The sequence below is a fragment of the Mustela putorius genome, unplaced genomic scaffold (assembly GCF_011764305.1).
Source record: "Mustela putorius furo isolate JIRA1106 unplaced genomic scaffold, ASM1176430v1.1 tig00000127_pilon_pilon_pilon, whole genome shotgun sequence".
NCBI lineage: Eukaryota > Metazoa > Chordata > Mammalia > Carnivora > Mustelidae > Mustela > Mustela putorius.
In genome coordinates, this window is record NW_025421288.1 from 3,328,691 (window position 1) to 3,457,432 (window position 128,742).

Genomic DNA, 128,742 nt, shown 5'->3' on the forward strand with positions numbered 1-128,742 from the left:
TTAGAGCCTGTTAAGATTCTCTCCCTTCCTCCTCTCTCTGCCTCTCCCCAACCTCTCCTTCTCAAAGGGGGAAAAAAAAAAAAGATTAAATTAGTTCTAATAATTAATCCTAAAAATAGATTTTATGATTTTGACAGAAAGGTAAAGTTAAAATTTCTTTTTTAATTTTTTTATTAAAATATAATGTATTTTTTTTTCCAGGGATCTAGGTCTATGATTCCTCAGTCATCTTACAACACATACCTTCTCCAATGTCCATCACCCAGTTACCCTCCCCTCCAGCAACCTTCAGTTTTTTTCCTAAGATTAAGAGTCTCCTATGGTTTGTCTCCATCTCTGGTTTTGTCTTGTTTCATTTTTTCCTCTCTCTCCCTATGACCTAAAACAATTGATGAACATTCTCAGAGGTCCATAGCTGCATACATGCAGATGGATGTTTTCAAGTCTCTGGGCAAAGCTACACTTCATATAATCATTACAAATTAGTTTTTAAAAATGCAGAAACATGAAAAATAAAAATCAAATGCAAAAAATTAAAATGCAAAAAATACGGTGGCTTCTATACAATTTATGTTTTAGATTTTTTTGTTATTTTAATTCTGTTAGAGTGCTGTTATAAAACCTCAGAAAAACAGTGTTCCTAGGATAAAATATCCACATTCAATAAGATTTAATTGTTTTTTTGTGTTTTTTTTTTGTAAAAATAAGCAAGGTGTCTATGTATCTTTCTATGTATCACTGTATATATACATGTATATACATGTGTATGTGGAGTGGAGAGGAACAGAGTCAGCTAAAGAGTTTAATTAAAGAGAAGTGTTCGCTTCTCTGTGGCTAGTGTGCCCTATGTGCGTTCCAAAAGACTTCAGGAAACAAAGTGAACTTCACTGTAGGTCATGTTGCTCTGACCAAAACTTTCAAACAATCTTCTGAGAGTAAGTTAAATGTACCTGCAGTTTGATAAATTCATGGTTTAATTATTATTTGCCCACAGCTCAACAGATACTGACTTTCAGATATAAGGTTGGATCTCTGGAAAAATCTAAAGCAATACTTGGCAGCCTTGCAAAGTTCAACAGCAAGCCAATGAACTTTGATCAAATGCATACTGCTACTTTTTACTAAAATTCAAAATTTAATAAAATCCATACTAAAAGAAAAAACTAAGTAAAATACAGTTAAATATTTTGTGAGCTGTTTTTTCCTGTGTTTAAATAATCTTTCTGCTAGTTAATAATTCTTTATTATACTTGGGCTCAGCACAGTAATCTGAAATTTCAAATGATTATTCCTTGACTGTTAAGCAAATAAGATCCCTAAAGACTAACCATAACATTATTACTCTTGTGAAACATCATTTGTTTTTCCATAAATTACTTAAAATGATGTAACACAAAGAAAATGTTCTAGAGGGATCAACAAATAGTACAAGATACACTCCCCATACTTTAGTAATGTATTCACAGAATTTGCATCAAGATACATTGGCCTCTTTTTGGTTATATCGTGGATTACTCAAAGACAGCATGTAGAGGGGAAAAATAAAGGTAAATGAAGTAGTAAAAAGGATTTGATGTAACACAAACTTTGTATTTATTTTTTTCCATTATTAATATTATATTGGACCATCTATGAATTATTGAGTCTTACGAGGTATTAGAGAGAAAAAAAAGGAAAATATAAAACAATCTTTGTTTGCCAGGAGTTTGAAATTTAGAGTTAGGTTACAAACAAATTAACAAGTGAATCTATTATTGGATTAAACACTTGAGAGGTAATGAAGCACATCTAGAAAGAAGGGAAGTTTCACATGAGGTCACACTCAGTTAATTTGTCTAGCACCCTAATTGAGACAGGTATCTAAAAACCAAAAATTCTAAGTAGTTATGTAATTGATTAACACAACACCTATCTTATCACGGGGGGTAGGAAGGATTTGAGTTCAATTTTTGTCCAACCATAAAGCTTCATTTTTTAATAGCTATCTTATATTTCCAATTACAATTATACAACCTTGGGATTTTTATTTTTTTATTTTTTAAGATTTTATTTATTTATTTGACAGTCAGAGATCACAAGTAGGCAGAGAAGCAGGCAGAGAGAGAGGAGGAGGAAGCAGGCTCCCTGCTGAGCAGAGAGCCTGATGCGGGGCTTGATCCCAGGACCCTGAGATCATGACCTGAGCTGAAGGCAGAGGCTTTAACCCACTGAGCCACCCAGGGGCCCCACCTTGGGATTTTTAAAACACTGAATGGGGATTCACAAAAATGCCACCTAAAAACTAGGTTTAAGTTAAATTTTTCACAAGTTAAAGAAATAATTTAAAAAAATATGTGAGCCTTAGTCTGGCACAGAAACCCTGTTGCTCATACACCTGGAAAAGAAAGTAAAGAGAAAGGTTAACACTTATGGATCTGAGTACCTTCTGTCTTTATCATTCCTTTGCTCACCAGTGATGTTAGCTTCAAACATTTCTGAGAATCTTCCATCTCCCTGAAAAATCAAATTCTTTTTTTTAAAGATTTTATTTATTTATTTGACAGAGAGAGGTATCACAAGTAGGCAGGGGGTGGGGGATGCAGGCTCCCTGCTGAGCAGAGAGCCCAATGCAGGACTCGATCCCAGGACCCTGAGATCATGACCTGAGCCAAAGGCAGAGGCTTAACCCACTGAGCCACCCAGGCACCCCAGGCACCCCTGAAAAACCAAATTCTTAACTGTTTCAATAAAGCCTAACTATATTTCACTTCCATACTTTGATGTCACTTGGTCCTATTTGTTCTCATAAAACTGCCTTGGTTTACAACCTAAGAAAAAGACTTAGCAAATGGAGACACAATCTTCTCATGGAAAAATGGGAGTCCTTCAAGGTGTGCCTGAGCAGTCAGTGGATTAACCATCAGTGGATTAATCCAGTCAGTGGATTAACCTGCCTTTAGCTCAGGTCATGATTCCAAGGTCCTGGGATCAGAATCCCTGCTCAGTGGGGAGTCTGCTTCTCCCTCTTCCTCTGTCCCTCTCTCTACCCCCACATGTTCTCTCTTTGTCCATTCAATAAATAAATAAAATATTTAGAACAGTGAAAAAATAAATTGAGACTTTTAAAAATTTTATTTATTTATTTAACAGAGAGAGCCTAGGTAGGGAGAGGGAGAAGGAGAAGCAGGTTCCCTGCTGAGTGGAGAGCTGAATGTGGGGCTGGATTCTAGACCCTGGGATCATGACCTGAGCCAAAAGCAGATGCTTAACCGACTAAGCCACCTAGGCACCCCTAAGTTGAGACTTTTAAGAAAAGTTCTCTCTAATGGTCTTCAATTTGTGTGATTACTTACATAGTAAAATGCCAATACCCTATGAATACTTTAATTGTTAAATGACCAAATTAAGGGGGAAAAACTCTATAAAGATATAATCACTAGAGGCTCTTTATAAATTACATTCTGATATTACTTTGGTGAGGTCAAAAAATGTAGAAAAAATGGGTTCCTCTGATCTAATCCATAAATAAGAAATATAATTGAGAGAATATGAGGGAATTAGAAGTGAACATTACAAAAAAAGTATGCATTAAATTTATCAGAACAGTTACATTCTAGATATATTCCTGAAAATCCTATGCCTCTCAAATAACTGAATTATTTTAAATAAAGCATATTTGTAAGGAATTCTAACTTTGAACATTTTTAAATTATCCTGTTGTAAGGTAAAATAGGCTAAAAACCCCTTAATTTCTCTACTTCATAAATTCTGATTTTCACACATTAAACTTCAATGTATGTGATTCATTTCTTAGTATTGATAAGAATATTAAATGAGTTGATAAATGCTAACCACATACAGTTAGGCTAAACAGTGGTCAACACTAAATAAATGTCAGATATTTTTATTTGTATTATTCTTAATATTATTGTGAGTGTTAGTGCAAAAAGTTTAGAACTGAGTAATGGCCTTTTATTCAAATAAAACACTTAAAAACAACATACAGAAAGGGCACAGTTCTTTTTAGACCAAGTCAGTCTTCATTCAACAAACTAAAAAAATGTAAAGACTAGCCAAATTAAAGAAAATCTAAAATAAAGTCTAAAGCTTTAAATATCAATATTACAAGACAATAGCTTGAATTTTTATTCAAAGTAAACCACTAATCAGTTGTACTTACCAAAAGAATCCTTGAATAAGAACACATCTTCAGGATGGTATGTGTCACTAATAATGATAAAAAATACTCTGGTTTTTACCAACCCCATATTAGGTGTCAAAGATTGTGCCATGTCCTCACATTATATTTCTGAGTTATAGACTAAAATTTGTTTTTAGAATTATCATATTACCAGCTATGTGAACTTAGGCACTTTATACGTAATCATGGTCCAGAGGTAAAATCTCAGACATTTCTTAGGTTTACTTGATTGTATTAAGTAAGACTACTTGATATCATTTGATTCCCTGGAAGGTAGTAGAAATCTAACCAGGCTTTGTTCCTCTTTCTTCCAGATTGATAAACCTTTGAGAATGCAAGGAAATAAGCTTTTTAAAAAAATCTTATTTTATTTAAGTTCAACTAGTTAACAAACATTTATACAACAAACAGATTCATAGCACTTATTATCACAGGATATTGTTGTAAGCATATCATAAATGTTAACTTGTTTCATACTTAAAACAAACCAATGAATTGGGTCCTCTTAATTTCCAGAATTAGAAACAGAGTCACATAGTTTAAGTTGATTGTCCAAGGGGCACAGCTAATAAAGGAAGAGCATAGCATTCAGACTCAGGCAGCCCTAGCTCCAGAATAGGAGCTAATTCTAACAAAAATTCTAACAAAACATGCAGCACCCTTTGCTTGACATGCACAAATATGTGTCTGAGGGTATATTTTACCATAATTTTGGTGGTCTGTAAAGGCTGTAATGGCTGCAATGGCCTGAATGGGATTCTCTGAATCACACTGACTTTCCAGACTTGCCCTGGTTCTTGTAGAAAAAGTTAAGGTCTGCGGAAGCATAGTCACATTTTCAAATGATTAGGAAAGAATTACAAGAAATGTCAGCAGGGGGGGAGGAGTCAAGATGGCAGAGAAGTAGCAGGCCGAGACTACTTCAGCTAGCCGGAGATCAGCTAGATAGCTTATCTAAAGATTGCAAACACCTACAAATCCATGGGCAGATCGAAGAGAAGAAGAACAGCAATTCTGGAAACAGAAAAACAACCACTTTCTGAAAGGTAGGACCGGCGGAGAAGTGAATCCAAAGCGACGGGAAGATAGACCCCGGGGGGAGGGGCCGGCTCCGGGCAAGCGGCGGAGCAACGGAGCACAAAATTGGGACTTTTAAAAGTCTGTTCCACTGAGGGACATCGCTTCAGAGGCTAAACCGGGGCGAAGCCCACGCGGGGTCAGCGTGGCCTCAGGTCCCGCAGGGTCACAGAAGGACCGGGGGTGTCTGAGTGTCGCAGAGCTTGCGGGTATTGGAATGGGAAAGCCGGCTACAGAGACAGAGCGGACAGTAAGCTCACAGCTCGGGGTGACCTTGAACCGGTCACAGGCTCGGTGAGCTCGGAGCGCGGCCGGAGGTCAGGCAGACGGCAGTAACTGGGCGCTGTTCTCTGAGGGCGCACTGAGGAGTGGGGCCCCGGGCTCATGGCTCCTCCGGGCCAGAGACCAGGAGGCCGCCATTTGTATTCCCGTCCTCCGGAACTCTACGGAAAGCGCTCAGGGAACAAAAGCTCCTGAAAGCAAACCCCAGCGGATTACTCAGCCCGGCCCCTGGTAAGTGCAGTGCAATTCCGCCTGGGGCAAACACACTTGAGGATCACTACACCAGGCCCCTCCCCCAGAAGATCAACAAGAAATCCAGCCGAGACCAAGTTCACCTACCAAGGAGTGCGGTTTCAATACCAAGGAGAGCAGCAGAATTCCAGAGGAGGAGAAAGCAAAGCACAGAACTCATGGCTTTCTCCCTGTGATTTATTTTTTGGTCTTGCAGTTAATTTAATTTTTTTCTTTTTCTTTTTTTTTTTTCTTTTTTCTCGCCTTTGGGTAAATTTTTTTTTCTTTTTAATTTTTACCCTTTTCTTTTTTTAATATTTTTTGACTAGTTTATCTAATATATATATATATTTTTCTTTTTTATATTTTTCTTTATTCATTTTCATTTTTTAAAATTCTTTCCTTTTCTTTTTTTTTCTCTTTTTTTTTTCTTTCTTCCTTTTTGAACCTCTTTTTATCCCCTTTCTCCTCCCTCACGATTTGGGATCTCTTCTGATTTGGTTAAAGCATATTTTCCTGGGGTTGTTGCAACCCTTTTAGTATTTTACTTGCTCCTTCATATACCCTTATCTGGGCAAAATGACAAGACGGAAAAATTCAACACAAAAAAAAGAACAAGAGGCAGTACCGAAGGCTAGGGACCTAATCAATACAGACATTGGTAATATGTCAGATCTAGAGTTCAGAATGACAATTCTCAAGGTTCTAGCCGGGCTCGAAAAAGGCATGGATGATATTAGAGAAACCCTCTTGGGAGATATAAAAGCCCTTTCTGGAGAAATAAAAGAACTAAAATCTAACCAAGTTGAAATAAAAAAAGCTATTAATGAGGTGCATTCAAAATGGAGGCTCTCACTGCTAGGATAAATGAGGCAGAAGAAAGAATTAGTGATATAGAAGACCAAATGACAGAGAATAAAGAAGCTGAGCCAAAGAGGGACAAACAGCTACTGGACCACGAGGGGAGAATTCGAGAGATAAGTGACACCATAAGACGAAACAACATTAGAATAATTGGGATTCCAGAAGAAGAAGAAAGAGAGAGGGGAGCAGAAGGTATACTGGAGAGAATTATTGGGGAGAATTTCCCCAATATGGCAAAGGGAACTAGCATCAAAATTCAGGAGGTTCAGAGAACGCCCCTCAAAATCAATAAGAATAGGCCCACACCCCATCACCTAATAGTAAAATTCACAAGTCTTAGTGACAAAGAGAAAATCCTGAAAGCAGCCTGGGAAAAGAAGTCTGTAACATACAATGGTAAAAATATTAGATTGGCAGCTGACTTATCCACAGAGACCTGGCAGGCCAGAAAGAGCTGGCATGATATTTTCAGAGCACTAAACGAAGAAAACATGCAGCCAAGAATACTATATCCAGCTAGGCTATCATTGAAAATAGAAGGAGAGACTAAAAGCTTCCAGGACAAACAAAAACTGAAAGAATTTGCAAGCACCAAACCGGCTCTACAGGAAAAATTGAAAGGGGTCCTCTAAGCAAAGAGAGAGCCTACAAGTGGTAGATCAGAAAGGAACAGAGACCATATACAGTAACAGTCACCTTACAGGCAATACAATGGCACTAAATTCATATCTCTCAATAGTTACCCTGAATGTTAATGGGCTAAATGCCCCTGTCAAAAGACACAGGGTATCAGAATGGATAAAAAAACAAAACTCATCTATATGTGGCCTCCAAGAAACTCATTTGAAGCCCGAAGACACCTCCAGATTTAAAGTGAGGGGGTGGAAAAGAATTTACCATGCTAATGGACATCAGAAAAAGGCAGAAGTGGCAATCCTTATATCAGATCAATTAGATTTTAAGCCAAAGACTATAATAAGAGATGAGGAAGGACACTATATCATACTCAAAGGGTCTGTCCAACAAGAAGATCTAACAATTTTAAATATCTATGCCCCCAACGTGGGAGCAGCCAACTATATAAACCAATTAATAACAAAAATCAAAGAAACACATCAACAATAATACAGCAATAGTAGGGGACTTTAACACTCCCATCACTGAAATGGACAGATCATCCAAGCAAAAGATCAGCAAGGAAACTGGACCAGATGGACATCACAGATATATTCAGAACATTTCATCCCAAAGCAACAGAATACACATTCTTCTTTAGTGCACATGGAACATTCTCCAGAATAGATCACATCCTCGGTCCTAAATCAGGACTCAACTGGTATCAAAAGATTGGGATCATTCCCTGCACATTTTCAGACAACAATGCTCTAAAGCTAGAACTCAACCACAAAAGGAAGTTTGGAAAGAACCCAAATACATGGAGACTAAACAGCATCCTTCTAAAGAATGAATGGGTCAACCGGGAAATTAAAGAAGAATTGAAGAAAATCATGGAAACAAATGATAATGAAAATACAATGGTTCAAAATCTGTGGGACACAACAAAGGCAGTCTTGAGAGGAAAATATATAGCAGTACAAGCCTTTCTCAAGAAACAAGAAAGGTCTCAGGTACACAACCTAACCCTACACCTAAAGGAGTTGGAGACAGAACAAGAAAGAAACCCTAAGCCCAGCAGGAGAAGAGAAATCATAAAGATCAGAGCAGAAATCAATGAAATAGAAACCAAAAAAACAATAGAACAAATGAACGAAACTAGGAGCTGGTTCTTTGAAAGAATTAATAATAACCCCTGGCCCAACTTATCAAAAAGAAAAGAGAAAGGACCCAAATAAATAAAATCATGAATGAAAGAGGAGAGATCACAACTAACACCAAAGAAATACAAACTATTATAAGAAATACTATGAGCAACTCTACACCAACAAATTTGATAATCTGGAAGAAATGGATGCATTCCTAAAAACATATAAACTACCACAACTGAACCAGGAAGAAATAGAAAGCCTGAAGAGACCCATAACCAGTAAGGAGATTGAAACAGTCATCAAAAATCTCCAAACAAACAAAAGCCCAGGGCCAGACGGCTTCCTGGGGGAATTCTACCAAACATTTAAAGAAGAACTAATTCCTATTCTCCTGAAACTGTTCCAAAAAATAGAAATGGAAGGAAAACTTCCAAACTCATTTTATGAGGCCAGCATCACCTTGATCCCAAAACCAGTCAAGGATCCCATCAAAAAAGTGAGCTATAGACCAATATCCTTGATGAACACAGATGCGAAAATACTCAACAAAATACTAGCCAATAGGATTCAACAGTACATTAAAAGGATTATTCACCACGACCAAGGGGGATTTATTCCAGGGCTGCAAGGTTGGTTCAACATCCGCAAATCAGTCAATGTGATATGACATATCAATAAAAGAAAGAACAAGAACCATATGATACTCTCAATAGATGCTGAAAAAGCATTTGACAAAGTACAGCATCCCGTCCTGATCAAAACTCTTCAAAGTGTAGGGATAGAGGGCACATACCTCAATATCACCAAAGCCATCTATGAAAAACCCACCACAAATATCATATTCAATGGAGAAAAACTGAAAGCTTTTCCCCTAAGGTCAGGAACACGGCAGGGATGTCCATTATCACCACTGCTATTCAACATAGTACTAGAGGTCCTAGCCTCAGCAATCAGACAACAAAAGGAAATTAAAGGCATCCAAATTGGCAAAGAAGAAGTCAAATTATCACTCTTCGCAGATGATATGATACTATATGTGGAAAACCCAAAAGACTCCACTCCAAAACTGCTAGAACTTGTACAGGAATTCAGTAAAGTGTCAGGATATAAAATCAATGCACAGAAATCAGTTGCATTTCTCTACACCAACAACAAGACAGAAGAAAGAGAAATTAAGGAGTCAATCCCATTTACAATTGCACCCCAAACCATAAGATACCAAGGAATATACCTAAACAAAGAGGCACAGAATCTATACTCAGAAAACTATAAAGTACTCATGAAAGAAATTGAGGAAGACACAAAGAAATGGGAAAATGTTCCATGCTCCTGGATTGGAAGAATAAATATTGTGAAAATGTCTATGCTACCTAAAGCAATCTACACATTTAATGCAATTCCTATCAAAGTACCATCCATCTTTTTCAAAGAAATGGAACAAATAATTCTAAAATTTATATGGAACCAGAAAAGACCTCGAATAGCCAAAGCGATATTGAAAAAGAAAGCCAAAGTTGGTACATCACAATTCCGGACTTCAAGCTCTATTACAAAGCTGTCATCATCAAGACAGCATGGTACTGGCACAAAAACAGACACATAGATCAATGGAACAGAATAGAGAGCCCAGAAATAGACCACCAACTCTATGGTCAACTCATCTTCCACAAAGCAGGAAAGAATGTCCAATGGAAAAAAGACAGCCTCTTTAATAAATGTTGCTGGGAAAATTGGGCAGCCACATGCAGAAAAATGAAATTGGACCATTTCCTTACACCACACACGAAAATAGACTCCAAATGGATGAAGGACCTCAATGTGCAAAAGGAATCCATCAAAATCCTTGAGGAGAACACAGGCAGCAACCTCTTTGACCTCAGCCGCAGCAACATCTTCCTAGGAACATCGCCGAAGGCAAGGGAAGCAAGGGCAAAAATGAACTATTGGGATTTCATCAAGATCAAAAGCTTTTGCACAGCAAAGGAAACAGTTAACAAAATCAAAAGACAACTGACAGAATGGGAGAAGATATTTGCAAACGACATATCAGATAAAGGACTAGTGTCCAAAATCTATGAAGAACTTAGCAAACTCAACACCCAAAGAACAAATAATCCAATCAAGAAATGGGCAGAGGACATGAACAGACATTTCTGCAAAGAAGACATCCAGATGGCCAACAGACACATGAAAAAGTGCTCCATATCCCTCGGCATCAGGGAAATACAAATCAAAACCACAATGAGGTATCACCTCACACCAGTCAGAATGGCTAAAAGCAACAAGTCAGGAAATGACAGATGCTGGCGAGGATGCGGAGAAAGGGGAACCCTCCTACACTGTTGGTGGGAATGCAAGCTGGTGCAGCCACTCTGGAAAACAGCATGGAGGTTCCTCAAAATGTTGAAAATAGAACTGCCCTATGACCCAGCAATACCACTACTGGGTATTTACCCTAAAGATACAAACGTAGTGATCCAAAGGGGCACGTGCACCCAAATGTTTATAGCAGCAATGTCCACAATAGCCAAACTATGGAAAGAACCTAGATGTCCATCAACAGATGAATGGATAAGAGGATGTGGTATATATACACAATGGAATACTATGCAGCCATCAAAAGAAATGAAATCTTGCCATTTGCAACAACATGGATGGAACTAGAGCGTATCATGCTTAGCGAAATAAGTCAAGTGGAGAAAGACAACTATCATATGATCTCCCTCATATGAGGAAGTGGTGACGCAACATGGGGGCTTAAGTGGGTAGAAGAAGAATCAATGAAACAAGATGGAATTGGGAGGGAGACAAACCGTAAGTGACTCTTAATCTCACAAAACAAACTGAGGGTTGCTGGGGGGAGGGAAGTTGGGAGAAGGGGGTGGAATTATGGACATTGGGGAGGGTATGGGCTTTGGTGAGTGCTGTGAAGTGTGTAAACCTGGTGATTCACAGACCTGTACCCCTGGGGATAAAAATATATGTTTATAAAAAATAAAAAATTTAAAAAAAAAAGAAATGTCAGCAGGAGAAAGCTTGATTTATTTATCTTCTTGCATTCAATAAAGAATTTATTATTGTTATTTCCTTAATTTTAACAGCTTTAAGGTTTCACAACATTTATCTAAGGCTTTCTTTGAGGCATCCTTCACCTCTTTGTTCCTTAAACTATAGATCAGGGGATTCAACATTGGGATCACCACTGTGTAAAATACAGATGCCATTTTATCTGTGTCCAGGGAATGATTTGATTTAGGCTGTAGGTACATAAAGATCAAGGTGCCATAGAAAATAGTGACAGCCACCATATGGGAGCCACAGGTAGAAATGGCCTTGCGTCGCCCCTGGGTAGAGCGGATCCTTAATATGGCTGCAATGATAAAGATGTAGGAGGTGAGGACGATGGAAGAGGAACAGATCATATCAAAACCAGCAAAGGCAAAGATCAGAATTTCCTTGATGTGTGTGTCTGAACAGGACAGAGCCAAGAGAGGGAGGTCATCACAGTAGAAATGGTTAATTACATTGGGGCCACAGTAAGTTAGACGGAAGGTGATAATAGTATGGAATAGGGCAACCAGAAAGCTGTATATATATGGCACTGCCACTAATTGAATGCAGAGTCTTCTTGACATCAGTGTTGAATAGTGCAGAGGACTACAGATAGCTACATAGCGATCATAGGCCATGGAAGACAAAAGGAAACACTCAGTGATCATGAAGGTGAGAAAACAGCCCAGCTGTGTTGCACAAGCATGGAAAGAAATAGTATTGAGTTCCACAACAAAATTCACCATCATCTTTGGTGTGATAGCAGAGGAGTAGCAAACATCAACAAAGGCCAAGTGACTGAGGAAATAGTACATAGGTGTGTGGAGTCGAGCATCAATCCTGATTAAGGTTATCAACCCCAGGTTGCCCAGCACTGTGACCAGATAGATGATGAAAAACACCACAAAGCATGGGGCCTGAAGCTCTGGCCAGTCTGTAATTCCCTTTAGAATGAACTCAGTGACATAGGTGATATTGACATTGGCCATTTATCCCAGTGAATTTTGTTGATTTTGTTGCAAGTTGAAGAATACAAATCATGCTTCTCATGGCCCTTGTCACTGTTGACAAAAGATGATTGCTGGTGTCTTCTTGCCTTGAACCATGTTGTCTTGTGGGCAAAAAGTACACGTTAGCTCTCTGATGACATGCATCCTTGCCTCAGGGAGAGGAGTCCCATGCTCTCAGAATAGCTTTCTTGAAAGTTGTTTTGCTTTGTAATTTTTAAGAACATGGAAGGGTGCTGGTTAAAATTGCAATACCACCTGATAGAAAACACTTGAGACCACTAAGATTTCAGTGTTTTTGTTGCTACTATCTTTTCTTTGTATGCATATAAATATAGCAGCACAGAAACAGGTAACTCATAAATGAAGCTATGTTAATATTAATATTAAGGTGGAGTTTGGATTCCAAACTCAAGAAACTTTTAAATCACCCTAGAAACAAGACTACCTACAGACATTTGTTAAAGTGCTCATACAAAAGAGCATTTATGATTTTGTATCTACCTTACTATTCTCTGGATTATTTTATCAATTCCTCTAATTTTTTAAAAGTATTTTTTTTCATAGTCTCCAATTATTTTCTATAGGTTTTTCTAAAGCAAACACTGTCTCAAAGTCTTCCTATTTATTCTGTCATTTCCACATCTCTGTCAATTTTGAGGGAAAGTCCTCAAAATCACTGACATAGTTCAGCTGAAGATTTACTTAATAAGCACTGTTGTTTCTTGTTTCATTGTATCCTTCCTAAAGTGAGTTTTGTCTTAAAGTTGACTGCACATTGAATCACATATGGAGTGTTTTAACATCTCAATGCCCAGGAACCCCCTACCAGTTTAATCAAAATGTCTGGTTAGTACCCAGGCATCAGTATTTTAAAGCCCCCCAGGGGATTCCTATATACAGACATGTTTGGGAAAAAGTAGCCTAAAAAACAAATTCATGAGAATGGCAAGCAAAAATCAGCCATATTTTCAAACTTACTTTTATTTCTCTTTTGGTTTTGTTTGCCTGACCTATGGCTGAATATGTTTGAGTAACAGTGACTCCACCATGCCAGAGGAAATCACATTGGAGTATGGCTATTTCTACTCACATGAAAAGACTCACCAAAGTATATGTGGACAAGAATATTTTCAAGAAAATTAATTTTCAATCCCTCCATTATTTTTATCTGTTCCTTTCTGAAACTCATTTGTCTGAGAAGGCATCTGTGATCTTGGTTTTTTGTTTGTTTTGTTTTCATCTTCCCTTTTCAAAACTCACACTTTTCACATTTCACAAATGCAAGGTGTATCTCTCACTTACCTGGAATGTGTGTATGATTCCTTGTCCAACAGTTAGACATTTAGATAATTCCTTTCATATGACTGCATAAATATACCCCCATCTCATTAATAAGATAAATTTCAAATAAAAGTTAAATCCGTATCGAACAATTATGCATCAACATCAGGAGTATATCAGTTATTTCAATCACTTACTTGTGATTACAACTCAAATAGAAATATTTTACTAATGTAATATATAAAAGCTATAGAATCTATTGTTACAATAATAAAATTCTAGTGTGTGTGTGCATGTATTTGAGTTTTAGGGGAGTAAGGAAAAATGGCCAGGGAAATACTTTCTATAACATAATATATTACATTAGGTTTACTTTTTCTTTTGATGGAAATTGAATGAATAAATGAATTTAAGGACAAAAAAATGTTTTATGCTACCTAATTTTACAAAGGAGTCTCTTATTTTCAATGGATGATGGCAATTATTTATTACCATAATATTACACTATTTTTAGGCATATATGTGTATGTATGTGTACATATATCTGTATATACATAAATTCATATATATATGAATGCCAATACTTATAACATGAAAAACTACATCTTTTATACCTATTTGAGCTATTGGTGAAACATTTTAGATGTTTACTTAAATATGTATAGCAAGACAAATACTTGTTATTTTCAGTTATTTGAGTACCAAATTAATTGGTGATGATCATTTTTAGTCCGTAGTTGGATCCTGTTTTTAACAAAAAAGAACTTCATTTATTTGGTTCTCCATCAGTCTTTATAAGATTCCATTTTGCCCATCGAGGTTCTCAAAACATAGTTTTTGAGCACATTAAATCTTTTCTTTGTACAAATTCTTTAAGGGTTTGCCTCTTCTTAATAAGGATTAGGGAACTACCCCTGATGTGTCTACACACTTTGGCAATTAACATAATGGGAAAATTTTACACAGAAAATGAGTTCAATAGACAGGGAAGAAGGAAATAGTCATTGATAATCCTCTTCTCTCCTATCCACTGCTCTATACACCAAGTTATTCTCTATTTACTCACTGTCTAGTCTTATCCAGGTCTTGTTCCCTGCTTTTTATAAGGGTCTGTATGGTTTCTCCAAGCCAAGCATCCATCATTCCAGGGCTTCACCAAGCTTGCTTTCTTCTCCAGAACTTACCAGGCTCCAGAGGCACACTGAACACCACCAGTATACTAGGTGTACAGGTGTACAGATGTGCAAACAATGTGACTTCTTCAGCCATCAGTGCTCCCTTTGTGTGTCCCAAAACACATACCAATGACATGGCATAACATAAAAAAGGGTTAGGAAGCATGGGTGTAAGACTGATTATCTTAAAACCCTTCTTGAGGCATCAAGAACATCTCTTCTGAGAAGCAAAATTAGAAAAATGAAATCCAGTGGATTTCTATTTTATGTCAGGATTCAAAAATTACAGTGAGTACTCATTCTTTATTTATTACAAAACATTTGGTGTTTCCAAAGGCCAAGAGAGATAAACACTGTTACCAGCACTTAAGTGTAGAGCCATTCTTGGTCGTCCATTCTTATAATAGAATTTTAGACAGAAAAACCCACCCGCTCATGTATTTCTACTCCATTGGCTATATAATAACAACTAGCTTTTGTGGGTACTACTGTAGGACAGAGGGTGATTCAAGATTATCTCGCTAACTCAATATGAGGTCATTTAAAGGAATGACAGACAGACAAACAGAAGGGAGGAAGGTAGGGATGGAAAGAAGGACAGAGAATTGGAGATGAATAAGGAAGCAGACATCCTTTAGAAAGTACCGAAAAGCAAAGAGTGTAACAATAAGGAGTATGAAACTAAGAAATGCAGTTAGGATGTTATAGGCATTTTCTCTAAAAGCAGGCTCATTTATTCCATCGACTACCACAACTCACCAAGAGGAGAGGTTTCTAATGGAAAACCTAGTCATTGGTAGAGCATTGGTGATTCACTCCATATACAAATTCCATGACTCACCTGGGCTTAGCAATAATCCTAAGCTATGAGTGAGCTCATTCTGAAGTTGTTTGGGTGATTTATTAGTTCCTAGATCCCTTTGGGTTTAAATTTGAACCTCTGGAGATATCTGAGAGCTTTTTTATCTGGAGATATCTGGAGACATCTGAGAGTTTTCTTTCTTATTTTTCTCAAATTAAGATGAGCTGGACAAATTATATTGGGGAGTTTAAAAAATCTTTTTAATTATCTGTATTCCTAAAGGAACCATACTTCAAGTACACCAATCAGACAATTTCCATGAAGGAAAAAGTAGACTATACTATTAGAAACAATATGAAAAGACTGTGAACCTTGGTTCATTTGAATAAAAATACAAGTTTTGTGAAAGGAAAAGACTAACACTTAAATCTTGAGTAACTAACGTGTTAGACCTTAGACAATGTCCATATATTTTTGGTCCTCAATTGTAAAATCAAATAAAAATTGTACATTCTTTATGATTTTGTGAGGATTGAATAAATTCATATATGGGAAGGATTCAGTAAACTCTATGGTAAGTAAGTTTTCAGAAGATGTTTTTTTAAAAAGTAAGAGGAGAAGTGCCTGGGTGGTTCAGTGGGTTAAGCCTCTGCCTTCAGCTCAGGTCATAATGCCAGGATCCTAGGATGGAGGCCCGCATCGGGCTCTCTGCTCAGAAGGGAACCTGCTTCCCCCTCTTTCTTTCCCTGCCTCTCTGCCTACTTATGATCTCTCTCTCTCTCTCTGTCAAATAAATAAAATCTTAAAAAAAAAAAACTAAGAGAAAACAAAAAGTAAATAAAGCCAAAATAATCCAAAATCATACCTGAAAACCAGTTTCAGATTCTACCTTGGTGAGTCTATATAAAAAAGAAAATGTGTTTTTATTAATAGTAAAATCCAGTTTCTTACCAAATTTCAAACTAGAAAGCCATTTTTAAGCCTAGTATATATCATACATTACTAGATAAGTGTGTGTGTAAAACAAAACTCATAGAAGAAGCAAACATTCCTGGAAAATGTTTCTACTGCTTCCAAGTTCTCCCAATCTTTTGTACTTTCCAATCCAACTTTTCCCTCCACCACTGAAGCCAATTCTTTATAGCTTGTCTGATAATTATCCTACTGATACAGACAATGAACACTCTTCAGTTCTTTGTCAGATTTCCTCTGGAACCTGGAAAAATGTATATTGTATCCTTATCATTTAATAAACCACACTTTTTTCAGCTTTTATTTCTTAATCATGGTAAAAAACATTTCACATGAGATGGAACCTCTTTGGCAATTTCTTAAGTGCACAATACAGCACTGTTAACTATAGACAAAATGTTGCACAGCAGAGCCCTAGAACATATGGACCTTTTCTACCCATTGACAAACAACTCTCATTTCCTTCAACCCCCGGTCCCTGGAAGCCACCATTCTACTCTTTCTATGAGTCAATGTTAGATGCCTCATTCTTCTACTTAGAATAATGCAGTGTTCATCCTTCTGTAGCTGGCTTATTGCACTTAGTGTAATATCTTCATGTTCTTACATACGGCAGAATTTCCTCCTTCTTCACAGCTGAAGGATATTCTATTGTAGGTATATGCCATATTTTCTTTATGGGCATTTAAGTTGCTTCTGCACTGTGGTTATTGGGAAAAATGATGCAAGAAATGTGAGGATTTCGATATCTCTTCTAGATCTTGATTTCAAGTTTTTGAGATATATATCCAAAAGTGAGATTGATGAAGGATAAGGTAGTTCTATTTTCATTTTTTTGAGGAAGCCTCTATAACGTTTTCCATAGCAGCTATACCATAGTGTATTCCTATCAATTAGGTATAAGACAATTTCTCCACATCCTTACCAACACTAACCCTTGCATTCAATTTTTGAAGGTCTTACAACTAATTATTTGCATCTTTTTCAATGTAAACATCCAGGGTCATCTAACTTAACATGGTCATTTAAACAGATGAGGAAACTAAGCCTTCTCAACTTAAACAATTCTCTCTTAAACAGCTTTCTCCTATAAATAGATAGAAGAACATCTCTCTTCACTAATGATAATATATACAAACATTTATTTAGGGTCACTCATATTGTTCCAGGCACTTGTGTGTTGTGTGTGTGTCTGTGTGTAATTTTTATTTATTTATATATGATATTATATAAATTTTTATACATTATATGTACATTTAATTTTCACAACAATCCTGTGATATAACTATCATTATTACTGTCAAAGGAGGAAACCAAAGTATAGAGAGATTGGGCATCTTGCTTAAGGTCACCCACTGAGTAAGTGAAAAATCATATTTTGACCCCAGAGACATAACCATGAATTGGTTGTGAATTCTCGTCCTTTCTCTGCTTTAAGCATACACAGAGTAACCGCATCTCCTAAACATGCATGAGAGCTGGATCCAACTAAATGCAGCCATAAGGAGGTTGTGACAAGAGGTTTGATGGCACCAAGAGAGGGAGGTCAGTGCCCTTCGTCCCTGCCCCTGCTCTCGCCTCACTTTGGTACCATGTCTTAAGCAGAAGATGCAACCCTCCCTCTGGGTTCCTCCAGTCAGCCCCTCATCCACAGCCTTCCTCCCATTGGGCTTCTCCAACTCCCTATGTCCCTTCAAACCTTGAAGTAATGATATGACTGCACTTTTCTTAGGTTCTAAGTGCATTACAATTCTTTGCTTGTTAACATCTCTTCATTTGAATTATATAGTTTTATTCTCAGGAATCTGATCAATAATTCTCAAATTCCTTTGCAAGTAATCTTACTTTTTTGTTGTTTTTGAAAATTAAACGTTTTGGGAAGTTTCTAGTCAGTAAGATCACTTCTATTTAAGTGGAGGTGGGTGTATTCTAAGACCTTTGGGTAAATGAAGAACCCAAGATGGGATTTAAAGAATGGATAAGATTACTATTCCTAGAAATGATCTGTAAGGTACATGGATTTTTACTACATGCTTAATATATTAACTCAACATTTTATCCATGTGATCAAAATTATGTATCTTCAGTGAGATATGTGTGGATATGAGGAAGCAAAAACATTTTTTGAGAATTGTCAGGTGGGATCTAGTCTGACACTAAAAGCTAAGCTGTAGTATCATATCAATAATATTAATGATATGTCAATAATTTCACAGAGCACCAACATGAGAAAAGTTTACTGGGTAATGGTAATGAAGCAAGACAAAAAGAGAGTCACTCAGTAATAATGTCATAGATCTAGACAAAATCGAGAACACTGTGTCTAAACCACAAAAATGGTCAAACATCTTTTCCATCTGGCTAATATAAGGGACTGTGTCTTCTTTACCAACTAAAGCTTTAACCTGACTCCAATTTGTCCATGATCTAAATAAGAACCATTAACATATCAAATTATAAAAACACAGTCACTCAATGACTGCAACTAATCCAGAATGCAAACATGCTTTCTTGAACCCTACCATAAATAAATTCACAGGATAAAATCCCATATCAAGCTTGATATCTAAGCCCCCTTATTGAGATGGACCTGTTTCCCATGGTGTTAAACCTCCCTTGTTGAAACAAGTAACAGTAACACAACTTTGACTAGAGGTTCTCGCTGGAGGTCTTTGTCTGGAGAACACTGATAGATGAAATGGTGTGAATTCTGGGATTTATTTCAAAATAAATTTGGGGGGCTAGTGAATGGGGTAAGAAGTATGGATAAATTAAATCCAAACAATTAATGTAGACTCTGAAGCTGGACAATTGTTATTGGGGTAGGGATTATTATATCAAATCTTCTCATTTTGTGTGTCTTTGAAAATGTCCCTACTAAAAATAATTACTAATAATAATTCATTAATTAAAAGGATAAACACATTTTAAAATTTGTAAGTAGTCATACTAGCTGGTGAGGTTAAAATATCAATACATCTCTATTAAAAGTATTATCAAGGAGACCAGGAAATCTGTACAAAACAAAAATAAGAGAAATAAAATTTTTAAAGAAAGGAATAAAAACATGTTTCATAAATAATGTGATCAGCAAAACCCAAGGAAATCAATGAATCAGAATAATTAAATTTCACCAGAAATGGCACTCTTACTTACCAGAAATGTTAAAAACACGATGGTGATCACAGCTTTGTAATAAAGCTTGAAATCAGGTAGCGTGATGCCCCCAGTTTTATTTTTTTTTCAACATTTCCTCAGCAATTCGGGGTCTCTTCTGATTCCATACAAATTTTAGGATTATTTGCTCCAGCTCTCTGAAAAATACTGGTGGAACTTTGATTGGAATGGTATTAAAAGTATAGATTGCTCTAGGCAGTATAGACATTTTAACAATGTTTATTCTTCTGATCCAAGAGCATGGAATGGTCTTCCATCTTTTTGTGTCTTCTTCAATTTCTTTCATGGGTGTTCTGTAGTTCCTTAAGTACAGTTCCTTTACCTCTTTGGTTAGGTTTATTCCCAGGTATCTTATGGTTCTTGGTGCTATAGTAAATGGAATCGATTCTCTAATTTCCCTTTCTGTATTTTCATTGTTAGTGTATAAGAAAGCCACTGATTTCTGTACATTGACTTTGCTCCAGTGGAGACATACAAATGGCTATCAGACACATGAAAAAATGTTCATCATCACTAGCCATCACGGAGATTCAAAGTAAAACCACATTGAGATACCACCTTACACCAGTTAGATTGGCCAAAATTAGCAAGACAGGAAACAACATGTGTTGGAGAGGATGTGGAGAAAGGGGAACCCTCTTACACTGTTGGTGGGAATGCAAGTTGGTGCAGCCACTTTGGAGAACAGTGTGGAGATTCCTCAAGAAATTAAAAATAGAGCTTCCCTATGACCCTGCAATTGCACTAGTGGGTATTTTTACACCAAAAATACAGATGTAGTGAAAAGAAGGGCCATCTGTACCCCAATGTTTATAGCAACAATGGCCACGGTCGCCAAACTGTGGAAAGAACCAAGATGCCCTTCAACGGACGAATGGATGAGGAAGATGTGGTCCATATACACTATGGAGTATTATGCCTCCATCAGAAAGGATGAATACCCAAACTTTGTAGGAACATGGACAGGACTGGAAGAGATTATGCTGAGTAAAATAAGTCTATCAGAGAGAGTGAATTATCATATGGTTTCACTTATTTGTGGAGCATAACAAATAGCATGGAGTACATGGGGAGATGGAGAGGAGAAGGGAGTTGAGGGAAACTGGAAGGGGAGGTGAGCCATGAGAGACTATGGACTCTGAAAAACAATCTGAGGGTTTTGAAGGGGCAGGGGGTGGGAGGTCGGCGTACCAGGTGGTGGGTATTATAGAGGGCATGGATTGCATGGAGCACTGGGTGTGGTGCAAAAATGATGAATACTGTTATGCTGAAAATAAATAAAAAATAAATTTAAAGAAAACACAAAAAAATAGAAAAATTAAAAAAAAATAAAAAACACAGTCATGATTTTAGGCTTGTGAGATCAACCCCATTTCAGGTTCCATGCTCAGTGCAGAGACTGCTTGACTCTCTCCCCCTCCCTCCACCCCACCGCCCAAATAAATAAATAAATCTTAAAAAAAAAAAACAAAGTGGGAAAAATCTATTAACAATCTTGTGAGGTCTATTATATATGTGTGTATTAAACTAAGACATACTCAAAAATATTCAAATAAAAAGGCACTAAAGAAATATAGAAATAATAATCTACTATGTTGTTTCTTTTCTTTTAGGTCATTTTATTCAAATTATTCCCCTAATTACTGAATATTATTTTTAAAGTGTTTATTTTATTTATATTATTTTATTTATCATGTAGCTCAGAGTCTAATGAGAGAGACAGACAAAGAAAATGCATATAATATAGCATGAGAAATATAACAGTGACTTAAGGAAGACACAGTATCCTGAGAAATAATCAATCAGCATTCTTCCTTCTTTGGAAGATTAGTTAAGAGAAAATTATGTGAATTTAGTGAAAATTTTACCAAGATGTTAACTTTTGACCTTGTACTAAGAAGATGAGAGATTTAGTCATTACAGAGAGGAAAAACTATGGGATAATATTTCAGTGATACAGAATATGCAAAGACAAAATGGATAGCTACAATCAATGAAGGAAAGGAATTTCATGGTGGACAGGAAAGGAAAAAGCAGGAGAAATTAGAAAAGACAGTCAGGACCATGGATACACAACATTGTAGATCATAATAATGAGTTTTGCCTAAACCCCATATGTAGAAACATTACAATTTGTGGAATTCAAAATGGAAAAAAAATTACATGTTGCAACTGATGTGTATCCCATGAAAAATGAGAGAATTTAGAGGTGTGATTAACAGTTTACTATTCCCTGGGTGTGATGTGGAATTCATTGTTAGAGTGGGATTCTTGTTTGGGAAAGAATAAGAATTACTTTTTGATTCACATGTATGTAGACATTTTTATACCTTGTCTGGCACATAATAAGCACCCAATGAATTTTAGTGCTTCTTAATTATGACCATTAATATTCTACTCATGATCATTATATGATCAATTTGTAGTTTGCAAAGTAATTAAAATCTGTTATGCGTTTACTCTTCAAAATAACCCCTTGCTATTAGTAGCATTTTCATTTCTTAATTGAGGCTCAGAATTTATGGCCTTCGCAAGAGCACATGTGTAGACAGCAGAAGGGTCTGCTTGCAAACCTAGATCTGACTCCACATCCCCTTCTCTTCCCACTACAATATCTTATCTCCCAAAGGAAGGCAGTTCAAGGTAGAGGAAATAGCCATCCCCGAGGAATCAGATGATAATCTCCACACACTCAAACTAAACTGCAGATTCATTAATTCTACTCTGAAACTTTATGTTTGCTGAAATGGGTTTCATTTAATATGTCCCCATGAAAAAGCTGAAAACCTTGTCATTTTAATAAGGCCCCTTGAAACTGATTATCAAGTAGCCTCTGTGAAGCAATTACAGTAGGGAATTCTGTTTGCAATGAAGAGTTTTTAATAAGACACAGAGAGACAATTTCATCATCAACACTGGAGTAACTCTGACTTCAGTTTTTTCTTAATGACCATCAATTATTTAATTAAAATCACCAGATGAAGAAGGGCAGTACAGAAGGTGGCATTTCCCTTAGTTTCTCAGATATTCTGAACCTTTAGAGCCATTTAGCATTCTACCCTAAAATACTGGAACATTCAAAACAAATTTTGAATAAAAGAATTATAATTTTTTTTTTAAATCACAAAATGTAGAAATAGGAACTGTTACAGTTATAGTAGAAAACATGCCTTGGAAAGAAATTTAAATAACATGTAAAATCCTGATATATTGATGGTAAAAATGGTAATCATAAGTAGTAAATTTTCATATACTCTATGAGCCCAATTTAATGAAATACATAAAAATATAAAGGAAAAAGAGAAAATCAAAAGTCCCCCTAAATTTAAAGAACAGTTACCTCTGGTAGATGATATGAATTTGTATGTGACATATATTTATTTTTATATTTGCATTTCTATCTTCCCATGTATAAAATTTTATAATCAGCATACATATACATATACTTCATTTATATTCTGTAAAATATTTATTTTACAAAAGAAAGGATATATAAAAATGCTTTTGATAAATTTCTAAAACTCCAAGATATTTATTATAATCAGAAGCTAGTCAAGTTTATTGAATTATTCTAGTAAATAAAATGATACTTTTAAATTGTAAATTAATAAGAAAGACGGGTTATTTAATTAAATAACATCAAGGCAGTTGGCTATTTGGACAAAGAGTTTAGGTTCTTGTCTTAAGTCATTCAACAAATTAATGAAACGTGACTTTAAATGTCAACTCTCTAAAATATAAATAAAGGGGATTTGTTATTATTTTCATGTCCACAACTTAGCAAAGAAAAAATAAACAGAATTGTCGCTTAAAAATTTAGAACTTCTAGAGGCGTCTGGGTGGCTCAGTGGGTTAAAGCCTCTGCCTTCAACTTAGGTCATGATCCCAGGGACCTGGGACCAAGCCCCACATGGGGCTCTCTGCTCAGCAGGGAACCTGACTTCCTCTCTCTCTCTCTCTCTCTCTCTCTCTCGGCATGCCTCTCTGTCTCGGCATGCTTGCGATCTCTGTCTGTCAAATATATAAATAAAATACCTTTTAAAAAATTTAGAACTTCTAGATATAAAACTCACTCAGCTAGATAAGACAAATGATTAAATCAGAATCCCTCTAAAATGGTCACATAGGCAGAAAGGGACAATTACAAATAATGACATTAAAAATGGTTGTAATTTAAATTGCTTGCCATTTGATTTTGTTTCTCTTTGTTTTGTTTACATAAATCAGATTGGACATACATAACCAAAGACTAGTGATTTTATGGTGAGACAGTTCTAATTTGAATATGACCTAATGTCAAATTTGTTTCCTGGACTAATCTTTTCCTAATTAGAACTTTTTAATCATAGTTGTGCCCTGGAGTGTCAGTGACCCTAAGGTAGTCATGTTGTGGAACACTGGGAATTAACTTGCTAGGGAATAAAGACTCCATTGTATAAAGCCTATATCACTCATTCACGTACACTCACTATCATTGGATAGTGTCATTGGAAGGAGGCCCCTTTGAAAACATTCAGGAGAGGATTTCTTCCACAACCAGGTAGGTTAAACAGGTATGGTTTGTCATTTCCACAGACCTTCCCCAAGTCATCCAGTTTTCCCCATTAAAAAGAAAATAGATGACCCTGTCTGACTCCGCTCCAACTGGATGAAGCTAACATCTAAACGCAAGAATGAAATAATCCTCTTAATGCTCCCAGAATAAGCTATACCCCTCAGTAGCTCACTGAGACTAAGGCTTCCTTTGGAGGAAATATATTTCACTGTTGACAAAACTTCAGAAATCAGTTTCTGTAGAAGACAAGCTTTTATGTATGTATTGCCTTTCTCTTAGGAGAAAATCTTGATGGGTTCAAGAAATGTGTATTAAAAAGCTATTCAGAAGTGAAAGTAATACACAAAAATGGGGGCTGGTCTTTTCAAAATCTGAAATTGATGAAAATGTAGATTTTGCATTTTTTTCCTCTCTTTTAATGGTTGTACAAGGGAAGAAAATGAGCCTGATTCCAGTATGAGTACCAAGAAAAGTAACTCATAATAAAACTTCCACCTTTCAAACATCCAAAGTGATCCCATCAACACTTTCTCATTTCCCCTTCTGCTCTACACCCAGAGAAGGGAGATGCCAGCTCAGGAAGACAAGCCAGTTCCAAAATTCTATCCAAACACACCTTTCACAAGGTGAGCTTTGGTTCTACCAAGAAGGAAGAAAATGAATGAGAGAGAAAATTGTTTTCATGTCAGATTTTATGTATGTGAGTATGCATGTGTGTTTATACACATACACATATGCATATATATATCCATACACAACACTTATATATGTTTGTATGAATACATGTATGTGTGCATGTATGTATTTTGTGTAATTTTGGAGAATGCATTAGGTGCCATTTACAGTGTTAAGCTGAGTCAATAAAGGAAGAAGAGAAAATTTAAAAGATGATTTTTCTGACCACTTAGACAAAACTGTTTCCCTTTGGGTAATACCTTTGGGGAGAAAAAGAGATTTCACACACTGTCTATATGTATATGTGTATTTGATATGGTGAGAATTTCTTATCTTTTATTTTCCTCACAAAATTAAAGTGAACTTTCACAGTCTCAGAGGTGGAAAGAGACATGTAACTCCCCAAAACCACACCATGTAAGTTGTGATAACTACAGGCGAGTTATATATGGAATAAGATAAATTAATTCTGACTTTGGAGATGAAGGTGAGAAGACACTGAGGGTCAGGGGTCTAAGAAGACTGTGAATATGGTGGTAATTGGAGAAAGACATGGCTTCACATGTCTTATAAATACAGAATCCAATAAGGGAAATTGACTCACCAATAATGACTGACAGCTTGGATCCCTAAGCTGGACCAAGAGGTAATATTGATATATTCATAACTGTGAACATGAAAGCCATTGCCTTTTAAGAAATATTTTGTTTATTTATTTGAGAGAGACAGAGAGAACATGAGAGCGAGAAGGAGCACACAAACCAGGGGTGGGGTGGGGTGGGGGAAGGGCAGAGGGAGAGGGAGAAAGATTCCCTGCTGAGCAGGGAGCCAGATGCAGGGCTCCATCCCAGGCCCCTGGATCAGGACCTGAACTGAAGGCAGACACTTAAATGACTGAGTCACCCAGGCATCCAAAAGTCATTTTTGTGATAATGAAAACTTTACAAACATCATATGAAAAGAGTATTTTTTCTTGAAAATCATTCCTTCTTTTGACAAAGAGTTTGCCACCTTTTAAAAGTAAGAATGCATGCTATTGTTTCGCTGAGAATTTACCAGAAATGCTGGAAAACATTTCCAACTATAAACATTGGAAGTAATTAAAATAGAATACCATAAACACTATAATCCAAAGAACTATATTTAAAAAAAATACATATTCTATTCCTACTCACAAGCATATTATTTTTTAATTTTTAGATTGCAGTATTTGAAAATGAACTAACATATACACCTTAAAATTTGCCTAATTCACAAATAAAAACATTTAATGGTCCACTTTCCACATCGGATATCCTGTTTACCTTTTCATTTAGCATAAGGCGTACTTATTAAAATTGAAAAAAAAAGTATCTATTCAAAAAGACAAATTGATGCATTATGGGTTTTCTCCATGAAGAAAATAAAGGGGCAGGAAATAAAAATTTGTTTTCTTCTTCTTACCCAATATAATTTTTGTTTCTTTGTTATTTTTACTATATAGCCATCAATTTATTTGTTTATAGTTCCTCAATTTTTGACCTCAGAAAATTATGAACAGCCAGAGAGAACAGTTTGAAATGGGATGTATTTGTTTGTTTTTAAATTCCACCTCAATGAAATATAATTTCTGAAGCTAAAACACGCAAGAGTTGGCATCTGGTGACAATTCCTTGACTAAATAATTTGTCTCTGGATTTATCTTGTCTTTTTTCAGCAGTTAAGAGACTGGAATAAATGGCTGAAAGGAATAGAACCAAAGTGACGGAATTCATTCTTTTGGGTTTTTCAGTCCATAGAGAGTTTGAAGTCATTCTGTTTGTGCTCATTTCAGGGGTGTATACTCTAACTTTCATAGGGAACCTTGGGATGATTTCATTAATCCGATTGGATTCTCGACTTCACACACCCATGTACTTTTTTCTCAGTAATCTGGCCATTGTAGACCTCTGTTACTCTTCATCAGTAACCCCCAAATTCCTGGAAACCCTCCTAAGCAAGCACAAGTCTATATCTTTCTATGCATGTGCAACACAGCTGGGCTTTTTCCTGAACTTCCTGATTTCAGAGATGTTCCTTCTTGCAGTAATGGCTTATGATCGTTATGTGGCCATCTGCAATCCTCTTCTCTACATGGTGATTATGTCCCGAAAGGTGTGTATGCAACTGGTAATAGGCCCTTACTTATACAGCTTTTCTGTTGCTTTGCTCCATACAGTTGTTACTTTCCAACTGATTTACTGTGGCCCCAATATCATCAATCACTTCTATTGTGATGATGTCCCTTTGATGGCCCTCGCCTGCTCGGACACCAGCCTCAAAGAAATCTTGATTTTCATCTTTGCTGGATTCAACATGATCAGCTCTTTGACAACAGTTCTTATTTCTTACTTATACATAGTGGCCGCCATATTGAAAATCCAATCTACAGAAGGGAGGTGCAAAGCTTTTTCTACTTGTGCCTCTCACCTGACTGCTGTGACTATATTCTATGGGACTCTGATCTTCATGTATCTGCAGCCAAAATCAAACCATTCCCTTGACACAGACAAAATGGCCTCTGTGTTCTACACAATAGTAATTCCTATGCTAAACCCCATGATCTATAGCTTGAGGAACCAAGAGGTAAAAAATGCCTTAAGGAAAGCAATTGACAAATGTTATGTCCTGTTTTTAACAAAATTTAAAAAATGACTTGGAGTAATGTCTAACTTGGAGTAATGCCATATGTAGATACATTGTTTTTATAATCTTTTATAAGCTTTTGATGGGGTAAATTCATTTTTACCACCCTTTATATGAATAAAATTATTTTGTACATGAATTATATTTTTCATATAGTCTATAATAAGATGAAATGTTTAAAGGAGTAGAATTTAGACTTTTAACAAATTGTTACTGTTTAGGTATATCACCCAGATAATACTGGCCTCGATAGCTACTGTTCAAATGATAAGAGTCAACTGCTTCTTCACAGACCTGTACCCCTGGGGCAAATAATACATATATATTAATAAAAATAATTAATTAAAAAAAGTATGTTTGTATATTGGTGGAAGACAGAGAAGGGGGCAGGGAAGTTGGTGAAGTAAGTTTCTTGTCCATTCTGATGTCATTTCATAGCCTGCCCCCACCTCTACCTGGTCTGCTAACCACCAGTCCTCACTCTGCCTCTGACCACCACTAGATACATTGCTGGTCACTCCCTGGTATTATACAATTATCATGTCCTTTGAAAAGATGTCATTTTTCATTATGCAGATTTGAGAATCATGATTACCTTTTAGAAAGCTCTACTCTCCAAAGCAAAAATGTATACCTATCCTTAAATTCCCTAAGCAAAGCTGTGCTTTCCAAAGTTTCTTTGGAATATGGGGATATTTTGGGGGGATATGGGAACTTTACCGAGGATTAGGGGACAGGCCAGATGTAGTTAAAAATATATGGTATGCAATGTAGTGGGGTTGGGGGTAGGAAAAGAAAAAATGAAAGAAGATGGGATTGGGAGGGAGACAAACCATAAAGGACTCAATCTCAAACAACAGACTGAGGGTTGCTGGGGGGGAGGGAGGACAGAAGAGGGTGTTGGAGAACTGGACATTGGGGAGGGTATGTGCTATGGCGAGTGCTGTGAAATGTGTAAACCTGGCGATTTCACAGACCTGTACCCCTGGGGATAACAATACATTATATGTTTATTTAAAAAAATAAATTAATTAATTTTAAAAAAGAAAAACAATATGGTAATTATGATTGCTGTCACATTCCAAGAATATAACTCTATGTTGCAGTGATTATAAGGAAAAAAAATCCAAATCCACTTAAACCTTCAACCAGAATGTAATACGTTTTTTTCACTCATAAATTCAAATACTCAGTGTCCACTGTGTGCTTGATATTGTGAGCCAAAGCAAGCACATTCCTGCCTGATAAGGCTGAACTCTGGTAGAGAAGGCAAATGTCAACCAAATAATTACAAAAACAAACTTCTAGTTTTGATAGGAGTTAGTAACACTCTGAGAAAATTAAAGGGTCAGAAAAGGGTCACTAAGGCAATCAATGTGCCACCAAGGCAAAAATTCCAGTAGCATGAGCTACTAGCCACAAGTGCCTCCAGACATTTTTCAAGACGTTTTCTCCTGAAGCGTTGTATCAGGCCCCAAGGAGAAAGGAGAATATGTGGGATAAGGCAGTACTAGTGTGGAAAACAGGTATTGAAAGCCCATTCATAAATAAATAAATAGGGACGCCTGGGTGGCTCAGTGGGTTAAAGCCTCTTTCCTTGGCTCAAGTCATGATCCCAGAGTCCTGGGATCAAGCTCCACACTGGGCTCTTGCTCAGCAGGGAGACTGCTTCCCTCTCTCTCTGCCTGCTTCTCTGCCTACTTGTGATCTTTGTCAAATAAATAAATAAAATTTACAAATAAATAAATAAATAAATAGCAAATTCTCATTCCTGATTCTTTTGGGAGAAGCCCACCAGCGTTCAGTACAAATACAGTATAAATACCTACCCCTTCTGCTTTGTTATTCTGCCAGTATATTATGACATGCCTGGGTTTGGCTCAGGCACAGGGTTTAGGTTTTTCAGTCTGGTAAGCTCAATTCCCAGGTTAGGGTTTGATGAATTTATCCTCTACAATGTGTCCCTCTTAGGGTCTAATTCAACCCCTGTAACTACTCTGAATGGTAGTATAGGGGTGGAGTGAATGAATGGCTAAGGAGACAAAAGGAACACAGTGTAGATGGCATTCTTGTTTACAAAGTTACTGTCCCCTCTGAGACTCTCCTTCCTCACAGATGTGGAATGGGACATTGTCATTGCACTAGGAGTCCTACCCCTAAAAGCACAGCACATTGAGGTGATTACATGACTGAGAATGAGCCAATCAGATGTCTTTCAATGGAATCTGTCATTGTAATCCTGTAATTCCAGTGAGTCTCAGCTGATCACTTAACCTTAAATTAAGTGAATTCTGGAGCTGAGGTTTTCACTTAAGGCTTCCCTGAGCACTAAAAAACAGAATGCTGATCTGTAGAGAAAGAAAAATAAGAAATCCAAATCACCCAACTGCTAGTTTCTTGTAAAACCTAGTTATGTTCCCTGCCCCTGAGTTTTGTAAAATACCACTATAATTTTACTTAAAAACAGAAACTAAAACAAAAATACATTTGCTTCTTGCTTATTTTTATTAAGATACTTTGAATGGTTTCTGTGGCTTTAAAGTGCAACAACCTTTTTTTAGTAAGTGTTAATTTCTAACCTTGGGAATTTCCTCAGTGAAATCTGAAACTGGCTTCTTCCTATAAGGACAAAGACCAAAGGAAGAGGTAGAGCCCTACAGATTGATAGGTGCCATCTCATAAGGAAGGAAACTTACATGTGAGGCTGGTCTTAGGTGGCCACATAAGTAAATCTCCACAGGTTCCTGCCAGAATCTTAAAAGTGTATATGGAGGCCTTCACAGGGTTCAGTCACATATACGTGCAGATGGTCTTCAACAACACTTTGCTCTCCAAGGCTTTATCCTTGAAAATGGCTCCTACTGTGGGAGAACATTCCAAAGACAGGGGAAGGAATAAGGAGCTCTTGCCTTGGTCCAGCTTGACAGTCAACTGGCAGTTGTGTCCTGTCAATGACCTCCTCCAATAATAAGATGGGCAAATGTGGATTCTAAATAAATCAGTCTGCTGTTTGAATATTATATGACTAAAATTAACTGATGGTGTAACAAGAGAGACTTTCACAACAGACCTACTGGACTTTGTCTCATTCAAACCATGTAATGGTTTGTAATGTCTTGGACATTGCAGAAATTATTGGACTCTGAAGAAATTAAGACAATGGATATATATAACCCCCAAGCGAAGTAGTATGTGACAGCAGTCCCAAGAAGTTGCTGTATGCATTATACTATATAATATATGCACAGTGACTAAATATATCTATAGATATACATAGATATAGATGATATAGATATATGACAGGCAAATGTGTATATGAGTGTTTGTGGTCATCAGTTGTGTTTTCTGACTTTTAGATTATTACTATGCCTTATGGTTTTTCCTCATTAGCATGTCACACTTGACATAAGCATATCACACTTTCTCATTAACATATCACACTTATTTGCTTACATATTTTTCTTAAACTAATTCATAATTTTCTCTAAATAAATCTGAAAACTGAACTTTAGATGACAACCACTACAAATGAGAAAGAGGCTCATAAATAAATAGAAAGTAACAAGAATAAATAGATAAATTTCCGGCTCTTAAAAGGGTGAACGCTTATGACAAAGGAGTTTCCTGTCCTCAGCATAATTTAAAAACTGAATCTATAAATTTTCTGATATATGAAATAGGACCTCTGCCAGACTTTGTCCCATTAAACCTTTGGTTGATATGATCCGAAGTTATTGCTGGATCCTAGTTTCTTCTCATTAACATTATATTCTTCAGTTCTTTATTTAGCAGCTTATAACCAGAGTTATACCAGAATCAAGGAACGCCTGGGTGCTCATTCAGCGTCTGCCTTCAGCTCAGGTGATGATCTCAGGATCCTGGGATCAAGCCCTACATCAGGTTTTGTGTTCAGTGGGGAGCCTACTTCTCTCTCTCTCTGCTGCTACCCGGCTTCTCTCCCTTTCCCTTTGTCAAAGAAATAAAATCTTTAAAAAAAAAAAAAAAAAGAGTTTTACCAGAATCCAAACTAAAGAGTAGAGTTAGAATAAACAGCTTACTGAAGCAGAAACATTGTTAACTACCAAACAACACATACTGAAGATATAATTTATGATGGTCCTGAGACACAGGTTGAAGATTCTGAATACAATTCCATTTTCAGAAGTCCATGTGTGAACGAACGTTATAGAACACTTTTTGGTTAATCAGGAACCATTAACATACCTAAGGTCATGAAAAATACATGAATTATTACTCTTTTTCTAGGTAGAGGAGCATGGGTATAGGGAAATACCCTAGGAAAACATGTTCAACTCTAGCAAAGGTATCTGTAATTAATATTTATTTATATAGAGTCATTTATGAATTCCTCCAATGACTACACTTAACACAATTTTATGTACATTCTGAATGACACTAATATGTCAGTTTTGATGATAAGGTTGTATATATAGAATAAAGCAGTCTTAGCAGTGGGAGTCCCTTCTGGAGTAAGGCATCCTGTGTTAGATTGGACCTCTTATTGTATGTAAGAGTTGCCTTTAGAAAATCCTTGTTGCATTAAGACTTTTATGCCTGGACATTCATAATAGGTAGCAACATACCACAAAACTATTTAATGAAGTTTCATCGGCCCTTGTTTGCCTTGGCAATTGCTTTGTGGACCGCCTCTTTCACATCCTTGTTCCTCAGACTGTAGATCATGGGATTGAGCATGGGGATCACTGTGGTGTAAAACACAGCCACCATTTTCCCCTGCTCCACAGACTCCTCAGTGGGACGTCTGAGATACATGAATATGAGAGTCCCATAAAACATAGTAACAGCTGTCAAGTGGGACCCACATGTGGAAAATGCCTTCCTCCTGCCATCGGCGGAGCGCATGCGTAGCACAGTGACTACAATGAGGGTGTAGGAGATGAGAACCACAGAGAGAGAATACGTGAAGTTAATTCCAGCAATAACAATCATCGTGTATTCTTTGATGTGGACTCCCCCACAGGCAATCTTGATGAGAGGAGGGTCTGCACAATAGAAGTGGTTGATTTCAAAGTTTCCACAGAAGTATAAGCCATATGTCCAGAGTGTACATATTAAACTAACAGAGAACCCATAGACATAAGGCACAGAGATAAGTCGAACACAGACAGTCCTGGACATTTTACTTCCATAAAGCAAAGGGTTGCAGATGGCCATGTAGCGATCGAAAGCCATCACTGCCAAGATATAGACTTCCACGTGCACAAGGGCAATGAAAAAGTAGCACTGCACCAAACAGCCCACATAGGAAATGGTTTTTGTCTCTGATATTAAGTTTTCCAGCATTTTAGGGGTGACGTTGGAAGAGAACCACACATCCACAAAAGACAAATGACTCAAGAAAAAGTACATAGGGCTCTGAAGCTGAGGACTGATGCTGATCAAAATGATCATGCCAATGTTCCCTAACAGAGTGATCATGTACACGACAAGGAATACCACAAAAAAGAGAACTTGAAATTCCTGACGGCTGGTCAAGCCCAGAAGAATAAATTCTGTCACATCTGTGAAATTTGGCATTGCCTTACCATAGAGCCAGTCTGTAGTACCTACAGAGAAATAAAAAACAGGAATGAATCTGCTTTATTCTTGAAATTTTTGAGACGGATTTATCCTTATTCTAATGGAAATAATTTAAAATCAATGCAATTATGCACCATGTCCAAGTTTAGAATAGGTAGGCTTCATTGTTTCCCTTAATAGGTCTTATAGGTAGGTACATACCATGAATATTCATTAGTTCTTTATCAGTAAAATAGATAACTACATACATTGCTATCATATATTACTAAAATTGGACATTCACATTTGCTTAATTATTACACTGATGTTAAAATCTCAAGGCACAAACATGATCGAAGTCAGATTAAAAATTGTCAGGGAATGGCTAAATCCTTTCCAACTTATGGACTTACACATTGATGTTGCAGTCTAGTTATTGACATATTTTCCCTACCATATCTTATCATATACCTACAACATACGAAATTCCTACATCATATTTTATTTTATTTGACTAAACATTATGCTTGTTTGCTGCATGCACTACTAAAATTATGTCAATGGTAAATATCATGAAGTAAAGTTTAGGTGACATGTTATTTCAGATTCTACTGGTTTTCAGATGCAATCAATGCTACACCTGCTTATTTATATTCACACTTAATATCCTCTCAAGGAAAAGGTTCCGAAACAATATTTTCCCCATTTACTACACTTTTCTATCTTACTTCTCTCAAGGAGTAAAAACTTGTTATAAGTTCTTAAGGACATCTGTAGGATTAACACCATCTTGGAAATTTGAGCTCCCCTTAATATTAATATTTGAAGGGTCTATTACTCTTGAAAATTGACCTTGGTTTATAATTGCTTACCTTAGTTTATTTACAAACATCAAAGCCAATATTATGGCAGATATATTTGTTACAGCTAGCAGTTCTTTTGTTTTGTGTTTTTATAAGAGAGGGAGAGGGGGTAGAGAAGAGACAGAGAGAGAGAATCCCAAACAGGCTCTATGCCTAGCACAGAGTCTGACACAGCACTCAATTCCACAACTCTGGGATCAAGACCTGAGCTGAAATCAAGCCTCGGATGCTTAACCAACTTAGCCACCCAGGTACCCCTAGATCTAGCAGTATTCTAAATTCTGGAAATCTGAGAATGAACAAGATATATAAGATTCTGGTTTGCATCCTACTCTATCATCATTGAAAAGACCAAGCAATACACAAATGTACAAATGAGATACTTTAGGAGGTGGACATACTGTGACAAAATGGCAGCATGCTAGGAAGATAAGAAATAGGAGGAGGCAGGGTGCAGAAAGAGTGATCAAAGATTTCTCTGAGGAGGGGACTTCTGAACTGGTGAGAAACAGCAAGCTGTGTAAAAATATGAAGGGTGAATGGCATGCAATGGAAAAGCTCAGAAGGATAAATATTAGCTTGGCACTAGGTGAAAAAGAGTGTTGCTAGAGACATCCTTTTATATCATGTAAAAAAATATATATGGGCTCTGTGATTATATCATGGCCACCTGTAATTGGTAGCACGATGAATTCAGGAGTGAATTAATCTCAATGAACTATATTCTTACCCTGAAAATGTTTAATAATGGAGTTAAATATGCTATTAATTGGGTACATAACATAATAGGCACCAAAGTTTTAATTCTGATCTAAGTTTCCCATTACTATAGATTTCCATGATTGTAACCCATCTTTTGGCTCATTTCAATCCTGAGTCAGATAATGTCTGCAGTTTGTTTGGGGGAAGAGCTCTAAAGTGAGGGATTTCTCTATGCAAAAACTCCTGACCCCACTTGATGAACCCATGATTCTCCAGTTCACAGAGTTGACTTTGGTTAATGGTTCTACTTATTTTAAGCATAAAATGATATAAATATATTTTTCAAGGTATGTAAGAAACATAAACTAATACTATTTCTCCAATTTTGTTTTAGTTCCTGCATGAGTGTGTATTTATTTTCCTCTATACGTAATCTTTAGCTCTGTGATAGTAGAGTTTGTCTCATCCATCTTGGGAACTCTTTAAGTTGCCTAGTTAAGATGTTACCTGTAAACGGATATTCAAGAATATTCACAGTTATGATTTTTTTTAAAGTGTTGTGAAAAGTGTTTTAAAAAGTCTAGTTCAGCTTTATGGAATACATTATAGCATTCCAACACACAAAAACTAAGACAGATTTTTCTAGTGACAACAGTCTCAGCTTCATAATATCAGTAAGAATAGCTAACTTTTACTGAGTGTTCCCTGGAACTTTAGCATGCAAAGGTCCTATGAAACAGATTCTATTAGTATCATCATTTTGCAATGAAGAAACCAAAGCACTGAGACTAACTAGGTCTCCCTGGCCAGACAACAAGTAATTGACAAGATTAGGATGCAAACCAATTAATTTAACTGCAGTACCCTTAATGACCTTATGTTGTTGCCTCTTTGATTACTTATTCTATTATCCTATTTCTTTACATTTAAAATTTAGTTTGATTATCCTCCAAGACATAACAAAGGTATCCTTTTAACAGTCCATCCTAGATGAACTAGTCCTTTGCAGGACCCTTGAGCAGGCTGAACTACAGAGGTAGTAGACCATTGCCTCTCCCTCCTCCTTGAAGTTTAGATCTGGGATCAGATGTCCCAGTGAGTTCTGGGATAGAGTCAGTTTATTGCAGAAGTGCATCATCTGTCAAAACAATGGAGAAGATAGAATGTATAATTTACAAAGATATGTATTTTTTTAATTAACCTTTCAGGAACTTCCCATAAAGAAAAACAGTAAAGGTATAATTACTGGCCCAATCATTAGCACTGATAGGATATCCTCAACTCCAGTCACATCTATTTTAAAACAACAATGTGAAAATCAATGGTATTTGCAGAGAACGGTGTGAAGGCTAACAAACAAGGATTAAATTGTATAAATCTGCATTGTAATGAGCTCATTCTTGGGATGTTTTGAACAGATAGAGAAAGAATATTTCCCAGTAATATCATATAAAGCACTGTGATAACAAATAAATCTACAAATAAAGTCTCAATCTCATCTTCAAAATATGGATAAAAATGAAAATATTTGACTGCATTCATCTGTTTTGCAAAGAGTATACAATTTGTAGACCTACCTTCAGCGGAGGAGAACATCCAATGATAATTGTTCCCTATTTATAATAGAATTTTGAACACTGAGAGCATTGAGAATATCTCCCCAGGAAACTACCCCGGTAATTATGATAGGAATAATGATTAAACGCCAGAAATGTCTCAGGGGTAGGAGAAGTTAAGGGCTGTTAATGAGAAGGGTAACCCTGATAGTAAAATTAAGAAATCAAAATTCTTGATAACATGGTGTAATCTCTCCCACCTTTACATGAGTTCTGCATTCTTTTGTTCTCATTTAGCAGTTATGCATCTTGGGAAAATATTCTTGGTTTGCATCATGACAAGGAGAGATAAATGTGCTGTATGTTAGAGATGCTTAAATATAATGAAGGTGACAGATGTAGACATGAATGTAACAAAAAGATTTATTTTTCAAAGTACTTTGCAAAAATATCCCAAATACTCAACAAATGAAAAAATTGCTTTAAGTTCTACTAAAAACTTAGATTCATAGAAATTACAAGTCTGGAGAGACCTTGGAGAGCAGTGACTAGAAACTAAAAATTAACTGGATGAATAATAAAAATGATTTATCCAAGGAGAACCACAAATTAATTTGAAATTTGGAAACTCAAACCCAGAAAGTGCTGTTCTCATTCTTCATGGAGCACGAAACTAAATCTCTAAAAAGTAAATAGGGATAGCTTTTCATTTTTTTGGGTGTTGGGGAGGCAGTGAGAGAATGAGAGATATAGCACAGATCCAAATCCAACTGTTAACAGCCTACATATTAAAACGTTTTAAAATCATACTTTGAAATTTATTAGTAATCAGCAACTAACTGGCATATCGAGAGTTCTCTAACAAAATCCAACTGGTGAATAAACAGTTGTCCTGACAAAGTTATTTTTAACTAACCCCAAAAGTAACACTGAGTTAGACCTTAAAGTTGTTTTTTTGGGGGGAGGGGTTAAGTTTTGCAACTATAGGCACAGTGGTAAAGTATGATTTAATCTAAATGACCAGTTTGTTTAAATGCAAATACCTTTAAAGCATTGCTGATGGGGCACCTGGGTGGCTCAGTGGGTTAAGCCTCTGCCTTAGATTCAGGTCATGATCTCAGGGTCCTGGGATCGAGCCCCACATCGGGCTCTCTGCTCAGCAGGGAATCTGCTTCCCTCCCTCACCCCACCCTCTGCCTACTTGTGATCTCTCTCTCTCTCTCTCTGTCAAAAAAATAAATAAAATATTTTTTTTAAAAGTTGCTGATGACATGTGTGTATGTGTGTGGAAGTGAGTTCGTATACATTGTTGGTTCCCCTTGAAGAAAATAAAAACTCAAAAGTGGACAAAGAAGAATGTTTATTCTCATATTACATCAATGCCATTTTATATTTATATCTTTCCAGATAAATTTGTAATTACTTAAAGGTGTAATTTAAGTGTGTGTTGGTTCCATTGCAGTACTTTTTGTATTTTCTACATCAAAAAAGCAGATTATTAATGTATGTATTATAGATGTATGTATTGATAAAGAGAATTTAAGAAGTCCAAGTTTTAAAGTTGTTCCTCATGCTTGTATTTCATGAAATGAGGTATGAGAGTGGTGGGTCATGTTATCATTAGCAACAAATACACCACCCTGATACTTTGTGTCTTTCAAACATAAAAATCATTTTAAAATATTTACTACATCTTAGTCACAGATGTGAAAATTATTCCCCATGAATACCAATTTTATTTATTTATTAAGTGGGATCAAGAGAGCTGTGCTTTCAAAATTATGCATCCATTTGCTGATTCTACCCACTCTTCTGTCCAACCGAAGACCCTTTGGCAGGAACAAGGGAGAAGGTCAGTGATCAATGGCCACCGTGGCATTTAAATATGGCACTTACTGGGATCTGTAAGAGAATTACATACCATGCCGAATCTCTCATGAATACTAAAAATGTTGAAAAGGGATGACATACAAGAGGATAGCTTTATTCAAGATAATAGTCTCTGAATAGACCTGCCATTCATATTGAAGAAAATATATTTGTTTCCATAAAATCTCACAATCATTACCAAGACCACCATTTTTATGTTGACATACTAGAAAACTAAATGCAATAAGTTCTTATTTTTACTGCTCCAATCTACTCTCTAAATAGGCAAATTGATAAGTATTTTCCATAATCATTCATTGCATTTTTAATAAGAAAAACAAAATACTTCATTTCAGCTAAATATTTGAATAATTTTAATTAGTGTACCTGCAAATTTTGGCTCAAACAAACTTTCCAATTAATTAATTTTTTAAAAAATTTTAACAAATCCTTACTACTCACATCAATAGCGTTGATTTGTCTCCTTTTTTTCCCACTGGGTTTGAGTCTTTCTCTTTTTTTATAATTAATGCATGAAATAATCTAGTTTTTGTGAAAGTTATTGATATGCTGAACCACAATCTATTGACAAATTCTTATGGATCACATAAGACAATATTAACAAAATTGTATTTTATTTTGTTAAACATGTTCTGCTGATAACTTTTTTCATGGCTTCTTTCACATCTTTATTCCTCAGACTGTAGATCATGGGATTCAGCATGGGGATCACTGTGGTGTAAAACACAGCCACCATTTTCCCCTGCTCCACAGATTCCTCTGTAGGACGTCTGAGATACATGAATATGAGAGTCCCATAAAATATGATGACCGCTGTCAAGTGGGAGCCACAGGTGGAAAAGGCCTTCTGCCTCCCTTCCGCTGAGTGCATCCGTAGAATGGCAATGAGAATGAACAGATACGAAATGGTCACCACAGTCAGAGAATATGTGAAATTAATGCCTGCAAGTATGATCATCGTGTATTCTTTTACAAAAGTCCCTGAGCATGCCATTTTGATGAGAGGTGGGTCTGCACAGTAGAAGTGGTTGATCTCAATATTCCCACAAAAGGACAAGCCATATGTCCACAGGGTTGCAGCCAGACTAGTCAGAAAGCCATATATATAGGGGAAAGAAATCAGTCGCATACAGACCGCCCTAGACATTTTGCTGCCATAAAGCAGAGGTTTCCCAATTGCCATGTACCTATCAAAGGCCATCACAGCAAGAATAAAAACTTCTACATGGACGAGGGCAATGAAGAAGAAACACTGTACCAAACAACCGGCATAAGAAATAGTTTTTGTTTCTGATAACAGATTTTCCAACATTTTGGGGGTCACATTGGAAGAAAACCAGACATCCACAAATGACAAATGACTGAGGAAAAAGTACATGGGGCTATTAAGCTGTGGACTGACCTTAATTAACATGATCATGCCAATATTGCCCACTATGGTGACAACATAGACCATAAGAAAAATGATGAAGAAGAGAACTTGCCATTCCTGACGACTGGTTAGTCCCAAAAGAATAAACTCTGTCACATCGGTGAAATTGAGCATTTTCTCAACTCCAAGTCAATATTTGTTATAAATCTCAGGGATAACTAGGAGGAAATAAATTTAAAAATCAAGTGTTGTTTATTTCTTAATTTATATTTTTATCCATGCCTCTTTTATATTTCTTTATTCACTATGACTGAAAGTTACTAAGATGCCCTAGTACATAACAGTTATATGAATATTGTGACTGAAACATACTGCTACTAAATATTGTGCTTAGTCAAACTGCCAAGACTACTTATATTTCTAAGATTTTTTTTTTTTTTTTTTTTTTTTACTTATTTCAGAGAGAGCATGAGCAGAGGGAGGGGCAGACAGAAAGAGTGAATCCCAAGCAGATTCACCACTAAACACAGCCCTATGTGGTGCTTGATCCAAGGACCCTGAGTTCAGGACCTGAGCCACACACAGACCCCTCTGAGACTATTAGACATCTCTTGTTTCCAATATTGGTATGTTTGGAGGTTTCATATTTTAAGATATTTATGAAGGCTCATAATTCTCTCTTCAACCCAATGTAAAATAATTTCTTACCTCATCACTTCTTCATTATAAGCATATTCTCCATGATTAGGGATGGAAGCCACTTAATCAAATAATTTACCAGCCCTAAATGTTTGAGAAAATATTATTTTTAATCTAATCTCATGCTTCCACCCACTTAAATTAAAGAGCGCAAACTGATCACATTGGTCATCAAAGCCAGGTAGAAAGGGGTAAAGTACTTAACTACATTCATTAATTTATACATATTCCCTGGATGTGGACTCCTTAGCATATAATTATAATCTACTAAATATTATTGACTATTATTTATGGAGATTCCCCTATTGCATCACTCTATATTTCAAATTATATCAGTAAATACAGATTTTTTTTCCCCACAAGACCAGGCATGAGAAAATATTCAGTATTCTCAGTAAAGAATTCTGTTTTTGTTGTTAGACTTGTGTTGAATTCTGGCTCCATGATGTAAGAACTTGAACTGGTTTTATATTTGTTTTCTTTGCCTTTCATTTATCTATGCCTTAATATGATGTGACAGTAACAATAATACTCATTTCATTGTTTAATTATAAGTATGAAAAGACATTACATATTCACACATAATAAATACAGAGCACAATTATTACTAAATGCACTCCTGGAAATTATAGTTTCCATTAGTAGTTTGTAATAATCAAATGATCAAATCTCTGTAGAAAATATCTTTCTCTCTCTGTATCTGTCTCTTTCCTCCCTCCTTTCCATTTCTCAGTCACTTCCATGTGCATAAATAGACACCTTCACACACAGATATCATGTATAGTATAACTAATGGTAATTATAAAGAATAAGAGAAGATAGGGGCACCTAATGGCTCAGCCAGTTGGGTGACTGCCTTCTGCGGGAGTCATGATCCCAGGATCCTTGGATCCAGCCCTGCTTTGGGCTCCCTGCTCAGCAGGGAGTCTGCTTCTCCCTCCCCCTCAGCTGCTCCCCTTGTTCCTGCTATCTAGCTTTTTCTTGCTCCTGCTCTCTCTTGCAAACAAATAAATAAAATTAAAAAAAAAAATAAGAGAAGTTAAAATCTGAGATGCAAATTTAGTCTGACAGATTTGGATAAATATATTTTTATACCAACCTGAGAATGAGGAGAAATATTCCCAGTAAGAATGCAGAAGTGAAAAGAAAATGCTACATGAGAGATGATAAGCAATGTATACCAGGTAAAAGAGAACCTGAAAGTCCACAAGAGAAGTTTCCCTTAAATCTTTGCCTTAAGGGGGTGGGGGACGGGGGAGGGGGAAGAAGAACCAATTAAGAAGCTTTGCCTACCCAGAACCCTGGGGGCAAGTAACCCTCTAGAGGAAAGTCCACACTGTTGAGTTTTGGTTTTTAATAGTAGGTTTGCACAATTTGGTTTTTCCCCAAATTCAAGTTATTTTGATCTTCTGGGATCCAAGAACACAATTTGCTTTGGGTTTGCATCATTTTCAACTGGGTGATGGTGTCACTCAGTCTGCACAAGGCAGTCTTATGTTCTGCAGTCCTTGGTCTGTGCCACTGGGCTTTTCCAGTGAAAGGTGAAACAGGTAGCATCATTCCCTACAATGAAAATTGTATAATATCAGAGCAGGAAAATGTATCTGTTTCACATCTTTCACTTTATGAATAAGAACATGAGAAAGTTAACAACAACAATAAAGCATATGTTACATTTGCTAACTTAATTTTCACCACCACCATCATTATTATGATATCTATTTTACAGTCAAGAGACAGAGCTTAGAGAGTTTCAGTGACTTGCTCAAGGTCATATTTCTAATGAATTGGGGACTAGGTTCCTGATTCCAGACTTTGAGTCTAGAGTTTGTACAACTACTCATCTCAATCCCAAAGGTAACTATTAATTGTGCAGATCAAAAATCTCAACTACTGATCCAAAATGACTCCCATGTCTACTATATGACTGGTGTATATAATATATTCTATAGAATATATTTTATCAAAGTCTTTATGAACTTGAAGGAACAAAAATATGTTCGTTCTTTAGCTAAAAATACGTATTTGATCACTTTGCTTGAGTGCCTGGCAATGTATGCCCTCCAAGTTGTTTCTGCAACAAGAGCCTATTTCAGCTTATTGAGATCAGTGGAGGAATTGCTGGTTTTCCACCAAATCCATTCTTCTTCTCGAACTGCAAGAAGATTTTCAGTAGAGCAATTGCCTTGTTCATGGCCCTACCTAGGATGGAGGCACATGGTAGATATACAAGAAATATTTTTTTGACTAAAGAAAATGGTGATATGATAATCTTTTCAATAGGTGAACTCTATAACTAAGAGAAGCACATGTCTAACTATCACCTAGATATTTCTCAGAATAGTGTCGAGACGCTCCAGGCTTACCATGAAACCATACTTTGGAATTGAGGAGTGTTGATTAAACATATATGAGTTACAGCTCTGTGTGGGTCTTGAGAGTAACTGTTACTTGAGAGAATAAGTTTGCTACTTAGGACCAAAGGTTTACTGTCCACAGAAGTCTTGGGCCTATATCATAAACAGTAACCTACCTCTGACCCAGAATTTCTCTCAATGAGAAGTTAATTATATTTCATCCCCTCAAATATTGCGCTAAGTTTAATTTTTAAGGCCAGCCTCTACAAGACACTAAAAAGCCTGATGTGATTGCTCTAGGTTTTATGTTAAAAGGTGGTTCTCAGTATAAAAAGCCAGGACAACTTCGCACTTAGCATGGAGAAATCCAGATAGGACAACTTGCACAGAGAAAGAAAGTTGAGTTTTTATTATTCTAACCAGAGATCTCTCCAGACCACAAAGATTATTTAATGCAATTATCTACCTATATGGGTCATGAAAAACTTTTCTTTTAAACATTTCCTTGAGGGTCCCTATGTAAAATTAGCAATCTCCTCCCCTGTATTTCATACAACTTAGTTCATATCGCTTATACTAAGACCCTGTTATGCCTTTGATCTCATATTATATTACTTTTCTCATATTCCTGGGTTCTAACAACAATGGCTTCCAATTTTTCCTTGAATATTCAGTGAATATTTGCATTTAAACTCTTTTCTAGATGTTTCTTGTGCTTAGAGCACTACCTCCCCACACACATATAAGCACATGTGCAGAGCTACTATCTAGACCTCTTTCATGAGGTTTTTGCTACTGTCAACTTCTCCCATCCAAGTACTAACCAGGCCCAACCCTGTTTAGCTTTTGAGATCAGACAAGATCAGACCTGTTCAGGGTGGTCTGTCCTTAGACTTACTGTCACTTTCTCAATTAAAAGTTATCTTTATTCTCATGCTTTAGTCAGAGACCCTTTTATTATCCCACAATAATTTTTTTCAGATTTTGCCATACAATTACTAACTTATTACATGATTTACTTGTATTCTATGATAATTGTTTTTGTATGCCTTACACCACTGGAATATAAGCTTCATGAGACCAAGGATTTCTTTTTCTGTTTGGTTCATTGATAACAAATACCTAACACTGTGCCAGGTATATAATATACACTCAGCTAAAACTTGCTAGAGGAATGAGTTAACTGATTAAACAGCAGTTTAGAATGCTAAAAAATAGAACTAGATAAATAAAAGCAAATTTATATACAATATTTTCGGTATTTTATAATTAGAGGGATAGAGATGTTAGTACACAAATAGAGGTGTGACAACAAGTTGGATTCTAAAGGAAATTCTTCACTAAGAACTCCTAGAAAGTTCTATCAAGTTGACTACTCTGAAACACACACATATACATACACACTACACAAATATGCATACACATACATGTGTATACTTGTGAAACACATATGCATACATGTGCAAGCATATAAAAGATTATAGATTTTGTACATCACAATAGCATTTAGCTGTTTATGCCTTATAATCTTTAATTTTTTAAAAAAAAGCATTTTTGAAACTGAGGCAATAATATTCTAAAAAAAGATAGACCATGTGTTATATATGAACAATGGTATGTTCAGTTGAGAGTCTGATATGAGACTTATGACAAGATACAAAGGCAAGTGCTAGAAACACTAAGGGTTCGATAGTTTCTTACTGCCACCAAACCCAACTGAACTATTTAAAAAAACATAAAAGAAAAAAGGAAGAATAAAGCTATCTTTATACTCCCCCAAATTTTCTATAGGTAACTTGTTGAAATATATTTATTGAAATACAATCCAAGTTCCAAACTCACTGAGATTGTGTTATCACCTTCTGATAGTCATTGTAAGAAAAGACATAAAATGGATCTTAAATGGATACCATAGGATGTCAAGTTTGTTCACTTGAAATGAAGTTTATTGAATTAATTATTATATATTTGAAAGGCAGACACTCATCTAGTATAAAGTTACATTAATTACCATGGTTATATAAATCTTATGATATCATATTCTACATAAAATATCCAATTGTCAGGGATGTCATCTCCAATTTTAACAATGCCTCCTGGTGAAATTATATTCAACTGAAGCATTTTAAAATAATAACCTATCATCTCAATCCCTATTCTAGGTGCAAGAAGAGACCATTACAGTTCTTTTAAAATCATACTCGAAAGAGTGACTTGTGAGGTACTGAGAAGCCATGAACAAACATTCCCAATCACAAAATGAACTACTGAATTTGACACTGGGTGAAAGGGAAAGAGTGGATGCTGTCGTCAACACATCTTATTATCTCAGGTCTCAGAGACCCAGAGAGTCTGGTCTACAATAGGCTTCCCTTTTCTTGGTGCTATTACTCCCGTCTCAATTCTGTATTCTTCGTCTATTTATTGAAAACAGAAATAACAAATTTTCTCAGAATGATTTGAAAGTCAATTTACACTTCTAGTGAACTACGGGTCTCATCCTGCATTTGAAGTTTCTGCTTTATTTAGTTAAAATTGTTCTACTGACTGCTTTGCTCATGGCCTCCTTTACATCTTGGTTCCTGAGACTGTAGATCATGGGATTCAACATAGGAATTACTGTGGTGTAAAACACAGCCACCATCTTGCCCTATTCCACAGACTCTTCCGTTGGACTTCTGAGGTACATGAAGAATAGGGTTCCATAAAATATAGTGACAGCTGTCAAGTGGGAAGCACATGTGGAGAAGGCTTTCTTTCTTCCTTCTGCAGAGCGCATCCTTAAGATGGCAATGAGGATAAATATGTAGGAGATGATAATGATTAGCAAGGAATAAGAGAAGTTGAGACCTACCAAGGTGCACTTGGTGGATTCTTTGATGAAGTTTCCTGCACAGGCCATTTTGATGAGGGCTGGGTCTGCACAGTAGAAGTGGTTGATCTTAATGTTCCCACAGAAGTACAAACCATGGGTCCACAGTGTTGAGATCAACTAATGAAGAAGCCATATAGATAAGGAAAAGAGATTAGTCAAATACAGATGGTCCCTGACATCCGGCTGCTATAGAGCAGAGGGTTGCCAATCACCATGTATCTGTCAAAGGCCATCACGGCAAGGATGAACACCTCTAAGTGGATAAAGGCAATGAAGAGAAAGCACCGCATTATACAGCCAGGATAGGAAATGGTTTTGATCTCAGCTACTAGATTTTCTAACATCTTCAGCATGACATCAGAGGAGAACCACACATCTGCAAAAGATAAGTGACTGAGGAAAAAGTACATGGGGATGTTGACCTGGGGACTGATCCTGATTAGTATGATCATGCCAATGTTCCCAATCAGTGTGATAATGTAGACCAGTAAGAACACTGCAAAGAGGGGCGCCTGGGTGGCTCAGTGGGTTAAGCCGCTGCCTTCGGCTCAGGTCATGATCTCAGGGTCCTGGGATCGAGTCCCGCATCGGGCTCTCTGCTCAGCAGGGAGCCTGCTTCCCTGTCTCTCTCTCTGCCTGCCTCTCTGTCTACTTGTGATTTCTCTCTGTCAAATAAATAAATAAAATCTTTTAAAAAATAAAAAAATAAAAAAGAACACCGCAAATAAAAGGAGCTGTAGTTCAGGACGACTGGTTAATCCCAAAAGAACAAATTCTGTCACATCAGTAAAATTGAGCATTTTCTTAAATCTGATCCAGGTAAAGATGCACGTTATCTAATAAAATAAACAGAAATCACAAAATACACTGACCAAATATAGCTGTGCTTATTGTATAATATCATTTCTTAACCCATTCTCTTTTGATTCCTCTGCTAGTTTTCTTTTTTCCTTTTTCTTTTTTCTTTCTCAGGCATCTTTTCTTAGCAGTATCTCTTTCTCTTATGCATGTAATTCTGTATGAGACTTTTTACAGAGAAAATAGAAAAATAGTATAAAATTATAGAAATACACCAACAGAACATGGGATACTTATTCTTGTAGACACAAATATTTTAGGAGGGGTGTCTGTGTGGTTCAGTCAGTTAAGTGACTGACTCTTGATTTCAGATCAGGGTTGTGAGATCGAGGCCAGCATCAGTCTCCAACTTCATATGGGAGTCTGGTTTGGATTTACTCTCCTCCTACTACCCCTCCCCTCCCTCTCTCTAAAATGAATAAATAAATATTAAAGAAAATAATACTAGCAGTCATAACAATCTCTGAAATCTTGGTGGTTTTGCACAGTAAAAGTTGATTTCTTATTCATATAGCAGGCTAATGCAGATGTTACTGGGAGACCTTCCTTCCAGTAACTGAATAAGCCCTGGTCAGAATCTTCATCTGGAATGAACTGGCTTAAGATTCTCTCTCTTCCTCCCTTACCTGCTACCCCTCCCTTTCCTCTCTCCCCTCTCAAAAAAAAACCAAAACAAAACAAAATAAAAAACAACAACAACAACAAAAAACACCAGAAGGAGAATGTTCTTGTTATTTCCTGAAAGCTCCACATTTTAAAATGTGTGTACACTTTTTATTCACTATATTTATAGAGTTTTGAAGGTCTATAATATAGAGAAATTTACTCAAAGCCACAAAGAAATGTTATTTCATAATCAGAAAGTTCAGCATCCATTTCTGAATCTTCTACATTGAACTGTTTTTCAAAAAATGGCTTACTACAACTGTATAAAATGGTTTACTATAAACCAATTGTCCTTATCCCAAAAAGGAAAATCTTTTTGGTTGGTTTAATATTGGTTTAATATTTTTGGTTGGTTTAATATTGGTTTAATATTTTTAAAATTTTGAAAATCAACCTAATCAAGAATTGAATCATTGTCAGCATTCATCCACATTGCAAACAAACCTAATAAGAATAAATTCAAGCATCACCACCTTTTTCAAGCATCTCCTCCATACTTTTAGAAAGTCCTTCTCCCTTGGATTTTTTTTTTAATATTTTATTTATTTATTTGACAGAGAGAGATCACAAGTAGACAGAGAGGCAGGCAGAGAGAGAGAGAGAGAGAGAGAGGGAAGCAGGCTCCCTGCTGAGCAGAGAGCTTGATGTGGGACTTGATCCCGGGACCCTGAGATCACAACCCGAGCCGAAGGCAGCGGCTTAACCCACTGAGCCACCCAGGCGTCCCCTCCCTTGGATCTTGAAGCATTAAGAAATTCTATGGCAATTTCTTTCTTCCTTTCTTTCTGCCTTAGAACATTGAATAAAATAAGAACAATGAAATACTAAGTGAGGGCCTACCATACTCTTCTATGAGTATTTAAGCTTAAAGTAATGCCATGTCTAAAACGTACCAAAAGCTAAGGACATTTTTTAAAGAGTTGAAGAGGAAGTTATTTTTAGTTGTTGACTATATAAAATTAAGATGACTAGCAATCTGTATTCTGGATGCCATCTAGGACATTCTAATACTCTAGTTTAAATATTTTGAGCTCATTTACTGGCAGTAATATTCTAGTTATGCTTTATTTATTTATGAAACCTGTTTTTGTTTCAGTCTACTCATCCAAGCACTCTTAAACACTTTTTACAAATTCACTGATACATTGAATGATTAATAAACCATATGTGTAATATGTAAAGAGAGCATTTTTAACTGCTTATTTTTCACTTATGGCAAATGTGATCAAAACATAGAAGAAAAAGATAAATGCTATTAGGAAGTGAGGAGTGTTACCAGTGAGTAAGACAAGCCATATGAGCTCAGTCTCCAGTTCCAGGAAGGTCTTAAATTTTAGTAGATGTTTAATGACAAATTTGGACAGGGGAATAAAAAGGGGTTCAAACTGTTGACACCATGTCTGTGACCAGTTCAGTCTGTGGTGGAGAATGTGTAGCGGATCAAATGCCATCCAGTCTGCCCAAGAATATCCTGGTTTTGCATCCTGGGGAATACCTCAGTCTTAGGCAAACCAAGATAATTGCTTCCCGTTGGAAATGTCTGGGCCCATAGCGAACCTGCCAGCATCATACAGACATCTTCAGAGCACTGTTTTTAACAAAGAAGAGAACGATAGAAAAATCTCATGTAGAGTGAAATTGCTCTCCCAGCTTTTCTCTAGGTTTGCTCCGAACATCAAGGATGTAGAAGGAAGGGGGCAGAAAAGGAGTAGTGGGTTCTAAACAGTACAGAGTCATTTCTTAATGTCTTCAGAGCAAGTGGGCTTGTCAGTCATTGTGCTTGAACATATTGCTGGTTTGAGCACAGACAGTAGAACTTGTAAAAGTTCCCATCAGTGACTCTGCACATGTGTATGGGGTGACAAAGAGAAAGAAGGAGACAGACAATGGATAAAGTGAGAGAAATGGAAAATGATACTTTTTACTAAAGGACAGAATGTCTTTAATAGAGAAAACAGAAACATAATTATCTGACTATCACACAGTGACATGCGTTGCTGCAACAAAGCTTCTAATCCCACTTCCTGATAACCCTTTCCAAGAACGTTCTCTCCTTCTGCAGAACTGCAAGGACAACCTAGAGGGCCAACACTTCAGACTGACTCCATAAAAACACACAGGCTGTCCTTGTGCATGAACCTGCCTGGGCAGGAACCTACTTGTACATGAGGAAAAAATGTTCTCAGAAGCATCTCATCTGTCATCACCAAAGGATAAATCAGGAGGACTTGTAAGGATTGGATCTCCCATGATGGGGCTTTCTCACTGGAGAGTGTAGACAGAGACCTGTAGAGGTCATTAAAAAGTTACACATTGCATCATCTACAGTAGGAAATGAATCTCAAGAACAAAATGACTCTCAGAGGAATTACGATTTTTAACATAAATAAAATAGGGGTGCTTGGGTGGCTCAGTCAGTTAGGTGTCTGCCTTCAGCTCAGGTCATGATCCCAGGGTCCTGAAATCAAGTCCTGTGTTGGTCTCCCTGTTTGAGGAGAGCCTGTTTCTCCCTCTTCTCCCAGCTCGGTGCTCTCTCTTGCTATCTCTTTCTCTCTCTCTTTCTCTAGTAAATAAATAAAATCTTAAAAAAATAAAAGGGCTAGAAGAACTTGAGATCTTACTTTCTTCCTCTCTTAAAATGTTTTGTCTGTATCCTGTTTATTGTGTTACCTTTGTTGGGGGGGGGAGGTGCTGGGTCTTAGTTTCCCGTGATAATAACCATGGGTCACAACATATATTTCAAGCAATCTGTACTACCTAAGTAAAATTCTATATATTAATAGAGAAAGTTCCTTCTATTTTTCAGTAAGAAAATATTGTTTAAAAAATGGGATAATAAGGAAGATACATGTCATATGTCATACTGACATGTCATTGATGAGCCCCAAACGGGCTTCTCCTCCTCTAAAAAAATTAGTACTTCTCTAACACCCAGCTGAATTCCCAGATAATGGTTGATTTTTCTTTATTGTTTAACACTGTAAAAAAAGATTCAAATTCCTGGATAAACAGTTTTTATTAATAGAAGAGGAGAAAAATTAGCATGATTTAATCATGCAAGACATACGGTTTTCATTTTTATTGCTTTAGTTTGGAGAATTGTTTGTAGATGTGGTGGGTTAAATTTCAGTTTACAATCTCTATATGGTAAAGCATATAACTTTATTCCTCTAATTAAGATTAATTAATATTTTAAGCTCCGTTTTTCAAGCTGGAAGACATATAAGTTGATTCAGTCTTATCCCTAATTTTCATGGGTCTGCACCTGACTTATACAAGATCACTGTCTCAAAGGCATTGCAAAACACAACAATTCTTGACTTTTGTATCAACATCTATGGACATTGACATGCATCTACCTATTTATGTGTCCAGTACTACGTGCCTGAAATACAATAAAAATTTAAAAAAACCACCTGCGGTGATGAAGATGATATTCTATTGATATATTCTCAACCATATCTGGTGAGTTTTCCATATTTGAAGTTCTGCAACCTCTTCATTTTTGCCAATTTTATAAGCATTTGGCCCTTTAAGAAATTGGGAGATTGCTTCCAATGGTTCAACTGGAACAAAGGATACAGGCCAACCTACTACCTGAATTCTACAAACAAATGGAATGGGTGTTCTTTGCTGTGGTAATAGAGAAAAAGATGAAAAGATATGGTCTCTTCCTTTCTGAACTTCCTAGAATAGTGGAAGAAACAGAGGTATGCTACACATAAGATTATAGTTCTATGTTATAAATACACCAGAAGGTAAGGTCATGGGTAAAGCACCATATGGTACCTATACAACCTGAATGTATTAGGGAAGACTTGCTGTAAGAGGTGATATTTCAGCTTAGCCATCAATTATAAGAGTAGAGTAAATTGATTCCATCCTATAATGCTGGAAAAATCTTTAGAAAAACATGGGGGGGCCAAAAGAATAGTGATAGATTCTAAGAAAATCTTTGTTTTATTAACAACTCTTTGGTCAATGCTTCTTTCACATCCTTATTCCTAAGGCTATAAATCCTAGGGTTCAACATGGGGATGACCGTTGTATAAAATACAGCTACCATTTTACTTTGTTCCACAGATTCCTTTGAGGGACATCTGAGACATATGAAGAAAAGGGTCACATAGAGTATGGTGGACAGCTGTGAGATGGGAGCCACAGGTAGAGAAAGATTTGTGCCTGGCTTCTGTGGAACAAATCCTCAGCATAGTAGGAAAAATATAAACATAAGAAATCAAGATGATGAGCAGAGAAAAGGAAAGGTTATATCCAGCCACAACAAACATTGACAGCTCCTTGTTGGAAGTGTCAGAACAGGCCAGCTTAATTAGTGGTGGGTCAGCACAGTAGAAGTGGCTAATTTCACTGGGGCCACAGAAGGAGAGGTTGTAGGTCCAGATGGTCTCCATGAGGCCTGTGAGTGCCCCATACACATAAGGCCCTGTGATGAGGGTGGTGCACACACTCTTGGACATCTTGCTGCCATACAGCAGAGGGTTGCAGATGGCCATGTACCGATCAAAGGCCATCACAGCCAGGATGTACATCTCCACGGGGACCAAGGCGATAAAGAAGTAACACTGCACCAGACAAGCAGAATAGGAAATGAATTCCTTCTCCGACAAGATCTCCAGCATTTGGGGAGTCACATTGTGGAAGAGAAGCACAGATCCACAAAGGACAAGTGGCTCAGGAAAAAGTACATGGGTTTGTGGAGCTGGGCATTGACCTGGATGAGGACAATCATGCCAACATTCCCTGCGACTGTGACCATGTAAATGGCCAGAAACAGCAGGAAGAGGACATTCTGCAGTTCCAGGTGACTGGTGAGTCCAAGGAGAATGAACTCAGTCACTGAGGTGAAATTTCTCCTCCTCATTTCCTTTAGTGAGAGAAGGAAACTCTACATTTACATTGGACTATATATTCTTTTTAAACTCCAGGACTACTGATCTCCATCTGGGGTAAGCTCAGTCGCAGGAAGGCTTTAGAACCTAGGTGTATCAACCTTCCAGGATAGGTTCTATTTGTCTTGTTTTATCCCCTCTCCTTTCTCTGCACTTTCTTCTAATTGTGCTTCTCCCCTCCTATCTTTCTCTGTTTCCTTTCCTCTTTCTTCGCTCTTCTCCACTTTTTATTGAACAAATGTACTTTATGGAGATATCTGGCCCAAAATATAATCTTCCATACTAAAGAATTTCTTTATCCCTTATTTTAACAAGAGCAGAGAAGGAATTTAGGGAGATAAAAGAACTAAGTATCAAAGAACAGTATTTTCCCAAATGGCTTCATTCTTTTTGTGTAACCTAACATTCATTACTAGAGAATTCTCAGCAATTAAGTAAGGCTAGTCCAATGCTTACCTAACCTCCCAGACTAAACAGAATAGGCACTTTCCAGGTGGAGCATGGGATCTTTCTTTGCTATTTTTAAGAATGTGTTTTATTTGCATTTTGGCCATTGTCTGGCTTTTAAATATTCCCAGACAGTAGCACCCCATTAGAATTCTTTGGGAGGGAATTTCCCATTGCATAGAGTTGAGAAGGATGGGAATTCTATCCGCTTACTCTTCCACTTCTGGTTTCCATAATGAAATCTGAGGAGCTAGACCCTAGCTTCAGGGAGGAGTGGGTGGGATCAGATGCTTGCCCTTGATTATCGGATGTAATAATGATTCCAGTGAACAAAATATTTTTGCATCAAACTGATTGCAGTGGGCCTGAAAGAGCAGACTGATCCTGCAAAGGAACACCGATGCTGCAGTTTGAGCTATCCTATCTCCACAACATGAATAGTTATCTGTTCTCTAAGCCTGGTATTCTGGCTACACATGGATTTGGAAGACTATGTATCCTTCCAGAACAGTTTTGTTTTGCTAAAGGTAGCTGGAATTGACTTCTGTTGCTTGCTGGGAAAAAAACTCAGACTAGTAATATTAACTAAAATGCCCATGTTAATTTTTCTCTATTGAGTCATCTGTATTCCCTAAGAACACCCCACAGTAAACTATTCTTTGAGTATAAATAATGAGGAATTGAATGCCATAGGATTGCTTAGAGGGTGAAATGAATTAAAATTTATAAAGCACAGATATTAGTGTGTCTTATAGGCCAAGCTCTGACCCAAATATTTTGTAAATACTAATACATTTAAACATCACACAACCCCACTGCGTTTGATTCCTTATCATTATGGATAGTGATTATTTCTCAGGTTTAGGGTAGAGGGAAATATTATGGACAGTCCCATGTTCTGATAAAACAAGCAAAATAAAACAAAAACATGTTTCATAAATGGGCAGGACTATTTTTAAGATTATACAAAATAAAGTAGGTTGTATGCATAGCACTGTGAACAGTCCGTATCAAGCCCTCAATAAATGTGGGCTCTCAGGCATGTGAACGGAAGAATTCTAGAGAATACCATTCAATATATTTTGATTCCCTTATGTTCTAGACTCATTACTTGATTACTTTCATAAGTAACAATATCGGAAGTCCTAAATGCCTGTACCTTCCTGGTAATTGGCATTCTTTTTTCCATGTAGTCCTTTATAAATCATAAGTCTAATTCTGAAAATGAATATGATTGCCCAAATAAGTACAGAGTTCTCAGGGCTATACACAGTCCCAGAATAAAGAAACCTACTTAGCTACAGGGGAAGAACTGTCTTGACAAGGAGTATCAGTGGCTCTTCTGGTGATTAATGCAGACCAAATTTATAGTACATGTTTGTTTACTCCATTTTCCTAAGAGATTGTACAAATAGGTGAGAAGGAGGCAATTACTTTGTTAGATCTTTTTTTTTTTTTTTTTCACTGAATGAGTCCTCTGGAGAAACAACAACTAGCACAGTCAGCACTAAACATGGGAGCTCATCGCTCTGTAGCATTTCCCTCCTTTATGTTCAGGCTCAGTGTTTTCCTTTGTACATTGGGAAGTCTGTCCAGTAAGACCGATGTCTTCCATGGACACTCAGGTTGCATCCTGTTTCCCAGGTTGATTTTCAGCTTAACTCAATTCTCTGAAACAGTTTTTTCTACATCATTGTCCCAACTTTGGGTCACAATTCTATTACCATGTCACTTTGCATTATGGGCTGAATCATGTTTCCTTGAAATCTATATGTCAAAGTCCTGACTCCCCCAGTTCAGAATATGATTGTATTTGAAGGTAAAGTCTGTGAAGAGAAAATCAAACTACAATGATGTCGTAGGTGTAGGTCCCAATCCAAGATGATTTGTGTCCTTATAAGAAGTAGAGAGTAGGACACAACACACACAGAGGGAGGACCATGACAAGTACAAGGAGATGACAGCTTCTACAAACCAAAGGAGAGTCCTCAGGAAAAAAAAAAAACAGCATTGCTGGCGCTTTGACCTTGGACTTCCAGCCTCCAGAATTGTGAAGATAAATTTTTGTTCTTTACACATCACAGTCTGACGTATTTTCCTATGGCAGCCTTAGCAAACTCCTAGTCTGTGTACTGGAGATACAGAGAATGTTTTGATAATGGAATGAAGACCACCAATTTTATGTCACACTAGAAAATAAATGAAATATGTTGAATTTTTTTCTGCCCCCATTTACTCTCCAAATAGGCAAACTGTTAAGTATTTCCTAAACTCATCTATTCCACTTTTTCATTCGTTCTTTTTTTTTTTTTTTTAAGATTTTATTTATTTACTTGAGAAAGAGAGAGGAAAAAAAGCCAGAGCACAGAGGGAGAAGGAGAAGCAGACACCTTGCTGAGCAAAGAGCCTGGTATAGAGTTCAATCCAAGGACACAGATCACTACCTGAGACATAGGCAGACCCTTAATCGACTGAGCTACCCAGGTACCCCATTCCATTTTTTTCTAATAAGGAGCACGAAGTCCTTTCATTTTAGCTAAGTATTTGAACAATTTCAATTAGAGTGCCTGTGAACCCTGGTTCCAATAACCCTTTCAATTCATTACTTTTTAAGTTTGTTTTTTTTTTTTTAAAGATTTTATTTATTTGACAGACAGAGATCACAAATAGGCAGAGAGGCAGGCAGAGAGAGAGGGTAAGCAGGCTCCCTGCTGAGCAGAGAGCCCGACGCGGGGCCCGATCCCAGGACCCTGAGATCATGACCTGAGCCGAAGGCAGAGGCTTAACTCACTGAGCCACCCAGGCACCCCACTTTTTGAGTTTTAATTAACACTCACTACTTACATCAAGAGAGATGGATCTGCCTCCTTTTTCTCCTCTTAGTTTGAGACTTTCTCTGTTTTATTTTTAACGCATGAAATATTTAACTTTTGTAAAAAGTCTTTAAGCAATACACTGAATGGCAATTTGTTGACAAATGCTTATGAAACCCACAAGACAACACAAACAGAATTTTATTTTATTTTGTTAAACATGTTCTCCTGATCACTTTGTTCATGGCTTCTTTCACACCCTTGTTCCTCAGACTGTAGATCATGGGATTCAGCATGGGGATCACTGTGGTGTAAAACACAGCAACCATTTTTCCCTGCTCCACAGACTCTTCTGTGGGGCTCCTGAGATACATGAATATGAGAGTCCCATAAAATATGATGACCGCTGTCAAGTGGGAGCCACAGGTGGAAAAGGCCTTCCGCCTCCCTTCCGCTGAGTGCATCCGTAGAATGGCAATGAGAATGAACAGATATGAAATGATCACCACAGCCAGAGAATATGTCACATTGATGCCTCCAAGAATGGTCATCGTATATTCTTTTACTAGAGTCCCAGCACATGCCATTTTGATGAGAGGTGGGTCCGCACAGTAGAAGTGATTGATCTCAATATTCCCACAAAAGGACATGCCATATGTCCACAGGGTTGCAGCCAGACTAGTCAGAAAACCATATACATAAGGGAAAGAAATCAGTCGCATACAGACAGCTCTAGACATTTTGCTGCCATAAAGCAGAGGTTTCCCAATTGCCATGTACCTATCAAAGGCCATCACAGCAAGAATAAAAACTTCTACATGGACGAGGGCAATGAAGAAGAAACACTGTACCAAACAACCGGCATAAGAAATAGTTTTTGTGTCTGATAACAGATTTTCCAACATTTTGGGGGTCACATTGGAAGAAAACCAGACATCCACAAATGACAAATGACTGAGGAAAAAGTACATGGGGCTATTAAGCTGTGGACTGACCTTAATTAACATGATCATGCCAATATTGCCTACCACGGTGACCACATAGACCATAAGAAAAATGATGAAGAAGAGGACTTGCCATTCCTGACGACTGGTTAGTCCCAAAAGAATAAACTCTGTCACATCGGTGAAATTGAGCATTTTCTCAACTCCAAGTCAATATTTTCTCAATTCTAAGTCAATATTCGTCATAAATCCTAGTGATAACTGGAATGAAATGAATTTAAAAATCAAATATTGTTTATTTATTAATTTATATATTTTCCATGCCTCTTCTATCTTCCTTTATTCAATATCTATGCCTGAATTCTGCCATTCTTTTCAACAAATCTTTTTTGAGGACTTGCTATGTAGCAGGCTCTCTGAAAGCTACTGAGTGCCTTAGTACATAACAGCTACACCAAATATTGTTATTGAAACATACTAGTACTCAATATTCTGCTTAGCCAAATTGCAAGATTACTTCTTTCTTTTTTTTTTTTTTTTTTTAGGATTATTTATTTATTTGTCAGAGAGAGAGAGGGAGCATGCAGAAACAGGGGGAGTGGCAGGCAGAAGCAGAAGCAGTCTTCCCACTGAGAAGGAGCCAGATGTGGGATTGGATCCCAGAACCCAGGGATCGTGACCTGAGCCTAAAGCAGACTCTTAGAGGGCCAGTGATTGTTTCCAAGACCCTTATTTTAATCTCCAGCATCACACTTTGTTAATGACAGTTGAACATATCCATTGATATCACTGGATAGTGACCAGAAAAGATAAGAGTGGGCAGGAAGATACATTTCTGGCCATAATGAAAACAAACAGACTTTTATCCACAAAGGTAACTTCCACCCACCCTTGGAAAGAATAATTCTCTTGGAGAAAGGAGAAAGCTTCCAACCAAAGTAGATTAGACTGAGACTATATGACTCCAGAGTCTCAGGTGAATTAATGAAAACTTGAGGCATTATGAAATGACTTAAACATTTTAAAGAATAGGAACAGTTCAAGTTCCATATACGCTATGGAGTATTATGCCTCCATCAGAAAGGATGAATACCCAACTTTTGTAGCAACATGGATGTGACTAGAAGAGACTATGGACTCTGAAAAACAACCTGAGGGTTTTGAAGGGGCGGCAGGTGGGAGGTTGGGGGAACCATGTGGTGGCATTTAGGGAGGGCACATATTGCATGGAGCACTGGGTGTGGTGCAAAAAACAATGAATACTGTTACGCTGAAAAGAAACTTTTTAAAAATTATTTAAAAATTTTAAAAAAAGAAGAGTTCAAGTTATTTATAACTGGATAAACTACTTTGGAATATATTTCTATATAGGCTGAATGATCTGTGACAGAATTAATAAAGTTATCGCTAAAATCCTTTGTTTTATGATACACAGAATGTCACTTTTTTTGTATAATGTCTGTGTCTTCTGTCCATCCACCCTCAGCCCTACGGCCTCATGTTACCTTTATGGGACTCATTCTCCCCTAGAAGAGTTTTCCAGGGATCAACTGGACATGATCATTTAGATTGAATCATACACAGATACACAGGGATAAATTAAAGCTTCAAGAATGCATGTGACCTCATTGAATTAGAGTTAAACATCAATCCATTATGCACAGAGCAGAGTTTCCTTTAAATTAAAGACTAAACAAACTGCTTTGTGATGACTCACTCACTATTCACAGTATGTGTATTAAGACATTGGCCAAGGTTACCTACCTACCAATTTATTATTCTTATCACAAAAGTTAAATTACAATTTTAAAGAAATATATTTGTGGGCCTAAGAAATAAAAGATGACATCAAATCACAAGGTAGAAAGTAGTAATATGAACATATATTTTGCTTTAGGTTGGTTATTACAAATTTTCCCAAATATACACAGTAACCATGTATGGCACTTACACAACTTCCATAAAGATAATGCACACAAAATCATAAATCAGTTGCATTACAACTGGAAGTTAAGGGACTATCAAGGACATGGCTGCCTGGGCTTTTCACCCTTGTGCATTTTTCAAAGGTTAATAGAAGAATTCTTACTTGGAAATTCAGATCTATTCTCATGTATCAAGAATGATGCAGCATAATGAAAGGGCATAAAAGACAGTGGTGAATGAACTTTGCAAAAGCTACATATATGAACAGTTGAGAAGTGATTCGCCCGCTGATAGACTGCAATGGTGACATCAGAAAGAGGGGAGTAGTCAGACCTGATCTTAAAAAGAATGAGGTCTGGAAAAAAGTAGGGGGTTGGGGGACCTCATTAGCACTTAGAGGGCTGTCCTCACCATCTAAAGGCAAAAATGCATACACAGACTTCCCATGTTGTATCGGTCTGTATTTCAAATTAAATTACCAATAAAGATGGAGAAACAGGCATGAAAATATAAAGTATTACAGTTGAATAATTCCTTTTCTTGAGGTGCCCGGGTGGCTCAGTCAGTTAGGCATCAGACTCTTGATTTTAGCTCAGGTCATAACCTAATGGCCCTGAGATGAAGTCCAGCATCTGGCTCCATGCTCAGCAGGGCATCTGCCTGAGATTCTCTCCCTTTGCCCCTGCCCCTGCTCTCTCTTTCTTTCTAAAATAAATACATAACTCCTTAAAAATCTTTTTTTTTAAGAAAGAGAAAAAAGAGCATTTCATTTCTGTTGTCAGACTTCGGTTGCATTCTGTCTCCATGACTCATAAAGTTGGGCTGCTTTTATACTTTCTTTGTTTTCTCTTTAATTTCTCTATACCTAATATGATGTACCAGTAATTATAGTACTCATTTTATTATTTAATTATGAATCTTAAAGGAGATATTATATATTCACATGTAATAAATAACACAGGACACAATTATTCTTAAATGCACTCCAGGAAATTAGCACTTCCATTAGTAGCTTATAATAAACAAATAATCAAATCTCTATAGAAAATCTCTCTCAAGGCCTCTGGTTGGTTCAAATGGTTGAGAAACCAATTCTTATTTTGGCTCAGATCATGATATCAGGGTTATGTTACCAAGCTCCATGTTGGAATCTGTGCTCAGAAGGGAGTTGACTTGAGATATTAACCATCTGCCCCTTCTCTCTCTCTCCCCACCCCAAATAGATAAATAAATCCTTTTAAAAAATTGAAGAAAATCTGCCTCTTTCCCTCTCTCTGTTTATTTCCTCCATCCCTCCTATTTCTCTGTCTCTCCCATGCACACAAATATATATCTTCACACTCAGATAATATCTATGGGATAATTAAGGGCAATTATGAAGAATAAGATAAGATAAAATACAAGATGCAAATTTAATCTGAGAGATCCAGATACATTTTTATACCAACCTGAGAATGAAGAGAAATATTCCCAGTAAGAATGCAGAAGTAAAAGGCAAATGCTACATAAGAAATGATCAACAATGTATACCAGGTAAAAGAGAACCTGGAAGTCCACAAGAGAATTTTCCCTTAAATGTTTGCTTTGACAAAACAAAAACAAGGAAGAAACAATTAAGAAGTTTGCCTACAAACAACCCTGGGGGCAAGCAGCTCTCTAGAGGAAGAGTCCACTGTTGAGTTTTGTTTTTTAATACCAGATTTGCACAATTTGGTTTTCCCCAAACTCAAGGTATTTTGCATGTGTCCTGGGATCAAAGAACACAATTTGTTTTGGGTTTGCATCAAGCCCAATTGGTGATGGTGTCACTCAGTCTGCACAGAGCAGTCTTGTGTTCTGCAGTCCTCGCTCTGTGCCATTGGGCTTTTCCAGTGTAAGATGAAACAAGTAGCATCATTGCCTACAATAAAAACTGTAGCATATCAGAGCAGGAAAATGATTTTGCTTTACATCCTTCATTTTACAAGAACATAAGAAATTTAATAATAGCAACAATAAAGCATTTATTACATTTGCACACACTAACTTAATTTTTACCACTACTTCTTGAAGTCATTATTATAATATCTATTTTACAGACAAGAAACTTAGAGCTTAAAGAGTTTCAGTGACTTGCTCAAGGTTACACACCCTAAATCAGGGACAAGATTCCTGTTTCTGGTTCTAGACATTGATTCCAGAGTTTGTACTGCTACTCATCTCATCCGATTGGCCTAAAGTAACTACTAATTGAGCGGATAAAAATCTCAATTCTAATTCAAAATACACCCATTTCCACTATATGACTGGTATGTATAATATATTCTATAGAATATATTCCTTCACACTCTTTATGAACTTGAAGGAACAAAAATATGTTCTTTGTATAGCCAAATAATGTGGTATGTCAATGATAATATGCATTTGATCATGTTAATTGAATCTCCTGGCAATATATACCCTCCAAGTGGTTCCCTCTTCTGTCCTGACTGCTGCATTATACTCACTTTAGTTCCGGCAACAAGAGCCTATTTCTGCTTCTTGAGATCAGCGGAGGAAATGGCCGCTTTCCCCCAAAATTGCAAGAAAATTTTCAGTAGAGCAGTTGCCTTATTCTTTGCCCTACCCATGGCCTAATATAGGCCCTATCTATATTAACATTTTGCTAGATTTAATTTCTAAGGCCTGTCTCTACAAGACACTAAATAACATCATGTGATTCCTCTGGATTTTATGTTAAAAGATGGTTCTCAATGTAAGAAGCCATGAAAACCATTCATCTACCACAGAGAAATTTAGATAGGACAACTCGCAGAGGAAGAAATTAGAGTTCTCGCCAGACCACAAAGATTATTTATCACTATTATCTAATTCTATGGGTCATGAAAAACTTACTTTCCTTTTAAACATTTAGTTCTAAGTAAAACTAATACTCTCCTCCCCTGTATTTTCATATAACTTAGTTCATATTGCTGTAATTATGGTATTGTATCTCAGATAGTTTTAAGTGCATGTTTCATAATGTTAGACAGTGAACAGTTTGAAACAATGTTTCACAATGAAACAATGTGAAACCAAAACACGTTGTCTTACTCATCCCTGGTCATTATGTAATACCAGGTATTTTGTTAGTATTTGCCATATGCAGTGCAATATTCACAGGTTTTAGGGATGAGGATGTGGATATCTTCGGGAGCCTTGGTTCTGCCAATCACAGAGTACTGGCTTTTTCTCCTCTTCTACCTTCCAAATTCCTCTTTGTGTCAATATAATTTGGGTTCCAATGAGGAAAAGACTCTACAGTCTGTAGTTCTCTGCGTTAATCGAGTTGACACAGGCAAACTAGGACAACTTCCATTTTTCTTCTTGCCACGAAATTATTATACAACAATAAATCTTCATTTGACTTTGTCATTGGGGCACTTGGAATGTTTCCTTTTAAAGTATGAAAGAAAGAACAACCACATAAAGGAAAGAATATGATGAAGAATAAAAACACACTGCCATGTTCGATTTATTGGTGTTGCTTCACAAGCCCAAGCTAAAAAACGGCAAAAATGAGGGAGTTAACATATTTAAGATCCACTTAAATCTAAATCTCCATGTCATTTGCATAGGCCAAACAGGTTCCTCATTTCAATGCATCTTCAAGAGGGCATCATGAAACAGACTGAAAATAAAGGATCTTTAGCTATGAGAAAATCATATGGGTGTTTCCACAATATTTGACACCAGAATAAATGGAGAGTCTGTAAGGTAATAATCAAAACATAGCAAAACCTGGGATATGCTAGCTCTTCTCTCTGAGAGGTCACTGCCCCAAATGAAGACAACCCTCATGTAAATCATCTGATTGAAGTGTTTCCACTTTGAACAATGGGAGAAACAACAAGTTGTTGTTTTTGCCTACCGATGATATACATAGAACTCTGTAAGATTAAAAGGCACAAGACAAGTGAACTCAAAATCATGAGAAGAGGAGTTTGTAATATTAATATGAAGTAAAGTTGAATTTAAGTATATGTAATTAAAAATCATTTAATAAGAGGGAAAATGTTACTTAACTGATGAAGGGTATCATCCATAGTGAAGATGCAATTATATTATATAATAGATGAATTATAAAACAGAGTATTGGAAAAGAATAATGCAAATTAAGATTAAATTTGAATCTTTAATTTAAATTTGAATCTTTTTACAAAAGCAAACAGAAAGAAAAAGAATAACTATAAAGAGACTATGAGAACTTATGTGGATTTTAATATAGAAATCTAGATTTTTCAGAAGGCATAATTATATTTTTATATATTACAATATAATATGTATAAACATAATATATAATACACATTATAAATGAATATAATATATAACTATATTAATATATGATATTAATATATTATATTCAGAGCAACCTCTGATTATTTGTCAAAATTCATAGTGGAAAAGTGCAAAAATAACATGATAACATCTAGGAGATATAAAGGAGTACAAGGTTTTTGAAAATAGCAAGGAATACATCTTTAAATTAGCATTAAATTATAAAAGGAATTCATAAATGAAAATAGTTACATATATAATTCTTAGATCTAAGGTGAAGTAAAAGCTAAAATTAAATTTAAAACATAACATAAAAGGAATGATGCATTTCAAGATATATGATAGGTTCCAAATCTGAACTATAATTTCAAATAGTTATCATTACTAAATAGGAAAAAATGTAAATTGATCAATTAAGCACATAATTCCAAGTGTTAGAAAGAAGAAAAAGTAAATATAAAACATATTTTTTATATAAAGCAGTTTTGTTTTATATATTTGTTTTATATAAAACAAATAAAATGAGATTCACAAACATAAAAGCAAAAATTGATAAGGGAAAGAGTAGGATTGATATTTGATGAAGTAAAAAATCTTGTTTTTGAGAATCTGGCATTGGACATTTACACATAGGGACAAATTACCAGGTAGGATTATCAACATTAAGTGGAATTATGTAACATAATATTAGAAATTTTGCTTCTTTCATAAAATTTGAAAGAGGTATTCCAATTCACAGCAGGAGGCTCCTTTTCATGCAGTCAGGCAGAGTTTCCAACTGTCAGGTCCTCTGCCCTCAACTAAGTCACTTTAAGCATCTATATGCAACTGTCAGAAGTTGGAGAAATAATAGGGAAGCCATCCATACCTTTTTAAAACAATCTCTGGCTTGTACACTTCCAATCCATTGGTGAGAACTAGTCATGTTGTAGCACCTAAACCAGAATTGGTGGTGCTCTAACTTCCAAGCAATAACCCCACCTTAAGGACCCAGAGATCTATACCGAACATATTCCCCAAATCTGAGGACCTCTCCCTACCTTTCCTGCTCTACCCTGGTCCTAGCAACCATCTCTCTTGCCTGAATTATGTAACATCCCCCTGTCCAAGCGCCTCTACACTCCATTCTAAATCCAAAAACAGAAGTGGATGTTTTAAAATGCAAGTCATCATATTGCTACTGAACATGGAGCCCTTCCACAGCTTCTCATTTTTCCTCAAAGGAAGAAACCTCCCAATGGCACCCACATCTTAAATAATTGGCCAGTGCGACCCTATTCCGCCTTTGATCTCATATTCCATCAACTATCTCATTGACCTAGGTTTCGGCACCAATGGCTTCTAATCTGTCGTTGAAACACAGCCCTTTTCACCAGCTGTTCTCTGTGCCTACAGCACCCCCCCATACACACAACACACACGTGCTTGGCTAATATCTAGACAACCTCCATGAAGTTTTTGTTTACTATCACCTTCTCAATAAAATTTACCCTCATTCTATGCCTGAGCCAGAGACCCACCTGTGCTCCTTTATCCTACAGTATTTTTTTTTTCAGATTTTGCCATGCAGTCACTAACATATGATTCACTTGTGTATTGTGATAATTGTGTATGCATATCTCACACCACAAGAGTATAAGCCTAATGAGACCTGTGCCTGCCACACTGCTCATCTCCTCGTTGAAATTTATGTGATAGAAATCAGATGGAGATGGACAACACAAGAGATGGGTTTCATCCTTCCTAGACTATTGGGAGAGACTGAGGCAAAGGGAAAGGGGTTGCACAATATGTCCACTCTGCCAAAATGGCATTTTGAGAGAGGTGTTACTTCATCTAACTACAAATTTGTAAAAGAGGAATAGAAGGCATTATCAGCTCTGTAGGAGATTGTCTTTGCTCTGCAGGGAGATTTATATGATCCACTCACCTTCTTCCAAATAGTTAGTCATTTTTCACACATTAGGTAAGAAAACTGTTTATGCTCTCAGCCTAACTACACAAGCATTCTTAAAAAACGTGTTGGCGGGGATGTGGAGAAAGGGGAACCCTCTTACACTGTTGGTGGGAATGCAAGTTGGTGCAGCCACTTTGGAAAACAGTGTGGAGACTCCTCAAGAAATTAAAAATAGAGCTTCCCTATGACCCTGCAATTGCACTACTGGGTATTGACCCCAAAGATACAGATGTCGTGAAGAGAAGGGCCATCTGTACCCCAATGTTTATAGCAGCAATGGCCACAGTTGCCTAACTGTGGAAAGAACCAAGATGCCCTTCAACGGATGAATGGATAAGGAAGATGTGGTCCATATACACTATGGAGTATGATGCCTCCATCAGAAAGGATGAATACCCAACTTTTGTAGCAACATGGACAGGACTGGAAGAGATTATGCTGAGTGAAATAAGTCAAGCGGAGAGAGTCAATTATCATACGGTTTCACTTATTTGTGGAGCATAACAAATAGCATGGAGGACATGGAGAGATAGAGAGGAGAAGGGAGTTGGGGGAAATTGGAAGGGGAAGTGAACCGTGAGAGACTATGGACTCTGAAAAACAATCTGAGGGTTTTAAGGGGCGGGGGGTGGGAGGTCAGGGTACCAGGTGGTGGGTATTATAGAGGACACGGATTGCATAGAGCACTGGGTGTGGTGCAAAAACAATGAATACTGTTATGCTGAAAATAAATTAAAAATAAATTAAAAATAAATCATGCACAAGTTTGAAAATCAATACACAGACATCTAAACCTACAATGTAAAATGAGTTAATGCCCAAAGACAGGAACAAGGTGTTTATCTATGGGGAGATAGGGAGGGGAGAAGTGAGAGAGGAGTGTGAATAAGCCTATAGTACTATTTGACATTTTAAACAACATTTATGCTTTATATTAACAATTTTAAATAATTACAATAAGAAATTTTAACTCAAACACACATATTTGTAGAAACCGAAAAAGCCCAAAACACAAAATCTCAAATATGATTTTTTGAGGGCTGTATGGCTTAATTTCTGTTGTATGCATTCACATGTTTAAATTTTGTATAGTTACTGTAGTGTCAGTCAGAAGAGGGGACTCCTTGCCATGGAAATATAACTCAACATATCATTGTAGTTAAGCATATGTCATAAGACAGAGGGCACTTCTCATTCCACACTTCTAGTGTGAGATGGTGGAGGGAGCATTTCCACATGTTCTCACTCAAAAACCCATCTTAAATATTAAATATTGCTGGTCACCAGGACAAGGGAAAAAAACCCACTGAAGGGTTTTCTCATGAACAATTAAATGCTCAGCTTAGAAGTGATATGTATGAATTCTAATTTAACTCACTGTCTAGAAATACTTCCACCTAAACCCAAAACAGGAGAATTAAAATGCCACCATGTGCACAAAAGACAAAGAAATTACAATAATTAGTGAGCATAATGAATAAGTACCAACATGCCAATTTTGGTAATGAAATTTTACTTCTCATGTTTAAATCTCTAAAAATTATTAGAATTAAATAATAATTAGAATTAAAAATTCAATGTCCCCATTTGATGCACCATATTTCTCATTTTGTCATCAATTCTACCCTGTAACTTTGGAAAAAGTTTTAGAAAAAGTTTGGGAACCAAAAAAATAGTGGTAGATTCTATGAAAATCTTTGTTTTCTTAACAACTCTTTGGTCAATGCTTCTTTCACATCCTTATTCCTAAGGCTATAAATCATAGGGTTCAACATGGGGATGACTGTTGTATAAAATACAGCTACCATTTTACCTTGTTCCACAGATTCCTTTGAGGGACGTCTGAGATACATGACGAACAGGGTCACATAGAATATGGTGACAGCTGTGAGATGGGAGCCACAGGTAGAGAAAGCTTTGTGCCTGCCTTCTGTGGAACGAATTCTTAGGATAGTAGGAAAAATATAAAGATAGGAAATCAGGATGATGAGCAGAGAAAAAGAAAGATTACATCCAGCCACAACAAACATCGACAGCTCCTTGTTGGAAGTGTCAGAACAGGCCAGCTTAATTAGTGGTGGGTCAGCACAGTAGAAGTGGTTAATTTCATTGGGGCCACAGAAGGCAAGGTTGTAGGTCCACATGGTCTCCATGAGGCCCGTGAGTGCCCCATACATGTAAGACCCCATGATGAGGGTGGTGCATACACTCTTAGACATCTTGCTGCCATACAGCAGAGGGTTGCAGATGGCCATGTACCGATCAAAGGCCATCACAGCCAGGATGTACATCTCCACGTGGACCAAGGCGATAAAGAAGTAACACTGCACCAGACAAGCAGGATAGGAAATGGTTTCCTTCTCCAACAAGAAGATCGCCAGCATCTTGGGAGTCACGTTGGAAGAGAAACACAGATCCACAAAGGACAAGTGGCTCAGGAAAAAGTACATGGGTTTGTGGAGCCGGGCATTGACCTGGATGAGGACAATCATGCCAACATTCCCTGCGACCGTGACCATGTAAATGGCCAGAAACAGCAGGAAGAAGACAATCTGCAGTTCCAGGCGACTGGTCAGTCCAAGGAGAATGAACTCAGTCACTGAGGTGAAGTTTCTCATCGTTTCTTTCAATGGGAAATGAGAACATTCGATCAGTAAGAAAAAATTTTTTAAGGCAAAAGAAAAAGTCATATTTCTTAGAACATCATTTTGGACCGTTTTCTTCTGTTTTTTCTTTCCTTTTCTATGACTCTTTGTCCCTGGGAACACTAGAAATAGTATTTTACTTGAAACAGTATCCAATTAAACATTAGTGAGTGCAAACTTCTGGGTTCCAGTCATTAGTGGGCTTGAAGACTTTTCCTTTGCTAATTATCCTCTTATTTCTCTTTGTCTACTTACATTTTTGGATTCTTTCAGGATATTTCGTACCCACCTGCACTTCTACTTTGTCTATTTTTCAATACTTTACCTAACCTCACATTACTTTTTTTCACCCCAGATTTTGCCAATCGGTACCAAGAAACAAACAGACGGCATCCTTGGTTTGCATTGGGGGGGATTTTTCACATTTCCTATTTATGATACATAAATCTTTATAGCAAATCTATTTTTTTTGAAACATGGAAAAGTTGCCTTTATGGAAACGGCAGAGCCAGAATGTACACATTCCTAAACCATTAAACAGATTTCTGCAAAGAAAAAAAAAAAAAAAAGAAACAAACAGAAATCCACCACTGAAAAATGAATTTACCCGATAACTTAATTAGAAGTTGAGAATCTTGTACCAGAAGTTCTTTTCCTGATAACAAATGATTTCTTCCGGAAGATGCCACATTAATTCCTTAGGTTCTTTGTAAAAGGGAACGAAGTGATACATTAGAGATGCATCTTAATTCATTCTTTGTGAGATAGACTAGATGTTCTTTAGGGGGTTATGAAAGGAAAGAAATCTTTGAGAAGTTGAATGATGGTAAATATTTTACCATGTATGGCCACAGGTATAATGCACAGGAAAGCTTTCAGAAAGTCTCCTAACATTTTCCAGTCAATTCAATACATTTAGAGAAGCTGATTTTTCAGTCTATCAGACCTGAATTAGATAATAGAAATGACTTGGTCCAGTATGTTTGTCTACATTTGAGAAAGCAGATGGAAGAGCAAAGTGACAGCCCTGAGGCAGAGACGGCTTTGACAGAGCCTGGGCTAGAAGCGGTACCTCCCCTCTATCCATGTTAGTGCCTTTGGAGCCAGAGTGGGTCTTTATGGAACAGCACTTACAACAAACAAACAAAAACAAAGCAAGACCAAAGTAAACAAAAGAGCACAACCACAAAGCTTCCCTTCTCTTCGTTTATTCTCAGACTAGATTTTCTACAACCAAAGAGTATGTTCTAGGCAAGAGAATGTGGTGAAAGAGAAGTGTACAATTTCTAATCCATCCCTTTATGACATAGGATTGCCTTTCCCTTCTTCCTTTCTCCTTCCTACTGGCAGTTCATGTGGACGTAGTGCTGAACTACCTGGGAACCCACGGATGAGATGGCAGAAAAATGAGTGAGTCATGACTACTAAAATCGTGGCCGACCTCAACTGACATACCAGCTCAGAATTTGATAGGAGTGAGAGTTGGACTTCTAACTTAATTTGTTTTGCTGTTGCAGGAGTTGAAATCATTATCCAACTAATTGAGACCTCTAGGATCAGTGCCCAAGATTACTGTAAGTCTCTATAGAGCTTGTCCTGGTTTTCAGATTTGCATTCATCACTACTTCTTTCTTGTAGGTTTTTAAGGTACAGGCAGTCTAGAATCTATACTCTTGTTGGTCCAAACTTACTTAAAATCTGTGACAAACACAACCCTGAGTTGGAAACATCAGTTCTTATTATTCCAATCCAAATGCATTGAAAAAATTTTGCTTCCACAATTTAAAAAAAAATAACTATTCAGAAATATAGATCTCCAGGCAAATCTATATGTAATTTTGAGTTTTATTTTTCACTCAATCAACAAGATCCTTCTTGGAAAAAGAAAGTTTTATCTGTATAAGAAAAAACTATATCAGATGATAATTATTAGTTAGAATTTAATTAATTCCTCAGAGGTTATGCCCAAAGATGATTTTATGACTTAAAAACTGTGATGACAGTGTTTAAATAATCACAAGCCTCTTGAGACCTTTTAAATTTGTCATAGAGCTCTTCCGCATCCATTCCGCGATCACACACACACACACATCACAACTCTATCAAAAGCAGACGGAAACTATTTAATACAAAATAATTTAACAATATAATTAGTTATATGTATTTTTTAAGCTGTCCTCCTGCACCCTAACCACAGAGGATTTTTTCCAGAACTATTATACAGCATTTAATCCCCAGCTTCCCAACACAGGTCTGGTTTCTCTAATTTCTTTCCTATTCATATTTCTCAGCTCTACCACTTCTCTCCTGGAATGACCTCAGGAACTCCATTTTTCCTGAGTGGTCCACCTTTTGCTGGCTCCTATCCTTGAGCTCAGCTCCAACTAATGGTTACCTAGTGAATACATTAAGATGTTTTGCAAAGCTAAAAGGCTTGTCATAAAATAGGAAACATCATCTATAGAAAGGTAGTTACTTGGAAGCACCTGGGTGACACAGTTGGTTGTGCATTGGATTCTTGATTTCAGCTCCAGTGGCAGTCTCAGGATCGTGAGATCAAGCTCCCCATTGGGCACTGTGCTCAGCGTGGAGTCTGCTTGAGATTCTTTCTCTGTCTCCCTCTGCTTCTCTGCCCTGCACTTTCTCTCTCTAAAATAAATAAGTAAATGTTTGTAAAAAGAGAGAGGGGGTAGAAAAATGGTTATTTGTTGTATATAGGTATAGGGTGGCTCATAATCTTTTTCTCATCTTTTACTGGAGAACAGTGAAACATCATGTTACATCCTTCTATGTATTCATGCCCTTTCCACCCCTCCTGTCTTCTGTAAAAATAATCTGCTAAGGTATCTTTGGGCTTTCCAAACTTTAAAAAATGATTTTGATGCTAAAATATTCCCAGTATCCTTAATACTGATGTTCATCTCACAGGTTTTGCAACTGGGCAGATTCAATTTGAAAAAATATAACTGTGCTGCCTACTTATTCTGTGATGACAGATATCTTAATCTTTATGAGTCTGAGTTTTCTCACATTGAAAATATTGCACCATGATTGCTCTCTGACGATTTTATAACTTAGAATGCATGTTAATACCTGGCCATGTGGGAGGCATGTAAGTCTATCACAAGAAAATTTTAGTGTCTACCACCCCTTTGTTTATTATTGAGAAAAATAAAATATTCCCCAATTTTGCACATTGGTATCTTTCATATGACCAGCTCTAGTTTTTGCCTAGGTAGCCATTTACCTATTTCTAACCATGCACTTATCCCTACTAAATAAGAAAGTGGATTCCAAGTATAAATAAGAACATTTTGCTCACTCGTAAAACACAAATTAAACAGCCCTACCTACAAAGAAGTTGGAAAACCAGTACACCTTCAAAAAGTAAAGAAGGGGAATTGTTTCTTGTATTTATAAGGGTGATTATTTTTCCCTATGGTACTTTTAAAATATCAAGATGAAGCAATCAATTCTGCTAATTAAAAGTTTCCTGAAGACAACTCAAGGATTAGCAACAGGGGAGCTAGGAATAGTGTACGCTTCCCTTCTGTGTCTGCCTACTTACCACGTATTGCTCAGTCCTGTCTCCCTCACTGACTCCGAGACTCAGCAGAACAAGTTGCACTCTAAAGAAAGCCAGTTAGTTACTCATTAATTGCACCTTCCCACCGATGTGGCACAGGCACATTCTACCGTACGGTATTACTGTAGCAATCATACATTCCTTTGATTAAAAGGGGTATATTAGACCCCTTTTTTGGTTGTTTTATATTGTTTTTGTGTGTGTGTTTTTGTTTTGTTGGTTTTTTGTTATTTAGAAAAGCCTGAGAGGAAATGAAAGTAATTGGAGACACCAATTCACAGGATGGATAGTGCTTCCAATTCCTTACTTTTCTAGGCCATAATGTACTTTGTTTAGCTGTTGAATTTCTTAGCGCTTAAGTGTTTTTCATATGTTTGATTAATAAAGTAACTAAATTCATTAAACTTAACATACTGAACCTTTGTCATGTAAGATTTTTTCAAAAACTCATTTAAAAATATCAGGTTAATATTCTTAAAACTATTTCACAGCTGAAGGAACTGAGCCTTAGAAAAGATAATTACTTTTCTCAAAATAAAAGAGCTACTAAGTGACCAGGATAAGATGAGAAAGCAGATCTGACTGCAGCTCTCTGTCCTTAACCACTAACCTTGGTGGCTTTTCTCACATTTAGCTCATGTCGTTTCATGAGGTGGATTGAGCATCATCTCATTTCACAAAGGGATTAAACATCTACAACGATGTCTCAAAAATGCCCATGCTTTTTAGGTTAATGGAAGAAATTTCTAATACATTTATTACAACATTTGGCTAGAGAGAGAACCAAGTAAAGTGGGTTTAGTTCCACTGAGGAATTCTGATTACAAAGGTTAGTCCTGGGGTGCTTGAGTGGCTCAGTGGGTTAAAGCCTCTGCCTTCAGCTCCAGTCATGGTCCCAGGGTCCTGGGATTGAGCCCCACATGGGACTCTCTGTTCAGCAGGGAACCTGCTTCCCCCACCCCTCTCTGCCTGCCTCTCTGCCTACTTGTGCTCTCTGTCTGTCAAATAAATAATCAAAATTATTAAAAAAAAAAAAAAGGTTAGTCCTTTAGTGCTAGGCAAGTTATTGTTCTTTGAGTTCTTCATCTTTAAAACACATGAATGTCAGGGCCCTGGGATTGAGTCCCACATCAGGTTCCATGCTCAGTGGAGAGTCTGCTTATCGCTCTCTCTCCGCCCCTCCCCCACTCATTCTCTCTCTCTCTCTCTCTCTCTCTCTTTTTCTCTCAATAAATAAATATAATCTTCTTTAAAAAATAAAATGCATGAGTGTATACTACAGTATATCCTAGGTCACTTCCAATTCAAATGTTCTGCACTTTGAATATCACAATATTGATAAAATTGAGAAAATCATATGCAAATGACTTCCTTTATTAGAAAGCTTCTTCTTTTCTTTTTTCCCCCTGAGAGCTTAATGAAACTCAGCTTTTGCTCAGCAACTTGGGGATCAAGGAGCGATTTAGCACCATGCACTTTGGGATCTTGATAGTAGGGAAATGCACAGGAGAACACTAAGTGCATAAGGAAATAGGGTGCTAGGAAGGTAGCAAGGACATAGGAATAGATAAATTCATGGCCAGTTCAAATATTTCTCCTAAAGTCAATCTCAAGATGGAAGGAAAAAGCTAAAAATTTTGGTTTTGGAAGAAGACTCTGATTTGCTGGATTGACAATGATCATGTCCAGTCATGCAGTCTCCCTCTACTTTGGTTAAAACAAGATTATTGATCTTAACAGAATTCTTGACTCCAAGTCACATGCTGAGTCATGACTGGAAGTCATATTTCCTTCATATCACTAATATTATGAAGTGTTCATGCTTCCTCATCTAAGTACATTAGCAAAGCATTCCTTCTCTCCTCATCTAATCTAGTTTACTATTCAACCTCATCTTTTCTCACTTTTTTATCCATGACTGGTGTCCCAGGTACAACCAAGTTATCCTCCATGGACCAGCTGGTTCCTTCTTCAGGAAATAACTTTCCCCATTCTCTGCCCTTTGAAGTTCTACTCACCTTCCAAAGCTCAGATCAACGGTTACTTCCTGTGGGAGAACTACCTTAATCGCCTTAAGCAGAATGGATACTTCTCTTCCTCTGTGCCCAGAAAACAATTTAAACAAATACTTCAACTGTTTCCCTTATTGAAGCAAGTCTTATGGTAAAATAGTTGTGAAGTTTCTCCATAAATAAGTGTCACTCTTCAGAAGGAGTGGAAATATATTTTTAAAACCTCCCAGGCCTTGCCTTTGATAGGCCTCAATAACTTTTTGTTGAGCTGAGTTAAATTAACATGTGACCACAAATACACTAAGATATTTCTTTTTTTTTTTAAGATTTTTTTTTTTTAATCACTAAGATATTTCTATCAGTTGAAGTGTAAAGCAAGAGGTAACTTGTCCTCAACATTGTCTTGCTTGTGTGAGAAGATTACCAATAAGGTCACTAAATGGAGGAAGTCTTCTAGGAGGAAAAAAGTCCATTTTACTATAACAGATTTTCCAATCCAAGATCATCAGAATAAGTAATGATTTTAAAGGTGTCATAACCCCAGGACACCTGGGTGGCTCAGTCAGTTGAGCATCCAACACTTGATTTCAGCTCAGGTCATGATCTCAGGGTCCTGGGATCAAGCCCTATGCAAGGCTCCATGCTGTACTTGGGGTCTATTTGAGATTTTTTTCTCTCTCCCTGTGCCCCTACCCCTGCTCATGTTCTTTTTCTCTCTCACTCAAAAAAAAAAAAAAATTAAATCACTTTCCCTGAAGAAAGGCAAACAGAAAACACTTTTATACATTACATAATAAAAATTCAACTCATATAAGCTTTTCACATTATTCATTTGGTGACTCTTCATGCTATGAAAAAAAAAAAAGATTTGTGTAGTAATTAAACTTTAGATTTCCTCATATTTTCAAATATTACATTCTTTCTCTTTATTATTTGATAGCTCAAAAGAAGAGTCACAACATATAAGAGAGATACAGTTTTAATTTTGCTACTGATTTTTTCAAGGAGGTGCCATTGCCCAGGGTAATTCTAAAATAGAATTCAAAAGCAGAGAGGTTTCTCTGGCTTACAGTGACTGAAAAGATTGAAAATTTTCTCATAAAAGTGATAACTTGAGACTCCCATATACTCCTAAGCATGTTCTAGAGTTTCCATTTGGTCTATAGTAAAATCTAATTTTTTTCAGAAGCTACAAAGCAGCTGGATATGATGATAATCTTCCATGTTGCAATCACTTGAGAAAACAACTGTGATGTTACACAAATCTATATGAAACTGATATATAGACAATGGCAGCTATATAAATATAGAGCACTTTGAATCTCATACTGTAAATACATGAAGAGCAAATGATCATGTGGCTGTGATTGTCAGAGATAGCATCAGAGACAAAATATTGAGTTAACAGGAAAGTGAGCATGTTATACTGTTCAAATAAATTGATCAAGGAAATGACCTTCTTTTTTTTTTTTTTTTTTTAAAGATGTGCTGTTAGGATTCCTATTTTATGGGTTTTTTTTTTTTTTAAGATTTTTATTTATTTATTTGACAGACAGAGATCACAAGTAGGCAGAGGCAGGCAGAGAGAGAGAGGAAGAAGCAGGGTCCCTGCTGAGCAGAGAACCCGATGTGGGACTTGATCCCAAGACCCTGAGATCATGACCTGAGCCGAAGGCAGCGGCTTAACTCACTGAGCCACCCAGGTGCCCCAAGGAAATGACCTTCTTAAATAAAAAGTTAACCAGAGTATGTGGGATTGGCAGATCAGTGAAGAGATAGTATGAGGATGTGATCCACAGTGTTAGGCTCAAGATTTCCAGAAGAAAGAGAATACAGATAACTAGAAACAAGACAAAAAAGAAAAGCAGCCACACTGGATAACTGGTCCACCCCAGGAGAATAAATTCCTTCTCTCTGGTCTGATTTATCCTGAACATGCCAGATGAATTCTTCTGTTGGAGAAAATAAAAACAGATTGACTAATTGTACATGAGTAAATCATACACAGTTAAGATTCCATCAGTGTGTGTCATGTTTTCTAATTGCTGTCACCTTCCACAACTGATCTAATTTCCAATTTTAAAGAATCCTCTAATTTCTATCTATCTATCATCTATCTATCTATCTATCTATCTATCATCTATTATCTGTCAATCACCTTTCTAGTTTTTAAGGGGGCACAGACAATGTACCATGTTGAACAACAGAGAAATAATTGCTTTCAAATTTTAGATAGGACCTTGTGGTATTTACAAGATGTGGAACACAGGAATTAATTAATTAACCAAAACTATAAGGGCATTATATCTGAAGAATGATAAAAGTAATAACAGAAAAATATTGAAAGCTATGAGAGTAAACCAAGTCTCAAATAGGTGAAGGAACTTTCTAGTTAATAATAAAAAGCAGTTCACTTTTATTAAGTGAATACTATGTATCGAACATTGTGCTAAATACTTTATGGGTATTTCTTAAATGTTTTTACTTAAGCATAGTTGACACACACTGTTACCTTAGTTTAAGGTGCACAACATAGGTATTAATCCATTTTTCTACCCAGCTTTTCTATGAGAAAGTACTATATATATTTATCTTACAAAAGAAAATACTGAGGCAGAGAGAGATTAATTTGATCAATAAATCTGAACCTAGAGTTTATGTTCATGACTATTAATTTGGCTGATAAATGATGGAGTCAGGATCTGACTACAAAGCTCACTTTATTGAAAAATATGAATTTTTATAAACACTATAAAATAAGATCTTTTCTCATAGTAGATTATATTGGTCAGTGTGCATTCAGCTTTCAAATACCCGATCAACAGTATTTTTGGAATACAGAAAATGATAGTTTTACCCATTCCATGGCTTTTCCCTTCAAAAAAGTATAGTGAAAAACAGCATATCATAGTAGAAAAAAGAAACAATAAACGTCAAAGCCAGACACATTTGGACTTCTCTTCACAGCTATGTGATTTTAGGTAAGCAAGTAATTGTGAGTCTCTGCTCAACTTTAAAATGGTATGACAATTCTATAATCATAATATTGATGGGCAGATTAAGTGAAACAACATATGTTAAAACAGTGTCTGAACTTTGCTGAACATTGTCATTCCCTTCTCTCCCCTTCATGTGTGTGTATATGAGTGTGAGAGTCTTAACATTCTTCAGATATCCAGCACTCCAAGGAAATATATGATATATGAAGAAAAATATTAGATTTACAGCATTATCATTCCCTGGGATTTTTTTTAATTTTTTTAAGTACACATGGATCAGATTTCCTGAGAAAATGACCAATTGGATTCATGACCTTTTAGAAAGGTCGGAAGAGTTCTAGCTTTAGAGCATTGTGGTCTGAAAATATGCAGGGAATGATCCCAATCTTTTGATACCGGTTGAGTCCTGATTTAGGACCGAGGATGTGATCTATTCTGGAGAATGTTCCATGTGCACTAGAGAAGAATGTGTATTCTGTTGCTTTGGGATGAAATATTCTGAATATATCTGTGATGTCCATCTGGTCCAGTGTGTCATTTAAGGCCTTTATATCCTTGCTGATCTTTTGCTTGGATGACCTGTCCATTTCAGTGAGGGGAGTGTTAAAGTCCCCTACTATCATTGTATTATTGTTGATGTGTTTCTTTGATTTTGTTATTAATTGGTTTATATAGTTGGCTGCTCCCACATTGGGGGCATAGATATTTAAAATTGTTAAATCTTCTTGTTGGACAGACCCTTTGAGTATGATATAGTGTCCTTCCTCATCTCTTATTATAGTCTTTGGCTTAAAATCTAATTGATCTGATATAAGGATTGCCACTCCTGCTTTCTTCTGATGTCCATTAGCATGGTAAATTCTTTTCCACCCCCTCACTTTAAATCTGGAGGTGTCTTCGGGCTTAAAATGTGTTTCTTGGAGGCAACATATAGATGGGTTTTGTTTTTTTTATCCATTCTGATACCCTGTGTCTTTTGACAGGGGCATTTAGCCCATTCACATTCAGGGTAACTATTGAGAGATATGAATTTAGTGCCATTGTATTGCCTGTAAGGTGACTGTTACTGTATATGGTCTCTGTTCCTTTCTGATCTACCACTTGTAGGCTCTCTCTTTGCTTAGAGGACCCCTTTCAAGATTTCCTGTAGAGCTGGTTTGGTGTTTGCAAATTCTTTCAGTTGTTGTTTGTTCTGGAAGCTTTTAATCTCTCCTTCTATTTTCAATGATAGCCTAGCTGGATATAGTATTCTTGGCTGCATGTTTTTTCTCGTTTAGTGCTCTGAAAATATCATGCCAGCTCTTTCTGGCCTGCCAGGTCTCTGTGGATAAGTCAGCTGCCAATCTAATATTTTTACCATTGTATGTTACAGACTTCTTTTCCCGGGCTGCTTTCAGGATTTTCTCTTTGTCATTGAGACTTGTAAATTTTACTATTAGGTGACGGGGGGGTGTGGGCCTATTCTTATTGATTTTGAGGGGCATTCTCTGAACCTCCTGAATTTTGATGCTCGTTCCCTTTGCCATATTGGGGAAATTCTCCCCAATAATTCTCTCCAGTATACCTTCTGCTCCCCTCTCACTTTCTTCTTCTTCTGGAATCCCAATTATTCTAATGTTGTTTCGTCTTATGGTGTCACTTATCTCTCGAATTCTCCCCTCGTGGTCCAGTAGCTGTTTGTCCCTCTTTTGATCAGCTTCTTTATTCTCTGTCATTTGGTCTTCTATATCACTAATTCTTTCTTCTGCCTCATTTATCCTAGCAGTGAGAGCCTCCATTTTTGATTGCACCTCATTAATAGCTTTTTTGATTTCAACTTGGTTAGATTTTAGTTCTTTTATTTCTCCAGAGAGGGCTTTTATATCTCTCGAGAGGGTTTCTCTAATATCTTCCATGCCTTTTTCGAGCCCGGCTAGAACCTTGAGAATTGTCATTCTGAACTCTAGATCTGACATATTACCGATGTCTGTATTGATTAGGTCCCTAGCCTTCGGTACTGCCTCTTGTTCTTTTTTTTGTGTTGAATTTTTACGTCTTGTCATTTTGTCCAGATAAGAGTAAATGAAGGGGCAAGTAAAATACTAAAAGGGTGGCAACAACCCCAGGAAAATATGCTTTAACCAAATTAGAAGAGATCCAAAATCGTGAGTGGGGAGAAAGGGGATAAAAAGAGGTTCAAAAAGGAAGAGGGAAAAAAAAAAAAAAAAAAAAAAAAAAAAAAAAAAAGAAAAGAAAAGAATTTTAAAAAAAGAAAACACCTAAGAAAAATGTAAAAAAAATATATATATATATATTAGATAAACTAGTAAAAAATCGTTAAAAAAGAAAAAGGTAACAGTTAAAAAAAAAAAAAAATTTTACCCGAAGGCGAGAAAAAAAAAAAATGAAAAAGAAAAAATTAAATTAACTGCAAGACTAAAAAAAATCACAGGAAAAAAGCCATGAGTTCCGTGCTTGGCTTTCTCCTCCTCTGGAATTCTGCTGCTCTCCTTGGTATTGAAACCGCACTCCTTGGTAGGTGAACTTGGTCTCGGCTGGAAGAAAAGTATAAAACATCTTATAATTACTGTTCCTTAAGGAAGTGTGGAAAATATTCTCTGTTTTCTCATAGATTCTTCCAATATCACCTTGCTTAATTTGTTCAATAAATCTAGAATCCAGCAAGATCAATTTTAAAAGAAGAAGAGCAAGAGCTTAAGAGCTTGTTCTTAAAATTCCTCATGGGAGATGTTTTCATTAATAAGGGAACTCAAATCATTAATACACAAAGCACTGCAGAAGCACATACTTACTCAATCTCCAGCACAGCACAATATGAACTAAAAAATAGACTTTCTATGGTGTAATTCCTAACAACCAACCAATTCATGAAGGCACTTAGTGAAATCCCTTTTTATTTTAGACGTTCACACATGTGGCCAAAACTATGGCTTCATATTGCTAATACCAATCATAAATGTCAATGGCATCATGGTCACAGGTATTTCTGAACAATATTGTTCGCTTATAGCTCATATATTTCCACAAAGTCCTTTGTTGGTTCATTCAAAGACATTCTCTGACATATGCAAACTGGAGGTACTTTGTTCACGTTCAAAATGGAAGTTTGCTTAATTTTTTTCTATGCTGCAATCATTAAGAAAGCTTCATTTACTGCCAAGTTAGTCTGTAAAATTACAGACATGGACCCTGAAATTAGAATACTGGAAAAATAAGGGAGCTACTTCTGTATAATTGTATATGTGTGTGTGCTTAAACAGCAATAGATCCTGGGTATTTGCTTAAGTAAAATCCAATGCGCTATTAATTGAATGTTAAAATTTACAAAAATAACAATTTGTATAGATGTGCATTTTACCAGCATTCGCAGACAATTTGACTTTCCTTTTTTTTTTTTAAGATTTTTATTTATTTACTTATTTGAGAGAGAGAGAGAGAGACAGTGACGAGATAGCGAGAGAGCACAAGCAAGGAGGAGAGGTAGAAGCAGACTCCCACTAAGCAGGAAGCCTGATGCAGGGCACATCCCAGGACTCTGGGATCATGACTTGAGCAGAAGGCAGATGCTTAACCCACTGAGCCACCCAGATGCCCCGACAATTTGACTTTCAAAATAAAACATACTTAAAGAACAATATCTAGTAATAGAAAAGTTGCAATAATTATGTGGAATAACAGAGAATCAGTAAATATGAAAATGTTACCTTATAGAAAACATTGAAGAGAAATAAGCTCTTGGGTAGAAAAGAAGCTTTGAAATACAACTGAGAAATATGTGTCCAAGGGTGAGTGACTAATTACAGTTCTGTAGCTTTTCCTTTTTCATTGAAAGTAACATGTACATAGGTGATCACAAATCACGTTTAATACTTATTTTGTTCAAACCTGACATCACGTTGTACTAGTAGCTTTGAGTATGCTGGAGCAGGTGCACAAAGGATGAACAAGTTCTCTTCTTGTACAATCATATGAGACCAACTTCACCTTAGAATGCATTCCTTCTTTCCTCTGTTGCATTAGCAATTTCATTTTCTTATATTGCAGCACTTAACAAATTGTATTGATTCTTCTCTTTACAGTTTCATGAACTCTACAAAACTATACAATCCTAGAGCTCCTTGGGGAATCTTTGGTAATGGATCAGTACTTGGCTTATTACTCTGTAAACATTTCATCAACTCTGCTTATGCTTTGTAGCTGCAAAGTCACCTGAAATGTTAACATCTTAAAAATTAACTTGTCTTTTGAATTCTTTAGCATCAAAATATTTACAAATAAGTCACAATGTTGAAATCTAAAGTTAGATATATAGTACCTAATTGTGACAAAGGGCAACTTTTGTGGATAAAATTAGCATTACATTACCAAAAAAATTTAAAAAAAATTCTTTCCCATCCTGAAAATATGTTAACAGGCAAAGATGAAGGAAGGCATGAAAACTGCAGAGCCTAGGAGTCTGTGATGTCACAGATAAACTCCACAGAGTCACAATTTCTTTTGAGGCAAACCACGTGTTTTTGTAAGAGACATCCGTTGCCTGCTTCAGGAGTTAATATCTAAAAACTAATTGGAAATTTTTGTGTACTGTTATGGCAGAAGGAAGAAAGTGTCTTATTAAAAATGATTCTTATAAGCAGGGATGAATAAATGGACATCAGGTATGGACATGGAGCTGATATCTTGACTTTTTTCTACCAGAGGTGACAGCAAGTCTCAATTAGTAGTTGTGGTCACATTGCTCTAGACCATGCAGTGGAAACCACTGCATAGCAAATGCTACAGAATTACAAACTACTAAAAGTTAGCTCCTAACAGTCAACGTGTGTATTGGCAAATGTGTGTGTGTGTGTGTGTGTGTGTGTGTGTGTGTGTGCATATATAGCCATACACTGCTTTGTAGATGCAGAGAAATTTTCCACAAACATAAGAAACTGTTAATAGTAGTAACCTTAAAAGGAGACAGTGGAAGATCAGGGAGGGAGAAGAAAAAGGGAAAAATCTTTTACTTCGGACTCTTCTATAGAGATTAAATATTTTACTATAAGAATGTATAATTTTTATAGTGTGAAAGTAACAAATGATGTAAAAGTGTTTAAGAGAAATTATCCATTATACCTACATATCCAACCTCCAACCCTTTGCATACTCGATACACACTCACACATCACCTGTAAAACTATAAATCTCCTGTACCTATGTCTTGAATGTTTTGTCATTAGATTTTAGCTTTTCATTATAGATTTAAAATAACTTTACTGTAAATGCAGTTAAAGTTGGATCCAGTTCTTATGAATATAGCTTTTATTTAATTTATAAAGAAAGATACATTGTAATTTTACTTCAAAAGTACATTTTTTCTGATCAGTTTCCAAAAAGCTTGTTTCACATTCTTGTTCCTCAGACTATAAATGATGGGGTTCAACATAGGGCTTATAAAAGTGTGGAAAACAGCAATAACTTTAGACTGTTCCACTTACTTGTCCGTGGGAGGTCTAACATACATGCAGAACAGCGTCCCATAAAATACAGTCACTGCCACCAGATGGGACCCACAGGTGGAAAAAGCTTTGTGCCTGCCTTCAGCAGACTGCATCCTCAGGATGGCAATGAGTATGAAGATATAGGAGATGAGGATTATAAGGAGGGAGTTGGAGAGGTTAAATCCTGCTACCACAAACATGGATGTCTCCTTAATGAAAGTGTCAGAGCAGGAGAGCTGGATAAGAGGAGGGTCAGCACAGTAGAAGTGATTAATAATATTGGAGTCACAGAAGGTCAAGTGGTAGGTCCACATGGTTTCCATCAGACCACTAAGGAACCCATAGACATATGGACCAACAATCAGGCGAATACATACCCCTCTGGACATCTTGCTGCTGTAAAGCAAAGGATTACAGATGGCCATGTATCTATCATAAGCCATTACGGCTAGCATGTAATATTCAGTAATAACCATGGCAATGAAGAAATAACACTGGACTAAACAAGCAGCATAGGAAATGGTTTTCTTCTCTGATAAGAAGTTCACCAACATCTTGGGAGTCACATTTGTGGAATAGCACAAATCCAAGCATGACAAACTGACAAGAAAGTAGTACATGGGGGTATGGAGGCGTGAATCTATCCTGATCAACACCAACATCCCAAGGTTCCCCCCCACGGTGATCAAATAGATCACCAGAAACAGCACAAAGAGGACGGGCTGAAGCTCTGGACGATCTGTTAATCCCAAGAGAACAAATTCAGTCACCAGGGTGGAATTTCCTTTGACCATTTTCTTAGCGGCCAGCAGTGTTCACTTAGACAAATAAAATAAAGTAAGAGTGAGTGAGAAATCCATTATATATTTCTCTCTTTCTCTTATTCTCCATTCTCACACTCTCTATCATCCTCACACAAAACTAGTATCAGTGTTTGCAGTTGGAAGAGCTGAGAATTTTAAGAAGGTCAGAGAGAGCCCTTTTGAGCTGGGTGTGTAATGTGCAGATGATTCCCAAGACAACAGACCCTGTGACACAGCCTGTTCTGGAATGGGGGGCCTTATGACAAAAAAGTGTGTCTACAAAAGGATTAAATGGCCAGTTGTCACTTAGGCTTCATCATTGATCCTGGGAATGGTGCCAGACTAAATGGTGACATGTGTTTGAAAACACTCAACAGTCAACAGTGTTTGCATATTTAGAAGCTCAACTTTTGAGACTTGCAACCCCTACTGGCTGTATGAGAGAACCCCAAATTATAGCGGTTTGAAGGAAATTCTCTGGAACCTGTTTTGCTGCTCTATCAATAAAATACAGGGAAATGTGGTATTCCTATGCAAGCAGACCAAAGATAAAGATCCCAAATTTGAAAATAACAAAGCCCAATATAAATTACTAAAGTAGGGACATTCATTCTGAAGCACTTGTATGAATCAAGAAAGGGAGATATGGGTATTGGGGGGAAGAGAAGTGGCCAAAACTTAAGATTATAGAATTGTTTGCTTATCCACTTTTTAAAATTTATCTTAGAAAGCATTTAAGTTTACAGCATAGAAACAACACAAATTGGACTCTAAACTTTTTAGCAGCATTATGTAAATAGTTCAATTTCTTCACTACAGAATTACAATGCCCAGAAATTATAAAGCAAAAATCAATTGGGAGAGATAGAATTATTCTTAGCACAGAGTTCAGGTGATACTAGTTATAACAAAAGCATTACGCTTTTAGATAAAATTATCAGTTCATTATAATATGAATTATAATTTAAAATTAAATAACGAATAATTTTTCCAGGAGTCTGGAGAATGTATTTCGGTCATGGATTCTTTGTGTTTTCCTGGGCTATTTTTAAATTGATAGACTAAGTAAGATAAGGGATCAGAACTCAAATGACTCTGGGAGCCATTTGGATAATAAGAATGAGTGACGTGGGCTGGGTCTGAAGGTGAGCAGAAGTGAATCAAAGAGCCAGCAGCCACTCAGGTTACTATACAGTGATGTGGGCTCCATGTTCCAAGAGCTTAAGAGTTCCAAATTTAAACAGGTATCAGAATTCATTATGTAATGTGAAACTTACCACATGCAATGTTGGCAAATACTTCCATGTGTAAACTTATCCTTACCGGAGTACCACAAAAGAAGCCTGTAAGACTGATCCACTGAGATGCAAATAGTAATATCATTCAATGCCAGTGTCACCAACTGTATTTCTATTCTAGTATCTGAGCTGTTCCTGAAGATGGAAGCAAGTACCCTCCAAAGTTAGCTACTTTGGCTCAGTGATGTTTAGGCAGACAAGGTAGTGGGTAACAGTGCTTCTCAGGAGAGCACTGGTTGGGATCTTCATGGTAAAGGAGGCATATGAAGAGGAAATTAAGGTTATAATGGGCTCAATAATAAATATTTGAACATAGTAAATGTGTTCAGAAATCAGGATAGCATCAAAGATTGATAACGCTTAACCAGAACTTGCTGGATTACTAAGTTTCTAGAAAAGCAAGAGAAGGGAGGACTTTCAGAGGGTGTAAATGCTACATACAGAGATAGGAGGCCTGCCAGAGAAATCAAAGATATTGCACATAGATGCAGAGATGGGTCTTCTATTGTGCCAAATAAAACATTTACGCAGTGGTAAGCAGTCAAACTAAAGTCCTTATCCCAAGCCAAAAAGTATGATGACTCCTGAAATCTACACGGTAGCATATCTTTAGGATATATATCTGAGGGTGTGTGTGGGTCTATATCCACCACACCTAAATTATGGCGATGGGTTGGAGCCAACATTCCCTGTTAATTTGAAGTGGAGGTAATTTGCAGGGCTTAAGTCTACAACTTTGGCCGTTGAGAAGAAAATCACTCTAATTTGAGAATCTGGATTTGTATAAATAGCAAAAGGGCTTTTTCTCACTCACCAGAAATATGACTCCACTTGGAAAATATTCACTTTCACAGGTAAATCTTCCATTTTGATGGCATTATGAGATTCATCTAATCTTTAAATCTGTATAGTCTGTATAACTATGCCCTAAATGCTAGTATCTGCTTGGCCATCATATTATATTTAACAACAACTTAAAGACAATAAAAAGATAAAGGAGAGGGGTGCCTAGGTGGCTCAGTGAATTAACCTTCTGCCTTTAGCTCAAGTTATGATCTCAGGGTCCTGGGATTGAGCCCAGCATAAGGTTCTCTGCTCAGTGGAGAACCTGCTTCCCCCTCTTTTTCTCTGGCTGCCTCTCTGCCTCCTTGTGATCTCTCTCTCTGTGTGTCAAATAAATAAATAAAATCTTTAAATATATATATAAAGGGAAGATGGAATTTAACTTGTCTGCTTCAGTTCCCCTTAAATAGTTTAGCAACCACATTCTACAATTTAGGAAGAAAAGACTACATTCTGATTACAGTACTTTTTGTCCATACACATACGCACTTCTGGTTTTCAAAGCAATGAGGCTATTCTGTTTTATTTTACCTTTAGAAGAATGCTACAAGTCATATAGAGCAAGAACAATTGCAAATGAGGTCCCCACAAATCTTAAATTTGCTGACACCTGGATTTTTAGATTAGTATTTTCAAAACTATGTGCAGCAGAATAACTGGATATCAGGCAACAAAATAGGTCTATGGTGAAATTAAGTTTGAAAAATGCTGAGAGAAATAAGTCAAGCAGAGAGAGTCAATTATCATATGGTTTCACTTACTTGTGGAGCATAAGGAATAACATGGAAGACATACGGAGATGGAGAGGAGAAATAGTTGGGGTAAATCAGAGAGGGAGACAAACCACGAGAGAGTATGGACTCTGAGCAACAAACTGAGGGTTTTGGAGGGGAGAGGGGTGGAGGGATGGGCAAGCCAGGTGACAGGTATTAAGGAGGGCACGTATTGCATGGAGCACTGGGTGTGACACATAAACAATGAATCTTGGAACACTGAAAAAAATAAATTACAAAAAAAAAGATATACTTTATAAGAAATGACTGGGAACAGAAGGAAAGATGCAAAGAGAGGAAAAACTATACTTTATTTTTCATAAGAAGATTAAGTATTTGAAGAAAAATCATCCTATCTGAATGACTCGATGAATTAATATGCTCACAATGAAACCAACCAACAAAGAAATGTTTGTGGTGCTTTGATTTTTAATAAAATGATTCTTAATTTAAAATATAATGCTGAGTTTTGCAAAAGAAAAGGAAAATGGGTTTCTGGATTGCAGGGAATCTCAGATCTCAGAGCCTTTTATATGCCCACAGTGCATTGTGAAGCTTCGAGGATGGGCAAGAACGTGCAGCCTTTCCCAAGCTTACTAGTTCAAAGGGCCTGGAGCATCTCGAGTGTTCTCTTAGAATCCCTAATTTCCACACTGAGTACCAGAGATTGCTAGAATCCTTGCCCCTCAGGAGCAACACAAAATACAGGGATGTAAGACCTATTTTGCACTATTTGGAAAACACCTTCCTTCAGTAGTGCCCCTGGTACACTATTAAAGCACTTTTGAATTTATCATTCACTCATGGTCTCAAAAAAAAAAAAAAAGAAAGAAAAAGAAAAGAAAAGAAAAAAGAAAAAACTGTTTGAAGGACTACTGAGCATGGAAGAGGAACTCTATAAACGGGAAGGAATAGAAACAAGCAGAAAAACATCTAAGCACTCCCAGGGGTATAGAATGCATTGTGACAACAGAGCTCTGTCTATCAATCGCAGGTGAGCACAGGACTTTTCTACTGCCAAACGCATATTCTCTACAGCAGGACCCTAAGCAAGAGCATCTGTTTGCACATTATATCACATCAAACAAATAATAATGGTTGCTTATTAAGTGTTTGGGATAAAGTATATAGTAATTTACATATATGTGGATAAAACTATGTTCCAAATATTTTAAGTACTCGTATATAATTTATACATATTTTAACTTTTTTGTGTTGAAACTACCACATGTTCTTTTAAAATCATGCCTCCCTAGTAGCTCTTCCCGTCTTTTTATAACCCTATCTTGCCATCCATGACTCTCATTTCCAAAATCAATCTGAGTTTCTTGCCTGATTCAAATTTTATGAAGACCAAAAGTATCTGAGAACATGATTCTCAATATCTCAAAAAAATGAAGACATTTGAGATCGGAAATGTGTATTTGACAAATACTGTTGGCAAATTTAAATCTCTTTGGTAGACCTCAATGGTAAATTCAAATTTGCTGCTTTCGAACTAAAGCCTTTTTCCACTGGAAATAAGTCCCTGAATGATTTTGGGAGACTTGCTAGAAATTCAACTGAGTGTTATTTCTATTTCTATAAACAAAATTTGGTAGATAGTGGGAACTGACTTAGATAGCTTCCTCTTTAAGTTTACTGGACCCAGGATGCCCCGTAGTTGAAAGATGGTTCATTTATTTGATAATTATTCAAGGAGTAGCAAATTTATCCTCCACAACTCTGATTTTTTTAACTCCTATTTCAATGTAGAGTGCCAAGTAATTCATACCGAATTATTGGAGAGATCTCTCATGCATATTTTGCTGCCTGTATGAGAAATATCACCGAGAAAAATAATTAAATTTCAGTGAAGAAGGGAACCAGATATCCTCCTAAACAAGTGTCTGCTTACGACATCGGCGTCTAATACATACTGAATTGTTGGAGAGGTCTCTCATGCATATTTTGCTGCCTGTATGAGAAATATCACCCAGAAAAATAATTAAATTTCAGTGAAGAAGGGAACCAGACATCCTCCTAAACAAGTGTCTCCTTACGACACTGGCGTCCAATTGGAAACTTCTGGGTAATTAGAAGTCAATGTAAGTAGCAATGATTTTTAAAAATCTGTGTCCTTTATTTAAAAAAAATGTAATGAAAATAAAACTCAGCATAAGGGTTCACTGCCTCAATAATGTAAATCTGCTTTTCTCTGGATTGGAATGCTCATAGATAAACAAAATAATAGACTACACAGATTTTTCCATGCCCACTTGAAGTTGATTCACAAGGATGTTGATACGCATATGTATTTTTATTACATAAAAATGCAAGAAAACAAAACATTACTCTGTAATTTAGTAGGGATTATTGAGCAAAAACCTCATGCCATATGTGGTAAATTAGTAAACATGATGAATATATGGTAAAAATGTGGAGTTCCGAGAATTTCCTATTCTCCCACTTAATATCAAAGTGCAAAGCTCATTTCTGTAAGTTATCACTGGTCCCTGACACTCTGCATGTTGAAATGTTCATTTGGGGAAAAGTTTGCCCTCTTCAGGGTCCCGTTAAAAGGCACATGTCCAAAGGAGCAGGTAAGGTTGAGCTGCCGTTATACATAGGAACTATTCCATGTGCATACAGTCACCATTTTGTTGTTTTATAAGATGGATTGAGTGTGAGACTAGGAGATAACTGAAGCCAAGGAAAGGACCACAGACAAGAGAAATAAGGATTATTGAAGTATAGGGTCAGTAATCCAGCATACAGACACGTCAATGGGTCATATAGATAGATAAATGTTCAGGAATATCTGGAAAAATAGTAATATTTTAAGGTAGGAAATGAAGAAACAGGCAAACAAGTCAGTTAGTTGGTGGAGCCGTCAATCATCTCGTGTGAATATTAATTTTCCAGAAGGAGTATCTTCCTTGTCTCCTCCACTATAATGAACTCCAGCATCTTCCTCTTCAGTTTCCATTCCAAAGTATCACAAATTTAAGAGCAAGGTACATTACCTGATTACAATGAATGAACCTAAATTTTGGATCATGTTACACAGGATGGCTTCATACCAACGAATACTATCAGTAAAAACTCTTTTGAGTCTTCATTTAGAAAACATTTTTTTTTACCTTGTTATAGTGAGTTTCCTTATTTGGACTTCAGTCCCCATTTATTCAATATCAGGACTTTGGCTAAATAAATTCTAAAATGTCCATCATTGATAGCATTCTGACTCAGCATTTATGTAGTTACAAATCCTACACTCATTACTAGCCATGTGTCTCTTAGTTAATATAAATTTTCCCCAAAAGTTTCTCTCTCAAATAATTTTTTAAAAGATTTATTAGGTTCTATAAGAGCTTTATTTTTTCCAGAATGAGTATAACAATTCCTGATCTGTCTCTTTTCAATGATTTAAGTTTTTTGGGAGGGTATTCATTCAACAGATACTATTTTGCAAAATTACGAGATTATCAGGTGCTTCGTCTTATATGCTTATTCAGTGTGTGTTAAATTATTGAATGACTGGGGAGAACAATATTTTCAAAGTAAAATGATCAGTGTAAACACATAATTCCAATGAGACTTTTCTGTTTTCTAGTGAATAATTAAAAAAAAATACACACCAACTCATTCTAACTAGCCAAGAAATTAAAGTTGCTTTTGTTGTCACCTAACTCTTCCTGATTAAAATCCAAAACTGAAACAAGAAGAGAAAGTGCAGGTATAGAAGTCAGAGCTGTCATTCCTACCTGACCCCAGGAAAGACTCAGAGACACTAGTGGTCCAAGGGATGAGTTCCTGGGAGTGATTTATACCCAAACTGTAATTTGAAGCTCTTATTCTTGAAATATTTTTACCTACCCTGAAGAAATAATTTCAGTATTACTAAAATAGAAAACTCCAGGGAAATAGTTATTTATGTAGATACACTAATTAGAGTCTTGGGATTTTCACAATGTGTTTGCATCAGTTAGTAGTAATTTTTTTTTAAAGATTTATATATTTATTTTGAGAGAGGGAGAAAGAATCATGTGGTGGGGAAAGGGCAGAAGAAAATCGGGGGAGAGAGAGAAAATCTGCAGCAGACTCCCTGCTGAGCACAGGTCCCATGGTGGGGCTGGATCTCATAATCCTGGGATCATGACCCTGAGATCATGATCTGAGCCAAAATCAAGAGCTGGATGTTTAAACAACTGAGCCTCCCAGGCACCCCCAGTTTGTGATCATTTTGAGCTGATTGCTTTGAGTGACCAGAAGTTTATTCTCATGGAGTCTTTGCATTATGGATCACCATTTATTCTAGTTAGGTAAAAGGACAATTAAAAAAGACATAAAATAAAAATATAATCCACGGGATTTATGTTTTGTGATTTTCCCTAGTCTGAATTGTGTTTTGTCCACATAGTTGCTATTGAATGAACGTTTGCTGAAAGGACTTTGATATCTAGATTAAAGCGGTAAGGTTATTAAACCCAGTGAGTAAAACCATTTGGATAAGATATCATAATGAGCCACGGCAGATTTCATTCAACATGTTAAGTCCCGGTGTTAGAAGATAATATTTCACGAAAAACTGGTGAACATATCATTTAACAAAAGTTGTTCATCTGCCCACAAGTGAAAACAAACATGCTAAAAGTAAAAATAGTACGTCTATCTTTTCTTACCATTTACCAAGTGTCCAATTATCGATTCATCCAAGAGATACAAAGATAAAATGATACAGTCCATGTGCTCATAGTCCTTAGTCCAACTGTGAAGTCTTCAGCTGTGGCACATTCGGCAAATGATGTATTGAAATCAAAGTTCCGAATATCATCTTCCTCTATGTTCTCTCTCAATCTCTCTCTCATTCACTGGTCTAGCGGTGCTGGTCTCATGACCACCTTTTTTGCAAATTCAGAAATTTCTGGTAAGCCGTGTCCCTGCTTTGAATACCACTTCTCCCAAACGTCCTAGGGTCCATGCCTGCTCATACTTTAGACGGCAGCTTCCATGTCAATTTCTGAGAGAGGAATTCCTCCACCTCATTAAGCCTCCTCACCACAGTAACTGTTCTCACTTATGTGACCTCCTTCAGTTCCTCTATGACATTCATTACAATGCTAATTGTAAATGGAATGTCTGTTGGCTCAAGATTTGTCTTTCCTTCCAGGCCATGAATTCTGAGAGGATCAGAGACTGACATTTTATATTCACTCTATACACAACACTCAGCACAGGGACTCAAACATCCTAAGGGCTCCATACATAAATTTTGAGTGCATTTACTGAAGAAATAGAGCCATATTTCACCTACCAGTGCCTTTGGGTTGACATAGCATTTTTAAATTGACACATTTTGCACTAATTACAAAATCATGAAATTCTTCTAAAGGTCAGTATAATCCGACTCTGCATGGCTTGCATTCTAGCATGGAAGCACATGAGAGCTGAGGAGAAGCTTTTTACATTACAGGGCAAGGACTTGTGGGCAAACATATCAAACAATGGGCAGAAGATATGAACAGACACTTCTCCAATCAAGACATGCAAATGGCTAGCAGACACATGAAAAAATGTTCATCATCATTAGGGAGATTCAAATTAAAACCACATTGAGATACCACCTTACACCAGTTAAAATGGCGAAAATTAGCAAGTCAGGAAACAATGTGTGTTGGAGAGGATGTGGAGAAAGGGGAACCCTCTTACACTGTTGGTGGGAATGCAAGTTGGTGCAGCCTCTTTGGAAAACAGTGTGGAGATTCCTCAAGAAATTAAAAATAGAACTTCCCTATGACCCTGCAATTGCACTCCTGGGTATTTACCCCAAAGATACAGATGTCATGAAAAGAATGGCCATCTGTACCCCAATGTTTATAGCTGCAATGCCCACGGTTGCCAAACTATGGAAAGAACCAAGATGCCCTTCAATGGACGAATGGATAAGGAAGATGTGGTCATATACACTATGGAGTATGATGCCTGCATCAGAAAGGATGAATACCCAACTTTTGTAGCAACATGGACGGAACTGGAAGAGATTATGCTGAGTGAAATATGTCAAACAGAGAGAGTCAATTATCATATAGTTTCACTTATTTGTGGAGCATAACAAATACCATGGAGGACAAGAGATGTTAGAGAGGATAAGGGAGTTGGGGTAAATTGGAAGGGGAGGTGAATCATGAGAGACTATGGACTCTGAACAATCTGACGGGTTGGAAGTGGCGGGGGGTGTGAGGTTGGGGTACCAGGTGGTGGGTATTGTAGAGGGCACAGATTGCATGGAGCACTGGGTGTGGTGAAAAAATAATGAATACTGTTTTTCTGAAAATAAATTAATTAATTTTTAAAAATGTAAATAATAAATAAATTAATTAATTAAAATAAATTTAAAAAATTAAAAAATCTTAATTTAAAAATCTGGAAAAGAAGATAAACGATAATGCCAAGAAATTCTCAATTTTTAAAATTCAATTGACACAGAAGTATTCTTTATTTTCCTAGACCTGAGTATGTAAGGTCTTAAAGGCTCGCAGGTCAGAAGGAAGACGTCAGTCTCTACAGTTCAGAAGTCACAGACAGGATCCACAACCTCTGAAGCAGGAAAAAAAAAAAAAAAAAAAAAAAAAAAAAAAGATCACTGTATTCCTCTCTTCCCATTCCTTTACTGACCTTTTCTAAAAGCACATTCACAAGAAACAGGAATCACTCTCATGACTCATGGTTTTTAGCTTTACTTAGTAGGTCAGAGAAGACTAGAAAGATGTTTCATAAAAACTCCTAGTCCCAAAAGATAGACGGTAATAGGAATAAAATAAATCCAAGGAACTGAGCTAAGAGCATCTTTATCCTGTTTATTGTTGTAAACAATAAGAACACAGGAAAGTCCTATGACATATTAAGTGGGTATTTTCTCTTAGAGCAGTGCTTCTCAAATTTAATATGCTTACAAATCACCTATGATGTGATTAAAACCCAGATTTGGATGTAGTGGATCTAAGTGCAGAATGTGGTGCTAAATTTCGAATAAACCCAAGGTAATGTTGTTGCTGCTGATCTGTGGAGCACATGTTGAGGGACAAGAGCCTAGATTAATAAGTGAAACTCATTTTTTCCCAGACAAAATTTTTAACTGTAACATTTGAGACATATTCATAGAAAATATCAAAATACATCATCAAGATGCAAAGTTTTGAGCCAACGGTTCACTTATGATTTACTGGAAACTGGAGGCAGTTCCATCTTAGTGACCATATTTCTTCTGAGGACATTCTTCAAGCCTCGCTTTACATCTTTATTCCGTAGACTGTATATCAGTGGATTAAGCAGCGGACTTACAAAGGTGTAGAAGACAGCTATGATTTTGGATTCCTTGACAGTCTTATCTGTTGATGGTCTTACATACATGCAGAAGAGTGTCCCATAAAACAGGGTCACAGCCATCATGTGGGAACCACAGGTGGAGAATGCCTTGTGCCTTCCCTCTGCTGATTTGATCCGGAGGATGGCAGTAATAATGAAGGTGTAGGACACCAGGATGATGCTGAGGGAGTTGGAGAGGTTGAAGCCAGCTGATATGAGCATGGCATGCTCTTTGACATAAGTATCGGAGCAAGAAAGCTTAATGAGTGGTGGGTCAGCACAGTAGAAGTGGTTGATGACATTGGATCTACAGAAGCTCAAGCGGAAGGTCAGGATGGCCTGCAAGAGCCCGTCTGAGAAGCCATAGACATAAGGAAATGTGGCCAAGCAGATGCAAACGCGCCTGGACATTTTCATATTATACTGCAAAGGGTTACATATGGCCACATAGCGGTCATAGGCCATTGCTGCCAGCATGTAAAACTCAGTGAGGAGAAGTGCGATGAAAATGTAACACTGTGTAAAGCAGCCAGCAAAGGTGATGGTCTTCTTCTCTGACAAGAAATTACTCAACATCTGCGGGGTGGAATTTGAGGTGTAGCACAAGTCTACAAAGGCCAAATTAGTGAGGAAGAAGTACATGGGTGTGTGAAGGTGAGAGTCCAGCCTGATCAATAATATCAGGCCCAGGTTGCCCAAGAGGGTGGTGAGGTACACACCCAGAAATAGCACAAAGAGGACGGGCTGAAGCTCTGGACGATCTGTTAATCCCAAGAGAACAAATTCAGTCACCAGGGTGGAATTTCCTCTGACCATTTTCTTAGCTGCCAGCAGTGTTCACTTAGATGAATAAAATAAAGTGAGAAGTGAGTGAGAAATCCATTATGTATTTCTCTCTCTCATTCTCCATTCTCACACTCTCCATCATCCTTACACAAAACTATTACCAGTGTCTGCAGTTGGAAGAGCTGAGACTTTTAAGAATGCCGTGGCCCTGGGGCGCCTGGGTGGCTCAGTTGGTTCAGTGGCTGCCTTCGGCTCGGGTCGTGATTCTAGGGTCCAGGGATCGAGCCCCACATCGGGCTCCCTACTCAGCAGAGAGCCTGCTTCTCTCTCTCCCCCTCTCCCTGATGCTCTGCTTACTTGTGCTCTCTCTCTAGCTGTCTGTCAAATAAACAAACAAACAAACAAAAAAAGAACTTTGGAGCCCTTATGAGCTGGGTGTGTAATGTGCAGATGATTCCCAAGACAACAGACCCTGTGACGCAGCCTGTTCTGGAATGGGGGCGGGGGTGGCCTAATGACAAAAAAAGTTTGTCTACGAATGGACTGAATGACCAGTTGTTACTTATGGTTCACTATAAAATCATAGGCTTCATCATTGATCCTGGGAATGGTGCCAGACTAAATGGTGACATGTGTTTGAAAACACTCAACAGTCAACAGTGTTTGCATATTTAGAAGCTCAACTTTTGAGACTTGCAACCCCTACTGGCTGTATGAGAGAACCCCAAATTATAGCGGTTTGAAGGAAATTCTCTGGAACCTGTTTTGCTGCTCTATCAATAAAATACAGGGAAATGTGGTATTCCTATGCAAGCAGACCAAAGACAAAGATCCCAAATTTGAAAATAACAAAGCCCAATATAAATTACTAAAGTAGGGACATTCATTCTGAAGCACCTGTATGAATCAAGAAAGGGAGATATGGGTATTGGGGGGAAGAGAAGTGGCCAAAACTTAAGATTATAGAATTGTTTGCTTATCCATTTTTTAAAATTTATCTTAGAAAGCATTTAAGTTTACAGCATAGTTGCATGTGTGTGCTACTGAAACAACACAAATTGGACTCTAAACTTTTTAGCAGCATTATGTAAATAGTTCAATTTCTTCACTACAGAATTACAATGCCCAGAAATTATAAAGCAAAAATCAATTGGGAGAGATAGAATTATTCTTAGCACAGAGTTCAGGTGATACTAGTTATAACAAAAGCATTACGCTTTTAGATAAAATTATCAGTTCATTATAATATGAATTATAATTTAAAATTAAATAACGAATAATTTTTCCAGGAGTCTGGAGAATGTATTTCGGTCATGGATTCTTTGTGTTTTCCTGGGCTATTTTTAAATTGATAGACTAAGTAAGATAAGGGATCAGAACTCAAATGACTCTGGGAGCCATTTGGATAATAAGAATGAGTGACGTGGGCTGGGTCTGAAGGTGAGCAGAAGTGAATCAAAGAGCCAGCAGCCACTCAGGTTACTATACAGTGATGTGGGCTCCATGTTCCAAGAGCTTAAGAGTTCCAAATTTAAACAGGTATCAGAATTCATTATGTAATGTGAAACTTACCACATGCAATGTTGGCAAATACTTCCATGTGTAAACTTATCCTTACCGGAGTACCACAAAAGAAGCCTGTAAGACTGATCCACTGAGATGCAAATAGTAATATCATTCAATGCCAGTGTCACCAACTGTATTTCTATTCTAGTATCTGAGCTGTTCCTGAAGATGGAAGCAAGTACCCTCCAAAGTTAGCTACTTTGGCTCAGTGATGTTTAGGCAGACAAGGTAGTGGGTAACAGTGCTTCTCAGGAGAGCACTGGTTGGGATCTTCATGGTAAAGGAGGCATATGAAGAGGAAATTAAGGTTATAATGGGCTCAATAATAAATATTTGAACATAGTAAATGTGTTCAGAAATCAGGATAGCATCAAAGATTGATAACGCTTAACCAGAACTTGCTGGATTACTAAGTTTCTAGAAAGGCAAGAGAAGGGAGGACTTTCAGAGGAAATGCTACATACAGAGATAGGAGGCCTGCCAGAGAAATCAAAGATATTGCACATAGATGCAGAGATGGGTCTTCTATTGTGCCAAATAAAACATTTACGCAGTGGTAAGCAGTCAAACTAAAGTCCTTATCCCAAGCCAAAAAGTATGATGACTCCTGAAATCTACACGGTAGCATATCTTTAGGATATATATCTGAGGGTGTGTGTGGGTCTATATCCACCACACCTAAATTATGGCGATGGGTTGGAGCCAACATTCCCTGTTAATTTGAAGTGGAGGTAATTTGCAGGGCTTAAGTCTACAACTTTGGCCGTTGAGAAGAAAATCACTCTAATTTGAGAATCTGGATTTGTATAAATAGCAAAAGGGCTTTTTCTCACTCACCAGAAATATGACTCCACTTGGAAAATATTCACTTTCACAGGTAAATCTTCCATTTTGATGGCATTATGAGATTCATCTAATCTTTAAATCTGTATAGTCTGTATAACTATGCCCTAAATGCTAGCATCTGCTTGGCCATCATATTATATTTAACAACTAATAAAGACAATAAAAAGATAAAGGAGAGGGGTGCCTAGGTGGCTCAGTGAATTAACCTTCTGCCTTTAGCTCAAGTTATGATCTCAGGGTCCTGGGATTGAGCCCAGCATAAGGTTCTCTGCTCAGTGGAGAACCTGCTTCCCCCTCTTTTTCTCTGGCTGCCTCTCTGCCTCCTTGTGATCTCTCTCTCTGTGTGTCAAATAAATAAATAAAATCTTTACATATATATATAAAGGGAAGATGGAATTTAACTTGTCTGCTCTAGTTCCCCTTAAATAGTTTATCAACCACATTCTACAATTTAGGAAGAAAAGACTACATTCTGATTACAGTATTTTTTTCTTTTTTTTTTTCCATTTATCCTTTTTTTTTTATTTATAAACATATATTTTTATCCCCAGGGGTACAGGTCTGTGAATCACCAGGTTTACACACTTCACAGCACTCACCAAAACACATACCCTCCCCAATGTCCATAATCCCACCCCCTTCTCCCAAACCCCCTCCCCCCAACAACCCTCAGTTTGTTTTGTGAGATTAAGAGTCACTTATGGTTTGTCTCCCTCCCAATCCCATCTTGTTTCATTGATTCTTCTCCTACCCACTTAAGCCCCCATGTTGCATCACCACTTCCTCATATCAGGGAGATCATATGATAGTTGTCTTTCTCCGCTTGACTTATTTCGCTAAGCATGATACGCTCTAGTTCCATCCATGTTGTCGCAAATGGCAAGATTTCATTTCTTTTGATGGCTGCATAGTATTCCATTGTGTATATATACCACATCTTATTGATCCATTCATCTGTTGATGGACATCTAGGTTCTTTCCATAGTTTGGCTATTGTGGACATTGCTGCTATAAACATTCGAGTACACGTGCCCCTTTGGATCACTACGTTTGTATCTTTAGGGTAAATGCCCAATAGTGCAATTGCTGGGTCATAGGGCAGTTCTATTTTCAACATTTTGAGGAACCTCCATGCTGTTTTCCAGAGACGTTGCACCAGCTTGCGTTCCCACCAACAGTGTAGGAGGGTTCCCCTTTCTCCGCATCCTTGCCAGCATCTGTCATTTCCTGACTTGTTGATTTTAGCCATTCTGACTGGTGTGAGGTGATATCGCATTGTGGTTTTGATTTGTATTTCCCTGATGCCGAGTGATATGGAGCACTTTTTCATGTGTCTGTTGGCCATCTGGATGTCTTCTTTGCAGAAATGTCTGCTCATGTCCTCTGCCCAAAGCAGGAAAGAATGTCCAATGGAAAAAAGACAGCCTCTTCAATAAATGGTGCTGGGAAAATTGGACAGCCACATGCAGAAAAATGAAATTGGACCATTTCCTTACACCACACACAAAAATAGACTCCAAATGGATGAAGGACCTCAATGTGCGAAAGGAATCCATCAAAATCCTTGAGGAGAACACAGGCAGCAACCTCTTTGACCTCAGCCGCAGCAACATCTTCCTAGGAACAACGCCAAAGGCAAGGGAAGCAAGGGCAAAAATGAACTATTGGGATTTCATCAAGATCAAAAGCTTTTGCACAGCAAAGGAAACAGTTCACAAAATCAAAAGACAACTGACAGAATGGGAGAAGATATTTACAAACGACATATCAGATAAAGGACTATTGTCCAGAATCTATAAAGAACTTAGCAAACTCAACACCCAAAGAACAAATAATCCAATCAAGAAATGGGCAGAGGACATGTACAGTATTTTTTTCTATACACATACGCACTTCTGGTTTACAAAGCAATGAGGCTATTCTGTTTTATTTTACCTTTAGAAGAATGCTACAAGTCATATAGAGCAAGAACAATTGCAAATGAGGTCCCTACAAATCTTAAATTTGCTGACACCTGGATTTTTAGATTAGTATTTTCAAAACTATGTGCAGCAGAATAACTGGATATCAGGCAACAAAATAGGTCTATGGTGAAATTAAGTTTGAAAAATGCTGAGAGAAATAAGTCAAGCAGAGAGAGTCAATTATCATATGGTTTCACTTACTTGTGGAGCATAAGGAATAACATGGAAGACATACGGAGATGGAGGGGAGAAATAGTTGGGGTAAATCAGAGAGGGAGACAAACCACGAGAGAGTATGGACTCTGAGCAACAAACTGAGGGTTTTGGAGGGGAGAGGGGTGGAGGGATGGGCAAGCCAGGTGACAGGTATTAAGGAGGGCACGTATTGCATGGAGCACTGGGTGTGACACATAAACAATGAATCTTGGAACACTGAAAAAAATAAATTACAAAAAAAAAAGATATACTTTATAAGAAATGACTGGGAACAGAAGGAAAGATGCAAAGAGAGGAAAAACTATACTTTATTTTTCATAAGAAGATTAAGTATTTGAAGAAAAATCATCCTATCTGAATGACTCGATGAATTAATATGCTCACAATGAAACCAACCAACAAAGAAATGTTTGTGGTGCTTTGATTTTTAATAAAATGATTCTTAATTTAAAATATAATGCTGAGTTTTGCAAAAGAAAAGGAAAATGGGTTTCTGGATTGCAGGGAATCTCAGATCTCAGAGCCTTTTATATGCCCACAGTGCATTGTGAAGCTTCGAGGATGGGCAAGAACGTGCAGCCTTTCCCAAGCTTACTAGTTCAAAGGGCCTGGAGCATCTCGAGTGTTCTCTTAGAATCCCTAATTTCCACACTGAGTACCAGAGATTGCTAGAATCCTTGCCCCTCAGGAGCAACACAAAATACAGGGATGTAAGACCTATTTTGCACTATTTGGAAAACACCTTCCTTCAGTAGTGCCCCTGGTACACTATTAAAGCACTTTTGAATTGATCATTCACTCATGGTCTCAAAAAAAAAAAAAAAAAGAAAAGAAAAAGAAAAGAAAAGAAAAAAGAAAAAACTGTTTGAAGGACTACTGAGCATGGAAGAGGAACTCTATAAACGGGAAGGAATAGAAACAAGCAGAAAAACATCTAAGCGCTCCCAGGGCTATAGAATGCATTGTGACAACAGAGCTCTGTCTATCAATCGCAGGTGAGCACAGGAGTTTTCTACTGCCAAACACATATTCTCTACAGCAGGACCCTAAGCACGAGCATCTATTTGCACATTATATCACATCAAACAAATAATAATGGTTGCTTATTAAGTGTTTGGGATAAAGTATATAGTAATTTACATATATGTGGATAAAACTATGTTCCAAATATTTTAAGTACTCGTATATAATTTATACATATTTTAACTTTTTTGTGTTGAAACTACCACATGTTCTTTTAAAATCATGCCTCCCTAGTAGCTCTTCCCGTCTTTTTATAACCCTATCTTGCCATCCATGACTCTCATTTCCAAAATCAATCTGAATTTCTTGCCTGATTCAAATTTTATGAAGACCAAAAGTATCTGAGAACATGATTCTCAATATCTCAAAAAAATGAAGACATTTGAGATCGGAAATGTGTATTTGACAAATACTGTTGGCAAATTTAAATCTCTTTGGTAGACCTCAATGGTAAATTCAAATTTGCTGCTTTTGAACTAAAGCCTTTTTCCACTGGAAATAAGTCCCTGAATGATTTTGGGAGACTTGCTAGAAATTCAACTGAGTGTTATTTCTATTTCTATAAACAAAATTTGGTAGATAGTGGGAACTGCCTTAGATAGCTTCCTCTTTAAGTTTACTGGACCCAGGATGCCCCGTAGTGGAAAGATGGTTCATTTATTTGATAATTATTCAAGGAGTAGCAAATTTATCCTCCACAACTCTGATTTTTTAACTCCTATTTCAACGTAGAGTGCCAAGTAATTCATACCGAATTATTGGAGAGATCTCTCATGCATATTTTGCTGCCTGTATGAGAAATATCACCGAGAAAAATAATTAAATTTCAGTGAAGAAGGGAACCAGATATCCTCCTAAACAAGTGTCTGCTTACGACATCGGCGTCTAATTCATACTGAATTATTGGAGAGGTCTCTCATGCATATTTTGCTGCCTGTATGAGAAATATCACCCAGAAAAATAATTAAATTTCAGTGAAGAAGGGAACAAGACATCCTCCTAAACAAGTGTCTCCTTACGACATTGGCGTCCAATTGGAAACTTCTGGGTAATTAGAAGTCAATGTAAGTAGCAATGATTTTTTAAAAATCTGTGTCCTTTATTTAAAAAAAATGTAATGAAAATAAAACTCAGCATAAGGGTTCACTGCCTCAATAATGTAAATCTGCTTTTCTCTGGATTGGAATGCTCATAGATAAACAAAATAATAGACTACACAGATTTTTCCATGCCCACTTGAAGTTGATTCATAAGGATGTTGATATGGATATGTATTTTTATTACCTAAAAATGCAAGAAAACAAAACAGTACTCTAATTTAGTAGGGATTATTGAGCAAAAACCTCATGCCATATGTGGTAAATTAGTAAACATGATGAATATATGGTAAAAATGTGGAGTTCCGAGAATTTCCTATTCTCCCACTTAATATCAAAGTGCAAAGCTCATTTCTGTAAGTTATCACTGGTCCCTGACACTCTGCATGTTGAAATGTTCATTTGGGGAAAAGTTTGCCCTCTTCAGGGTCCCGTTAAAAGGCACATGTCCAAAGGAGCAGGTAAGGTTGAGCTGCCGTTATACATAGGAACTATTCCATGTGCATACAGTCACCATTTTGTTGTTTTATAAGATGGATTGAGTGTGAGACTAGGAGATAACTGAAGCCAAGGAAAGGACCACAGACAAGAGAAATAAGGATTATTGAAGTATAGGGTCAGTAATCCAGCATACAGACACGTCAATGGGTCATATAGATAGATAAATGTTCAGGAATATCTGGAAAAATAGTAATATTTTAAGGTAGGAAATGAAGAAACAGGCAAACAAGTCAGTTAGTTGGTGGAGCCGTCAATCATCTCGTGTGAATATTAATTTTCCAGAAGGAGCATCTTCCTTGTCTCCTCCACCATAATGAACTCCAGCATCTTCCTCTTCAGTTTCCATTCCAAAGTCTCACAAATTTAAGAGCAAGGTACATTACCTGATTACAATGAATGAACCTAAATTTTGGATCATGTTACACAGGATGGCTTCATACCAACGAATACTATCAGTAAAAACTCTTTTGAGTCTTCATTTAGAAAACATTTTTTTTTTTACCTTGTTATAGTGAGTTTCCTTATTTGGACTTCAGTCCCCATTTATTCAATATCAGGACTTTGGCTAAATAAATTCTAAAATGTCCATCATTGATAACATTCTGACTCAGCATTTATGTAGTTACAAATCCTACACTCATTACTAGCCATGTGTCTCTTAGTTAATATAAATTTTCCCCAAAAGTTTCTCTCTCAAATAATTTTTTAAAAGATTTATTAAGTTCTATAAGAGCTTTATTTTTTCCAGAATGAGTATAACAATTCCTGATCTGTCTCTTTTCAATGATTTAAGTTTTTGGGGAGGGTATTCATTCAACAGATACTATTTTGCAAAATTACGAGATTATCAGGTGCTTCGTCTTATATGCTTATTCAGTGTGTGTTAAATTATTGAATGACTGGGGAGAACAATATTTTCAAAGTAAAATGATCAGTGTAAACACATAATTCCAATGAGACTTTTCTGTTTTCTAGTGAATAATTAAAAAAAAATACACACCAACTCATTCTAACTAGCCAAGAAATTAAAGTTGCTTTTGTTGTCACCTAACTCTTCCTGATTAAAATCCAAAACTGAAACAAGAAGAGAAAGTGCAGGTATAGAAGTCAGAGCTGTCATTCCTACCTGACCCCAGGAAAGACTCAGAGACACTAGTGGTCCAAGGGATGAGTTCCTGGGAGTGATTTATACCCAAACTGTAATTTGAAGCTCTTATTCTTGAAATATTTTTACCTACCCTGAAGAAATAATTTCAGTATTACTAAAATAGAAAACTCCAGGGAAATAGTTATTTATGTAGATACACTAATTAGAGTCTTGGGATTTTCACAATGTGTTTGCATCAGTTAGTAGTAATTTTTTTTTAAAGGTTTATATATTTATTTTGAGAGAGGGAGAAAGAATCATGTGGTGGGGAAAGGGCAGAAGAAAATCGGGGGAGAGAGAGAAAATCTGCAGCAGACTCCCTGCTGAGCACAGGTCCCATGGTGGGGCTGGATCTCATAATCCTGGGATCATGACCCTGAGATCATGATCTGAGCCAAAATCAAGAGCTGGATGTTTAAACAACTGAGCCTCCCAGGCACCCCCAGTTTGTGATCATTTTGAGCTGATTGCTTTGAGTGACCAGAAGTTTATTCTCATGGAGTCGTTGCATTATGGATCACCATTTATTCTAGTTAGGTAAAAGGACAATTAAAAAAGACATAAAATAAAAATATAATCCACGGGATTTATGTTTTGTGATTTTCCCTAGTCTGAATTGTGTTTTGTCCACATAGTTGCTATTGAATGAACGTTTGCTGAAAGGACTTTGATATCTAGATTAAAGCGGTAAGGTTATTAAACCCAGTGAGTAAAACCATTTGGATAAGATATCATAATGAGCCACGGCAGATTTCATTCAACATGTTAAGTCCCGGTGTTAGAAGATAATATTTCACGAAAAACTGGTGAACATATCATTTAACAAAAGTTGTTCATCTGCCCACAAGTGAAAACAAACATGCTAAAAGTAAAAATAGTACGTCTATCTTTTCTTACCATTTACCAAGTGTCCAATTATCGACTCATCCAAGAGATACAAAGATAAAATGATACGGTCCATGTGCTCATAGTCCTTAGTCCAACTGTGAAGTCTTCAGCTGTGGCACATTCGGCAAATGATGTATTGAAATCAAAGTTCCGAATATCATCTTCCTCTATGTTCTCTGTCAATCTCTCCCTCATTCACTGGTCTAGCGGTGCTGGTCTCATGACCACCTTTTTTGCAAATTCAGAAATTTCTGGTAAGCCGTGTCCCTGCTTTGAATACCACTTCTCCCAAACGTCCTAGGGTCCATGCCTGCTCATACTTTAGACGGCAGCTTCCATGTCAATTTCTGAGAGAGGAATTCCTCCACCTCATTAATCCTCCTCACCACAGTAACTGTTCTCTCTTATGTGACCTCCTTCAGTTCCTCTATGACATTCATTACAATGCTAATTGTAAATGGAATGTCTGTTGGCTCAAGATTTGTCTTTCCTTCCAGGCCATGAATTCTGAGAGGATCAGAGACTGACATTTTATATTCACTCTATACACAACACTCAGCACAGGGACTCAAACATCCTAAGGGCTCCATACATAAATTTTGAGTGAATTTACTGAAGAAATAGAGCCGTATTTCACCTACCAATGCCTTTGGGTGACATAGCATTTTTAAATTGACACATGTTGCACTAATTACAAAATCATGAAATTCTTCTTAAGATCAGTATAATCCGACTCTGCATGGCTTGCATTCTAGCATGGAAGCACATGAGAGCTGAGGAGAAGCTTCCTACATTACAGGGCAAGTGCTCTGTGGTTTGCTGAAGATCCCTAAACTTATTATTATCTTCTAATTACCCATTCCAACGTCACAACCTAATTTAATTTTTTGGCCCTATTATTGAATATAGCAGAAATGCACCCAAAATTTTAGTTACAAAGTAGAATGGAACATTCGTATGGAAAATGATCAGTTCTGCCTACAAAAGTCTAGCAAGGTATCTCAGAGGTGATGACTTTATATCCATGGTGACTTGATCAGTTGAGGACGAAAGAAAAAGCAGTTTTTACATAAGAAGATAGAAAGTCATGGTTTTTAATTGAATCACCTCAGTTCCATGTGAATTTATTTCAGGTTGGTGGGAGAATCTTAGTTTGCACTTGAAATCACTCCTTTGTTAAGACCAACACTTAAGACAAGTCTGATACTTAATGAAACGACTCAGATTCCAATAATGGATGGGTGGATAAACACATTGAGGTAAATTTTAAAAATGCAATCCTATTCATTAATAGAAAATAAATCAAATTATGGATTCATAGAACAACTAGATGATTCTCAGAAATATTTTGCTTAGTCCAAGAATATACACACATATACTGTATATAGTTTCATTCCATTTATATGAAATATAAATTTAAATATTTATATAATAAATGATATTTAATAAATAATATTTAAGAAATAATAAATAAAAATAAGTTAGGAAAGTACATTGTGATTATCAAAAGCTAGGTATGTGAGAAAGTAACTGTCAGCAAAGGGATAAAATATGTATTGTAAGTGATGAAATGTTCTATGTATCAATTGTGGTTGCAGTTATAGAGATAAACACATTTGTCAAAACACATTGAGTTGTGCTTAAAATGGACACATTTTATTGCATGTAAAGTACACAATAATAAAGTAATATTTTTAAAAACCTAAAATATTTTATTATTATTATCAAACAAAAGTAAGCTAAGGATAAAAGAAGTTAAAACCCTTGTTCAAATTACACATATCAAACTTTAAAAGCAAAATTCAAATTCATTTGTACCCATTATCTATTATATAGTACACTTTGTCTATAGGGATTTGTTATTTGTGAAGAAAAGATGTATCCATTAATAGAATAAAATATTAAAATTATATGATCATCTCAATAAATGCATAAAATGTATTTTACAATACTCACGTCCTATCCTAAAAACTCTAAACAAATTGGGTATAGAAAAAGCCTACATGAATCTATATTTGACAAGCCTACAACTAATATCATACTTCATGGTAAAAACTTGAAAGCTCTCCTCTATGATCAGAAATTAGACAAAGGTGACCACTATCGCCACTCTTATTCAACATAATACTGGAAGTCAGAAAGAAAAAAGTAAAATTGTCTCTACAGATGATATGATCTTATACACAGAAAACCCTAAAAACACTATCAAACAACTGTTAGAATAAATGAATCAGTAAGTTTATGCAGAATGAAAAATTACAATGCAAAAATAAGTTACATTTTTTTTTTTAGATTTTATTTATTTTTTTTTTTTTGAGAGAGAGAGAGAATGAGAGAGAGTATGGGAGAGAAGCAAACTCCCTGCTGAGCAGGGAGCCTGATGTGGGACTTGATCCCAGGACTCCAGGATCATGACCTCAGCCAAAGGCAGTTGCTTAAACAACCGAGCCATCCAGGCACCCAAGCTATAGCTTTATATAGTAATAACAATGGTATATGATGAAGAAATAAAGAAAAAAATCCCTTTTAAAATAACATGAAGAAAAATAAAATACTTAGGAACAAATTTAACCAAAACATAAAGGTCTTGGGGGGCCTGGGTGATGGCTCAGTGGGTTAAGCCTTTGCTTTCAGTTCAGGTCATGATCTCAGGGTCCTGGAATCGAGCCCACATTGGGCTCTCTGCTTGGCAGGAAGCCAACTTCCCCCTTCTCTCTCTGCCTGCCTCTCTGCCTAATTGTGATCTCTCTGTCAAATAAATAAATAATTTTTTAAATACATAAAGATCTGTAAATTAAAAACAAGTCTTTGATTAAAGAAATTGAAAAAAATAAATAAATAAATACATACATACCAAGGATTTATGGAGTCAAAGAAAGTTAAAATTGTTAAAATGTCCATACTCCCAAAACTCATCTGTGAGTTCAATACCAGTCAAAAAAAAAAAAAAAAAGTCCTAAAATTCATATGGAACCGCAAAAGACCTCAAATAGCCAAGACAAACATGAGAAAGGACAAAGCCAGACGTATCACACTTCCTAGTTTCAAATTATTCTACAAAGCTATAATAATGAAAACAGCATGGTACTGGCATAAAATAAAACAAAACAAAACAAAAGGGGGGGGGGAACAGACACATAGACCAATGAAACAGAATTGTGAGCTTAGAAATAAACCCATGCATGTAAGGTCAACTGATACTTGACAAGGGAGTCAAAAATACTCAATGTGGAAAGGATAGTTTCTTCAGTGAGTGGCGATGGGAAAACTGGATAACCACATGCCAAATAATTACATTGGGTCTCTATCTTATACCACACACAGACAGATTAACTTGAAATGAATTAAGGACTTAAATCTAAGACCTGCCATTGGAAATAGGTTATTTGACATTGATCTTGGCAATGGTTCTCTGTAAATGACACTGAAAGCACAAGCAACAAAAGGAAAATTAGACCATATTAAATTTAAAAGCTTCTGCACAACAAAAGAAACAATCAACAAAATGAAAACACAACCTATGGATTGGGAGACAATATCTGCAAACATTATATGCAAGAAGAGGTTAAGGTCCAAAATATATAAAAAATTATACAACTCAATACAAAAAACAAAGAACTAATTAAGAAGTGGACAAGGGACCTGAATAAATTTTCCCCAAGAAAACATGCAAATAACTGACAGGTAATGAAAAAGTGCTTCAGAGAAATGCAAATGAAAGCCACAGTGAGCTATAACTTTACAGCTATTAATATGGCTATTATCAAAAAGATGAAAGATAACAAGTTCTGGAGAAGACATGGAGAAAAAGCAACACATGTGCATTTGCTGATGGAAATGTAAATCAGTACAGTCAGTATGGAAACAGTAGGGAACTTGCTCAAAAAATCAAAAATAGAACTATGATGCGATCCAGTAAGCCCTCTTTCTGGGGCTATGTCTAGAGGAAATGAAATCATGAACTTGTAGAGATGTCTGCACCCTCACATGCACTGCAGCATTAATCACAGTAGTCAAGACATGGAAACAAGTGTCCATTTGCAGATGAAGGAACACAGGTGATATGCAATGGAAGATTATCCCATCATTAAGAAGTGGAAATTGCCATTGGTGTCAGCATGGATGAGCCTTGAGGGTATTAGGTTAAGTGAAATAAGTCAGAGAGACTAAGACTATATGATCTAACTTTTATGTGGAATCTAAAAATGTCAGACTCACAGAAACAGTACAATGCTGGGTGGCAGGGCTGGGGACATGAGAAATGGGGAGATGTTGGTCAAAGGCAACAGTCTTCAGGTATAAGATGAATAAGCTCTGGGGAATCTAATGTATTACATGGTGACTATAGTTAACAATACTGTCCTGTATCCTGGAAAGTGCTAAGAGAATAGATCTTCAATGTTTCCACTACTACCACCACTACATACAAACAAATCATGCTTATATGACACAATTCATGTGTTAACTCATAGTCTTTTGATAATCATTTCACAACATATACGTGTATTAAATCATCAAATTGAACACCTTAAGCTGCTACAATGTTATATGTCAATTATATCTCAATAGAGCTAGAAAAAAGCACTAGATTTAGTAAATTTCCAAGATTAAAATCATAAGGCATATGCTCTCAGACAACAAAATTAAATTACAAATAAATAACAATGAAATATCTTCTGAAATTCCAAGTACATGGTAATTAAGCATGGTCTTCTGAATGGCCTATAGGCTAAAGAAGGCCACATTGGGAAAAAGAAGAATATTTTGCAAACTGAATGTAAAAAGTACTGAATTTAGTGGTTTTCAACTAAAGTCATGTTTAGGTAAACTGTATAAACATTTATATGAGAAAAGAAGTGAAACTCAAATCAATAATTTAAACCTTCACTTAAAAATCTTCTGGAAAAGAAGATAAATGATAATGCCAAGAAATTTTCAATTTTTAAAATTCAAGTGACACAGAAAGTATTCTTTCTTTTCTTAGACGTGAGTGCGTAAATTCAGCCTTGCAGGTCAGAAGGAAGAAGTCAGTCCCTATAGTTCAGAGGCCACAGACAAGATCCACAAACTCTGAAGCAGGAAAAAAAAAAAAAAATAGCTATATTCCTCTCTTCCCATTCCTTTACTGACCTTTTCTAAAAGCACATTCACAAGAAACAGGAATCACTCTCGTGACTCATGGTTTTAGCTTTACTTAGTAGGTCAGAGAAGTACAGAAAGATGCTTCATAAAGACCCCTAGTCCCAAAAGATAGACAGTAATAGGAATAAAATAAATCCAGGGAACTGAGCTAAGAGCATCTTTATCCTGTTTATTGTTGTAAACAATAAGAACACAGGAAAGTCCTATGAAATATTAAGTAGGAATTTTCTCTTAGAGCAGTGCTTCTCAAATTTAATATGCTTACAAATCACCTATGATGTAATCAAAACCCAGATTTGATCGTAGTGGATCTAAGTGCAGAATGTGGTGCTAAATTTCGAATAAACGCCAAGGTGATGTTGTTGCTGCTGATCTGTGGAGCACATGTTGAGGGACAAGAGCCTAGGTTAATAAGTGAAACTCATTTTTTCCAGACTTGAGATTTTTAGCTGAGACATTTGAGACATATTCATAGAAAATATCAAAATACATCATCATGATGCAAAGATATTTGAGCCAAAGGTTCACTTATGATTTACTGGAAATTGGAGGCAGTTCCATCTTAGTGACCATATTTCTTCTGAAAACATTCTTCAAGGCTCGCTTTACATCTTTGTTCCGTAGACTGTATATCAGTGGATTAAGCAGCGGACTTACAAAGGTGTAGAAGACAGCTATGATTTTGGATTCCTCGACAGTCTTGTCTGTAGGTGGTCTTACATACATGCAGAAGAGTGTCCCATAAAACAGGGTCACAGCCATCATGTGGGAACCACAGGTGGAGAATGCCTTGTGCCTTCCCTCTGCTGATTTGATCCGGAGGATGGCAACAATAATGAAGGTGTAGGACACCAGGATGATGCTGAGGGAGTTGGAGAGGTTGAAGCCAGCTGATATGAGCATGGCATGCTCTTTGACATAAGTATCAGAGCAAGAAAGCTTAATGAGTGGTGGGTCAGCACAGTAGAAGTGGTTGATGACATTGGATCTACAGAAGCTCAAGCGGAAGGTCAGGATGGCCTGCAAAAGCCCATCTGAGAAGCCGTAGACATAAGGAAATGTGGCCAAGCAGATGCAAACACGCCTGGACATTTTCATACTATAGTGCAAAGGGTTACATATGGCCACATAGCGGTCATAGGCCATTGCTGCCAGCATGTAAAACTCAGTGAGGAGAAGTGCGATGAAAATGTAACACTGTGTAAAGCAGCCAGCAAAGGTGATGGTCTTCTTCTCTGACAAGAAATTACTCAACATCTGCGGGGTGGCATTTGAGGTGTAGCACAAGTCTACAAAGGCCAAATTAGTGAGGAAGAAGTACATGGGAGTGTGAAGGTGAGAGTCCAGCCTGATCAATAATATCAGGCCCAGGTTGCCTAAGAGGGTGGTAAGGTACACACCCAGAAACAGCACAAAGAGGAGAGGCTGGAGTTCGGGGCTATCTGTAAGGCCCAGGAGAATGAATTCTGTTACTACACTCTTATTTGTGATGGACATTTTCTCAGGGTCTGGACCTGTGCTAGAAACAATAGAAATGAAGGAGACAGGAAGGTACAAATCATATTACTGACTATTGAAATGATTTTTCTCATTATCTCCATGTATCATTCATATTATACTACCCTAAACAGATTCTGTACTTCTACTAATCCATTATTTCATTTGTCTTTATATTGAATTACTATTATATTTCTCTATATAGACACCTACATTTATACCTATAGCTATACCTAAGGATAACAATATTTATACCTATTCCTATATCCATGTATACAACTGAGCTACATATCCTTTTTTTCTCTGCAGTATTTTTGGCTTCTCAAACTCTACTTATCCTACAAGGCTTGGTATGTTTTATGCTTCCAGCACAAGCTGCCTACTTCTCTTTCATTCTGTAGCACATTACATCACCATAACGTGTCTACTTTCTACTCCTCATATACTCCTTCCTCAGGGGCAGGGACAAAGTCTAGCTCATTATTGCACTATGATTTCTTTTTCTTTCTTTCTTTCTGCCTTTCTTTCTTTCTTTCTTTCTCTTTCTTTCTTTCCTTTTTGATTTTATTTATTTATTTAGAGAGAATGTGTGTTAGTGGGGGAATGAATGGGGGAGGGGCAGAAGGAGATAAAGAATCTCTGTCAGACTCTGTGCTGAGCTGAGAGCTGGATAGAGGGCTTAATTCCACAACACTGAGACATAACATGAACCGAAATCAAGAGTTGGATGCTCCACCAACAGAGCCGCCCAGATGCCCTGCATACTCTGACTTCTAAGTACTTTTAACGTACTGAATTTTAAAAATAAAAGAAAAAATAGAGTAAGTATGAAAAATGAATTACTTATAAGTGTTTTACTCATCTCCGTATCCCCACGGAACTTGACATGACAGCATGTCCTTAGGAGAAATAAGAGCTTTTGAATTTTAATGTACAAAGATATCTTAGAAAGCTTCTATCAAGAAAAGTCATAGAAAGTTTGTTTAAGAACCTCTTATGTGGGATATGGGTATCTTCATATGTAACAATTACCCAGGAGATTATGAAGCAGATGTTCCCAGATTCACAATTTTAAAAGGCACAGTCATAGAGTTCTCATAAACTTACGGCAAATAAATGAACAAAGAATCAAGTCACATTAATGCTCACTCAGTATTTTGCAAACAGTCTACAGTAATGATATAATGGGCCAATAAAGAAACAAGTTTTGCATAGTCAGTATTTATGTTGTTAATCACAACTTCTTTCTGTCTATAGTATGACAATCCCCATGGTTTTTTTAGCTCCCTTTACATCACTACTGGTGTTGAATTTCCTCTTCCTTCCTCTCAAATGCCTTTTCTTGTTTGCCTTCTCCCTTCTCTTATATTCAATTTTTTTTTTTAAACTTGCCCGATTCTTATCTCATTTCCAAATGAGTCCCTGAAACTTAGTTTAGTCTAAGTTTTAGAAAGCCAATGAGAGTGCCTTTTTGGGCTTTATCTCCTTTATCCAGAAGGGTAAGTACTTAACATTGGTTGAATGTACTAGTAAAAGCTACTGATAATGACCAACGATCCTTAAGCATGAGTTTTCATTTCCTTATTTGTAAATGGGAATGAGAACATCTGTTTTGCCTGCCCCTAAAGTCATTGTGGACATCAAACTAGATGTTCATAAAGTAAGTGTTTATTGATACTCCACACATCATGTGGCTAAGACCCTGCAGATGTCAAAATGAACAGAACCTTCAAAAATCCCTGCCCTTCTAGCATTCGCATCTAGTGGACAGAGACAAAGAGGAATGCAACTAAGTATATGGTGATGCAAATGGCAGTGTTAGAAAAATTAAGAAAATGGAGTTTTGGAGGGGAGGAGAGTGGGGGGATGGGTGAGCCTGGTGGTGGGTATTAAGGAGGGCACAGATTGCATGGAGCACTGGGTGTGGTGCATAAACAGTGAATCTTGGAACACTGAAAAAACAAAATAAAATTTTTAAAAAAGAAAAAAAAGCAAATGGAGTTTTGTGGAGAGGGTGTTCAACTTTTAAATAGTAACATCACTGAAGTACTCGTGAAACGGTGACTTTTTTTAGCAACAAACTGAAGGAGGATGAGCACAAGCAGTGAACTTATTTTAAGAAGGTATTCTAGGAAGAATAAAGAACGGAGACAAAGGCACCATATGTGATCTTTCTTTGGAACTGCTAAGGATGTGTGTATGTGTACAGGTTTCATGCAGAGGAGTTGCAAAAGTCCCAGCTTAGATGTTCCCTAAAATGTAAATGATTCACTTCTTTGGAAGCCTGATTCATCTCCACTTATGAATTTTCTACCAAGAATAAAAATGACCTTCACTGCAGAACAAAAGTCAGTAGAGAGTTGTAGCTACACTTCCAGAAGTGTCTAGCAGGAAATTACCCATTAAACAGCATATTTCTTTAAATGACATCAAAAGAATGGAAAAGGAGATAATTTCCTATTCATTTGCACCCAGGAAACCCTAGAAAGAGTGTAGACAGTGTTCCCAGGACAGAGAAAAAAGGAAAGAAAAAGATCAGGATTTCATACAAAATTTCAAATTTATAAAATGCATGGCAGGAAATTGGACTTAAAAGTCTCAGTTGCAGAAAAACTCATTTATTGCATATCACTTAATGACTGCCTGTGGGATATGAAATAGTCTGGACCCATGAACTCAGTGACTTGTTGGGATCCAGAAATATCCACTCAAAAGTAGCACAGAAGTCCTTATTAGACAGGCACCAAAAAGACAATGAATAACATGTGTTTGCAGAGAAAGAAGATCACAGACGACACAGCAGCCTGTGTCAAGCTAGAGTGAAAGGTATCTTCTGAACAAGTTGTGGCTTTAGTAGTTTACAACCAAGCAAAGTCCCTAACTAATGAAGAAAGAGCCAACAAAGGAGTTGCAAAAGGACAGTACAAAGCTGCAAGTGGTAAAACCTGGAACTAGGATTAGCTAATAAACAGGGTCCGGTACAAAATAAGAATATTAGTTATCTATGTTCTGTCTATTAGTTATCTATGTTCAAAAATTATCAAGCATTTCAGGATGGCGACAGCTGGGCATGAAACCTAGCTTAACATGCTTCTGAAATCAGGTGAGTTCAACTGCACAAGATGCTGGCTCATGAAGCCAGGTGTTTCTGGAACACAGAGACTAACAGAGCTGATAATGGGGATATAGAAGGAGGGTAGCACCCCGGTGAAAAGAAGAAGTGAAGAGAAGAAAAAGGAGAAAAGGAAAAAATAGAAAAAGTCAGTCAAAGATTCAGCCCTGGTGAGAATGTGCTAGAGGGCAACACGACTCAATGGGTTGCTGTCTAGATCAATTTTGTAGCCTGTTCAGTTACAAGAGAATGAGAAAACATATCATTTCTGAAAATTAAAAAAAAAAAAAAAAGAAAGAAAAAGGAAGTAAGTTAAGGAAGAACCCTCAGCAAGAATTCAGTGGAAGAATGGTCCTTAGACTTCCTCCTTTTTTTTTCTAATACAAATTTCATAAAAATCTAATGAAACCAATATAACTATGGATCCACAAAGAGGATAAATGCACACACTCAAAATCTTACCAAAAAGTAAAGAAATAGATAGGTGATAGATGATTAGATAGTTAGATGATAGATAGATAGGTGATTCTGGATAAATAGATACATAGATAAATAATAGATAATAGATGATGATGATAAATAAATGGAAGATAGGTAGATGATAGTTGATAGATAGATAGAGGATAGATGATGATAGATAGATAGACAGATAGATAGATGGATGGATGGATGATAGGTGATAGATAAAAGTAAAGGGCTTTTAGATCCCCTGGCTCCAGGTCTAAGAACTTTATGATAGGGTAAACGTTCACACATGCCTGAAAATGTCCTCGTGTTTTTCTACAGCAAGTAGAACTTCTGCCTTTTTTTTGATTCTTTTGTACCTGTGACAGATCTGTAAAATATTATCAAGGGAGATCAATAGAAATTTCAAAAGCCTGTTTTTTAAGGAAATTAGTTGAGCTTCAAACTCAGGAACTGAGAACAGAAGGCTTTGCTTGGGCATATTTCACGCAAACGAGGTACAAATTACCGTGCCTCAATTTGAGACATTTTGCAATCTCCTCTTGGCTAAAAATAAATAACATGAAAACACATACACTTACTTCTGATTCTGAAATGCACCTATTTTCTCACTTCTCATTAAGGAACTTCACTGGAGCCTTTCTAGGCTATGAAATGTAGCCACCTTTATACTAGGATGTGGGAAGCACAGACAGGTTATCAAGCAAGTCTCATAAGATCTTCAGAATATCCTCAATGAGTGTTACATGGGGAATCAGGCCTCTGTGGAATAACTAGGACACTCTGGGATCAGAAAGCTAATCAAATGCCTTGATCTTGTTTTCCATCATTTTAAATTTCCTATTTGCCCTAAGATCTCTGGGGAAGGCACACCAGAAAATCTCCATCTCAAAATTTTGATGATCATCTGAGTTTTCCATTTCTTTTTTTCAAGAACTTAGCGCTTTGCCATGTGCTTTAAGGGATCTTCCCCCATCTAACACACTCTGTTTCATTACCTGCCAATATCTCTCTTGCTGCCATGACACTGCAAACCCTTGCAAGCAAGGACTGTGATCTCAGCATCTAGTCCACTCCCTGCACGATGGTAGCTTATCAACAGATACCTTGCTGGATAATATAAGGAGTGTGAAATGTTTGCTTAATTCAGTGAACACACAACAAATCTTGATTATCCAACCCCCTCCCAAGTAACTTTGTGTCTTATGAAGCATGGTTCTTTCTTCCTCACACATGAAATCTGTAGGGAGTTGAAATGGAATCAGTGACTAATTAGTTTAAGAATCCACAGGAAACACATCAGAATGGGGATGATTAATCATAGGTGATGGGCATTGGACACTCAGTGTGGGCCCGGTATTAGGCTTAGCACCCTGCAAGCAGTAGTTCAATAATTCCTCACACCACTCCATGGGGCACTGGTACTCTCATCTTCACTTAAGAGATGGGAAACTGAGGCTAAGAGAGATAAAGTAACTTGCCCTGGTTGAGGCAAGTTATAAATTGTGAGCCTGGGATTCAAACAGGCCAATGGATAGTCCTTGATACCACATTGTTGACCATTAAGCAAAGAAATGTGACAAGCTCACACCATGCTAAACTTCTGCAGGTTTACTGACATGCATTCATTCATTCATCCACAAGGTTAAAAACATTCAGGGAAAGCCTGGTATTTACCACTGTACTGTCAACATAGAGAGTATAAGAGAAAGTGAAAAGATTTGTGTCCTTCAACAGTTTCTGTTCTGAAGCAAGGATATGTAAAGTTTAGTTTCGCAGTAAGGTTTCCAATTTGTCAGATTCATAAAGACCATGGTGGAAAGTAGTGCAAAGTAGTGTTTTCCATCAAATAACTATAATGCCAAGGGCATAATGATAGTTTATTAACTCAATATCTATCTATTGAGAATTACCTATATTCTAGGTTTGGGGAAAAAACTGGCTTTAAAATAGCAAGCAAAACCAGATATGGACCTTGCCCTCTGGAGCTGGCAATCTGGGCATGACACAATCATGAATAAATCATACAAATATCATACAAATGCAAACTTACAGTTGTGAAAAGTCCTCTACATTAAAGTTCCATTATACCATGAAAACATAATCTCAGAGGAGAGAGCTAACTTGGAGAAATCAGCCAAGGAGCCACCAAAGATGGAGCAGGATAAATATAGCTGATACCAACAAAGACAAACTCTGAAACTAAAAATATGCCAAATTTAAGATGAGAAGAAAATTTACCTATGGAAAAATAACAGATAATCTAGTAATACGTTCCTCTCTAAAACAAATTAATACAGGCCAGTAAATGAAATATTTTATGTGTATTGAAATGAAATACGACTCTATCTAGATCCATATCTGAATGAATTCCTCTTGGAGAGTTAAAGTTAAAATGAGACAGTTTCAGACAAATAAAAAACAGACTTTCTCTCACAGAAACTGTCATTGAGAACTTATAATTAGGGGTATAAGTCATGTACAAGAAAACTAGACCCAGGATGAAAAGTGGTTGCAAAAGGAATAGTGAGAGAGTCATTGACAAAAATGGCTAATATTGGGGCACCTGGGTGACTCAGTGGTTAAAGCCTCTGCCTTCAGCTCAGGTCATGATCCAAGTGTCCTGGGATTGAGCCCCGCATGGGGCTCTCTGCTCAGTGGGAAGCCTGCTTCCTCCTCTCTCTCTGCCTTCCTCTCTGTCTACTTGTGATCTCTGTCAAATAAATAAATAAAATCTTAAAAATTTTTTTAAAATGACTAATATTAAAGGAACATTAATAACAAATAAATATTCAGTAAAGTTATAATTGCAGTCATGTATAACAATATTTAAACAGTTTATTATTAAGTGATAATTTATTACCAACCATATATTATATACTTCTTTATGATACCATATGATATAGAAGCAGGAGTCCTCAGAATTAAAATATTCCATAACCCTTTAAAAAATACAATAAAATAAAAAAATAAAATATTCCATAACCATTTTATTATTCCAAGCAAATATGACTAATGAAGACTTAGTTAAGGGGCACCTGGGTAGCTCAGTAGGTTAAGCCCCTGCCGTTGGCTCAGGTCATGATCCCAGGGTCCTGGAATCAAGCCCCACATCGGGCTTTCTGCTCAGCAGGGAACCCGTGCCCCCCCAACCCCCCTCACCGCCTGCCTCTCTGCCTACTTGTGATCTCTCTCTCCGTAAAATAAATAAATGAATAAGATCTTAAAAAAATAAATAAGTGAGAAATAAACCCCAAAGGTGAGCAGGAGGGTATCATGATACGGAGGAGTATGCAAACTGTCCAGCAAGAAATGAACCACCCATAATACCTGAGGAGATAAAAACAATAATGCCCCACTTTTCTTGCCACATTCTTTCTGAACACTTACACCTAGATGTGGCAGAGTGAAGTTTGGGAAAACCTGGTTTACAAAAGAGAGAAAAGCTGAGCATGGCACGCAGAACTGATGACAGATTGCAACATATGCTAACATCAAGGTCAGGAACACTTGTAATTGCAAGTCCCAAACAAAAGGGTGGGCACAGACCTCAGCTTACACTATAAATAGCTTTTTCTCTTGCTCATTCTCACAGCCACTAACATTGGTTCATTGAAGTGGGTATCACCTGCCTTCTGGGAAAATAACAGTCATGACCTCTGCGAAATAAAGTATTTCTATGCATCTTAATCATATCTTCTGTCACAGACCCTTCAGGAAAATTCTCCAATGTTCAAACTTCGAGAAGAAGGGTGGTAAAATTATTTTTATAAAAATAGTCAGCATTGATGACTATTAATTGACAGATTGGTCCCATGATAGAGAACCAGACTGATACAAATTAAAAACTTGATTCATGACAGAATTTTCACTAAAACCTTAATGAAAAACAAATGCAGTATTGAAGATACAATGTATTACTTTCATTAGAAATCAAGATGAAAGATTATTTTGCAACATTTAGGATATCAACAAAAATATGCAAAACTGTAATGCCATTGAAAGAAAATATAAGAGAACATCTTTATATTAAGAAAGAATTGTTTAGACAAGACATACAAAGCACAAGCACAAAGAGAAAATTAAAATTTGAACTATGATAGAATGAAAATTTTCCACCCCACCAAGTCTATCAGGCACAAAAGCAAAGTACTAGCTAAAATCAGGTTGAAATATAGACATTGCAGAAATCATTAAAAGGCTAGTACCTAGTATAGAATTTATAAAGAGCTACTACAAATGTACAAAATAAAGATAAAATAACCCAGCTGAACAATGAACAAAGAATACAGACATACAACCAAAGAAAAGAAAACTCTGCAGGTAGCATCAAAGCACTTAAAACACTTCTTTCCACTTAAAATGACAATGCAAAAGCTTAAACAAGAAAGGAGACTCCCTTAAACCCATCAGACCTGAAAGCATTTTGGAAGTCTGATAATATATAGTATTGATAAGAAGATGCAGTAAAGACCAATCTTGCACACTGTTTGCAGGAGAGCAGATGGATTGAGTAATTTGGCCCTTTTCTCTGAATTTAAAGATGTTCTTTTCTTATAACACAGAAATCACCCTCCAGGGAGTGCACCTGAGAGGATCTCTTGAACTGATACACACTCAGAATTTCAGAGGAAAAAGCATTGCTAGATTTTCATATTATCCAGAACAGGAAAATAGATTCATTTATTAATAATGGAATGGATAGAGGGGCACCTGGGTGGCTCAGCGGGTTAAAGCCTTTGCCTTCAGCTCAGGTCATGGTCTCAGGGTCCTGGGATCAAGCCCCGCATGGGCTCTCAGCTCAGTGGGGACCCTGCTTCCTCCTCTCTCTCTGCCTGCTTCTCTGCTTACTTGTGATCTCCTTCTGTCGAATAAATAAATCAAATTTTAAAAAAAATAATAGAATGGATAGATAGTGTGTGGTATGTGTATACTCTCACGTAGACTATCTCAGTGAAAACTGATGCTACATGAACCAGCAGGGAAGAATCTAACCATATTTACTGAAAATAGAATAATTTGCAGAAGGAGAGCATAATTCGTTATTACCAAATTTTAAATCTTGCTAAATAACATTATTTAATTCTGTGAATACATAAACACCAGCAACTGTTAGAACTCTCCATGGGGATAAAAACATTACATTCAATGACAGTTGAATGCAGGCAATGGAGAGAGGAAGAGAATCAGGCAGGGAGGGCTCACTTTGAGAAGATCTGAGTGTGTGAAACGTCTGAAGCAAAGTGGCAAAGATGAAGACTTAATGATGATCACTCATGCTTGTATGGGCGGCCTTTACACTATCTTCTATTTTTGTATATGTGTTGGAAATGGTCCATAATAAAAAATTAACAAGTGAAACCACAAAGCTACTTTTATCATGAGGCTGACTTTGGATTCTTTAAAAAAACTGCTACATAAACTGTGTTGTTCCATCAAAACCTTTATGAATGAGGATTCCATCAAGCCAGGATTATCACTGTAAAGATATTTCTTATGGTACCCACAGATCTGCATCACTATATGATCTGTACAAAGTGAAACCCACAGATCTGCATCACTATATGATCTCTATAAAGACAAAAAGAAACAAGAAAAAAATGCTTACAGTTTAGAAGTTTCCGTATATTAAAAAATAAATAAATAAATAAAAATTTTTTAAAAAAAGGTTGCTGTATATTAGTTTCAAATTACTAATCACTAGGAAAATAGAACAGTTGATCATTGACACGGAATTCATTTGGAAATTCTGTCTTTTATAACTCTGTACCAATACTAGTATATTGATAGACTCTTGTAGTTTGTTGATATATAGAGCAATAGCAAAGACCTCAGTCTTGCCTTTCAATTTCTATGTAATGCTTATTATTACTATTATTATTATTCACTAAGGTGGCACTTTAAATGTCAGCAAATATTTTGCTAACTACTTCTAAGTCTCATATACAAATTAAGAAAGACAAACAAGAATAATGACAGAAGGTGACTTGCTAACTTTAAATGCACATTAGTTGGTCACTTAACAAGATGTACTAAGTGTCTACTTAATATAACAACTTCTTTTGGAAAACCTTCCTGATTGCACTTTTAACATCTTTGTTCCGAAGGCTATAGATCAAAGGGTTTAACATAGGACTCACAAAGATATAAAACACTGCGACAATTTTCCCCTGTTCTACAGATGACTCAGAAGGGGGTCTCAGGTACATGCAGAACAGTGTCCCATAAAAGATGGTGACAGCCGTCAAATGGGACCCGCAGGTGGAGAAGGCTTTCCGCCTCCCCTCAGCAGAGCGGATACGCAGAATGGCTGAGAAAATGAAAATGTAGGAGATCAGAATGATGGTGAGCGAACAAGTAAGGTTGGAACCGGCCACCACGAACATGGCAGTTTCTTTGACATAAGTATCTGAGCATGCAAGGACTATGAGAGGTGGGTCTGCACAGTAAAAGTGGTTGATTTCATTGGGTCCACAGAAGGAGAGGCGAAGCATCAGGATGGTCTGTGCCAGACCATTTGCAAAGCCATAACCATAAGGGGTAGCCACGAGAGAGAAGCAGACACATCGGGACATCTTGCTGCTATACAACAAGGGTTTGCAGATGGCCATGTAGCGGTCATAGGCCATCACTGTGAGCATATAATAATCAGTGATCACCAGGGCAATGAAAAAGTGGAATTGTATCATGCAACCCAGAAAGGAAATGGATTTTCTCTTGGATAAGAAATGAACCAGCATCTGCGGACTGACGTTGGTGGTGTAACAGAGATCCACAAAGGAGAGGTGACTGAGGAAGAAATACATTGGAGTGTGAAGTTTTGAGTCACTTCTGATCAGCAAAATCATGCTCACGTTGCCGATTACCGTGATAAGGTAGATGACTAGGAAGACTACAAAAAGGACAGGCTGCAAGTCAGCTCGATCTGTCAGTCCCAGGAGAATAAACTCAGTCACCACTGTGTCGTTTTTCTTTAGCATTGTGTGTCTTTGGCTTCAAATGAGGGCTAAAAGAAAGGAAATAAAAACGTATGTCTTTTGTCACGTGTCCCTTACCCCCATCATATCATCTGATCCGTCTTCTCTAAAACTTGTAGGAACACTTGTGACACAAAGAAATAGTTGAGGAAGCGTGCAATTGATATTTTAACCCTTTAAAATAGTATAGCGCTCCTTTTAGTGGGGCAGTCATATTTTAAATGTTTTTCTGCAAGTCCCCTCATGTTGAAAAGACTTTATATTCTCTGCAAGATTTATTACATTAGTTCACTTACAATTTCCTTAAATGCTATTGTGTTTCGAACATTGCAGTCCTTTGTTTCTCGGTATATTTTTGACGTTGTATATAAATTCTCATCTATTTAGCACAACTGAATGGAACGATACACATCCCTGCAGAACATGTCCTCCTGCCCCTCTGAACTCAAGACCAAGTCAAGCCGTTTGTTCCCTAACTCTGCAACACTTGTCCTTTCTCTTTGTGTCTCCTCTACTCAGAAGGCCCTCATATCACCAAATCCTACTTAACTTTTAAGGCTTAGCCTAGGATCTCCTTTGCTTTGTGTATTAATGCCAAATATCAGGGCCAAAAATTGGCTCATGAGACACAAAACTCAATCATATTCTTGGTATAAAAAAGATACATGTAGAGTACATACTATATATATATATATATACACACACACACACATGCACAGAATTTATACATATATATGTGTAAAATATTCACATACAGATATACCTGGGATATCAAGTATTCATTAAAAGAGAAATAAGGGAAAACAATGTATTAAAAGTCTCCCTAATGATGAGGAGGAGACAATAATAAAGAAAAGATTGGGGGCACCTGGGTGGCTCAGTGGGTTAAAGCCTCTGCCTTCGACTCAGGTCATGATCCCAGGGTCCTGGGTTAGAGTCCAGCATCGGGCTCTCTGCTTGGCAGGCAGCCTGCTTCCCCCTCTCTCTCTGCCTGCTGCTCTGCCTACTTGTGATCTCTGTCAAATAAATAAATAAATCTTTAAAAAAATAAAAATAAACAAATATTGACAAACATATCCATACTTTATAATAATTTTATTATAACTCTGCCTCCTTTTCCCTCTTGTAAAAATTAAGAAAAATTATATAACATGAAGTTAATTTAAGTTTTTCAATAGATGTAAATGATCTTACTGAAATAATAATCATTGATCATACCACTGAGTTAAGACATAAAATACCCTCAAATGCATCTCCCCACATTTCTGCAGGATAAATGTAACATAAAGACCATCAAGGGAAACCTACACCTTCCTTCAATAACACACACTGCCTCCTACTGATGGCTGTCAGGCCAAGGAGACAAGGATCATTTTGTAAGGCACTTCATAGATGTCTCTGACATTCTTGTCCATTGTGTTGTCCATGCATTGTCCCATGTGCATTACTGTACACTTGTGCATTTTGGACTTACTGACCAGGATAATAAAATGCAAGACTAATCACCTAAATCAATATAATCATACTTATTTAGTATATTTCAAATACTCTTTGGTTCTGGGGTAGTATTTTTTTTTAATGTTTTATGTATTTGACAGAGAGAAATCACAACTAGGCAGAGAGGCAGGCAGAGAGAGAGGAGGAAGCAGGCTTCCTGCGGAGCAGAGAGCCCAGTGTGGGGCTCGATCCCAGGACCCTGGGATCATGACCTGAGCTGGAGGCAGAGGCTTTATCTGGGGTAGTATTTTTAATAAATATCTACTGATTGACACATAAATCATGTGTCAAGATAATTAATGTCTCTATTTGTTACTGTGGGTTAATGATGCAACACAAGCTTGAACATTTCAGATAATTTAACTGAGTACTTTATGACAATACCTTCCCTTTAAAAAACAAAACACAACATCCTATGTAATTTGAACAAAGAAAACTCAGAAAGAGGCATTTGTAGGAAGACAGAAGTGACTCTGGGGACAACTGAGGCTCTGCACTCTTGATCTTCTCCCTAACTCTGAGATTTTCTCAAGTAGATGCTTGCTGGCCCTATGCCAACACCCAAAGAATCTAGAAGATTGGTTTTTAATTTTTTTTTAAAGATTTTATTTATTTTATTTGACAGATAGAGAGAGATCACAAGTAGGTAGAGAGGCAGGCAGAAACAGAGGGGGAAGCAGGCTCCCTGCTGAGCAGAGAGCCCGATGCGGGGCTCGATCCCAGGACCCTGAGATCATGACCTGAGCCGAAGGCAGCGGCTTAATCCACTGAGCCACCCAGGCACCCCTGGTCTTTATTTTAAGAAGATGTCTCCTGATAGGTGGTCATCATTCAGTTTGAAGTAGAAAAAGATTTAGTGAAGGCATTTGCATGAAATGCATTTTTAATTAACGTTAAATAACTAATGTAGATCATAAACCTAAGAGTGGCTGATTCTCTATGAAGGGACATAGGGCATTATACAATAGGATGCTCGTAATTATGAAGAGTAGCATTGTTAACTTGGAAGGAACCAGAACGATATTCAACATCACTCACTAATTTTCTTCATGAAGTAAGAGACAGTATATATGGTTAGGTCTTAAGAATCATCAATGTAAGGGGCACCTGGGTGGCTCAGTGGGTTAAAGCCTCTGCCTTCAGCTCAGGTCATGATCTCAAGGGCCTGGGATCAAGCCCCACATCGGGCTCTCAATCAACAATGTGAAAAAGTACTGGGAGTCTGCAGAGAGACCTCCTGGCCAGAAAGCCCACATCCTCCAATTCCTAGCTATGGGGCTTGACCATGTTTCTTTATCTCTCTGTGTCTAATTTTCCTCATGCATAAAATTTGGTTCTCATACCAACTCCCTCATATGAAGGATTTAATTCAGGTAAAAACTTTAAAATGTGCCTGACATAGAGAAAGCACTTAATAAGTCATAGCCATTATTATATTGGGTGGAAAATCCCGGTCTATTCTAAAATAACACTCAACATCATTGTGCCTGGGTGTCTTAACCATTTAAGTGTCTACATTTGGCTCAGGTCATGATCTCAGGATTCTGGGATCAAGCCCCAATTCGGGATTCCTGTTCAGTGGGGAATCTGCTTCTCCTTCTCCCTATGTCCTACTACCTCACTGCTCCTGCTTGTTCTTTCTCAAATAAATAAACAAAATCTTTAAAATAATAAAATAAAATAAAATAAAATGACACTCAACAACTACATGTGAGTCTCAAGGACCAGAGTTTATCTCATTATTAGTTACAGCCTCAGTGGCACCTAGAACAATGCTTTCCCAAATGGAGACACTCAGTCATTAAATGTGGAATGAGTGTTCTTTCTAGTCTAGTTCTGTTTCCATTTGAACTTTTGCTCCATTGAACACTTATAAATACTTTTATTTTTAGAAGATCATTAGAATTTAAATCAAGATATTTGCTAATTCTTCAGTCCATAATTTTATTTTTATTCACTAAAGTATTTATTTCTACATTTCAAAATATATTTTCACAATATCAAATCCTACCTGTGAAAGAAGCACAATTTCCCAATGATAAAATGGATAGAAGAACCTGAAAAGTTTATAATAGAAATATCATACAGGGACCAAATCCCTATGGTTTAATTATTTCTAGCAACAAATCATTCAGACTATGTATAGTCACTCTCTTATCCTCTGGCAAATCCTAACTAAGCTCATTGAGGACATGATTTTGGCCCATTCCCCAATGTCAACAGGAAATCAAATCTCCCAGGAATCATGAAGGATTGGGATTCATCATTTATTTTAAATTATGCTTGAATATCTTAATATTTTTCCACTGGGGGCATAATAGGTTCTTCTGTTTACAACATGTAAGGTAGAATGGTGGCTGGTAAAAAGAGAAAATTTTGCAGTCTGTCACACGTGCCATTGGAAGATCAATTGACTTCTGTTGAACTTGGGCTAGTTATCTACTAATTTTGAGCCTTGTGCCTTATCTTTATTTTTCATTTTTTTTAAGAAAGAGAGACAGAGACAGAGAGCGTAGGGGGACAGGCAGAAGGAGAGGAAGAGAGAGAATCTCAAACAGGCTCCACGCTCAGCAGTGAGCCCAAGTGGGGCTCTGTTACAGGACCTTGAGATCACAACCTGAACTGCAATCAAGAGTCAGATGCTTAACAAACTGAGCCTTCCAGGTGCCACATGCTTTTTTTTTTTTTTTTTAATAAGAATTATAATGCATACAGCTATGCATGTACTGTGGAAACTTGACAGATATACAGGCAATACAGATGGGCTGGTGATTCTCCCTTTGTCACCGCACCCCACCGAGACTTCTGCCTGTTCTTCTCTACCTTCCTTTGTCTCCCTGGAGCTTAACCCTTATGGATGACATCAATAGAGTTCCTTTGGTGTCCAGTTTCAGCAGAGTTTGGCCAATGGGAGAAACCAAGAGGATATCAGAAGTGGGAGAAAGAGAAAAGTAGCTCCATTTATTTCTCATTTTCTTCCAGATTCACAGTGAAGGTGCTAGAGTGGCTGCATCTTTCCAAGCAAAACTCCTGCTGAGCTGTGTGTTGGGGAAGATGGTGGTCACAGACACGCTTCCTGCTTCTAGCTCTCCTTGGATCTGGGGATTATAGTCACTGCCTGGTCACTTCAGAACAAGGGGTGGCCACTACTTCTTGCTGCTAGCCTCCAGATGCTTCAACTTCTCTGATTGATTTCTATAATTTTGCCTGTAATCTGTATATCCTTTCACTAAACTCTCCTCATGTAAATAGTCTGAGTAAAATGTCATTTTGTGCCATGTCCCTAGAGAAACACAGGCCAGAGCAACACACAGTAACTATTCAATAATGTTGCACTGGGAGTAGGAGCAACAAAAACAATTGTGGTAAGAATGATCAATCCTTTTGTTAAAGTTTTGGGATATATCAGGGTTTTGAAGATTCTGGCCTGGAGCTCAAAAGGACCATTGAGTACTCTGCTTCTGGATCCTGAATCAACTGAGGGCCACACATATAAGTGAGATATTATCAATACTAGAAGTACCACAGGCAGACTTGGATTTGACAGTGTGGCTGAGTCATACTTATGTGTTCCTTTCCACTGAATTGAAGTCAACCAGCATAACTCTTGGTCCTTCCTTCCCTTTCCAGAGCCATGGCCCATCAACACACCTGATGGAGATAATACATGTTCATTAATCACATAGAGAATTGGAGGACTTGTATTGTTGGACAGACAGCACACAGCAAGGAGCCTTTGCATAATCTCACCAATCTCCACTCACCTTAATTGGATAAGCCTGTGGTGTCCTTCAGAACTTTTACCCCAAAGTTGCCTAGAAACTAGGCATCATCCTTGTTACCATAGTGGCACCCCCTTTCATCTGTTTATGCATTTCAGAAACTTCTGGTTACCCTTGACTACCTGCTCTTATTCTCACTCTTGTCCAGAGCCTAATATCATTTCCATAACTTAAAAAAATTTCTGCTTTTAATTTTTGCTATTTTAAAAATCCATTTATTTCATAGAACATATTGAATGAATACTACATGAAAGACTCTATGTGCTAAAATCCATATCCCACCAATCACAAAATATTCCATATGGAATATTCCATATTTTAAAGATTAACTAAACCAAGGCACACCTGGGTGGTTCAGTCAGCTGAGTGTCCGACTCTTGGTTTGAGCTCAGGTCATGAGATCACTTCAGCAGGAAGTCTGCTTAAAGGTTCTCTCCCTCTGCCCCCCCCCCTCAAATAAATGGATAAATAAATAAATATTTTTAAAAGATTAAGTCAAATGCTTCAACTTGCATAGGGGTAAACTGAGGCTGAGAGGGGAAAGTTAATTGTTCAAAGTCACACAGTGAATTAAAGGATGTTTTCATATCCATATGGCTAGGTGTCTCTAGTTGCTAGTTTTCAGAAACCACTAAAGACAGCATTTCAATTATCTCTAGCTAGTGCAAAATTAAATTTGGTATTTTCTCTTTTTTAATAATTTTTTATATTGTTATGTTAGTCACCACACAGTATATCATTCATTTCTTTTTCACATCTTAATTTATTTTTTTTCAGTGTTCTGAGATTCATCATTTATGCACCACACCCAGTGCTTCATGCCATACATGTGCTCCTTAATACTCACCACCATGCTCACCCATCCTACCACTGCCTCCTCTCCAAAACCCTCAGTTTGTTTCTCAGAGTCCACAGTCTCTCATGGTGCATCACCCCCTCCGATTTACACCAATTCACTTTTCCTTTCCTTCTCCTAATGTCCTCCATGTCACTTCTTATGCTCCATAAGTAAGTGAATATCATTTTCTTGGTGTAGTGTAGTGTCCCATGATTCACTGTTGGCATATAACACCCTGTGCTCTCTGCAATACATGACTTCCTTAATATCCATCACTGTACTTTCATATTTTGTTATTCCTTCTTAAATTGTTACTCATATTTAGTGCAAGTAATAACTTGTATTCATTAATAACATATTCATTAATACTGCTCTACTATTTTATATTACATATATAATATATGAGTATGTATGTGTGTGTATTATGTATATATATGTATATACACATATGCCTATATGATTGACACATATAATGTAATGAACATATAATATGATACAATGTTATATTAGTTTCATGTATACAACATACTCATTTGACAGCTTTTCTACATTATGCTATACTCACCCTAAATGTAGCCATTTCTTGTCACCATAAAACACTACTATAGTATAATTGACTATGTTCCCTATGATGCACCTCTTTTCCCCATGATTCATTCATTCCATAACTGGAAGCCTGTATCTCCAATTTGCTTTTCCCCATTTGGTTCCTCTCCCACCACCTACCCCACTGGCAACCACTAATTTGTTCTTTGTTTTTAAGGGACCATCTCTGTTGTTTGTGTATTTATTCATTTCTTTTGTTTGTTTTTTTTTAGATCCATGTAATGAAATCATATGGTATTTGTCTCTTTTTGTCTGACTTGTTTCGCTAGCATATTATCCTCTAGGTCCAGCCATGTTGTCACAAATGACAAGATCTCATCCTTTTTAGTGGCCAAGTAATATTCTATAATATACATTTATGATTCTTCTTTACCATTCATCTATGAACACTTGAGTTGCTTCCATATTTTGGCTATTTTAAACAATGCTACAATGAACATAGGTATCCATATGTGTTTTTGAATTAGTGCTTTTGTTTTCTTTGGGAGACACCAAGTAGTGAAATTACTAGATTATACAGTATTTTTATCTTTAATTTTTTGAGGAACCTTCATACTGTTTTCTACAGTGGTGGCACCAATTACTTACCCACCAACAATAAATAAGTGTTCCTTTTTCTCCACATCCTTGCCAACACTGTTTTCTAGCTTTGGGATTCCAGCCATTCTGACAGGTATAAGGGGACATCTCATTGTAGCTTTGATTTGCATTTCCCTGATGGTTAGTGATGTTGAGCATCTTCATATGCCTATTGGTCATCTAGGAATATAGGAGATGGAAAACATCCAACCCCTACAAAATGAGGGTGGAAAAAAGAGAATGAGAAGGAGAAAGAAACACAATGCAATGCTTACACTCCAGTAAGAATGTGCTAGAGGGTAAAACAGCTCAAAAGACTAGCTGTCTGGATGAATTCTATTGTCCATTCAATTATACCCAAATGACAAAAGACTTTGTTTCCAAAATAAAGGAAGAAAAATTAACAAAACTAGCAGGGGAGGTGAACCATGAGAGACTGCGGACTCTGAAAAACAATCTGAGGGTTTTGAAGGGGCGGGGGTTGGAAGGTTGGGGGAACCAGGTGGTGGGTATCAGAGAGGGCACGGATTGCATGGAGCACTGGGTATGGTGCAAAAACAATGAATAGTGTTCTGCTAAAAAGAAATAAAAAGTTAAAAAAAAAAAAAAAACTTCTAGCAAGTATTCATTGTAAGCATGGTCTTTCAGCTTCTTTATTTTTTATATGTATTCTGTGAAAAAACTAATGAAACCAAGAATTCTAAACCACATTGAATGAATACACTCACAAGTCTACCAAAATAACTGTAAGGGGCTCATAGATCTCCCGGCTCTCACTATAAGGACTTTTCTGTTAGGGTAAGCTCAATCTCATGCTTAAAAATGTCCTTGCATCTTTCTATGGTAGTAGAATTATTGTTGCCTTTTTTTAAGGCTTTTAAGAGTATTTTATTGATCACTTAATTGTCCCGTTAACCCAGTGGGTCATATAACTTTTTTAATTTATTTTTTATTTATTTTCAGCATAACAGTATTGTTTGCCTTTCTTATTTCTTTTGCACCCACATGCTCCAGGGAGATCAATGGAAATTTCAAAAGCCTGTTTTAAGGAAAATTAGTTGAGGTTCAAACTCAGGAACTGAGAACAGAAAACATTGTTTGGGCATATTTCACACAAATAAGATGCAAATTACTGTGTCTCAGTTTGAGACATTTTGCAATCTCCTCTTGTTTTCTGTTCTAAAAGTAAAGAACATAAAAACACAAACACAGACTTCTGGTTCTGAAATGCACCTATTTTCTCATCTCTGATTAAAGATATTCACTGAGTCCTTTCTAAGCTATGAAATGTAGCTGCATTTATACCAAGATGTGAAAGGTACAGACAGGTCATCAAGCAAGTCTCAGAAGATCTTTTTAAAAAAAAAAAAAATATTTTATTTATTTATTTGAGAGAGAGAGAGAGAGAGAATGAGAGAGAGAGCACGAGAAGGGGGAGGGTCAGAGGGAGAAGCAGATTCTCCACTGAGCAGGGACCCCAACGTGGGACTCAATCCCGGGACTCCAAGATCATGACCCAAGCCGAAGGCAATCGCTTAGATAACTGAACCACCCAGGTGTCCCAGAAGATCTTGAGAATAACATCAATGAGTGTTACATGGGAATTAGGCCTCTGCAGATTCATTAGGACACTCTGGGATCAGAAAGCTAATCAAATGTCTAGATCTTGTTTTCCATCATTTCAAATTTCCTGTTTGCCCTAAGATCTCTGGAGAAGGCAAACCAAAAATGTTCATCTCAAAAATTTTTTTTATTTGATTTGATTTTTTCAGTGCTCCAAGATTCATTCTTTATGCTCCACACCCAGTGCTCCACATCTCAAAATTCTGATGATCATCTGAGTTTTACATTTCTTTCTTTCACACTAAGACTGTTTTCTCCCCTAAACTCCAGAGCTCTCAGAATGTGGCCGAGAGAACCATCAGAGTCTTGGAGACGGTTAGTCATACGTAGCACTGTGAATAACACAGGGTATTGGCAAATGGGTTGGTGA

The 128,742-nt window shown here is 36.9% G+C and overlaps 9 protein-coding genes and 2 pseudogenes across 9 annotated transcripts; 1 reads left to right on the forward strand and 10 right to left on the reverse strand.

Moving 5' to 3' along the window:
* Positions 1-11,480: 11,480 nt before the first annotated feature.
* LOC101683872 (olfactory receptor 1038) lies at positions 11,481-12,440 on the reverse strand. Its single transcript, XM_004782233.1, has one exon. It carries the CDS (start codon positions 12,438-12,440, stop codon positions 11,481-11,483), a length of 960 nt encoding a protein of 319 aa, XP_004782290.1.
* A 14,374-nt stretch (positions 12,441-26,814) lies between these two features.
* On the forward strand, positions 26,815-27,771 carry LOC101687054 (olfactory receptor 1038-like). The gene has a single exon (XM_004782242.2). The coding sequence runs from the start codon at positions 26,815-26,817 to the stop codon at positions 27,769-27,771; it is 957 nt and encodes a 318-aa protein (XP_004782299.2).
* Positions 27,772-32,388: 4,617 nt separating this feature from the next.
* On the reverse strand, positions 32,389-33,321 carry LOC101687347 (olfactory receptor 5M9). Its single transcript, XM_004782243.1, has one exon. The coding sequence runs from the start codon at positions 33,319-33,321 to the stop codon at positions 32,389-32,391; it is 933 nt and encodes a 310-aa protein (XP_004782300.1).
* A 5,606-nt stretch (positions 33,322-38,927) lies between these two features.
* LOC101684158 (olfactory receptor 5M3) lies at positions 38,928-41,694 on the reverse strand. The gene is made up of 2 exons (XM_004782234.2): positions 41,686-41,694; positions 38,928-39,863 (listed from the first exon to the last, which is right to left on the reverse strand). The coding sequence occupies exon 2, from the start codon at positions 39,858-39,860 to the stop codon at positions 38,928-38,930; it is 933 nt and encodes a 310-aa protein (XP_004782291.2). The 5' UTR covers positions 39,861-39,863; positions 41,686-41,694.
* Positions 41,695-45,263: 3,569 nt separating this feature from the next.
* Positions 45,264-46,417, reverse strand: LOC101684454 (annotated as a pseudogene).
* Positions 46,418-51,084: 4,667 nt separating this feature from the next.
* Positions 51,085-52,035, reverse strand: LOC101687627 (annotated as a pseudogene).
* Positions 52,036-55,517: 3,482 nt separating this feature from the next.
* Positions 55,518-59,827, reverse strand: LOC101684719 (olfactory receptor 5M3-like). The gene is made up of 2 exons (XM_004782235.1): positions 59,819-59,827; positions 55,518-56,453 (listed from the first exon to the last, which is right to left on the reverse strand). The coding sequence occupies exon 2, from the start codon at positions 56,448-56,450 to the stop codon at positions 55,518-55,520; it is 933 nt and encodes a 310-aa protein (XP_004782292.1). The 5' UTR covers positions 56,451-56,453; positions 59,819-59,827.
* Positions 59,828-66,119: 6,292 nt separating this feature from the next.
* On the reverse strand, positions 66,120-67,055 carry LOC101687912 (olfactory receptor 5M8). The gene has a single exon (XM_004782244.2). It carries the CDS (start codon positions 67,050-67,052, stop codon positions 66,120-66,122), a length of 933 nt encoding a protein of 310 aa, XP_004782301.1. The 5' UTR covers positions 67,053-67,055.
* Positions 67,056-81,011: 13,956 nt separating this feature from the next.
* Positions 81,012-81,962, reverse strand: LOC101688206 (olfactory receptor 1030). Its single transcript, XM_013050834.1, is given in 1 exon segment — positions 81,012-81,962. A coding segment is annotated over 1 exon segment (939 nt). The 5' UTR covers positions 81,951-81,962.
* Positions 81,963-92,067: 10,105 nt separating this feature from the next.
* On the reverse strand, positions 92,068-108,893 carry LOC106004723 (olfactory receptor 5M11-like). The gene is made up of 3 exons (XM_045067626.1): positions 108,315-108,893; positions 97,006-97,014; positions 92,068-93,039 (listed from the first exon to the last, which is right to left on the reverse strand). The coding sequence occupies exons 1-3, from the start codon at positions 108,891-108,893 to the stop codon at positions 92,068-92,070; spliced, it is 1,560 nt and encodes a 519-aa protein (XP_044923561.1).
* Positions 108,894-118,514: 9,621 nt separating this feature from the next.
* Positions 118,515-119,468, reverse strand: LOC101675910 (olfactory receptor 1030-like). Its single transcript, XM_004777636.3, has one exon. It carries the CDS (start codon positions 119,448-119,450, stop codon positions 118,515-118,517), a length of 936 nt encoding a protein of 311 aa, XP_004777693.3. The 5' UTR covers positions 119,451-119,468.
* Between the last annotated feature and the right edge of the window lie 9,274 nt (positions 119,469-128,742).

Excerpts from the sequence above, each read along its gene's own strand:
- LOC101683872 (XM_004782233.1), bottom strand. The coding sequence starts at position 12,440 with ATGGCCAATGTCAATATCACCTATGTCACTGAGTTCATTCTAAAGGGA.
- LOC101687054 (XM_004782242.2), top strand. The coding sequence starts at position 26,815 with ATGGCTGAAAGGAATAGAACCAAAGTGACGGAATTCATTCTTTTGGGT.
- LOC101687347 (XM_004782243.1), bottom strand. The coding sequence starts at position 33,321 with ATGCCAAATTTCACAGATGTGACAGAATTTATTCTTCTGGGCTTGACC.
- LOC101684158 (XM_004782234.2), bottom strand. The coding sequence starts at position 39,860 with ATGCTCAATTTCACCGATGTGACAGAGTTTATTCTTTTGGGACTAACC.
- LOC101684719 (XM_004782235.1), bottom strand. The coding sequence starts at position 56,450 with ATGCTCAATTTCACCGATGTGACAGAGTTTATTCTTTTGGGACTAACC.
- LOC101687912 (XM_004782244.2), bottom strand. The coding sequence starts at position 67,052 with ATGAGAAACTTCACCTCAGTGACTGAGTTCATTCTCCTTGGACTGACC.
- LOC106004723 (XM_045067626.1), bottom strand. The coding sequence starts at position 108,893 with ATGTCCATCACAAATAAGAGTGTAGTAACAGAATTCATTCTCCTGGGC.
- LOC101675910 (XM_004777636.3), bottom strand. The coding sequence starts at position 119,450 with ATGCTAAAGAAAAACGACACAGTGGTGACTGAGTTTATTCTCCTGGGA.